The sequence below is a fragment of the Hippocampus zosterae genome, chromosome 12 (assembly GCF_025434085.1).
Source record: "Hippocampus zosterae strain Florida chromosome 12, ASM2543408v3, whole genome shotgun sequence".
Classification (NCBI taxonomy): Eukaryota; Metazoa; Chordata; class Actinopteri; order Syngnathiformes; family Syngnathidae; genus Hippocampus; species Hippocampus zosterae.
In genome coordinates this window covers 14,221,154-14,365,332 of record NC_067462.1, presented here as the reverse complement: position 1 = coordinate 14,365,332, position 144,179 = coordinate 14,221,154, and the positions used below count along the sequence as shown (strand labels likewise).

General features: G+C 41.8%; 6 protein-coding genes and 1 long non-coding RNA gene across 8 annotated transcripts; 4 read left to right on the top strand and 3 right to left on the bottom strand.

Annotated features, from left to right (window-relative positions):
* Positions 1 to 7,364: 7,364 nt before the first annotated feature.
* On the bottom strand, positions 7,365 to 20,448 carry zic2a (zic family member 2 (odd-paired homolog, Drosophila), a). The gene is made up of 4 exons (XM_052082494.1): positions 20,292 to 20,448; positions 10,668 to 14,407; positions 9,239 to 9,402; positions 7,365 to 8,438 (listed from the first exon to the last, which is right to left on the bottom strand). The coding sequence occupies exons 2-4, from the start codon at positions 11,653 to 11,655 to the stop codon at positions 8,244 to 8,246; spliced, it is 1,347 nt and encodes a 448-aa protein (XP_051938454.1). The 5' UTR covers positions 11,656 to 14,407; positions 20,292 to 20,448; the 3' UTR covers positions 7,365 to 8,243.
* On the top strand, positions 16,748 to 20,182 carry zic5 (zic family member 5 (odd-paired homolog, Drosophila)). The gene is made up of 2 exons (XM_052082490.1): positions 16,748 to 17,942; positions 18,648 to 20,182. Exons 1-2 carry the CDS (start codon positions 16,859 to 16,861, stop codon positions 19,106 to 19,108), a joined length of 1,545 nt encoding a protein of 514 aa, XP_051938450.1. The 5' UTR covers positions 16,748 to 16,858; the 3' UTR covers positions 19,109 to 20,182.
* An 18,464-nt stretch (positions 20,449 to 38,912) lies between the features above and the next one.
* Positions 38,913 to 97,159, bottom strand: clybl (citrate lyase beta like). Its single transcript, XM_052082499.1, has 8 exons — positions 97,073 to 97,159; positions 66,311 to 66,509; positions 54,697 to 54,885; positions 49,960 to 50,061; positions 48,506 to 48,599; positions 46,582 to 46,749; positions 40,502 to 40,626; positions 38,913 to 39,514 (listed from the first exon to the last, which is right to left on the bottom strand). The coding sequence occupies exons 1-8, from the start codon at positions 97,114 to 97,116 to the stop codon at positions 39,419 to 39,421; spliced, it is 1,017 nt and encodes a 338-aa protein (XP_051938459.1). The 5' UTR covers positions 97,117 to 97,159; the 3' UTR covers positions 38,913 to 39,418.
* Positions 97,160 to 97,997: 838 nt separating this feature from the next.
* LOC127611763 (uncharacterized) lies at positions 97,998 to 123,532 on the bottom strand. The gene is made up of 4 exons (XR_007965445.1): positions 123,414 to 123,532; positions 123,036 to 123,333; positions 119,906 to 120,021; positions 97,998 to 99,210 (listed from the first exon to the last, which is right to left on the bottom strand). It is a non-coding gene; the product is annotated as an uncharacterized LOC127611763 (long non-coding RNA).
* si:ch211-184m13.4 (uncharacterized protein LOC798560 homolog) lies at positions 119,225 to 124,351 on the top strand. Its single transcript, XM_052082500.1, has 3 exons — positions 119,225 to 120,206; positions 123,020 to 123,525; positions 124,002 to 124,351. Exons 1-3 carry the CDS (start codon positions 119,882 to 119,884, stop codon positions 124,164 to 124,166), a joined length of 996 nt encoding a protein of 331 aa, XP_051938460.1. The 5' UTR covers positions 119,225 to 119,881; the 3' UTR covers positions 124,167 to 124,351.
* Positions 124,352 to 133,208: 8,857 nt separating this feature from the next.
* On the top strand, positions 133,209 to 136,908 carry gpr183a (G protein-coupled receptor 183a). Its single transcript, XM_052082495.1, has 2 exons — positions 133,209 to 133,367; positions 134,342 to 136,908. The coding sequence occupies exons 1-2, from the start codon at positions 133,323 to 133,325 to the stop codon at positions 135,482 to 135,484; spliced, it is 1,188 nt and encodes a 395-aa protein (XP_051938455.1). The 5' UTR covers positions 133,209 to 133,322; the 3' UTR covers positions 135,485 to 136,908.
* Positions 136,909 to 138,845: 1,937 nt separating this feature from the next.
* gpr18 (G protein-coupled receptor 18) lies at positions 138,846 to 143,563 on the top strand. 2 transcript variants are annotated; one of them, XM_052082496.1, is made up of 2 exons: positions 138,846 to 139,804; positions 141,595 to 143,563. In XM_052082496.1, exons 1-2 carry the CDS (start codon positions 139,727 to 139,729, stop codon positions 142,591 to 142,593), a joined length of 1,077 nt encoding a protein of 358 aa, XP_051938456.1. In that variant the 5' UTR covers positions 138,846 to 139,726; the 3' UTR covers positions 142,594 to 143,563. The 2 variants fall into 2 exon arrangements, with proteins under 2 accessions (XP_051938456.1, XP_051938457.1); XM_052082497.1 differs by having other exon boundaries at positions 139,720 to 139,804; positions 141,592 to 143,563.
* The last annotated feature ends 616 nt before the right edge of the window (positions 143,564 to 144,179 follow it).

Below are 144,179 nucleotides of genomic sequence, written 5' to 3'. Positions count from 1 at the left end.
GAACGAGACTGATGTCTATAAGATTGCTGGCAAACACTTGGGCTCAATCAATGACACATAAAGACAAACCGACATGACAAGAGTGAACAGCACATTGACGTGTTGAGTGCCAACCGACTGGCCGTCAATACGTTTACTGACCAGAAAGGTCCCGTCACTGTCAATGAAAAAACAGGTGAAAGTCAATCAAATTAGTCCTTTCCGAGCCACTACCTCAAGAAGACCCGAGCCCAGACAGCGTCCGCAGGGGTGGACGTGGAGAGGACCGATTATCCTGTGAATAACCGGCGTCGCTAGGTCCACGACACCAAATAAAAATATACATTCCAAAAGACGACAAAACTGGCAAATGGTTGAGGGAGAGAAAATGAAAGTTTGGCATCACTCATTTGCATGTGACAAAGCCCACACTTGCACTGTATTTGTTTGTCCCCTGAGGTGAGGAGAAGCCTCCGGAGAGCAGCAGCCAGCCAAAATGTTGTTTAGATCACAGTGATAATGACTCAGCCAACAAGAGTCCGTCGTCGCGGGGACTGCCGCTGTTCCTCTTTCATTTGGCTCTCATTATGTAAACCTGTGATGGCCTTCTACCACCGGTGTCTCTTAACGATGTTAAACATTTGATGCAGACTTGTCGCAACACGTCTCAAATGAAATCAACGGCAAAGTGTTTGGAAATTTAGCTCAAACCGTTTGCGCCGATTGGCTTTTTTATATTAGGCACGTGCCAAAGGCTGCCCGAGAAGATTTCATTCATCGCGGTTTTAGCTAACCTGCGTTTTCAAATATTCTCAATATTTGCCTTTGTGGGGACCTATTCATTCATTTAATATTCATGTAAGTTAAAATAGTTGAGCACTTTATTTTATTAGATGGTAGTAACATTTCGATTGTTCTCCATGTTGAAAGAAACTTAAATATCGCTAAGGCGACAGACACAACAAATCGCCGGGAAATAGTGTAATAGTAACTGGGACTTTTGTTCTTGACATATTACGAAAGGTCAAATAAATTTTTAAATGTATAACTTTTGAGTTTGTCGCCATCTTCAGAAGAAACAAACCAAATGTCCGAAAATGATCTTGTAGGGTGAATCCTTATCACTGCAATTTGTTTCATTAACAATTCGGGTTACATTACTGACGCTTTTTTTCAGTACAAATATTTTTCAACTGGGCGGCCCGGTAGTCCAGTGGTTAGCACGTCGGCTTCACAGTGCAGAGGTACCGGGTTCGATTCCAGCTCGGGCCTCCCTGTGTGGAGTTTGCATGTTCTCCCCGGGACTGCGTGGGTTTTCTCCGGGTGCTCCGGTTTCCTCCCACATTCCAAAAACATGCGTGGCAGGCTGATTGAACACTCTCCCTAGGTGTGAGTGTGAGTGCGAATGGTTGTTCGTTTCTGTGTGCCCTGCGATTGGCTGGCAACCGATTCAGAGTGTCCCCCGCCTACTGCCCGAAGACAGCTGGGATAGGCTCCAGCACCCCCCGCGACCCTAGTGAGGATCAAGCGGCTCGGAAGATGAATGAATGAATGAATGTATTTTTCAACTGATTATTTTTGCCTGCGTTGACATTTTCAAAGAAAACAGGACACAACATTAGAAACGGGTTTTCCTACGCTTGTAAGAAAATAAATGAATGTTGGTCGGCACTATAATCCATTTTTAATGAGACAATGGGTTACATTGTCTGGTACTGTCACCCCAATAAAATCAGGTATGCAAAACATGAAATGTCATTTTTATCGCTTTTCAGATAAGAGCTACATGTATACACACACACACACACCCCAAAAAAATGTCACATACAGGTAACAAGATGTGATACGGTATCAGAAACTGGTCTAACTGTCCCTGACAACCTTAAAGAGGTCGTAACATAAATGAAATAAAAATGTTAGTTTGCTGCAAATTTCAAAATAAATTATTTCTCACAATAAAAAATCTGACAAATACATATTTTATACATATTACACATATTTCTGATTTGCGGTCCATGACTGAAAAGTTGAGAATTACTGACAAGTTAGACTATAATCTGCATTGTGTGCCCTTTTATGGTCCAAAGTTGAACAAGCTTTTGAATTTCGCTCTGTTCTGCTTGTTTCCTCCGAGGTGGCCTTTCACAACAAGACTTTCCCAGCAAATCCCCCTCACCCCCGCCCCCACTTCTCCACTCCCCTCCCTGAAAAAGATGTGATGCAAAATAGCCACAAGGTTTGTTCCATTACCTGCCAGCCTTCTCTATAAAAAAGTGCACACCACCCAGTCACCGTCCTTTATGGGGTCCCTCAGGGCGCGTCTCTGGTGTGTTTGAAGATGAAAGGCGGCGAGGTAAAGGCAGCCTGTTTACAGGTGTCGGGGAAATTGAAAATTTCCTCAGTGGAGTGTGGCGCTGAATAGAGGAGGAAGTTTTGTGAGAGTCTGGCATCTCACAAACACTAAAAAACAATCTCACACTCACATCCAACCCCAAACACAAGCAACAAAGCCCAACTCAATCCGTTTGTCCACCTTCTGATCAAAAATAAACAAATTCATAAATAAATAATGCATGTAAATTACGATGCAACCGAGTCCCCGTCATTCAACCTCTTTTAACTGCGCAAGCGATGTCTTAAGGACACTTAACATTATATACAATCACACAAGTGTAAAAAGAAGTGAAATATTGTACAGCAACGTCAAGGCCTTTTGATATCGGATTCAATACATTTTTTTTTTCAAAAAGATTTTGAAATTTTCATTTACTCAGCACCTTTGCGCTTTTTCAATGAAAGCTTGGAGGCGAATGTTGATGCTCTACAAAAGGGAAGCTCTTGCTTATAGGTCAAATTCCCAACATTTTTCAGTCTGTTAAAAATTAATAATCTCGTCGGTACTATTGTTTTGTGATACATACATGTCATTGCCTGCAAGTTGTCAAGCACAGTTCAATACAAAATGAAGGTTTTACTTACTCGTTCTGAGTATTTCCGAACCTACTGGAATCTTGGTTGTAGTTACTCGAGCCATGGCTATGGTTACCTGGAGTGATGTCTTTGGAGCCGACCAACATGCCATACCATTGAGACACTGTCTATTTTCCATGCGCAACATACACAACACAATACATTCTATGTCAAGCGGCGTTTGGGAATTCAAAGAAGAGGATTTTTACATACAGGAGTCGACGGAAGCGGGCGTTGTCAAACCTTACACGAATGAGCCAATCGGGACATCGGAGCCGGTTAGTGGAAGAGAAAGTGATGATGGTGACAATGCCACTGATGAGCCTGGATGACAGTCGACACAATACTGCGCAGAGTGGATGGGAAATAGACTGGATTGTTTTTTCACCCCTGTATCTGGACATATTTGTTGCCGCAACCTCCAGTTGGTAGCACAACAGTTTTAAAGACATGAACAGTGCCGTACTCGCTGAAGGAAAAAACGTTGGCATGAGAGCTGATTTCAGCCTTTGTCAAACCACGCTTGTGTTCCCAATGCTTGGCGACAACAGTTGACCACACTTTCCTCCCTGCTGATTGACTTTCCGATCCACCGGTCATGTATTTCTCTCTTCTTTGGAAAGGTGAAGAAACTTTTGCCACTCCCTTCATCATTAGTGCAAGCAACTGCCAGATAATGAATGAACCATTGTTGAAGTGCTAAAGCACGTGAAAAGCAACTGAACACAAAGAGCACAAAACCACATGCCACAGGAGCCACTAAATTGTTTGTCTTCTGTGACATCACAGCTTCGGAAATACCTGATGACGAGAGGCCGCGAGGTTCAAACCGCGGACGACACATTTTGAATTGTATTGGTGATTAAACTGCTGTCTACCAACGATCGCTTTGCATCGCTTTTTTAAACCTTTTTTTATGACAGTTATGCACTTGAAAGGAATTCTGGAGGTCTCAGGAGAAACAATCTTTGGTCTCTGACCTTTAAAGAAGTAAGGCAGGCGAGGTGGTGGGGGGAGAGTTAGGGGGTGTCGTGGTGGGTGGGTTTGTTTGTTTCTACACTGTGCCAGGAGAAGTGACAGCCATTCCGGTTCTGTCGCAGCACCGCACTCATGTGTGTGAGAAAGGAGGCTGCAGATCTCAGGATGAAAGGCGGCGAAAGGGGGACGGCGGCTTTTGCACAGGAAGGCTGTGAAGTTGGACGTGGGCCTCGATGCAAAACATAAAAATACAATCAAAGTGCGATATGTCCTACAAACAAAAGAGAGGATAGAGTAGAAGAAAGAGGTAGAGAATTTAAAATCACACTCATATATTGTATCGCAATGATGTTGACATGCTGTACAGTGCAGATAATATTGAAAAAAAAGGCAATGTCAGCGTCAATTTACGCCCGCCCCCCGCCCCCCTTTGGTGTATTTATTATTTATTTATAGCTAACTTGCATGATGCAGATTACGGGGTAATCCCAAATAGCAGAGGGACTTTATCAACGCAGCCCAAACAAGAGCTTGGCTCCCAGGAGATTACGGTACTTGTATAAATGCATCTTAACTATATTTAAATGTATTAGCTACATTTTTACACCATATCTATCAGGGGTTCAAATCATTTGAGATCTGGGTTAAAACCATGTACAAAGATACGAGACAGGATTTGAAAGCATTAAATAACCAGCAATTTATATGAAATAGCAAGCCGGATGAAGGGAATTCAGATGCATTGTGACTGGAAGACTGCAGGGTACTGTAAAAATAAATAAATGAATTGTTTATCCACGCAGGTGTTGCTTGAGTTATGATTCATGCTTGTGTGATTATTATTGGCTGGTTATGAGCTGCTTCTTTCACAGTAAAGCTGCTCAACGTGCACACTTGTGGTGGTTGGTGGGGGGGGGGGGCTCTAAATGTATAATATTCTATTAAATGTATGAGTTCAATTATTATTAACTGAACCCGTTAAAGGCAAAGTGGTTATGGGTATTAGAAATAGCTTCATTCCTGTTCAAGTTTGGGGGTTTGGGCCAAGACGTTGCCTTGACAACTAATGATTCTTATTTCAAGTCTTTGACGCAACGACTGGGGACATATTCTTTATTTTATTGAAATGTAATTAAATTTCACTGATCTAACCGTTTTATTTTACAGTCTAATTTGGCCTCATTTTTAGGCATAAACCTTCATGTGGATAAACAGGTGAGAATGGGTACACACACACGCACGCACACACACGCACACGCACACACGTGCGCGCATACAAGCAAAATTTGTCTCAAACTAATTTTATATATATATTTTTCTTCATATTTGTGTATTTTTTTCTGTGTCAGATGCTTTCCTTTAGCGGCGCATTTGAATGTGTTAGAGCGCAGCAGCCAGCGATGCTTTGCCTCGCCACGTTCAAGTGCACAAGCAAGCTTCGCAGGGGCCACTGCTGCAGATGAATATATTCACGGGAAAAAATGAAAGAAAGAACGAAAGAAAGAAAGACGATAGGGAGGTCCCCGTTCTGAAAGAAAAGAAAGAAAGAAAGAAAGACCAACTACTGCGTGGAACATTCCAGCCGGCACCGGTACACAGGCACGCGCACACGTAAACTCACACAGCGTTGTCGCAGCATTGATTCAAGAGTGACTGACAAAAACAAAAACTTAAAAGTCACCTTTTACGACGGTAAAAGTTACAACTTAAATAAAAGGTCGAAATGGTGCGACGTCATGAAAGACGCACAGACAGGGGGTAGCGCCGATTTTAAGATGCGCACGCGGAGTTGTCATTCGAAGGAGATTGAATTTATGAAACTCGATATGACCATAAAGTGACTTCTACACACGAAATGATGCCTGTTTAATCAAGTGTAATTGTAAGAAAGTCGTTTTAATGGAGGGAAGGAAGGAGAAGCAGCAGCAGCAGCAGCTCTTCCCTTCAAGTCTGGATCGATATGAGCCCAGCAGGGGCCGAACAGGAACCGAGCGGCATGTGGACCCACTGAGCATAAATGACCTTTCCCTACAGCTCGTGGCTCCTTCCTCCTCGGAGGTCACTGGGCCACTTGCTTATTATATAGAAACCCAATGCGATGCTGCATGCGTCCGCGTCAACATCCGTTCTTCGCATATGCTCTCCTTTTTTTCCACCGACAGTCACGCCAGTACGATCCAAATTTAAAGTAGCATTGGGGGGAGGGAGGGGAGGGGAGATGGTAGTGTACACGTGTTGCATGTGACTATCAAGTGAACATCGCTCACTTCAAGCAAGTTCGAGCCCAAAAATCAAACATTTGTTCGTGGAAGAGCCAGGAGCACAGACAACACAGTACATCTTGCAACTCCAGGAATGAGACCCAGAGACTAACCGTGTCATATCATCACAAATCATGTAAAGCCCCAGGCTCTCTCTCTCTCTCTGTCTCTCTCTCTATAGATAAGATAACCTTTCGAAAAAATTAATAATAATAATAGCGTTTATATACAGTATATATATAGGGACACACACACACATATATATATATATATATATATATATATATATATATATATATATATATATATATATATATATATATATATATATATTATATATACATACATACATACAGTATATAAGTTCATGTTGTCAATTTCAGGGCTATATTAGGTGAGTTCTCAATTTTCAATATTTTTCAGGGCCATTTTTGAAAAAATTTAATGTCAGAATATTTGCTTGGCGAATGAGATGCTCAAATGTCGGCTAGCCAGTCCACCGTTTAGTTTGTCACAATTTTAAAGCCTTAAGCAACATTTGTTCCATGTATTGGTAGCCAAGCAAGTTGCACAAACGGGTTGTCTACTAGCATGCGGAGAACAAACACCGAGTTCAAGTCCAAAGTCGAAACCGTCCCCTTGTGGACCAGCCAGGACCACAGACGCTAAACACAAACCAGCCCTAATGTAATTCCTATTCGAACTTTGCAAGTCAAGTTCAAGGCCAGCAATGAAAATATCTCATGTTATTTATCATGACTGAAGGACACATTTTTCGACAAGACCGAGCGCTGACTCAAAGGCACAGATCGACCGCCTCACTGTTGCTTCAAATATGATTCAACTTCAAGGCAAAAGTTTTATATTTGAACATGTGTTTGAAAAATGTCTGAAAGGATATATTATGCACTATAAATATATAGATTGGTAATCAAGCACTGACGAGCATGTATACCTACAACGTGGTCCCTATTGAGAAACTATGGTGGGTAGCGGGGATGGGGAAGTCCGGTTATTAACGAACATATACAAGTGAATGATAAGTGTGTTTTGCTTACTAAGATGTGAGGAAACCTTGTTGAGTTTTTAAAGTTTTGTACCACTCTAAATATTAACGTGTTGATTGAGAGGTTTGCATTAGCATGACGCTATCGACACATAAAAGAAAGGAGTAAATTAGCACTTTCAACATTTTTTTATTTTATTATATTTATATGGAGTCAATGTTTTATCACAGTCAGGATGAAAACACTTCTTTAAAACTTTTTTTCCAAAAGAAAAAAGCACGACGAAAAACAACTGCCTCTGGAGTTTTGTACATATTTATAGTCCAAAACAAAAGGAAACATTCTTTTTATAAATACTGTTTCATCTGTAGCAAGTAAATACCATAATTTAATTACAAATGGATAAATATGGCAGTTGGTTATTTACATGCACGCACACGCACACACACTCACACAATACAGGAAGGACTCACAGGAAAAACAACACAAAGTTAAAATTTTCCTCAATAGTCCTTCCACATATAGCATGTTTGCTAGTCACAATTTGCAAAGCACAACAACAACAACAACAACAAAAATCGGCACAAGTTAAGCCCGGAAAACTTTTTCTTCTCTTCAAAAAAGGATCCCAAGAAAAATGTACATTCACAAGCATGATAAACGGGGTGTGTCCGTGTGTTCAACTTTGGCACGCTTTTCAGTTCATAGGGCCTTTCAAAGTTTCTAGTATGGTACAATCAATTTTCCTGTTTATGATCACAATATGGAGGAAAATCATTCTTGGATTATGTGCACTAAGAGTCCAGTTCAAGCGATAGCTACCATCGAAGAAACATCGAGACACCAAAAAAGACAAATCTAGCACAATGAACGTGAGTCACTATTTACAATAGGAATCTATTATACACATCTCCCTCTGTTGCGGAGGAGATGAAAATTATCATAAAATACACAATATGTGTCCCAATTTCCTTTCTTTGGGGATTGGGGGAGGAGGGGGGGCAGTGCTGTGAAATGAGTATGTGTGCCTTCATTATAGGTAGGGGGCCTACACATACCATTCACTGAAATTGGACGAGAGGCCGCTGTGGCTGGTGCTGCTGTGCACGACCGAGGCCGGGGACAGTGTGGTGTTGCTTTGGGTGTCGGTGGTGGGTGACACCAAGCCCGGTGGGGTGGACGACTCATAGCCCGAGCTGGCTGCCGGCGAGGAGTCGGACGCAGATGGGGGCGACTCGTGCACCTGCAGGGGGGTGGTGAGGTGGGTGGGTTTATTTTGGTACATGTTAGTACGGGCACCAAGTGGCTGTTAAGCATTTATTACATGTCTGTTATGTTTCTTAGATCTCCATTTGATTCAAGGCCGTGCAGTGAGAAACATCGTTCACGGCGATTTCATTGCAATTTATTTGTTTATTTTATAAAATGGGAATTCCTAATGAAATTTGGCATCTTTTATAGATGTTTATACAGTGAAAAGAGGATAGCTCAAACATTTAATTTTTAAGTCATTTAAAAGTGCCAATCATGTAATTTCTCATTTATTGCACATTTTTCAGTTGTTTGTCACACACCTCAAACATGTTTGTTTTATGTATAACACATTTCACTAGCTTCTGGACAGAAAGCAACATTGTCCACTATGCATTCTAATTATCATTTCCATGGGGGGTGGGGGTGGGGAGGGACCCATATTTTTTTAATTGAAAATATGACATATACAGCTTGTTATACACTGAACAGGGGAGAGATTGTGCATTTATTTCTTTGTACCTACAGTGTAATTTCTCGTTCCTTGTTACATATTTATTACACATCTATTACTTGTAGGACATTTTACTAGACATTGTATCGCAAAGACCATTGTCCACGATGTTTTTATGAAGATTTATTTCGTAAATGGAAAATCCACTTTGCTTTCAGAATTTGGAAGATTTTCTACAAGAAAAGGAGATATTTGAAGTCTACTCTGGATGCTGCACAAAATGATGCCAACCATATGACTCATGCTTATTCTGCTGTTACTCCATGAATTGTTCTTACCTTCATGTGTTTTCGTAGGGAGCTCGGGTGCGTGTAGGATTTGTCGCACATCTTGCACAGGTAGGGCTTGTCCGAGGTGTGGACATGCATGTGCTTCTTTCGGTCACTGCTGTTGGCAAACCTCCTGTCGCAGCCTTCAAACTCGCACTGGAAGGGTTTCTCCCCTGTTCAAAATTTAAAAAAACAAACATACAAATATATATTTTTATAAATAAATAAATGCGATGAGAAACACGCCCAAAATGCCTCAGGCTGAAATGCATGTGGAGGGAAGAAACCGTTTTTTTTTTTTAAAAAGGAACCCAGCAACAACCAAAAATAGCAGCGCTTTTGCATATACAGAGCTGAATGGGGGTTAGCTTGCTTTGCCTAAATAATGCGCATATTGATTGGGGAGGGGAGTTGCTGGGGTGTGGGGGGGGGGCACAGGGCCATCGTCAGAAGGCCCACAGAAGGCGCACCATTTGCTTGAGAGACAATAAAAATCTAATTAGCACCTGGCCTTTTTTCACGGCACCTTTCATGCAACTCCCAAGGAGATAGGTGGGCATATGAAAAGGCTGTGAACGACCTGTCTGGCACATTACGACACACACACACACGCACGCACAGTTCAAAATATTACAACCCAAATCCGTGCGAACGTGTTACAAACTAGAAGTATACTGGCGCAAAACTAGCTGTGTATTATATTGATATTTTATATGCTCTGCAAAACTAAAAGCAAGACAAGAGTAAATGGGGAGACAAAATACACAAAATAAACAAAGTGTTTCAGTATCATTTGGCCTCTTGCAATATGCTGAAATCGGCAATTCGATTTGTTTTAGGTGGGGATGATGAGGAAAAAAATTCCTAAAAAGAATTACTCTCTCTGTTTTGTAATCAGTTAAAAAAATGATACGAATAGAAAGTTTACCCATCGTTTGAAAAGTCCTGTAAAATTCGTTCGTGGGTGGAAGTGCGGGAGTTTAACTGCAAGTCATTTTGGGAGGAAAACACGTGTTTTTTTAATGCAGTTTAAACTATCATCATAAAACTTGCTTTAGTGGCCAATAACAAACGGAAGAAATGGATGGTGTGCCCAATCTCTAATAAAAGGCTGTGGGAACGTGACTAATTCATCTTTTCTCTTATCGTTACCCCCAACTACAGCGTATGTACATATTATTTTACTCGGGGGGGGGGGGGGGGTAATTCAACGCACGAAGCCACATTTGAATATACTGTATAGTTATAAATAAATAAAAAGTCGATCCAAGGTGAAGACAACGCTGCAAGTAGACTGTAAAATCTCTAAGGCCGGCTGAGATTATTATCCGAATGGCTTTATACTATTGCACGCCTATTTGCGTCAAGCATGCGCACACAACAGCATTCAGGAATAAAAATGGAGCGAGTACGGGGCGGCGGGGGTGCTCCACGTTACCTGTGTGGGTGCGCTTGTGGATCTTGAGATTCTCGGAGCGCGCGAAGACTTTGCCGCAGCCCGGGAAGGGGCACGGGAAGGGCTTCTCGCCCGTGTGCACCCTGATGTGGTTGACCAGCTTGTACTTGGCCTTGAAGGGCTTGCTCTCTCGCGGGCACTCCTCCCAGAAGCAGATGTGGTTGGTCTGCTCGGGCCCGCCGACGTGCTCCACGGAGACGTGCGTGACCAACTCGTGCATGGTGCTGAACGTCTTGTTGCAGCACTTCTTGGGGTTGCTCAGCTGCTCGGGTTCGATCCACTTGCAGATGAGCTCCTGCTTGATGCACTGCTGTCGCATGTAGCGGAAGAAGGCGCCCGGGTGGTGGTGGTGATGGTGGTGGTGGTGCGCGGCCATGTTCACGTTCATGGAGCCGTACTGGTTGTGCAGCTGCGCCGCCGAGTACGCGTCGGCCCGGGGGCTGGACACCTGGTGGTACTGCTCGGATCGACCGAACACCTCCCCCGCCAAGCCGAGCCGCATCTGCCCGTTGAGCACGTTGCCGGACGCGTGGGAGCCGTGCTGCTCGTGGATGCCCGGGAACAAGATGTGGCCCTGCGGCGTGTCCGCGGGGTGGTGCGTGGGGTGCAGGGAGCCCGCCGCGGGGCCGAAGAGCGCGTGCTGGCCCCCGGCCGGGGAGCTGTCGCCGAAGCCGCGACTGCGAAACAAAAAGTCCCGGGTGGAGTTGAACGGGGAGCCCGCGTACGACGTGACGTGGGCGGCGTGCGCGCCCAGCGCCGCCGCCGGGTAGCCGGGCGCCTGGCTGCTGAAGGCGGAGCTCTGGCCCGGCGGGGAGAGCTCGTGGTTGAGCTTGAAGGCGCCCATGTGGGCAGAGTCCACGAACGTGTTCTGGGCCAGGCTCAGGTCTCGCTCCTGCATGTCTCCGGCCGCCGGGTGGTGGCGGGCGAACGAGCCCAGACCCGGGAACTGGTGGCCTGCGTCCAGCAGCATGGCGCCTTGCCCTGCGAACTCAACTCACTCTCGCCAAATTACGCACGGAATTGTTCGGAAGAAAGCGACAGGCAAGAGAGGTGATTCTGTCACGCGGTCGGCGTGGGAAACCACATTGCCGACTGGAGCGCTCCGCGCAATAACAATCAACAAATAAAAGAAACACTCACTTCTGATCAAGTTTAATAAATTTGCAACCAAAAAAAATTCCAAATGTATCGGCCTCCTCTTGTGCGTCCGAATTCTTCCTTATCATCAAAGTAGTTTGAACGTGAACAAAATAATTCTCTCGCTCGCGCGTTCGACTCGCTTGTCGTGCGCTGTGTCTCGTTCGCTCTCGGGGTCTCTTCTCGCGCAGAGGTTCCCAAAAGCTACTCCGCGGACTGGCCCTTCCTCCTCTAACGCCCCCTTTAACTGGGGCCACTTGACGGTCTCCTCGCAGCCTCATTGGCCGCCGCTTCTCATCAATCCCAGGTGGCCCTCCAATGGCAGGTAACGCGGCGTTGTTCCGCTAGAATTACCGCCTACTTTTTTAAGAGACTTTTGCCAAAGGCAGTCGGGTACAAGAGAGAGGGAAACGTGCGTGTTTTTAGGTCTGGATAGGCATGTTGTTGTTTTTACTGCATCTTTGATGAAAATCGAACCACCCGTTTTGCTGTTTCTTACGATGAATACGTTACGGAATGTGAAATGAGTCCGTATTTTTTGCACATGCGTTATAAAGCAAGGGTTGCAAGTCTTTTGAACGTTAAATAATTGCAGTTACAGAGAGAAGCCGAAGCGAAAAAAGGGCTTACTTCATGTCACTTATCTCACCGCACTGTAACGCAATTGTTAAACATAATGCAGACTCGTCAATAAAACAGGATATTAAGATACTTGGTGACTACTCTGTATTGAAAATTATAACGACAAATTGCTATTTTTTTAAGTTAAGTTTTCTCGACATATATGGTGCACTAAAAAGGTAATATGTAGCAAGTGATTGTTACACTGTTTTTACAAATCTATTACATGTTTATTATTATTACACCGTGTGCATCTCGTTGGCCGTGTCTCGTGCACAATGAATACAATGGTGTATAATAGGCAAATGCCGACTATGTGTCGCGTTACAAATATTCTCAGAGTCTTATTTATAACACTGTTATTACATGCAATTTCTTTAGTTTTTGCAGAAAGTTGGGGTGTGCAGGACCTGTTGCATAAATGCATGTACAGTACACTAACAAATGGAACGTTTTGAATGCATAAAATAAACAAAAGCAAAATACAGTATCTATCTGTCTTAGGGAATAAATATGCATTTTGACCGTTTTGTCAAACTGTAAATATGCTATAAACACAACAACTGTATGTATTGCATCTCAAGTAAAAAATTATGATAGACTGTATGTATTAATTTTTGGGGGAGTCTGACTGTATTGATTCCATAATGATTTGGGATTAAAGACTAATTGTGACATAAGGCCAAGTTACTAAAATCTTAACTATTGGTTGCATCTTCTGTCATCGCTTAACAATGAGTTCCGAGGCATGCCATAAGACCTTAACTCGGGATTGCATATTGATCCATTTATCCATCTATCAATCAAGACAAATTGAGAAATAAAGAGGCACTGTGCAACGAGAAGACATGCGGTCAAAAACGGAAAATTTAAAAAATGAATAAAAGACCTCCTGATTCAACGCTAAACTTTTTTTTCAAATAGAGCAATAACTACACCTCTTTCTACAGTATGTTCCACTAGTGCTTATTTAGCCATGTTGGTTTTCTATGCACATTGATAATTTATGCAAAATCTAGTTTCATGAAAAAGAAAAAAAAGACCACATAAAAATACAGCGGAAGGACTCCAGTGGTCGCCCAGCCACCGAAACCACTAAACCACAGAACATGGGCTGTGACTGCTTGTTTGTTTGCTCCTTTGGTTTGTCCCCACATGTTCCACTATTTCTCACATTGACCCCCCCCCCCCCACTACACACACACACACACACACACGTTCACACATAATGAGGGAGACATGTTGAGGTGGATGCTTTGATCACCCCTTAAAAACAAAACCACCAGAGAGGCCAAGCACCATATTTGGGGAACAGAAAACTCACAGAAGGGTGGGCAAAGTATGGCCGATGTTTTGGGGGGGGTTCTTTTTTTTTTAACTGGCTATGTGACCATTACATTCGGCCTGCCCTTCAATTGTGAACGCAAACACCATCTGAACATTTAAGCCCAAAATTGTAATAGTAGCAACTGTTTTTGCACAATTATGGACCTCGAAGTATTTTATACAGCAGAAATGGCAAGGAAACAAATGAAAGCGATTCAAGCAAGTGAGTATATTTGAGTTTCCAGGAAAATCCACACAGCGAAAGGCAGGTTCAAATATTAAAAAGGAGGACTGGGGATCACTATTTGGCAACATTCCACCTCTAGTATATAAATCGTCCTTTTTCTTGTCACTTCAAAAGTTCAGGAAGGAAGTTGACTTACGTTTTGTGTGTGTGTGTGTGTGTCTCACCAGTCATTTTGCTCAATCGTCGAAAATAAACTTTAGGAATTTGTTGTGCCATTTCTCCCACCGCCCGACCTCCAGTGTGCAGCCTCAGCATTTGGGACATTCTCCTCCTTTTCCTCTTTCTTGAGTCCAGTTCAGGCGGCACGGCAGGAAACGGAGGAGCTGATCCAAGTTCAAAGTCAGGTCCGCCGACCCCTTATAGAAGAACTTCTTTCTTTCACTTGCCTGGCCTGCATGGAGGGATAAAGCGAGAAGAAAAAAAAGAAGGAAAATTCATACTAAAAGAATTGGGTGGGAGAGAATTGCAAGTATTAGTTTGGAGCGTCGCATTCTGACAGGTTTGAAAATGATAAATCACACATTATGAAGGAGACCCCCCACATTTTAGGCCCCTAGGGTCTTCTAATGCTATGTGACAATATCAATATGTTGTCACGCCGGGAAGGTGACTGGTGGGCTCGGCGTGACCTTGTGGATTCATAGATGTTTGAACTGTGACCCCCTTAAGACCACATACGCTGCCCTCTGGACTCTTCGCTGTAAAAGAGCCCGTTTGTCACAAAGACATATTTTTGGGAGGAAGGTGGGGGGGGGGGGCAACGAAAAGGAGGAATGGTGCAATATGTATCCCGACTACAGCCTTACATTATGCCCCTTAAAAGCCATCAGGTTGTTCAGATGATATGACAATATAAATTAGTCTTCTGCACAAATGAGGAATCACGAATTTGAAGACGGACAATTAAAGCTGAATTGCTCATCACTTTGCATGATGAATATTTCATGGGGCACGAGGTGGTCCAATAATGCTAGGCACCAAAAGTTTATGTTGTACCTATTATTTTCAGCCCCAAAATTTCTTATATGCCAAATCTGTGCCCAAAAATTAAGAGATATAGATACCATGTTCAAACAAAACAAAACAAAAAACAAACAAACAAGAACATTTGATGCAAATACAAAACACATTAGTGCCAAAGCGTATACTACGATGCATACATTACAAATATGATGAAAATATTTGACACATACAAGTTTTATAGGTGTGTGTGTATATATATGTGTGTGTGTGTGTTCTATAGATCAGTTTATGAATTAATTACATTCTGTACACATGAAAAGAATTAGAAATAACGTTAAGGGTTGTTTTTTTTAGATGTGAAATGCATGTTTTTGTGTGCGTGGGTGAGTGTGTCTGCTTAAAGGAGTAGACTTCACACAAAGTATTTGTAGATTTGGTTTTTTTTCTGCCAAGTGAATTGTGTACTTTTTCTCGACAGGCACACATTTTCTTAAGACAGATGTCGTCGTGGCCACTTTGGACAACAGTTCATGTTAACCTCGCCGCAAAAAACGATAACGATGCCAATGAAGCCATTTGAGTGACTGAACCTCGTCCAACTGTCAAACGGGGACATGTCAAAGTGTGTATGAAGTGTGTGTGATCAGTCTGTGAACGTCAGTTGGGTTGCACTACCGCGCAAGCAGACTAATGTAGACGCGTGCGCGTGCGCGAGCGTGCGTGTAGCCCTCCATCCTAAAGCTGGTGGCAAATAATAGTTGACAGGGGGGAAACATACACACGCACACACGCAACTGAAGTTGAAATAATATCGCTTCTTAAGTGCCTTGATTGAATAGTGGAATGTTTGAGAGAAAAGAGGTCGTCATTGCCAAATATTATGCAATGCTCGAAAAACAAATCTCAATCACTCCAGACGGAAGAAGGAAATATTGAGCCATGGAATAAATGGAAGAAAAATTGAAATGTGTAAAAAAAAAAAAAGATGAATAATTTGGGGCTATACGTAAACGATACGTGAGCGTTGACGGTGCCTTTCTGGCAGACGGAGCAGGTTCCATTTCCGTACGGTCCCCAAAACCCCTCACAACCGCTACAAGTCAGGATTTAAAAAAAACAACAACAAAAAAAACAGTCGGTTGTGTCAGGAAGGACATCCGGCGTAAAAAAAAAATCTTGCGAGTGACTCGCTGTGGCGACCCCTGATGTGACAAGCCAAAAGTCGCATACATAAAAGGAAGAACGGGTTCCACATTTGATTAGGCATTTAATTAGTGCAACGTTCAGATAAATTATGTCTTGAATGTGTAAAAAAGCAGTGAGAAATAGGGACTATGATAGATAGACAGATAAAAAAAAAATAAAATAAAAGACACAATGTTACACTATGCATCCACCAGCTGTTTATCCGTCAAGCGACCTCGTCGCCTAGCATAAGCGTTCTCGATGCTCTCGGTAGTGATCAGAATCAAACCGAAGTGCAACCTGCAACTTTGCGAGTCCCAACTTTTTGTAGTGCGGCGTAGACGGCGTGGTGAGGAGGGGGAATGGGATGGGATGGGGGTGGGGGCAGGGGGGCGGAACACCCGCTGGGCCCCTCGGCTGAACGGCAGCCAATCGCCTCGTCCGCCGGGCTGCCACTCACCCAAATCCGTCCAATACCCGCAGTGGCATTTCTAAAGCGGGTCCCCCCACTGCGTGCTCCAACTGTTGTGTGTTCTGCCCATCGCTCGAGGACGCAGTGAATTGAGGGGGGGGGGGGGGGGTGAGAGGGGGGGGGGGGTGGAAGCAGAGTTCGACGCCGGACAAAAGAACTTCTAGAGCCCCTTATATCCATATTTCCATGCGTGGTGCATGAGGGCGCGCGCATGGAGTAGTCATGGAAGCCCCTTTGAGCAAGAGGAACCCCACGTTAAGATTAGCGGATTTGGCAGCCACTCAAATCCTTCCTCACCAGAACATGACAGGCTTCCCGGGGCTAGGGGGGCATCACCCTCTCTCCCACCATGCCCACCTCCACCCCGGGGAGCTGGCCAACGACCCCGGCGTGGCACTCACTCCATTCGGACCGGAGCACATGGCACAGACCAGTGCTCTCAAACTCAGCCCCTCGCAGCACATCCAGAGCCACCACGAAGCCCAGACCGCGGCTGCGGCGGCTGCGGCGGCGGCGGCGGCGGCGACCGCAGCCTCCTTCGCTCCGGCTCAGAGCACCGCGGGCTTCCCCGTGGCCCACCATCCCCACCCGGGTTACTCGAGCAGCAGGGACTTGATCCTCAGGAGAGAACTCTCAGCCTCCGCCATGCACGCTCTCGGCGACCAGTCCGCCGCCTCCCCCCATCACCACCACCTCCACCACCACCACGGCGTGTTCATCTCCCCAACAGGTGCGTACGGCCACGCGGACGGCGGAAGCCACTCTCTCTTCTCGGGGCTGCACGAGCAAGCGTCCCCGGGCTCGCACCCGCATCACCACGCGCTCAACGGGCAGATGCGCCTGGGTCTACCCGGGGACCTCTACGGTAGGTCGGATCACTTCGGGGCCCGGCCGGATCACTACGGAGCCTCGACGCTGCACGGCTACAACAACGTCAACGCCGCTCACGGCCCCGCGGGAACCTTCCTGCGCTACATGCGGCAGCCCATCAAGCAGGAGCTCATCTGCAAGTGGGTCGAGCCGGAGCTGCAGAGTCCCAAGAAGCCCTGTTCCAAGACTTACAGCACCATGCACGAGCTGGTCAACCACGTCACGGTGGAGCACGTCGGCGGGCCCGAGCAGAGCTCCCACGTCTGCTTCTGGGAGGAATGCCCGCGGGAGGGGAAGGCATTTAAAGCCAAGTACAAACTTATCAACCACATCCGAGTGCACACCGGAGAGAAGCCCTTCCCGTGTCCCTTCCCGGGCTGCGGGAAAGTGTTCGCCCGCTCGGAAAACTTGAAGATCCACAAGAGGACACACACAGGTCAGTAGATCCACTCTTACGTCAGGAAAACCTCATCCGAAGGTAAAACTAACGGCGTGGCCGTGCGTAATTACGCGGACCATAACTGAAAAGTACAGTCTGTTCGAATCAGAATCAGATCATTGACTCAGACTTTCAACAAACGTGGCGATATATGAATCCTTAGCCGTAAGCATTTAACTCAGCAATTTGCGCCTCATTGGTATAAATGCGATTTTACGCACGGCTCGTCGTCTTTACGCGTGTGATGGTTTTGTCGCTGGAGCTGACTTCGGTGTTCGGTCTGTAAAACGAACCTGAAAAGTATGCTTTTAAAACGTCTCACTTGGTTTGAAAATATATATTTTTTAAGTTAAAAAGACACGTCTCCAACTGCGAACAGGGAATGCCATTCTTTAAACTCCGATAAAAGTTTTTTTTGGTAAATCTAATTTCAAATCCAAACAGAAACCATTTTACTTTTTTAAAAAGTGGTAATGCGCATGTGCAAGATGCATGCGTTTCCAAGTATGCGTGCAGTTATTCGCCTCCTCCGCCTTCCTCCTCACACATGTAACAAGTGGCCTTAAGGCATGTTACACGTGTTCACACTGTAAAACATTCATTGCACATGTGAGGAGGGGGCTCAGGGGTGGCTGCGTTCATGCGTTCAAGATGTTTCGAAAATGAAACAAGTCCTCTGATTGCATCTCTCTTGTCATTAAGGTGAGAAGCCCTTCAAGTGCGAGTTTGAAGGCTGCGACCGGAAGTTCGCCAACAGCAGCGACCGGAAGAAGCACTCGCACGTGCACACGTCCGACAAGCCCTACTATTGCAAAGTGCGCGGGTGCGACAAGTCCTACACGCACCCGAGCTCCCTGCGCAAACACATGAAGGTGCACTGCAAGAGCCCCCCGCCACCCCCAAACCACACGACCGCGTACATCCCCTCCTCCGCCTCCAGCAACCCGCTCGCAGAGCCCCTCTCCCCGCAGCGGAACCGCTCCGCCAGCCTCTCCCCGCAGGTGACCAACCTGAACGAGTGGTACGTATGTCAAGGCAGCGGAGGGGGGGCGCACCACCAACACCAGCAGCACGATCTACACTCCCCCTCCAGTGACGTGCCCACCTCGGAGTCAGAAGATGAGGACTCGTTTAGAAACGGCGACCCCAGGACGATGCTATGATGGACAACCTTCACTTCCAAAAAATGAAAGCACTCAATCAAAGTGGATGCAGTTCAACAACCAGCTCCGTTCAAAGCAACATTTTTTTGGAGGGTGATGCAAATTACAGCAATATTCAGATTCCACCAACAAGTGTCCCGCCGTGTAGTGCAGGGCTGGGCCAACAATTTAATATCAGTGCCCATTTTTTCAATGAAGTCCCCAAGGGCCATACAAAATTCATGGAATAATAGGATCAAACAAATGTTCATTATTATCTTGACGAAAACAGCCCATTGGGCGCAGGTTTCTCACACGTGGTTTAGCGTGGAAAACGGACTACTATGTCAACGTTAAGAGCTATCATCTGCTTTAAAAAAACAGTTAAGAAAAAAAAGTACATGTTTTTATGTCAAAATACGTCTCAAGGGTTCTATTTGTGTTTTGGATGTGTGTGTTTTTTTGTGTGTGTAATATTTAAGAGTTATTTAAGTCTATATTTTATGCAATGACAACAAAAGTCCCGAGAGACCCTAAAATACACTGACAGGCTTGGTTGGATTTGTACATATGTGAGTGTACTCATATTTGTGAATGTTGTAGTTTTTATTGAGACTAGAAAAAGATTTTTTTTGTACATTGTAATTTATTTGCTGGTTTCAATGTTGTACTGAAATTACGGAAGCACCAAAGAAATAATGGTAATGATAATTATACCAGTTTTTGTGGTGGTAACCTGCTGATATTTTTGTAATTTTCGTTATATATATTTTTTTCAAATTTAATTTACAGATTTTTTAAATACATTTTTTTGTCCTGTAAAAAGACTCACTTAGTCTGTGTAATGTGAAACTTTCCTTTTTTCTTTTTTTAAGGAAATCTCTCGCATGCCTTTTTGATTTTTTAAAAAAACATTTGTGATGTGTCTCTTTTGTTGAGGTGCATGGTGCCATTTGGACATTATGGATATTTAAAAAAATATGAAAAATGGGGATAAATGACTTTGCGCACCCTTGTTGTTTCAAATGGCATTTATAACAATGACAAGAAAATAAGAATACAAAAAACATGAATAAATACCAATCCGGAAGTCAATACTTGCTATGTTCTACATTACTATTGCACATAATATTAACAATTGGATTTTGTGTGTCTATGTTATTTTCCAAGTGACACATTCATTTATATCGAAAGTGATTCTCACCTGTAATTCCCATCCGAAAATTGATGAAGCGGTTGCGTGATTGTGCTGCAAAACCTGGTGGAGAAAAACCCAACAATCAAAGCTCTTCTTCGATATTCCCCCGCATTGAAAATTGAAAAGGCCCAACGTGGCCCTCTATGCAGCGGCCTGTGCATGTGTGAGGCCCACGCACAGCTTCAAAGCCCGTCACAGGAGGGATACGTTGTCGCTTGAAAAAAAAAGGAGGGGGAGGGGGATTAAAAAAAGTGCACAGATGCATAAATGTTATATGCATGCACTGTTACGTCAAATTGAATGCAGTTAGAGCAAAACAGAAGCAGCATCCTCAGCTGCGGGCTATTAAACTCCCGAATAACAATTACCGGTCGATTTACAAATATGCAGCTAAGATCAAATGATGAATGGTTATTGCGACTGCCTATGGTTTTCCCTCAGTGTCAACACAATATCGGCTATAGATTACATAAATCAGCAACAAAAAATACGCCAAGCTTCACACAAGTAGGCCTACATAAAAAGGAGGAAAAAAAATGAGTCTCGCAGACGTGCAATTGTTTTTATAATGACTCTTCTAACTCTAAAACATCACAATGGGGGCGGGGGGGGGGGGTCATACATATCAATATAAAAAAAATCATAAGCAGGCAATACAGGGAGTATTTGTACTTTCATTATGTATATTTGACGCTTGTCCTCTGCTGCATTTCTAAAGTAAGATAGTTATAACTATCACTACAGTAGAATAAGACACACTGTCAAAAAAAGCTCCATTGCTGTGCGCGCGCGGGTGTATGTGTGCGTGTTTCTTGCATGGGTGACTTCTGCATAATCATGCGTCATTTTAATGAAAACTTAGTGTAAAAAAAAATCTAAATACGATCAGAGTCGTGTGCACCATACGGTTTTCATGTAGTGCGTTTCCGATGAATTGATCATCATCATCATCCTTTGTCAAAATAGAAATATCATCAGTCGTGCATATTTGGTAGTTCTAATCAATTTGCATAACCAAACTATAATCAGTATCCGCCATTAATGCTGCTGTAAAGTAGGTGGAGGGGGCGGGGGGAGGGGTGAAATGCATGCGGTTTTCATACACTTGCATGTTTCAATATCATTACTGTTTTATGCATGCGGTCAAAATTGCTATCTACAGGAAAAAAAAACATTTCATGGCAAAATAAACAATTTAAAATACAAGTGTATCAACCGCAAATTACACGTAAAATACATTTCACAGGATTTGATACACTTGCTCTTTTTCATAGTGTTTCATGTTGAAGTTGACGCCCACCCCAAAAGGCTGATCACTTTTTTTTTCTTTTTTAAACAAGGGTTGCGTTTCCAATCAAGAAAATAAACAAATAGTTGCTCTTACGTGGCGTGGAGAGGAGTTCATAAAATAACACGGAGGGGGGGGGGGGGGGGGGGACAAGGAGAAGAAGAAGCAAACGAGGCGGCGGTCACCCTCGAGTGGCAAAAGCTTTGAAGTGGAACTTATTATCCCGGGAATACTTTTGGGGTTGTCCTAACGACGCGGCTGAATGGGAGAAGGCGCTCCTTTGTCAGCGATTTGTTCTCCTTTAGTGGGACGCCCGTGGAAATGTACTTACATGGGCCACCTTAACACGCCGCGTGCAAATCAGTAACCGGCCGAGTCAGACTGGTAGACGCCACTATTTGGACGAAAGGACAAAGCAAAAAAATAAATAAAAACCCAAAACGATGGCCTTTTTTTTAATGGAAAGGGTGTTCAAAGCTAATATTATCCATCTGAGCGCAAACAAAATACATTTAATTGTCGGCAAATTTTTCTTTGAAAGTGTCATTTCGATCCCACCTTTAAAAAGCGTGTGTGCTTGTGCGCGCGCGTTGTTGGGGGACGGGGGGGGGGGGGGAGGCGGCAAGCACCTGCGCACTCTGCAGGGACACCTTGCAATGCAGCCTCCTCTTTATGGAGGGCTGAGGTGGATATGCATAACAAACCCACTTGTACTACTTTTATTTCATCATCATTTCTCTTACCCCCCCCCCCCAAAGAAAAAGGCACACCCCATTTTTCAAGGGCCATGTTGAGTGCGCATCTTACAATAGGTAATCTCCTTTTCACGGGGTATTGGCGAAACGAGCATCAGCAAATAAGAATTCTTGCCACTTTTAAGCCACATGACAAAACACCTTCAAAAATCGGATTCAGACAAATTCTTTTCATGTACTTTTAGTGGGGGAAGGTAAACTTATGAAAATCAAACCCTTGCCGCCTTTTTAATTTTTTTTTCTCTAAGACAGCAACATCACTTTTCAAAATATATTTTTTAAAAGAGTTAATTTCCCCATTTGAGTGTGGCAGTCACATCGCATCGAGTTTTTTTAAAGCAGTCAATTGGGGCACTGGTCAATTTGGGGGGCTGGGGACCTTGCATTGGATGGCCTCCAACAAGGAGGAGAGGAAAACGCAGCTGAAAAAAATATCAGCTTTTCTTTAAAAGCACGATTTACAGCATTTGGAAAGAAAAACAAATGTACTTCTTAATGTACATGCAAGAACATCTTGCCATCATTCTCTCTTTTTCTTTTGGTGCATGCTTTTTTTCAGGAAGAGAGGGCATGCTGAAGCAATTTTCATTTTAGCAGTGGTAATTTTGGTGTAGGAAATTGTGTTCATGTTTTTACAAAGTATTTGATGGAACAGGTCATATTTTACATATGCATTTTTGTCCAATTGGGAGGGCTGGCCAGCAAAAAGGGCAGGATGCCGAACCAAACACCTGAGTGTCATGCAGTCAGAGCTCCTTTAAAAAGAGGCCACTTTCTTGGGCGCATGCTGGGGCATCTTGTATGGGGTGACCTCCAATTTTTGAAGGTGCTCTGAAAAAGGGTGCATGCAGATTGAAATTCCTCCAAAACCATTATATGTAAGTCACAAAACGTTACCTTCAAAATATTTTATTTTACAAAAATAAAAAATAAATGTGTGTGTTTACAGGGGCATATTTCTTTTTGAGATGGAGATGAAAAGGTAAGCTGAAAATATTTTTTTCACTAGTATTAATGAGCGCGTCGCATTAGCTTCAAAAACTTTTTTTTTTTTGAGCGGGGCATTTCTTCGGTGCATTGTTGGCACCTGCCTGGAAAGGGGTGGTCATCTTTTTTTTCTGGGTGGGATAGAAGAGGGCATTAACAATTCACCACATCACTTTCATGAATATGTGAGGAAAACAAAGTTACATTGCATACGTGCATTATTGGCACCTGGGAATGGGTGGCATCTTCTTGGAGTGGGCAGGAAAAAAGGGGCAAGCACCTCTTCGAATACTGCATTGCTTCTGGGAACTTTCTTCTTCGGTTGAAGGAGTTATTTATTTGCTTCTTTTTGGGGTCCAAGTGGGTCCATTGAAGGTGCACACGGTGGTGTCATCGTCCACGTCTGGTCAGGCTCAAAGCAGCTCTGCGTTCACCTCAGCGGCCAAGACGAGCGAGGGAGTTGAAACATGTGACAATGTGCACTCCCAGGGGGGTCACTGGACTGACCTGGACCCTTCTAGGCTTTTCATTGCAACTTCATTAAATCAATTACTCAGTGAACACATCAGGATTTTTTTTTGTGGTGGGTGGGAAGTTTTCATATTGAGGAAGAAAGAAAAGAAACATGTTTTGACTTCAGACATTTTTATCATTCTCATTTCCATTAAGCACGTAATTGGTTTACTTGAAGTTTTATATGAAACATGAATCATTTCCAAAATATGTTTTCTTTCCACCTCTACCTTGCAAAACCCGATTGGGAAAAGAAAATCAAAAACATCTTTTGGTGGGAGGAAGTAAAAATAAACAGAGAGAATGTGGTCGCACAAAGGATCACATGCACTCTCCTCAAACTGGCGACGTGGCTGTGTTCACAATCAAATGAAGTTCAGCTGTTAATCGACTTATTATTATAATTTTTTTTGGCCATTTTCTTACCTGAGGGTTTTGTGCCGAGACTGGATTTTGGAACTGTTCATAATTCACTACGCCATGACTAAGGGCCTTATTTCCTCTGAAGTAACACAGCCCCAAATCACGATGCTACCACTACAGGTTCACTGTCAGTGTAGTGATGTTCCTCTAATGATGAGCAGTTTTGTTTTGGTGCCAAACTAATCTGCTGGAAACACGACCACAAAGTTCAATCTTGGTTTCATCGGAGTGTGACACATTTCCTAGACATATTGGGGGAGATATCAAGTGTATTTCTGTGAGCCAACCTCAACGGTCAGACAAAAAAAGTTGGAAGATTGTTGTCACATGCCCTACATAGCCAGTACAGAAATTCCTGCAGCTCTTTGAATGTTGCTGTTGACCTCTGTAAGGCTCATCGACTAGTTTTTTGTTTCTCGTCTTTTCAGCCCTTTTGGAAGGACATTAGCTTGTTGGTCGTATCCCCGTTGTGCTATATTTTCTCCACTTGATGATGACAACTGTCTGCACTGTGTTCTAGGGTAGACACATTTAATTCATTGGAAATTCTTTTGAACCCTTCTCCTGACCGATACCTATGAACAACAAGATCCCTCTAATGTTATGGAAGTTACGAGTGGACCATGACTTGGGCTCTTCGATGTGACTACAAAAACGTTAGAAAATCCTACCTAACCGCTCAACTTTATTTGGGGTGAATCAGATGCATGATCAGGATCGTTATCAAACTTTACGGAACATGCTGATGAGCTGATCATTTGAATCTGGTATGTTGGAGGCGGGAGACATCTAAAACAGGATAGATAGGGGCTCTTGAGGAACGCACTTGGGCACCCCTGATCTAAACCATTTCCTTTTATGGTAATTTGTCTAATACACTTACGATTATCTATCAACAAACCATCACAGAACACCCAAAAAATCTAGCCACACATTTTTTCCAGAGGGGATTAAGCTGCCCGTGACAGTAAGAGGATGTTTTCATTGTCACGCTAAATATTTTAAATCTGGATTTGCTGTTTGTTGGCAACTGTCAGGACAGCGAATCGATCCATGGCTCTTCAACACAAACTGTACATTAAAAAAAAATTATTGTAATTTTTTTTTCCAAAGCCTGTTTTGGCAGCCGGACAGACACTATTATCTGCACCAAGACAATATATCATATCTAGTGGCTGGCAAACATAACATCTGCGGGGGTAGAGGACTTGGTGCCGGTCCAACAGGCCCCATCCCAAGGACTGGGAGCTACTCCAAGCCAGTAGGTGAGCAGAGAGCAAGGTCGTCCACGGACAAGCCACTTCCTGCTAGTCGCTCCTTCTGCAGCCCTCCGCCGCTGGCCACAAAGTCGATAGGAAAGGGCAGATAGGCGTGAGCAAGCTCAGCCCAGTGGCTTCTCGGTAAATGACCAGCTTTCCCTAAAAGCCTCTAAATGCAGGATGTAGGCTTCAGCATACTTGGAAAGAAACAGAAAATGGCCAGGTGGAGAGAGATGGAGGGTGGGGGGGGGACAGAAGGACAGATAACCAGATGGACCTCTTACGGGACGGACACTCTAGATTTGTGCCCAGGGATGAGAGTGGACAGTACAAGGAGCAGCTTAATCGCTGGAGTGTGAACAATATCCTGTGGTGGCCCTTTCAAAATAAGCCTTTTCCCTTGAAGCGTAATGCAGTGCACCTCACGATGCTGGATGCAGGGCTTGAAATTTGTAAAACAGAAAGAGTCATGAACTACACATTAAAACAGATGGACATTGAGAGAGACTGAGAAAGCCAGGTTGGAATTTGAGGTGAGTCGTCTGTCAAGAAGTTAAACAGCATCTTTTTATCATTTCATATCAAGAGTAGCAAACCGGGAGGAGGCAAAAATATTTTGGGGAACTGAGGCGATGCTCCTTGATCTCATTTGGTGGTGACGTCTACTAAAGATGACATCACGTCATTGCCACATAAAATAGATGTACTCTCTGCATGAATGAATTACTGCTATCACCACACATGTCAACTTGACGCTTCAGGCAAAGGCAACATTATTTGTCTGGTGTTCGACAGGACAACAAGCATTTTAAAATGTGATGTGCCTGTTCTTCTCTTCTCTTTTAGTTTTTGTAGCAACCCCGTGACATTTTTAAAGTTTTTTGGGTCACTTAATGCGGACGTTAAAGTGGGAAGGGTTGGCGTGAAAGTGGACGCGAAAAGCACCCCCCCAGTGGGTGTATATATAGTATATATAGCATTGTGCAAAACAACATCCCGGAAATGGCAACTACGTAGAGACGTGCTTACGAAGCACAGTTTAAACTGTAAGTTATCAGTTACGTGGAGGACCATGGGACTCGAGGAGCCACAAGAGAATTCCAGATCAACTAATCCATGGTGCGTCGTGCTTTCATCTTATGAAAAAGCACCACTTAACCATCCGGGCAAGGAAGACCATGGGGCAGCAACATCCGGCGGATTACAAGGAAAATCTGGCCATCTCACACTCCTTCTGCAGTAATAAGTACAATATAATGTTCAACGTTTGATTATGGTTATGAAAAAAAAGGGGTGCAATCATCTCAAATTGACCTGAAGCATTACAATCGCTCATTTCACAAATATGTTTGGCAAGGTACAGCATGACAAAGTATGATATTTTGAGCTATCAAAATGTTTTATTGGAATTACAATGTGGTTAGAGGCTTATGGGTACTCTTTTCACAGCATTCACTGGCAAAAAAGTACAATGAGGGAGCATCTGTTTTTTTTTTTTTTGCCCATAACCCTACGGAATTTTCCTCAGAACAGGCTCTAGCGCCCCACTACATTTCCATGCAACTATCAATCCATTCCATTATATTGCAGGCACAGATTGCTATCACAGAAGCGCTGCCATCTTCAGAAGGAAGCGTTGAACGCATCTCATTTGCCTGCATGAGAAGGTCAGCAATTGGACATGATAGGCGGAATGGAAGAAGCTGATGTCCATGATCATAGAGAAGGTCAGAAAAAAAATGCTCTGCCTATTATGATCTCATTGGAAGTCCACCACGGACTAACTTCAGCCTCACTGTTGGAGCTCTAATCCATCGTGATAAACCAATGCACCAGCACAAATAAATAAATAAACAAATCCTTCCTTGCGTGTAAAAGCATCGCATGACCCCCGAACCATGCCGAGGCAGAGACCTCCCTCGGACTTTGGTGGATCCAGAAATATCACAGGCGGAGCACACTCAAATGGCTTGGCTTTGGCCATGACTGATATGGGCCTGGTTGGTCAGAAGAAAATGCGCTGTCTTGATGTCTGCAGTCTGCCTGGGATAAGCCAGAAAGGAAGCGCAAATGGCTGGATAGGCAATGAGATTGAGATACGGGGGTCTCCATTTGACCCATGGCTTCAAAGAGACTGAATGGGGCCCCAGAAAAGGCTTAGGACAGAAATGATTGAATGCCAAGATGACCTATGGTGTCTGCAAAATAGCATCTATACTCCACGTGCTCGTTTTGATTGGTCTTCTTTGATAAAAGGCCCCCAAAACAAACCTTCAAGTTTACAGCGAGCTCTTCTATGACATCTCTAATATATCCCACAGGACACTTTTCTCCGCATTGTCCCACTCACAAGACTAATTACGTCATTAGGATGGCTCGAGCAGGGGATGGCCACCTTTTGGCCTTCTGCAGACATATTCGGTAGCGAATGACAGCATCCCTCGCAGAAGACATCATGTCCGATCCATCTTAGTGACAAACAGAACGGCACTCAAGGCCCTACTATTCCCCAATTTGGAACAGCACCAACATCTACACACAGCCTCATGCCTCTTTCACGCAGAGATCCTGAAAAATTGCCACATCACAGCTGCCGATTGCTGCTCTAACCGCGACGATTGCTTTTGTGACAACATGGTGGGAGAAGTGCATGTCGAGTGTTAAACTTCACACACCTGTCCCAGCGCAACATAAGTCCCTGAATGAGCGGCCAACGTCTTACTACCTCTGAAGACTTTGCTTTGTCAACTTCATCACCCCATTCTGTTGAAAGCAAGCCCGGAAAAAGCTGTGTGACACAGGAATTGTTTATGACTCATTTCTCCGAACTACATGAGAAGGTGGAAAATTGATAGGTTTACTTTGCCCAGCCCACCCTCCTCAACACAAACAATTCAGCGTTAGTACTGTAAACAAAGAACACAGGAAAAAAGGCAATGAGCAAGTACTGGGGTTTTTAAAGCTGTTTGAAAGGGGCCACGTATGGATGTGATACTACCGAAAAAGACCAGCCCATGTCATCTTCATCCAATAAGAATGGCAACACTCGAAAAAGGCGGCGAAAGGGGAGCTTCCACCGGCTGTGTACGAGCGGCTTCCGTTACGGTTGTTACAATAGCTCGGAAGATGAAACAATCCGACTGATGAATACCGTGGATTGGATCTCATTAGATTGTTCATTATGTTATAACCCAAACTCACACTTCATCATCATGTGCCCGCTGAGAAACAATCCAAAACAAATAGAAAGTGAAACTTGCCTTGCTGCACAGTGTGAACGCGACCCCAAAGGGCAAGTGGCACTTCATTAACCCCAACCCCTTCCTCCATTTACCGGAGATGTCCTTAACCCCCGACTTTCTCATATAGAGAGGATTAATGTCCATTACTTGTCACTTTACAAAACCTACAATACAGCTCTTATCTCTGGCTGGATGCGCTTGGGACTATTGTTCAAATGCATACAGAGGAACACAATACATTTGCTGGTCTTGTAACGAGTAATTTCAATACAATTTACCCATAGAAACCACAACAAAGAGAATGGATGTGTTCGTAGAACAAACTGTCTTCAGATGCAAAAAATCATGATTACATGTAAAGGCCATGTTTGAAATAAAATGTACAACTGCTGTCTGTAAACATATAAAGAGGAGTTCAAAGCTTTGAAATAAAGATAAAATACAGGAAAAGTACTTGAAGATTAGCAGTAAATTTGGTTTGTATTCTGCTTGGTAACTTGGCTTGCGTGTCTCGCACACATTGTACTTACCACGTCACAGTACCACCGTACTGATCCTAAATTATTTTATGTGCTTTATTTGGTTTTGAGCTGCTGTAAAAAGAAGGTACTCTGAAAAAAATAAGAATAAAAATCTGATGACATAAATTGAATAGATTTTTGTAACCTCTTGGATTAAAGCTGAAGGTCTACACTAGTATACTTAAATCACATATTGACGAAAGAAAACAAAAACTGCAACTGTCCCAATATTTTTTGTTCAAAACTGCATGACTTGTCCGACAAATCAACAACGTTTGAGCCACTTAAGAGGACACTGAATACAAAGTGATTAATTCGTGCTCCTCATTCAAACAAACTAATAACTGTCACCACCCTTGAATAAACCTTCCCCCTCCTCCTATTTCGTTGAAGAGCCAAATTAACATGCTGCCTGGGATTGTGATGAGCACCCCTGAAAAAGAAAAAAAAAGAGGAGTGGGTGTCGGGGGCATGGTCATACAAAGCTCGAGGACCAATAAGGGCTTTTCTTTCGCTGGTGGTTCGTGGCTGGGATTAAGAGAGGGAGCTCTTGACTCCTTCCTTTCACGCCAGAGCACAAGAGTGCTTGTCAGCGACTCGGGCGAAGAGAGAGGGGAACAATACCCAAGTGCCGGGTTATCGTCTTTTTAATTGGATTAACTGAGTGTCGTGTTCGATTCCTGAGCGTGACCAACACGTCGCCATCCACTCTGTCCACCTCTGATATACTACATAAAACACTACAAAGCAAAACCAAACACAAAGACAAGCAAGACATGAAGGCCAGGCAAGGTAAGGCTCGTGGGCCATCTGTCATAAATTAGAGCATTTGATCTGGGCTGCCAAGCAAATCTGAAATAAGTAAACATCAAGATGCTAAGAATGGCCCTCAGAAGACTTTACAAAAACCCAAATGGTCCCTGTCAGAAAAATATAGTAAAATTGTAATTTAAAGGATTACAAATGCAAGTATTTGTAATCTTAAATATAAAGTCCAAGTATGAAGGTGTTGTGAGGCGAGTATGATGATGTTGACATATTTGCCTTAGAGAGAGGGTACAAGTTTTAACAAGGGGCCCTGTAATTGTATTTTTCCTGTACTGTATTGGAGCGGACGTTGTATCGGTCTGTCGTGGTGAAGAAGGAGCTGAGCCAAAAGGCGAAGCTCTCAATTTACCGGTCGATCTACGTCCCAACCCTCACCTATGGTCACGAGCTATGGGTCGTGACCGAAAGAACGAGATCCCGGATACAAGCGGCTGAAATGAGTTTTCTCCGCAGGGTGTCCGGGCTCTCCCTTAGAGATAAGGTGAGAAGCTCAGTCATCCGGGAGGGGCTCAGAGTCGAGCCGCTTCTCCTCCACATCGAGAGGAGCCAGATGAGGTGGCTTGGGCATCTGATTCGGATGCCTCCTGAGCGCCTCCCTGGTGAGGTGTTCCGATCATGTCCCACCGGGAGGAGACCCCGAGGAAGACCCAGGACACGCTGGAGAGACTATGTCACCCAGCTTGCCTGGGAACGACTCTGGATCCCCCGGGGAGAGCTGGAAGAAGTAGCTAGGGAGAGGGAAGTCTGGGCTTCCCTGCTAAAGCTGTTGCCCCCGCGACCCGGCCCCGGATAAGCGGTAGATGATGGATGGATGGATGGATGGATGGATGTATTGGCCTCAAACAAAAACTTTTGACTTGTCTGGGTTGGCAAAAAACAACAACAAAACAACCCCCCCGCCCAAAAAAAACCCCTCACTCACTGGATGCAAAGTCAGACACATCGAGTGAACTTCCACCTCGAGGCAACGTACAGAATAATCGTAGTGCATGCATGGCATCATACGAGGTGTTTTTATCATTCACAACATGTAATTCACTGGAGCTCCTCACAAACAGCTCAAGATCAACAAGTGATACTATCCTATTTTAATTTTGTAATGAGTGTGTTTATAAAAGCAGAACTGTTGCATTGGCTATCACTAGCTCCTCGCTCCGTTCACAGACGCGCCGCCGCCGCGGCAAACGTAGCGGTCAGCTCGTGAAGCTAAAACAGGATCTGAGACACACTTTGATCGCTCCGGCGCGGTGTGCCCTCGACCCCGTCGCCTCGTGCTTGCTAACAGTCGTTGGCTCTCCCAACGCGCCACGGTATTTCTACCCTCCACGCCTTTCTTGGGGAGGAATCCAGCGAAAGCTTTTGAGGGAATTCCCCCGGGCTCGGCGATCGGAAGAGGCAATCCTCCCGTTGCTACTCCCACAAGGATAGCGTTGTTAAACGCCCGGTCGCTGACGAACAAGACCCATATTCGGAGGGAGTATTTCCTTTCCAATGACTTGGATTTTCTTTGTCTGACGGAGACTTGGGCAGGTACTGGTGAGTACAACGCTTTGAATTGTTGCCACCTGACTGTGGTTTCCTCGATACCTGGAGGACATCAGGCCGTGGTGGAGGTACGGTGAGCATCTTTAAGAACAATTTCAAATGTAAACGGTGCACATTCACCACATCGGCCACCAGCTTTGAAGCAACCTTCTTTGAAGTTGGTCGTGTTTTCCCGGTGCTTTGTCCTGTCATTTACCGTCCTCCTAAATACAACAAAGACTTTTTAAGCGACTTTTCAACCTTTCCTGCGGAAATCAGGCTGAGATATGATCATATCCTCCTAATGGGGGATTTTAATATCCATCTGTGCTGTCCGGAAAAACCGCTAGCAATAGACTTCTTAAGACTTATCGACTCTTTTAATTTTGTGCAGTATGTGACCAGCACGTGTGCAGTATGTGCCCAGCACGACACATGAACAAGGACATATTTTAGACCTTGTCCTTGCTTATGGTCTACCGGTGTCAAATCTGGAAGTCCTTGAAAATGGGATTTCTGATCACATGGCAGTTTTATTTGACGTAGTCTTGTCGCATGCTGCGGTGAAATCTGGCGCTCCTAGTTGTAAACGCCGAATTTTTAACCCTCGCACTGCTAGTCGTTTCTCTGCCTTTAATAACCTTTGCATAACCTCGTCTAACACAGAGGAACTCACCTCTTGGTTCGACTCGTCATGCCGTGCCATCCTGGATTTGGTGGCTCCTTAAAAAACTGTGCTCCCAAAACCTAAACCCGAGCCATGGTTTAACAACATTACCCGCGTAGCTAGGCAGGGGTGTCGCAAAGCTGAATGCAAGTGGAAAAAAGACAAATTGCATGTCTCTTATCAAATTTGGAAAGACTGCTGGCGTAACTACCAGCTCACAGTGAAAGAAGCCAAAAGAGAATATCTGTCGGACCTTATTCTAGCTAACCGTCAAAACCCACGCGCACCATTTAAAACGATAGATTCTGTACTCAAATCCCCTCTGCCTACTAGCTCGGATTCTTCCCCCGAGATGTGCAACAGATTCCTTCAGTTTTTCATTGTTAAGGTCTCTACAGCTAGGACTCCGGTCTCAAATACCGCATCTGACCCCTTCAGCTGTGCTAAATTCTTTTGAAACTGTGTCCTTGGCGCTTTTGGAGGATGTAGTTCGCCAGACAAAGCCATCTGGCTCCCCTTGCGACTCTCTTCCCCCGCACTACTTTCAGGAGGTTCTCCCGAGTGTTGGCGCATCGGTCTTGGATATCTTCAACAGCAGCCTCTCTTCTGGTGTAGTTCCCCAACAGTTTTAACATGCTGTGGTCCAACCCTTGATCAAGAAACCTGGTCTTGATCCAGATGTGTTGTCAAGTTTCAGGCCCATTTCCAAACTGCCTTTCATTTCCAAAATTCTGGAAAAAGTGGTGCACATGCAGTTGAAACCTTTCTTGGATGAACATAACATCTCGGAGGTCTTCCAGTCAGGTTTCAAGATGATGCGCAGCACGGAGTCAGCTCTGTTACGCGTTTCTAATGACATCCTCCTGGCAAATGACTCTGGAGACCACGTGTGTCTAGTTTTATTGTACTTAACTGCAGCATTTGATACAGAGGATCGCAGTATTCTGCTGACTCGTTTGCAGCACTTGGTGGGCATTGGCGGCAGTGCTCTTGAGTGGTTTAGGTCCTATCTAGCTAACAGAACCTTTTGTGGCTGCTCTGAGTCACGCACTGCTCCCCTGTGATATGGTGTTCCACAGGGCTCAATTCTGGGGCCTCTGCTGTTCTCGCTGTATCTGCTCCCATTGGGTTCTATCTTAAGGAAACATGGTATTCCCTTCCACTGCTATGCAGATGACTGCCAGATCTATGTCCCATTGAGCAAGAATGACACCTTCTCATAAAAGCCACTCCTATCCTGTCTGGAAGAAATCAAAACCTGGATGGCACAAAATTTCTTGAAATTCAACGAAAAGAAGACAGAGGTGATATTGTTTGGTCCCAGTGGCCCTTGTACATTCCATCCTGTAGACTTGGGCCGCCTGTCTCCTTATCTTAAGTCAACAGTCTCAAACTTGGGCCTTAAACTGGACAGTGATTTCAAACTCGATCGGCAAATTGGTGCCGTTGTTAAATCCGGCTTCTTTCACCTTAGACAGCTGGCCAAAATAAAACCTCTCCTCTCACGTGAACACTTTGAGACAGTAATTCATGCCTTTGTCACGCTCGATTACTGCAATGCCCTTTACTTTGGAGTCAGCCAGTCCTCCATTAAGCGCCTTCAGCTGGTCCAGAATGCCGCTGCTCGCCTCTTGACTGGTACTCGTAAGAGGGAGCACATAACTACTACTCTGGCATCCCTTCACTGGCTCCCCATTCATTTTAGAGTTATTTTCAAGATCCTCCTCTTTGTTTTCAAATCTCTGAATAATCTCGCGCCACTTTACCTCTCTGAGCTCATCCGCCCCTACACACCTGCCCGGCGCCTCAGGTCTGTGGACCAGACATTATTAGAAGTACCAAGAACTAAACTGAGGCTCAGAGGGGATCGAGCCTTTTCTGTTTGCTGGTCCCTCTCTCTGGAATGACCTCCCACTGAACATTCGGCAAGCCTCCTCGCTGCCCATCTTCAAAGCCCTCCTCAAAACTCACTTGTATTCTTTGGCATTCGACTCAGCATGACTTAGATTTGTTCTTGGTTTTACTATTTGGTGTTTTCTACCGCCTTTATTACCTATTTGTCTTACTGTTTATTGTGCATGTTAAATTGCTCCATGTACAGCACTTTGTATGCAGCGACGGCTGTTTGAAAGTGTTCTATAAATACTGTTGACTTGACTTGACTAGTGTGTGAAAGCATTCCTAATAACACGACAAGAGCCAAGAATGGAGAACTTTGAACTTTTCCACAATCAGGGACCATTTCAGCTTCTAACAAGTGATTCTTAAACATATGTACTGTATAAAAAAAAAAACAATCATAATCATATGTATTGCTGTATCATGAGCACTCATGTCTTTTTTTTCAACTTTTCTATGAGGTTTTGAGGTGTTAATGCAGATATTAATGTAACAAGACATTTGACGCACCAAAAACTGTTTGAATGCTCAACAAAATATTGGGAAAAATAAGATTGGGCGACGGTAGTCCAGTGGTTAGCACGTCGGCTTCACAGTGCAGAGGTACCGGGTTCGATTCCAGCTACGGCCTCCCTGTGTGGAGTTTGCATGTTCTCCCCAGGCCTGCGTGGGTTGTCTCCGGGTGCTCCGGTTTCCTCCCACATTCCAAAAATATGCATGGCAGGCTGATTGAACACTCTAAATTGTCCCTAGGTGTGAGTGTGAGCGTGGATGGTTGTTCGTCTATGTGTGCCCTGCGATTGGCTGGCAACCGATTCAGGGTGTCCCCCGCCTACTGCCCGGAGACGGCTGGGATGGGCTCCAGCACCCCCCGCGACCCTAGTGAGGATCAAGCGGTACGGAAGATGAATGAATGAATGAAGATTGGGCGAAAAATGTCACATGACAGGTGGACATTTAAGTTTAAAAAAAACAAAACAAAAAAACCCCAACAACAACAAAGGTTCAAGTTACCCTTTGCATGTCCCACTCACTCAACACTCCCCCTTGCAGATTCTAGTGAGCTCCGCTAGTGCCTGTTTATACTTTGATATGGCCCCAGAAGTAAAAGTTGTCTACACAGAAAGGAGTGGATTTTGAATGACATGGGTGTCCAGCTGACTTGAGACCTGTATAAAACGTGATGCTAAAATGAATTATTATTGTTTAGAATGTCATGCTACAACTTAAATTTGTATTTCTGGACAGGCAACCCCACGATCTCTTTCGGGGGCTTTCTAAAGAGCCCCATTCAGCCTCATCAGCAGGAGGGCTGTTTGTACACCTGCATTGAAAGGGAAGCTTATTTTCATTTTGCATCACTCAGAATGTGACTGTAAAAAATAAAGTGCTTGGTGGCCACCAGAATCTGACATAATTTATTGAATGAAGTCAGACATGGCTTGAATTTGCATATTATGCTAGCAGAAATAAAGCACATAACCATGTTAAAAAAAAAAAAAGATATCTGTTGTAAAACATGATAGACTATTTACATTTTGTAAAATATACAACTCTTCTTTTTCCTTCAAATTTTCATTCGAATTTTGTGTTGCATTTTCCATTATTGATTTGGATTAAATGAATTAGATTATCATGCGTCACCTAGAGCAGGAAACAACTGCATTTTACCTCTATTGTATTTTGAGAACTGACATTCTACTTTCCCTGGGTGATTAACGAGGACTGAATCACTTTTATTTTTCCAACAGAGATTTCTCCTCAACAACATTTAGTACAAGCGCATGTTTGATTTTAAATTAAATTTGTCCTCTAAAGGATCCACCCAGATCTTTGTGGGCTAAAAGCATGTGTGCAAGGTCAAGCTCAGAAACATCAACATCATCCTATTGAAAATTTAGTCGAAATCATAGAAAAAGTTAAGCACTATTACACTTGAAATGGCTATCCCCACCCTTTTTTTTGAAGAATTATACAGTGAATGTCATCCATCCAAACAAATTACCTTATTGAGACATTATGCAAAACATTGAAACGTTAATCCTGATTGATCAGGTCACACAAATTTTTGACCCTCATGTAGAACGACGTTCAGCTGCAGTTGGCTGCTCATATATTGCCATTAGAAGTCTATTAAAACATCAAGCAATTATTGGAGAGAATCCCCGGGCGGGGAGGGGGATTTGAATAAAAGCACACACATTTGCCTGCCACACGGGTCCCATTAAGATTAATGGAGAAATATGTAAAACGCGACGTTTTAATTCTCCTCCGACGACGTTTTGCATAAATGCACGCACTTGCTCACGCCGCCCCCTCGCTCGTCATTTGTGAAAGCGATCTCAGGCAACACTTCACCAAACCCTGCTCGCAGCCTAATTGATTCCCGCCGCAAATTGGGCGAGCTTCTAATCGTGTTAATTGTAATTTACTCTCTCGGGGAAACGCCGACGACAAGAGTTTAAATAAAGCAGCCGAGCGGGATGGGAGATGATATCAGTTCCACGCATAATAGACGCGTCACGTAGAATTACACAGTGCGGAGACACGCACTGGGATCTGTCTAATCTACAGAGATGTCATCGGAGTCTCGTTTTTGTGGAGCGAAAATCCGCATAAAAAGATAAAAAGGGTGTGACATGAACACTAGCGTTTTGTTTTGTTTTTTTTAGGGGGGGGGGACTGAGGGGGAAGGGGAGAAATACTGAAGTCATTATTTCCACCCGCTGATAGCTCCTTCCTTCCTCTCGGCATGGGACACCTGTTGACAACTGGCATGTTTAGCAAGAGTTCAGTCATAAAAAAAATTATACTCAAGGTGGACAAATTTACAACCACATGAGCATAAAAAAGTGTTGTGCAGATCTAAGTGGAATTTACAATTGAGGACACCCTGAAAAATGTCAGTATTCTTCTAAAATTGAGATGAGGAAATCACACACAAAAATGAAACCAACTACTATTTTCCTGTGCCTTTGTCCACACGGTCATTTCCAAACAGCTCAACTCCAGTCATGAACTCAGTAGGAGGGAGAGGGGTAGAGGAAAAACATTTCACTAATATGACAACTAAAGTGAAAGCTTGCTTTTACTGGCGTGTAAGTTGACATTCTACCAAGCAATAGATTTTAATGTGACATTCCACTAAAAATAGGCCTTGTATTATTTTCCGGTCGAGGTCCCACAAACATGAGCATCTCTGAACCACCACTCCACAATGATTCCAGGATAAAAAAAGGTGCAAAATGATGCAAAAGGTGCAATGTAATGAAATCAGCGCATTTTGCCACAAAGAAGAAAAAACATGCAAAGAGGGAAAATATTTGCTAAGGTGAATTTAGTAGGAAACCATGCAAAATGTTGAATCTAAATTCTGATGGACAATTTCCCAAGTGATAAATATATTCTATAAACATGAATGGCATTCAGTGACAATTTCCCAAGTGACACATATATTCTATAAACATGAATGGCATGCAGTTTCGAGGCGGATATATACAGCTCTGGAAAAAAAATGAGACTGCACACTTGTTCTTGTTCATGTTAAAGTCTGGTGCCACTAAAAGTGCACCAAGTCCTGACACACAACAAAACACGGGGCCGTTTTTGGCAGTACAATGTCATAGCTATTGATCTAAGAACTTGTAAAGTGATTTTGATTATTATCAAGAAGACCTTTGGAAAATGTCTCAATCAGCTCTTAAATGCAACTCTTGAGCTGTCTTTGTTGTCATTGATAAATCGGTCCGAACAAATGTACCGTTAGTGATACAAGGCATTTAAAATGAACAAGAAACCGCAGTGTGCGCTTAAATATATATATATATATATATATATATATATATATATATATATATATATATATATATATATATATTTCCATGGCTGCATATTTATTTATCAAATTAAAAATGTTTTAACAACTATTTTTTGTCAAGGATCCTATAAAAGGATAGTTATGTTCATCTCTAAAATGATCAACAAAATGATGATTGAATAATTTATCCGGAACTCATACAACCTTAAAACTATGTTTTTTTCTAGAAACATTGCTGAAAAGTTGTAAAAGTGTCTTGTAAAATGATAACAAACTACTAAAATCACCCACAATTTGTGTCTCTACATTTTCCTCACACCAACTGTTGGGACATGTGTGCGGATTCACTTAATGAAAGCCAGAAATAGGAGCAGCAGTTTTGTCCGCCGACCTCTGCATCAGTTGTGAAAACAAACAAACACAAACGCTGGTGAATAGACGACAGCAAAAAGTAAAGCGGGAGCGGGGAGGAATAATGTGGCCGAATGCCAGACAGACAGCTTACTGTTGGGGCCTTTGGCTTGGGAGCTGTCCGGTCTTTTTTTTTTTTTTCGGTCTCGTCCTGGCGCAGACGCGGGCCTGTCTGCAGACACAATACATCATACAGTGGCAAGAAAGCGAGGGGAAGATGAGTGGATGAGGTGGGGTGTAAAGCGAGCTTTTCATTGCCATGGTCACCAATGGCACCATGAAGCACTCGCGACACCCCCCCTCAATTATCCTCCGGAGAAGACAAAAGATAGGATGGGCTGTGGTGGGGCAACAGCGCTCCTCGAGCACCGTGGTTTGACTGCGTGCAATTCCACACAGACATATTGTAGCATGATAGTAGGACACGCAACACCACCGGGGCCCCGAATACTGCAAGAGGCACCCGCTTGGAATAAAGTGGCTTCACCTTAAATGAGAGATCAGGCATCTTTTATTATATTTGGCCACAGTTAGACCCGCAGGCTGCCCGAGCAAGGAGCCGCATGACTTTTGCTCAAGGGACCCACACAAAGACGCTAAATGGCGAATTCACGTTGTTCCGCGTTCATGAGCCGGCCCATGAATAAGGCGGGAGGGTTGGGGGGGGTACGTTGAATGGATCTCCCGCAAATCAAAATAGTATTTGTTTACCCTTTTCGCCCAGCAGCTCCAACCATCAAGATGCTTTCATGATGACCTTGAGCAGAGTGAAGGAGTAGGCACGTGACGAAGGAAAGATGGCGTCCCTCCACCAGAAGCCCCTGGGAGACCAGGTTGTCCTAAAGTACGATGGGTCATACCTTTTTTCGCCCCTCGTCCCCCAAAAAATAAAACTGAATTGAAACAAAACTGTTCTCTTAATGTCAAGCAAAGTCCAGTTCCTGCCTGGCCCCCAGCACCCCACCAACAACTCTTTGTATTTGGTCCCTGGTGGCCACATTATTTCTGTGGCACGGCCGCAGAGAGCGTGACGATGTTCTGCGCTTGCTTCAGCGACGGCATGTCAATCATGCTACCGTGGAACGTGAATGCACCCTGGGAAGGTGAAAGAAAGATAGACAAAATAATACACGATAAACTTTCATCTGTTGAGCGTGGTGTAATTGCAGTAAAGTAAAAAATTTTTTTGTGAATTATTTAATGTATTCTTTATAGTACGGCGAGGCAGTGGCAATTTTGTTGGATGCCTTACGAAATGTCATACAGTTTAATTTGTAGGAAAGTGCTTTTTGGGAAGAAAAAAAAATCGAAAAAGTACACATCATGAGAGCAGGGTTGGCGGTGGCGTGACTTGGTAAACAAACAAATTAGAAAAAAAAATCAATCTAAAACTGGGAGCACCTGTCATGCTGTAATAAAAACAACCAAGTTCTCTCAACCTCTTGCAGGTACACTCGCTGACATAGACGCACATTGAAAAAAGGATGGGCAAGCCTATATGAATCCCGGGGGCCATTCAGGCTAAGAGCTGTGCTGGTGGGCTGTGAGAGAGAGCGAGAGCGAGAGTTGTAGGCAGATTGTGCATTACCTCAGCAGATAGCCTACCGAGCTGGACACATAGGATCCAACCATGCACTAAATTAGGAACAATAATATTGTACACTTAATTGGCCTGAGGACTTCCCCCCCATACCTCCGCCTCTTCCTATGCTGTCTCTGAGAGTCACCCAAGGGTGTACACTTTGCATTATGGCGAGCTAGGGAACTGTGCGAGGGGGAACATACAAGAGTACACTTGTGTCACACTTTTGTATGTCCCTTCATTTATGAATGCTTACTTTGCTTATCGCTTTGGAAAGAGCATTTAAATTGCTGTGTTTAGGAGTTCAACTGAGCTTCAAATGAGGTTGCAGCTTCAGTGACTTAATGGACGTGTCGGCCCAAAGAGGTGGGGGGGAGTCGAAGAGAGGCACAATGGCTTCTTTTTGGCTAAGCCACTGTAAAAGTAGACACATACGCTACAGTTATGTTGATGAAGAATAAACAAACCTGGCAAAAAAAAGATTAAAAAATAAAAGTTACCTTTCCTTCTTTCTGGTGTAGCTCGAATGCAGCAATGAGCTCTTTAGCCCACTGGACCCTCTGCTGACTGGGAGAGAATTCTTCCTGCACGGCCTGGACCTGCCCGGGGTGGATGACCTGCTTACCTAAATGCACAGAAACAAGAGCAGTGTTTTATATTTTCAAAAACTTCCATACACTTGTAGATATGATCACATACACTTGTACAATTTAAAAGAAAATAAAGCGTAATTTGGGTTACGCATAACATATTTTTGGATAAAAAAAATACCATGTAATAATTCTGAAAAAGAAATCAGAAAGAGGGAATAAAGACATTGAAGCTGTATTTGTGTAAACCAAATTACCTTTTATCTTGAAAGCAAAGAAATCTGAAAAAATAAAGTACAATTCCAGGTGATGGGTGGGTGGGGGTGGGGGGGGGGGGGGGTGGGGGGAGGGGGACGAGGCAACTTAGCCGCAAAAAATAATGGTGACAACACACGGAGAGAATCATTTGGCCGGCAGAGGAAAAGTTAATTGTGTGTGTTTATAGTCAAGGCGTCTGAGGAGGGCCAGCACCAGACCCCGGAGGACTGTGCGCATCATTAACGAGAGCACCCCACCGCCCCACGTTTACAGCCAAACACTTTACAGAAGCACAACGCGTGCATTTAAAACAACCGAGGCAGCAGAAAATTTGACATCGGGAGCTTGAGTCTGTTTTATTTATTTTTTGTTCTCCACTCTTCAATAACCTTGATTATAATATATTTGAGCGCGTTTCTGCAGAAAGGCTGTGTGCAATGAGGTGTCACATTAATTCACGCATCATTTCCCTCTCATGAAACTGCAGCATGAAGATAAATATTACACTTAGAGCACTTATCGCTTTCAGATACCCATTAATTTACTGTCATTTGAAATCATTTGTTTTTCAATAAATCCCAAAAAGAGGCAGAACAGAGAAGATAATGGTGTGTTACAGCAACGAGGGAAGGGAAATTTGAAACCCATGAATTTTTAAAGCTTGCACGCTTCTCCGAGTTAGATGATAGTGATGACATGCAAATTATACTCACACCCGCACAATACAATAATGGACAAAAGAATGCTATCAATAATTTACAAGGTGGAATTCCTTATTCTTGAGCATAATTTCAACTCGCATTCCTCTACTATTCCACAATTCAAAACAGACAAGTTTTTTTCCCCCTCACAGGACTATCAATTTGACAAATACAACTATCCCTCATCGCCCTCCATCATGGAGCTCATGTTCCCTACAATTCGTGAAATCTGTGTTCTAGACATAGCATTTAAAAAAAAAAAGATTTTGAAACAGTTATGCATTTATTTTTATTTTTTATATATGGTCGTGAAACATACTAAAATCAGTTAAACACACACAATATAAATTGAGAGAGAACAAGAACAATGAAAAAGAAAATATTGCAGAAATAGTATAAAAACAATTACGGTGACAGTGAAAACTGAACCGCAATGTAGCAGGGGTTTGCTCTCTTATGAATTTATTCGAATCTTTCCCTTTCTCAAAATAGAATGACTTTGGTCCTTGAAAATAATAATAATACATTTTATTTATAAGCGCCTTTCAAGACACCCAAGGACACTTTACAATAACAAAAAACAGAAAACAATACTAAAATAAAAATAATTTCTTGTAAAAATACAAGTATATATTTTTCATCTCCCAAAAATAGCACCAATGAGACAATTGAGAATTTTGGTGACAACACCAGCAGCACCTCGTAGAATGTTTTCATATAAAATAACATTTGAAAACAAACGGGAACATTTTAGCCCGCTCCCATAATACTACAACTTGATTCTTTTGAAAGTATGAGTACACAATCTTTGTCATAAAATACTCCCCCTGAGCCCCTATCATCACATGACAATATTCTTTTCAAGACATTACAAAATTATTCTCAGAAAAATAGAATACTAAAAGCATAACTTTAATTCCCTTCTACAATGATGACTGCTCACAACTTCTTATGATACTCCAATTAACATGGGGAAACCTACAACTTCATTTGTAAACACTCTTTTAGACTTTGAATTACATTCGTTTATGACAACTCCAATAATTAACAACCCCCATTCGTCAGATTGATTCACCTGAAAGTCACAACCACATTGAAATCTTTCACTAGAGAACAAATGACAAGTCTGTCTAAAACACTAAGACAATCCTCTCTCAATATTTGCTATACCCACCCCCACCCTCAAATCACCTCCCGGTTAAATACGGCAAACACCACAGACGTAATCCTGTGTACATCGCAGATCAGACTTGTCTTGATAAGTTAACACCGGTTATGAAATGTCTGGTGGCGGACGACAAATGCAGTCCCCCTAAAAAAAAAAAAAAAAAAAAAAAAAAAAGGTGGGCCAAGCTGAAGGAAGCAAACCAAACAGGAGTGAGTGGCGCAAAGGTAGGAGGAGAGGCGCCCACTCCCACCATTCAAGCTGCCCTCACCCCGGTTAACCCCCACTAATGCACACTTGTACTGTATCCACGCTCTCACACTCACACACACATACTGCAGTTACAGGGTGTTGAACGTCTCCTGACATCGTTAATTAGGCTGCAACCCGTCAGCGCCTTTGTGCGCGACTAGGCATTTATTTTAAAAACACTCATTTCGCGTTTGCATGGATGTGAAGACAAGTGCGTGAAAGCCACTCTGTGCATGTGTGTATGCGCACGTGTGCTCCGCTGAGGGGCTAAGCACATTCACACACTTGTTGGCTAGCTGAGGAGTCATTTACGAAGTAGTATCAGGACCCTGCTTAAAAAAATGAAAAACAAGAATGAGTGTTGACAAATAAGTCATCATGTAAAGATGTTTTTTTTTGTTTTAAAAAGTAGTTGTAAAATGATCTCAGATCATCTTTTTTTCCCCTTGAGATACGACTATCCGTTTGAAATTGTAACTTGCTCTAGTAAAGCCTTTTTTTTTAACCGTACTGAATTTGTTTTCGTATAATGACAACTTTACTCTCAACTACTTAGGAATATTTTTTATCTTAACCTTTTTGACATTTACGATTGGCGAGTGGCGCGACAATTCGTCATCACGCAGCACATGACATGCTTAGTTATCACCATACTAAGTGGTTTTTATTTCATTATTTTATATTTACGGCCAAGATGTATTTGATGAAAATATGTAGTGTAATTACGACTACCAGTGCTCCGTACAAATTCGGATTCCACCGCCGCCATTGGAATGGAACAGTCATAAACTGAGGAGCCCATTTATGGACATTATATTGGCAAAAGAGCTTTTTTGATATTAGGACCATTGTTGTAAAATACAGTTTTCTGGCAACACAACAACTTGATCCTTACAAAATTCCGAGAACTAAACCTAGAAATTTATTCTTGCAGATTGACAACTTTTTTCTTCAAGCAATAAGTATTCTCACAAAATGACACCGCATTTTGTCATTAGAAAACAACTTTTTGTCTTTCAAATGAACTTTTCTGATGGCTTTACGCAACAGCAACTGTACACTCAGGAAATTGTGATTTTTTTGTATATTATAACAAATACTACTAATTTTTGTAAAATGTACATTGAATTCATAAACATCCAATGTTATTCTTGCAAAATATTTATTATTCATACATCCATCCATTATTTGAACCGCTTATCCTCACAAGGGTTACGGGCGTGCCCGAGCCTATCCAAGCTAACCTCTGGAAGTTGGTGAGGTAGAAATTATGACTACTAAATTTGCAAATTCCATTGCAAGGTGGCATTTTGAAGAATTAGAGGTCCTTTGCCATATAAAATTTGTAAAAAAAGTTATTTTGAGTTACTTTAATTGAAGCATTACGATTTAATTTCTTCAATTTGTGTAGCCCTAAAAGAACTTTGGAGGTCAGGAGGAAGCTAGGCACATCTGTGAGAATCTTGTCACGCTTGCCTGGGTGTGCATACACAATAAATCAAAGAAATCCGTTTTTGCTAGTCAGTGCAAGTGTAACATTTTAAATGCAAGTGTGCGGCAACGAGTGTGAATTGCTGAATTAAGGTGTGTGTTTTAAGAATGTGGCGATCTTTGATTGGCAGTGTTACATGAGAGAGTGTAGTGTATGGTAGTGACAGCATAGGCGGTGGGACTCAGGTACCCTCAGTTTCAAACAGATTGCTAGCAACCCCAAGTCGGTGCTCAACGCCCACACACGCCTCCCCCTAAAATGAATCATGCATGCCCAGCGGCCAATCGCGGGCTGCCATGTGGTGCAGTCACTTCATTGGATGATGGCTATTTGGCAAAACATTTTGGCCCACTGTCAGGCGTGTGATGGGCAGAGAATTTTGTCAACTCAACCAAGCAAAAAATGTCTTGAATAGAGATCAGAGAGATGTGAAACATGGTACTTCACAGTAAATACACTGTAACATGAAGGGAGCTGTATAAATCCAATTCCTCACCAATGACAGGATTTTGGGTGGGAGCATTTTCTGCGCTCTGCGTTCATGGTGGCGTGGATTGCGCAAAGATCAATTAGGTACTGCTTGTGCAAGCTTTTGGCTGCAATGTTCTGCTGCTTAAGGACATTTCAAACCAAATGTCTGGCTACAGTTTTGTAAATTTGGAGCTTTCATTCACATGCATGAATCAGCCATCTGAGACTGGTATTTCATATACATAATAATAATACATATAAATACATCATGTAAAGGGGGGGGGATGTTGAAAAATAATTCATAGAGAAGTAGGAATGTTAATTAAAAACTTAAATATAAATTATGAAAAACATTTAATCAAATAAAATCCTGTATGCGCACCAAATTTCACTTTTGCAATTCCAACGAGAGCTGAGAAAACGGCAAATCATCTGCTCTCAAAAACAGAATACTCTTCCATTTTAATTAACACAGCCAGAGAGTTATTAATCTAACAGCGTGGTCATTATCATGGTTGACAGTTTATTTTGTAACCATATTGGGAGCGCTTTATATTTTTATGATGCTGCTCATAAATAATTGCAGAAACAGCTCTCAGTGTGATCTACAGTAATACGCTTTAATGATCTGTCAGTGTCAAAACTAAGCATGAATAAGATCTTTGTGAAGACAGAGTATTTGGATAAGATTTTAATAGATTGTGCATGCCTAATGAAGTGGCTCTTGAGTGTATATTGCTTCAAGAGTCCCTAAGGAGAGAAAACACCAGAATAAATATGTACCGTAGGACGGGTGGGGAGAATGAATGGAATATGCCTGAATGTGGACTGTCCTGCCGGCGTGTGTTGAATGAGCGCACACGCGCTCAAGGTGGTTGCTTGGCTACAGACACGCAGAGTGCCCAGTTAACTCTCGGCTGATAGCTCACTTTAATCACACCTGTGTTTTTCACCAACATGTGCATCGAAATTTCAGAGCAGAGAACAACCTTGCAGCTTGATTGTTCATGATTAGAAAAAAGACAAACAGAACAGACATTTACATATTAATTGTAGACTTAGTAATAATTAATCTGAGATTTATTAATCTGAGACTTATTTTTTTTTAAGGTTTAGAGTCTGAGATTATCTACATTAAAGTTTAATCCATTCCTCATGGTCAAGCACAATGTTGCAATGGAAAAAATTATAAAAAGATAATTATAAAAACTGCAACACAAAATTTGTCTGTAACACAGTAGACTGCTGGAAAGTGAGTGGACTGATGTTTCCAAGATTGGAAAAATGAGCATGTCTTTATCTGCATTCCCATCACTGGGCTTTTTTCCCCCTCTTTTGTCAATGTGTGTGTGTGTGTGTGTGTGTGTGTGTGTGTGTGTGTGTGTGTGTGTGTGTGTGTGTGTGTGTGAGAACCAAATATGCAGCATTAATGTTATCATGGGGTAAAACTGGGGAGCTCTGAGCAGTAGACAGGTATATATATAATATAGAAATATATATACAGTATATATTTTAAATAATAAAAAAATGTTGCCGTTACATTATTCTGGGGGGGGGGGGGGGTGTCATCTGGAATCTAGTGTTCCCATTCCCCCCAAAAATAAATACATTTAAAAAAAGAAAATCAACTGTACAACAGTATGAGCTTTACCTGTGAAGCCCATGAGAGCTCCTTCCCGGGCCTGCTGCCTCAGCCCTTCCACGTCTTTGTAGTCAATGTACACCAGGTCGATCGCCTGCAGCCCGAAAGCCTTGGCGGTGGTGACCACTTTCTGCCTGGCGTACAGCAGCTCCTTGGCATCCTTGGTCCGTGTGGCCCCTTTGGGTAAACACACACAGCACCGGGTCACGTGTCAAGGTGTGAAAGGGAGCCGAGCTAATGCGAAAGGAAGCCAAGGGGTGCACAGGAAGTGAGGATAGCGAGGGGCGTTGAGTGAGGAAGTCTGGAACATATACAGTATCGCCGGAAACAAATGCTGCTCACGCAGGGGTGCATGACAGGAAAGTAAAACCCATTTTGCTTTTAGAGAATCCAGACATTAATATAGTTTATCTTACACACCACTACCAATAATATTAGACACATTTCTTAAGTTTGATACAGTGCAGTTGTACACCACTATAAACTACTACCACATTGACAAATTAATGTGTTTGAATTGGAATACAGGTAACTGCAAAGGTTATTTAAATGTATTAAAATTTTATTTGAGCATCTTGTATTGGATTGTATTTACTACATCGCAGGCTGCATCACGAAGAGACACATACGGCATGGCGAGATAAACAAAGTCAGCTTCCAGTTGCAGCTGGGACTGAGCCAAAAAGGAGCAGGCTTTGAGAAAAGGGAGCGAGGAAGGTGGCATATCTGGTGAGTATATTGACTTGTTGACAGCTGTTGAACTGTCAACCAAGCTAGATAGCATTTAGCAGCCAAACAATGAACACATCCACAGGTCACCAGATTTATAAGCGAAACTTTATAATTTATAATCAAAATCTATAATCAAACTTGGTGATTACACCGGAGTTGCTTCGAGCAGGCAGGAGGTGGGGCTCGGTCTGAACCTAGCTTTAGAACCTGGTATCGACCATCTCGTTAACTTTAACACAGACACAGTGATTCACGTATGCAGAGCTGTTTCTAGCCATGCATCCTTGAGGGACCAGGCAGAAATGTTAAGAGGGTATCCATCACATGACAGCATATTTTTATTTTGTTTTACTATTTGCAATCATTCTTTCTTATGGCGCCACTGAACAACATGCAAAATACTACTAACACACTCGGGTATAGCAGGTAATGGTGATTATTGACAGGGTGCATATGCAGTGCTCTGCAAAAGTATAAGCCACCTTTGAACTTATTGACCTTTAGCCACATTTCAGGTTTCAAACAAAGATATACACTAAAATGTGATTTTTTGGGGGGGGGGGGGGTGAAGAATCAACACGAAGTGTGACGCAATCATGAAGTGAATGAAATTTATGACATTTTCAACTTTTTTGTTCTTTTCTTTTTAAATAAAAAAACTGATGGAATTTACACAAGTGCACGTTGGAGGATTTACGCAGGACATGTTGGCACACTCATCGTCACAATGTGTCTATATTATCTACCTACCAACCTACTTCTAGTATTTATAGTATCAATCTATGCGCCACCCGTCCATCACTCCATCGGGGAAATAAACCCAGCTGTCAGTCACAACACACTGCACTTTTACTGGTTGCTCTTATTTTAAAGTGCGAAATTGCACAAATGACATTGACAGACTGAAACTAAACTGACACCATAGACAACAGTTGTTAAACGTTGAATAAAAAATGTCTGATTGGTAAAAGGTTTTACAAAATGTCAACAGTTTTGTGGCTTGATTCTGGTTCCAATCATTCCTGTGGAAATTGGTTTGAAATGCAAACAGTTTACAGAAAGCAAAGCAAAAAAAAAAACAAAAAAAAGGGTGTCTATTTACGTGTCACATTCCATCATTGTTGCACCACACCTGTAATGACTGCAATTAATGCACAAAAATGGAACCACGATGAACACAGGAAAGTGGCGTGATAGATACCTATACTGGCGCAGAAGTCATCGGAACCGAACACCACACCGTCATGATGGAGGCCCGCCTCAGATGCGAGTCGACGGATTTCCCCGCATACCGCCTGGAGAGAAGCAAGGCAGGTGCGTTTACAGACCGCCAGTTAGTGGGCGAAACGGCAGAGTAAATCTTGAATCTAATTATACCCCAGTGTTTCAACTTCAAACAGTCTGGCTTTGTGATTTGCCTTCAAAAAGAACACCAAAAAAACCCACTCATTACAAAAGTACATTCAGTCTTATTAAATATGATAATGAACGCAAAGCTTTTCCCTCGCCTTGACTCTCTATCAAGGGTGAAAATTAGAATACTAGACAATTCAGTAAGCCGCCGGTGGGTACAAACATGAAGAGAGAGTGCCAGGACGTCTCCCTTTTTAAGTTTTGAAAAATCTCATGATGGTGAGAAATGCTTCGAGACAAGCCTTCATATCAAGTTTTATTTTTTTTAATTCATCTGCTCTTTTTACTCATGTGTAACAGCAGAACAAGGAGTGGACACTATTGCCCTTTCACTAAGGGGGAAATGAACAATTCAAGTAAAAAAAAAATATATATTTATTGGGATGGGACAATGTCTGAACTCTCTGAACTTCTGTTTCCATGTCAGTGACATATTGAGCTCAAAAAGTGTCGTCAGCAGAGGTCAACGTGGATGGAGACTGTAGTTTAAACTACTTCAGAGTAGAACAACAGCACCTCTGCTGATTACAGTGATGTAGTGCGCTCCATTTTGCACAGCATTCAATTCCAAACAAGCAACAGAATTTTTAGTGATTCATCACATAGCAGTTACGCTGCTGAAGGGAAGCATACTCAAAAAAGCCCCAAAATGAGTCTGGGAAGATGGAACAATTAAATGGAACAGTTGATACCAAGTGAGTTCAAAGAACTACGATCAAACATGAAAGAACTATTTCCTCCTACATTCCAAAAATATGCATGGTGGGTTAATTGAACACTTTAAACTGTCCCTCGGTGTGACTGTGAGTGTGAATAGTTGTTGGTCTATGTGTGCCCTGCGATTGGCTGGCAACCAGTTCAGGGTGTACCCTGCTTGCTGCCCAAAGACATCTGGGACAGGCTCCCACACACCCGTGCCCCTTGTGAGGAGCTGCGGTTCGGAAAATGGGTGGTTGGTATAAAAATGCATTCCCTTGTGGTCCGATTGCAACCATTTGTACCTGTATCTTCAAAATTGTTTGATGTTTACCTTGAAAAGCTTTATGGGCTTAAAAAAAACACACACACAATATGATAGATATAAAAATAATACAAAAGTCAAACCATATATGTTTAAAAAATATAATTGTCATGATTTAATTCTAATTGTAGAGAGTCATCTAACACACTTTAAAATGCGTCATACAGAAATTTCGGCGGGTGGGGGGTTTGGAGGATGGGCTCCAGTCATTTTTAATTTACCTTAAAGTTGAGCAGGCCCACAGCCGTTTCCACAAAGGTCACCAGGCGAATAGGTCCCGTCAGCGGCCGTCCTTTCAAGCTGCGCTGAAACCTGTCAACGAACTGAAGAACACAGGCAGTGCGACTCATTAGCTCGTTGTTTGCGCGAACAGGAAAACAACATGGCACCGCGCAGTTCCGCTGAATTAATTTTGTTTGTACGACAGACATACATCAGACATTTTGTATCCTCTGCAGATTTTTGTGGGAATGATAACATCAACCCCTTCCCACCTTTTGATGATTCCCAAATTCATTTGTCATAGACGCTTAAATGAATAAATTAAAAGACGAGCCATGCTCCGAGGGACTGTAAAGTTGCTGTTCCTCACCGTGCAGCTGCCACCCTAAGTGCACTTACCACTGCATTATTAGCCCACTCCAAAGAGCGCACACTGGGCTATTGTGGGAGAATTAATTCAAGGGGTAAAAAAAAAAATGTTAAAAAGAAAATGGAATTGAAATGTTCGACTACCAGTAAGCGATATGACAGCTTTCAACATCTGTCATGGAGTAAAAAAGAAGAGAAGGCAAGTACACCATTTTGATATGCATCTGGATCCAGCACGACCTGCGCCGCTCGCTTAGTAGCCATTACACGAAAAAACACGGATGAAGGTTCAAACGCCAAAGAAGCAGACAGAATGACATATTTTACATGATCACCGGGGAATATTTCTTCATTTTTGTGTGAAGTCTTCAAAAACGCTGCACGGCGACAGAGACCTGGCATGCACATGTAAATACACACAGTGTTTGCATACACATCAAGGTGAGAAGAAACAAGATTTGAAAAGTCTCTGAAACACGTGCACAAAACACACACACAGGCACACACATCTATCGATGAAAGTAGGGCCACTGAGCAACAATGCGACACTTCTGCCGGGGCCTCCACCCCCCCCCCCCCCCCCCCCCTCGCTAATATGCGAGCTCACCTAGGCAGATCTTAAAACCGGAGTTTAATTCTTTTAAAGACCAAAGCGTTCCAATTTTTTTCCAGCAGACCAGTTCACAGCGAGCCTTGGGACTGCCGGTGGGATAGCCCAAATTCCAAAATCTATCATCTGGAAACACACAAACCCCTCCCCCCTCCATCAGATATTTCTTTTCAAAGCCAGAACACCCACCTCACCCCCTTCCTCTGCAAACCGGAGGAGAAAACTTTGCGCCCCTCGCATTTTTCCATGATAATCTCAGGTAGGCAACCCAAAACGTACCCCCTTACTCGCTTGTCTGAAAGAACGAGGCCTGCATTGAAGGATTTCCAAAATAGGGCCAATTTTAATCATCTCTCCATTCAATCACAGCCAGGATAAATCATATCTGAAGAGATTTGCATAAATACAAACCCATCAAAGACTTTTCATCTTCAAAAGGCTTTTTTTTTTCCTTTCCAAGACCCCAGCAGGCTTTGTACTGTAATCATCTGAGGTCACAACCCGGTGGGAGCCTGGCTGCCATAGCAACGTGAACGCTGGGGGCTTAGTCGGGCATGGGAAGGGCGGAGGGGAAGTGGATGGGGGGGGGGGGGCTTGCGTCTGAGAGTGTGAAAAGAGGGTGTAAGATAAATGTATTTTTGTGACAGAAGAAACAAGACAGATAGATGGCGGCCATTGTGGGGTGATGGCGCTGATATAACACACAACAACGGACATTGTTGGAGGGAAAAAAAAGCCCACTTCATTTAAGGGCCTCCTCCAAGTGTCTCTGATTACATGTTTCCGTCCCCATATTCTCGTCTTCAGCTATTATGCACTTGGAGAGGCTGATTTACACGCCACAAGAGGTGCTTTCATTGTGCTTCTCTTGTGTACAGCGGCCATTATATTTCAATGGCTTTCACAACTAAGGCCCTTTAATTGAGACTCAATTGGGCTAGGTTTAATAATAAAAGAAAATATATATATGTTTATATATATATTTTTTTTAAAGGTGGGGAAAAAATGCCTCTTCTAAGCAGGCCTTCAGACAATTCAGCCAAAAGCAAGAGAAAGGAAGCGATAGCGGGACAAGTTTCAATTAATTTTGCTTCAAAAGGAGGCCAGATTAAATGTTTCCTGCTTGCTGAAGTGTTCATTTCACAGAGGGGAAGCGGAGAAAGGGATAAGGGGAGGTTACGGGAGGAGGAGGAGCAGGATGGGGGCGCCATTCTTTTGGCTTCACCAAATAGTGTGGCGGGGCAAAGAATGCCGCACGGCTCCGAATCTGTGTGAGAATTGTCCTGCAGACAAAAAAAAGAGGGTTGTTTTGTGGGGAGGGGTAGGGGGGTTACGCCTGTTACAGCCCAATAAGGCCCGTCAGTCACAAAAGGGGTTGTGGGGTGCGGCTGAGAGGAGGTAGGGCCCCGCTAAAGATTTTCCACACAAAAGGAAACAAGCGAGTCCATCTTTTAGCGACAAATCAGTCTGGAGGCTCCTGGGCTAATATCAATTAAAAAAAAAAAGGAGGGGAAAAAAAGGAGAAAAATAAACAAGTGAGGGAGAGGGGGCTTGGGGAGGGAGGAGATTTACTGCGCCTGCCTTACAAGAGTGGAAAGAATCAGACACATGCTTGCAACACAAGATGCCTCAATGCGCATGGAGAAGCAGCTGAAAAGGCCAAGTAAACCACAATGGAAGAAAGAAGAGTTTAGGTGATAAAATAGGATGCATCCCCAACGACGCGTGTATGCACCTGCTGATGTTTGAACACAAGTGAAAACACAAGTCATGTCAATAAACAGGTCACTTTTATTCTCCTCTCATTGCACGGACCAAACAATCGCTTGCTGTTCTCTTCAAAGATTTTTGGCAAAACACAGCACAAATAAATCTTTGTTTAGGATCGAAAGAAACCAAGTACAAACAAAATTGAAATGAGACATTTGACTTTGGAAATACATAAATAAAAATCAATATAGAATAACATGGGAGGAAAAAAAACGAAATGGCAGTTATGACCCAATTACAGTGCTGGTCAATAATTTTTTATGAATATTTTTCATAGGACTTGCAAGTAAACTTTTCTTGATTCTTATTTTTTTCTTGATTGGAGTCTGCACACATTTTCGATTTGACTTTTAATATTATAATTACATGAATATGAATAATGTGATATATGTATTACTGTTTATGAATTAAGGGTTAACAGGTGGAACTTTTTTACTGAAAAGTCACAGCTCCGAATTACAAGGCATGTAGAATTCATATAGCTCAAGCTTTTATGGCACAAACTTAAAACATGAAAACTGATGTGGTTGAACCACCCCCCCGAAATATATATTTTTTTAAATCAGGGTCAAATATACGTTTGGGGATACATTTAGCCAGCTTTGTTTAAAATTTGGTGTTGAAAATATCGGGGCTACAGAGTGTTCTTTATTGGTCCAATTTTCCTCTAAATTTTTCGAGTGATTTTTTTCCCCATCTACTTGCGCATGAGCGACGAGTAAATCTGATGATATTTAATATTTTTGGCTGCTGGCAAATGTCTGCGAGACACTTCAGTCCTGTTGTTGGCATAATTGAGATCCTTCCCAACAATAAGTCCAAAACAAAAAAAGGAGATAAACACTAAAGAAGGTAGACCAATGTGTGTGTGTGTGTGTGTGTGTGTGTGCATGTAAGGGGAGGAGGGTAATTAGCCACTGTGATTGGCTTATGTGTGAAATAAAGCAGAACTTTGGGTTATTACACCGATGTACAGGTTTCACTTATCTTAAAATAATAACTTAAATAATTAACAATGGCAAATAATCTAATATTTTTTCCAACCCAAATATTAGGTCATATAAATACGATTGGGATACAGTACCTCGATTGAACGGGACATTGGGTTGTGTTGTGCGCATGCTTCATCTGCAAGGAATCTTCAGGTTTGATTAAATACATTTTTAGCCACATGTTCCGGCGACAAAATAGTCTTGAGTGAGCTAAGGCAAAGGTGCAGTTATGAGCTCCATTACGCTGATGAAGCAAATCCACACAAATGTCTGCCTCTTGAGCAGCAGCCAAGAAAAACACTTTGGTCCATCCACGATCTTGCCACAGGGATCAATTCCCACTTTTACTGTGAAATGGAAAAGCATGTTATGATTGCTTTGAAGGTTCCCGTGGTTTCCTCTTACTTCTTGAGTTTGTGTAAGGATAATGCTACGTTTAATAGACCCAGGGGACATGGGAAGAAATATCGCAGGGTTTTAAAAGTTATGTTCTTTGTTTTGGTGAAATAGGTCACATGTTGAATCGCATTAAAAACCCATTTCATAATTTGACCGCATTTTAATGATGGATGATCGATAGATGACCACAGAATTTTGTGCTCTTGTTATTTTGTGGGGGTGGGATGATCACTCTTTGCAAGCCCTGAACTCGTGTTTCCACATCGGGAAAAAAAAAATGCCTGTGGGTTGTGCCATAACAATCGCATGAGTGAATGTATTGCGGACTTCTTTTGACAGGATACTAGTTTTGCTCTCATGGTTGGAGATGCGTATCCCTGAGACAGAAATTAAGAAATTAAATATAATGTGAAAGAAACAAGAATGCCTTCACGGATCAGAATGCACATTTAAAAAGTCACCAATGCAGAATCATACCATTAGGATGGATGGAAAGTATAAAGCAACTCTGAAATATGTTACATTTAAAAAATGTTAGTCTGAAAAACATTTACATTTGGGAAGATTCTCTAAGGCACAACAAATTAAGAACCTACCCACTGAATTTCTTGAGTGTCCTCCACTTTGGGCAGCATTAGAGCAGGGGGGAGAACCTCAGCCTGTAGGACAACTTGTAGGTCAGCCTCAGCTAAACCACTGGACACCGAGTTGACCCTCACACACTTCTCCGTCCGGCCCAGGTTCAATTCAGCCAACATCCTGGGAATGTTTTCCCTGGCCTCTGTCTGGAATAGTGGAAAAAAGTTGACATCAGGACATGTGGGGTTGTGACCGATAAACCAAGTCAAGGAGCAACAACTGCACATTGATGCACAAAACAATAAAACACATTGTTCTTTGTTCTTTTAAAGAAAACAGTCATGCAAAAACAGAGCAGGAAGGGAGGCGAGGACGTTAAATGGAGGGAAAAGAAAATCAAAGTAAGGACTTGCAGTTCCAAATTCTACCAGTACCAAAACATATGCCACTATATTTAAAACAGATGCCCGGGAATGGAAAAAAAGGGGTGTTGGAATGATGGGAATGACGTCCTGTTACTGAGAAGAGCGAGCTTTCTCTTTGTGGGAGAAATGTGGTCTGAGTTAAACAACACAAGGAAACGGAAGCTTCTAAGTTGTCAGGTTTGATCAGAGACTGGGGCTGTTGATGGACCAATTTGCATTTGCGAAAATGCTTTTCATTGTATGAGGGAAAAATTACTCTAAAATGAGGGCGAATGGCTGGGAGCTTTTGAAAGCCAAAATCAAATCGTCAGGATGGGCAAAAAATATTTTTTTTGTGATCATGGAAAAGTTAGCTTGATCAGGTATGGTCCATATCACAACAAAACAATGACAGAAATATTCGACGGACGTGAAGGGTGCAAGGCTCACCGACTGGCAAAGATAGTCTGTCAATAAGTTTACAATGCGTCAACTACGAAACTTTGGGAGGATGCACAAGCAGAATCATTTGGCTAAAGCCACCTTTGTTAAAGGTGGCTTGTGCATTTGCATGCTCGCTGCCCATCTTCAAAGCCCTCCTCAAAACTCACTTGTATTCTTTGGCATTCCACTCACCATGACTTAGATTTGTTCTTGATTTTACTGTTTGGTGCTTTCTACCACCTTTATTACCGATTTGTCTTACTGTTTATTGTGCATGTTAAATTGCTCCATGTACAGCACTTTGTATGCAGTGATGGCTGTTTGAAAGTGCTCTATAAATACTGTTGACTTGACTTGACAATTTGGTTATGCTTGCTTCCTTTCAACAAGGCATTGGCGTATCACTATTAAATTGTTAAAACTAAAACATTTCAATAATCAGCCAATTGAATGTTGTTATTAAGCCTATACGGCTGGTAAACAAAATAAATATCCTTAAAAAATACACAGGTATGTATCAAAGAGAAACTGTGGACAAATCTAACATCAGAGCCGTACGTCAAAATGTCTGTAAAATTAGGTTGATTTGCATTAGATTAAGTCATGTGAGCATTTATGGGGAACTCCCTCCATCGACATGGGCCGCGACTGAGAAAAAAAAAAGTCCCAATTATGACCTACTCCAATCCAGAACTCCACTTGATATTATGAACACCCTTCTAAAGTTGTTTTCAAAGCATGCGGTATTTAAAAAAACAAAACAAACAAACAAAAAAAACCCAACATGTTGTACTTTAAAGGAGTCAATATTGGTCATCCATGGCTGGTCTCAACAAATGCCCAACATGGTGATCTTGGAACCTCTGATTGCACCATTTTATTGTCATGCTCATGAGCCAGTGATTGGGGGCTTCATCTTTGTAATTTAAAACGGAAAGGGTTTTTTACAAGGCCATCATTCACGTTTCATAAAACTGCCAGGACATCTGCTGCTCGTGGCAACCGTGGAAAACTGATTCAAGCGAATTACTGTCTGACATTGATCACCGGACAAAATCAACTGCCACCTACAAATCAAATGGCCTTAAATATTGTTGGATCAAAAAGACCGAGGAGAGTTGAATGGTTTCACCGTAACGAGAAACTGAATCAAAATCATTGCTGCCCTAGTCTTATGATGATATTCCAGAATTTATTATGCCGTTGCTGAGATGATGATGGCAAGAAATGTTTGGGAAGATAGTCAGCTCACTGTGGCCTATTTTTTTTAATCATCTATAAAGTACGGAATGTTAATCTACAAGACACCTTGACCCCTACTGGATGTGCTACTCAAGACTTGAATAAAACCCCTTGAAAAGAAAGATTTTTACATTAATGGACAGGCGTCCAACAAGTTGCTTCAAAGCTCCCTCTCCGTATCACCTGGTGCCCCACCGAGCGCTCTCCCCGATATCAGCTCCATCTCCTCTTTGATTCCCTCCATCATCTTCATCATTAGAAGCTGACATGCAGGGAAGGCAGGTGAGCAACTCGTCAGCCAGTGAAGACAGGGTCTCTGAACGTGAGAGAACAAGCAGCTCCTTAACGTGTATCCTGAAACTCGGGATCCCGCCGAGTCCAGTGTGCAATAGACTCAGCATGGCTACCGCCTTGTTGACATCACTTCCGACTAGAAAATGAACGTGGAGTTCAATAAGGTGGAACTTCTCCCTTTCTCGAAACACTACCGGGAATTCCTGCCGTTAGCAAACTCTGGAAGACTCTAGCGTTTCCGTCTTCCCCCAGTCTCCATTCCGACCGGACTAAATCTGACAAGAAATGGCCAATGCCAATTTCAAGCTTTTCCAAAACAGAGGCACTGAAACAATCAGGTTCAATGCCTTGTAAGTCTTTCTAACTCCAAACAATACTACTATCCCCAAATTATTATAGTAAGTTTTGCTACTTTTAATTATTGCAGTGCAGTGAACCCTTGCTATATCGCGCTTCATTTATCGCGGCTTCACTACATCGTATTTTTCCCCCCCAAAGTACTGTATTCAGAAAGAAATGTTGAATGACTCAGAGGTTTTGTACATGACTGTACGCATGTTTGGTTCCCGGCACGATGTCGACCAATGACAGTACGAGTGGATTGATCCTGTGAGCTGATGGGCTGCGCATCTTCGCAGCCACACCCAGCACCTTCACTTGTGTCTCGTCACGCTGTTGACTCTCTGATCAGTGCCTTGTCATGCTGTTGACGCTCTGACTGTTGGCCTGCCTCTCTCTGGCATACTCTTTTCTGTTGTGTTTGCTACATGTGCGGCGGGGAAAGCGAGAGAGAGAGAGAGAGAGAGAGAGAGAGAAATTATCCCTGGGTGTGAGCGTGGATGGTTGTTCGTCTGTGTGTGCCCTGGGATTGGCTGGCTGGCCACCAGTTCAGGGTGTGCCCCGCTTACTGCCCGAAGACAGCTGGGTTAGACTCCAGCATGCTGGCAACCCTTGTGAGGATAAGCGGATTAGAAAATGGATGGATGGATTTTGCATGATCGCTTTCGTGCCAGTGCAGTCGTTAGTCCTTCAGTCTCGAATCATTTCTAAACCCTACATTTGTCTCGATTAGTTTGTCAGTGTTTCTCTATGTCAATAATGTCTTCACGTTCATTACCTGAGCACCTTCACACTGCACCTGCGAGTTAAGTCATGCAAGCTGTTTTCCATGTTAGGTTGGTGTGCTCATTTCCAAACAAGCAATTATCTGATAATCGAGATCACAGGTTCATTATAGTTCATTTGTTCACTTGGTCTGGTTTTGAATGGTTATCGAGTTTTGAAAACACATTTATATTATTTATTATTATAAATATATTATTATTAATATATATTATTATATATTATTTGCTCTGCTATAGTAAGGGTGATCTTATGTTATGATGGCATTTTTAAAATTAACATTTTACAGCCATAGCCTCTGACGAGTTATCAGCACACGTCATCAGTACACATCCACGTTAATTTACTTTCAAACTGCAGTTTATTTTAGCTGAAATTATATTATATTATAGATCATAACTCTGCACAGAGGCTGTTTAGACTCCATTTTGGTAATTTTACAGATGAGAGCAGTCAGGCTGAGAGAGGGAGGGCTGCACTGGAATTGGAATAATAATAACAGTTGAATTCAGTCATGGCTAATTGAAGCGGCCACTTTCATTCCCTTTAATTGTAGTGCGCGAGTCGTGCATTGGAGCAGGGGTATCAATTTCATTTTTTTCAGGGGCCACACTGTTATGGTTTCTTTTGGAGAGGTGCTATAAGGAACAACCAAAAACTGTATACACAACAATTGATGAATAACTTGAAATCAGAGGCCAGTCAGAACTGTTTGTTCAACTATGATTATTTTTGTATTTTAAAAAGGGGATTGTAACAAAAAAAGTACTTGAAAAATCTCAAAATGTTTTAAAAGTGAACCCAATTTGCAATTTTGCTATTTTAGCATGAAATGAAGTGGATGCACATAATTTGCTTTCACCGGCCACATAAAGTTATGTGGCAGACCAGATCTGGACCTCGGGCCTTAGGTTTCATACCCGTGTACTAGAATATCAACATGGTGGAAGCACAACTGTGCCAAGATGTGGGCATTTGGAGACCGCACCCCTCATATCGTTTGGTCATATCACCCCCATAGTTATGACACCCTGTTCATTGATTTAAAATATATATTACAAATGATTCGGAGGGTTTGATGCACGCTGTTCAGGGATTTATCAATGAAATGTGTCGCATTAGACCAGATATCTAACCTACACTGGCATTAGATGTGGTCTAAAGGATGAGATTGACTTCCTGCCACCACATTTTCTCTCTACCTGGCGCACCTACTCCCTTTGCTGTGCTTGGCACATGCACAGTGATATGCTTGGGCTGATACGAAAATCAGGATTAGACTGCATTTGGGCCATGGCTCAGATGCACTGTTTACAAAAAAAGAGCCCTTAAAGTTAAAGCTGCACTGTTACAGTAATCGATTAACAAGGACCCTAAATGATGCCAGATATACAAAAACTACCAACCAAAATGACTGAAAGGTGATTATGATCAAGCCAGGGATGGATCTATTACACGATAGGAGGCTCACTGCATAGTTGTGAGTCTTGGCAGCCTATTTGAGATTTTTCTTCAAGTATCTTGTGCATTTTTGGTGTCAAGCGGATGTTTAAACCGGTTGAGGGAAAGACACCCACTTACTTAAAACGCTAAATATGAAATATTCAGTATTCATGGGCCAACAGACTAAATCAATATTTCCCAGGAGCTTGTCAAACGTTGAGTCATTTGAGACCACTTCAAGGCAGAGTGGATTTTTCAGTGTTCGCAGGAATAACACACACTCAACCGAGGTCATGTGGCAGTTGACAGTTGGCTGCATAATTTATGTAAAATTGAAAATCTCTGGTGTCGGACACCAGTTCATGCATAGGCCATAGCTCATATCGTGACTGCACCGCCAACAGCGAAAAGGTAATAGCGCGTAATAATGTCATGCATTGAACATCTAATCTCCGCTCAGCTGCATGCACTATGACACAGGTCTTTCTCTGCTTCAATGGCTTATAGGAAGAACAGCGGTAGGAAAAGCATCAGTTTGATGATTCATATGCATCAGTGACAATGTTAAGCTCTGTGACCACCAGGCACTACAGTTTGATACACATTCTTTCAAGTTTACATTGCCAAAGAGCAGCATATTCAAATTGTGGTTAGTTCTTTTGGAATCGTGGTTAGTTTGATTAGGTCACAAATGGGATCTAGCTTTGAATGTCCATTGGAGCATGCGCATAGTTTGTTCTCCCTCTGCTCATTCTAAATTGACAGTAGGCGTTAACATTTTTTGTGCGCTGTGACTAACTGGCAACAAGCCCAGGGTGTACCTCACTTTTTGGCCAAAGTCAGCTGAACCCCAGTTGCGGTCAGACTGAATAAGAGTTGGAACTGCTCCTTCAATGCGATTTATATATATATATATATATATATATATATATATATATATATATATTAGTGTATAAAATATAAATGTGTGTGTGTGTGCGTGCGTGGGGGGGGGGAAACTATGGCCCTTCTAATCTAATTTATACACTAATATATGGCCCTTCTAATCATCTAATGTCAGATGTCCCACAAGGTGGCACAAGTTGGGCCATTCTGCGCTACTTTGCTCTAATCATCCATGGCGTTAGAGTTGGCCCAAAAAAAAGTTGAAAATTAGTGTTGAGGAAGAAATAATTTGTGACTGATGGGGAAAAAAAGAAATTGCATGTTTCTCACCAATTACACAGTACTTAAGTAGCTTTTTCACTAAATGCTTATTTACTCTTCTTCAACTAATTGCGTGGAAGATTCCTTTTTACTTTTACTTGAGTCCTTTTACTCTAAAGTAACAGTACTTTTACTTGAGTAAGATTTTTGGCTACTCTCCCCACCTCTGCTGATATATCTGAGGGAACGCCTATAAAGAGCTAATGGTATTTCTAGGACGATTTCACAGGAAGGTGAAATTTGCTTTCATTTATTTCATTTCAGACCATCTAAAGGGTAACGGTCAATCTATTTCTTCTGTAACCATGCAGGTTGGCTTCCTAAGCCTTCAGTGCCGTGAAGAATCCACACAGTGTTGGAGAAGAACAATACAGAAAAAGTATCCTTGCATACAAGTAGTTCAGGTCGAACAGTGTGTGTGTCCGTATTGGCCAAATGCGTCTATATTCATATTAATCTATGTGTGTCTGCCTCCGCAGGCTCACGAGAGTGAGTGAAGTGCCTACCCCTCCCTCCCACCGTGTCTGCCGAGCCACCGTGCCATCTGGAGAGGAAATCGAGTGTGAAGTACAGTATAGTTTGGGAGCAAGCTCCGTAGCAGTGGCTCAGCAGTTAGTTCATTAGTTCCAAATTTCCAAGGATTAGGACAGAATCTCTAAGGCAGGGAAGGCTGAGGGGAGCAGGGGGTGGAGGATGGAGGGACCCATGTGGGGAAAGGAGACAGAGAGACACACGCCAGGGAGGGGAAAAGTGGACCATAGGGCAACCAAGAGACCAGGAGGGAACCATCTTAACCCCGAGGAATAAGCAGCGGCAGGATGTGTACAAGAGGGGGCCAGAAAAGATGGTGAGAAAAAGATGACGAAAGAGGACAGGTGTAGCCGTCAGTTCCGCTCCAGGGTTTCAACTCCCCCTCTGCCTCCACCCCACTGATCATACGGATATGATGATATGTGTAAGAGTATTAGAGCAGTCAGCCTTATCTTCCCTCCCACCTTTCCCCTCCGGGTCCATGCTGACAGTTAGCAAGTACTCTGTGGTTTTGACCTCTTTGGTCCATTTCTCATACCCGCTTCCGAAGCACCCGGCGCTACTGCCAAGATGGAGGGTGGACATTTTGGGAGTCAAAGTGGCAAGCAATTATTGTGGTCGCTCAGCAGGTTTGAAAGGTGAAGGTGGCAGAATACATTAAAAGCTACATTTATGAGAAAAGTTACAAACAAAAACTTTGGGTTTTGCATCCAGAAAAATAATCGGGAAAAATCATCAAAATTGCTTTGAGATGCATGCCAGGCCAGTAGTTTGCAATGTCATTTGGAAAATAAAGAAAACTTGCACTCTCATTTGTACCAACTGCTTCATTTTATCATCCAAAACAGTCTTTTGAAAGCCTTGTGTAGATTTATACAGTCAAACCTCGGTTTTCGAACCGTCTCTGTTCTCGACCAAATCGGTTTTCAACCAAAAATTTCTAGTTTTTATATGCCTCAGATTACGACCGAAAATCAGTTCTCGACCAAACTGAGCCCACTTGAATGCACCACTCGACTCAAAGGCCACAAATATTAGAGGAAGTAGAGAAACTTTTGCTTATTTTCATAAATGAGAAAGAGCTAGCAAGGGACAGTCTTAGCCAAGATACAATTTGTGGCAAAGCAAGACAATTGTATGGACATTTGATAAAAAAAAGGATCCTAGCATGGCTCCTGAAGAGTTTGATAGCAAAGCAAGCAGAGGATGGTTCGAAAAGTTGAGGAAAAGAAGTGGGATACACTCCGTGATTCTTCATGAGGAGGCAGCTCGTTCAGACATGTAAGCTGCTGAAAAGTTTAAAGTCGAGTTTGAAAATGTCATCAAGGCCGAGGAATATCTTCCCCAGCAAACTATTAATATGGAGGAGACTGGACTTGTGTCGATAAAGCGGTTCAGAAAATGGATGGAGGGATGTTACCTCCTACCATAGCGTAAGGTTTGCAGAGAGAGTCCATAGTTACAGCCATTACTTTAGGGTTTATTAGTTCAAGGTGTAAAATAATGTAATCTACAATTGTCACAAGAGAGAGAGAGAGAGAGAGAGATGTTACTTGAATTTTTATGTTACAATGTTAATGTTTATGTTAAAATTGTACAGTATTTTACATATTACCTGCTCTCTTATTACATGTGTTTACAGTTATGGTGCAAGAGTAAAAAAAAAAAAAGCTTTAAAAAAGTTCTTTCTAGACTTGGAATTGATTAAAATTTATTACAACTATATATATATATATATATATATATATATATATTGCGCGTCGTCCCGCACGCGGTCTGTCCTTCCGTCTGTCCCTTTTCAAAACGTACCTACTTCACCGCGCCGCTGCGCGCCGCCACTGCGCCGCTCAGGCAGTGGCTCACTACGATCACGCGGGCATCTTAGCGAAAAATGTTGTCTACCCACAAGCATTGCAATAAAATTGTTAGTTATTTAGTAGAGCTAAACATCTCTTTATTTTCGCGATAAGCAATGAAGATGAACAAAAAGTTGAACCAAGCAACAACACTTTTGTGGGCCGAAGGCCCACCTTACCAGCCTTCCGCAGGAACTAGCTGATGAGCCGGCCGCAGGGCGGCGAACCATCACCTTACCAGCCTTCCGCAGGAACTAGCTGATGAGCCGCCCGGAGGGCGGCGAACCAGCTAGTTGATTATAATGGGAAACGTGGTTTTCGAATAAATCGGTTTTCGAAGAGCCTTCTGGAACGGGATATGGTCGAAAACCAAGGTGTGACTGTATACACACACACACACCCTAGTGGCTTGAGATGAAAAATTAAAAATAGGTTTCCTCGTGATGATATACAAAAAAAAAAAAACAGACAGCCATTATTCTACTCAAGATGAAATGTTTTTTATCTACTGTAGATTGCCCAGGTGAAGCTTATATTCTGGTTTCTTTTATATGAAAACAGTTGGTTCAAAGGATACTCTTTTGGATGGATTTACCAACAGAGTGAGAACCAGGGAATTCCTCCTTGAGCCTGAATTGCTGCATTCCTTTGGCCCAAAGCGGTGACATCATCACGGGGTCATGGCACTGAGCTGTCAGTCACGCAGACCGTCATCTTATTGTCTTTGTCTAAGTACAGGAACGGCCTGCAGCCATATCATTCATCTTTATTATCATGACTTAAAGACCTTTGTTAGCTCACTTTTTTTGTATTTTTGTACCCCCACTCTTTATCCAATCACAATTTTATGGACAGTTCAAGAGGGCCAATGGGGAAGTGGCGTAGGCGGGGGGAGAACGCCTTTCACCTGCTGCATCTGCTGCTTTCCCGCTGCTTGCACAGTGGGACATGGTCACCTTGTTTTAAAGGAGGCCTTGGAGGGGGGCACTGCTGCCTTTATACCACCATAATAGGGGGAAATGTGCTTGTTTTAACCATGTTACTTGGGTAGTATGCCTTTAAGGGATTAAGTGTGAGAGCACCTGTCAACCGAAGAATTCGAATTCAGGTCAAAAGCAAAACCATTACGGAGACGTAATGTGTGCATAAGACTGATATTTTTTATTATTTTATTTATGATCAATGCATGTAGATAATGTGAGCAAAAGTAAAACTTAAAAGAAAGCTCAATTCATTAAAACAATACGATTCCTAAATGTACACTTTTATTTAGATCTGTATCAACACTTACAAATTATTACTTCTTTTCCTTGTCTGATGCCCCACCCTTTCACACATAATACATCTATTTTTATAATAACATGGACAGTATGTTTTCTTTTGTCACCCCCCCAGAAAAACCCCCAAACAAACCTAAAAAACCTTTTTGATGTTAAAAAGATAACATTTGAAGTCCTGTGTCTTCACTGGACATTGATGACATGTAAATTTGTTGTTATTAATTAAACATCTGCTCATTGATAGGCTTTAATACATCTCCTTCTCAATCAAGAAACACATTTGTCAACTATTAATAGAAATTGCACACACATTAATTTTGATGTCGCAATTTATGTATTATTGAGTTTGCATGTTAAATGGAACCAAAAAGATATCAGTAGTCGTTAGGACAGCAATCTGGTTGAAAAAAAAACAAATCACAAAAAAATTCCAGATTGATTTTAAAATACACTAGCTGGTTCGCCGCCTTCCGGGCGGCTCATCAGCTAGTTCCTGCAGAAGGCTGGTAAGGTGGTGGTTCGCCGCCCTCCGGGCGGCTCATCAGCTAGTTCCTGCGGAAGGCTGGTAAGGTGGGCCTTCGGCCCACAAAAGTGTTGTTGCTTGGTTCAACTTTTTGTTCATCTTCATTGCTTATCGCGAAAATAAAGAGATGTTTAGCTCTACTAAATAACTAACAATTTCATTGCAATGCTTGTGGGTAGACAACATTTTTTCGCTAAGATGCCCGCGCGATCGTAGTGAGCCACTGCCTGAGCGGCGCAGTGGCGGCGCGCAGCGGCGCGGTGAAGTAGGTACGTTTTGAAAAGGGACAGACTGAAGGACAGACCGCGTGCGGGACGACGCGCAATATATATATAGATAGATAGATTCACGTAAATATGAGGTGTGTCAGAAATGTCACCCGAGATACCCGTTTTAAAAACAAGGATGACATCATGATGGCAATGCGAACCTAGATGAGGAGGAAGTGCTTGAATAGGAGGTTACATAGAACTAACAGGTAGGCCTCTCCTGCTGGTTGATCTATTGCTCTAAGCATTCCGAAATCACTCAGCCAGCCCATCTGCCATTGGGTGCACCTTCTGACCTCACCACAACTGCGCTCTCAAATGAAGCATTTTTTCAGTTTGAGAGCATGTCACACCTACCTTGACACAACACAGCGTTCAATGGTTACCCGCTCGTAGCACATACACAATGAATGGAGTCATCGATGGCACATTGTACGTTAATAATTACAGTGCGAACAGATCTTAATGCTATCATTTACAAAAATGTTCATTTTAAGTCTGCTTCCTTTTGTGTTTTTGAAACACACTTAAAATGTTCTCTTTTAAACACAAACAAGATCTAAAATGTTATCACCATCTGAGTCCAAGTAGTCCATTTACAGTGACTATAAAAGTCAGCAAGTTCCCACCTTCTCTCTCTTAAAAAATGGACCACCTTCAGTGGTAGTATCAGAACCGTAACAGAGGCGCGATGATTATTTTCTGATGTGTTGAGCCTGGCAAATAACATTTATTAAATAACATTTATTATATAATATTATTATTATTAAATAATAATAATTAAAGTTTTTTTATACAGCACACCAGATGCTGGTGCTGATGATGTCATACGGGATAGACTGATTTTTGTGTAAAACACAGGCAGCTCTCCTGTTGGACCTTTGATGCAACAAATGTGTGGGAACTTTGACAGGCTCGAGTAACAGTTTGCCTTCACTGTGGAAATCAGCTAAATGTTTCTTTTCTTTTTTGTGTAATTCAAATAACTATGAAACAAGGGAAATTTGGAACCAATACCTTTTTGTTGAGGGCAACGCCATCCTCGCAGTCCAGGACGGCGCAGTCAACTTCCAGCGTGGCCAGTTTCCTCAGCTTTCGCTCATCATTGCCGGGGCAGTAGAGCACGGCTCTGCGGGGTACATAGGGCAGCGAAGCACCTGCGGGGTTATGGTGGTGACGCCATCCCGTAGTACACAACCTGAGCCAGACACCCTCCCTGTTAAACCAATAGATATGCAGAACATAAACACGCAAATACACATTAATTCACATAGTTGTGACATAAATTAGAAGACCTTATACAGTATGAATGCAGGGTTGAGGACATTGAATAATTTAAGGTTGTTGTTGTATTCATCTTCATAATATATACAGCTTTAAAGGTCCACACGGTGACTACAGTGAAAGTCGGCAAATGTTAGTTTTTGTTTGGCTCCTGTTTGCCCTTCAGCTGTTCATTTAAGTGGAGGGGATACATGCGATGACCTGGGATTTACTTTTCTTTTGTTGAAGACAAACTCAACCAAACACTCAGCCACTCATATGCTAATGTAGCCACACTGCTCAATGTCTTGGAAAGTTGGCAGGGTGGTTGTTGCGGTTGTACAGTGGGATGGAATCGAGCGCAGATCTCCGGCAAGGCTAAATTTGATAAGAGCAGCAGAAATGTACAGTATTTATTTTTAACTGCACAATGATCAAAATAACAGTAAATAATATTTTTTTGCGACCGGAACAGATTAACATTTCCATTCATTTCAATGGGAAACAACATCGGTTTGCAAAAGTTTCCGTTTAAGAATGTGGTCAGGGAACGGATTAAATTCGTCATTTGAGGCCATACTGTACAGTTTTTAAATGACAGGACAAACTTAATCTTTCACTGCTAAATCTCACAAAAACAGATCTTATTGTTGTATCAGTGTCCTTTTGTGAGATAGCTACAAAAGGAGGATGAAGGGCTTTACAAAATGAGCCGAATTATTCTGTTTGTCACTTGTCTATTGCTTTTTGAAAAGGAGATGGAATCACTTCAGCAGCCACTTAATCCTGTCAACAGCGCTTCCACATGCCCTCCAGTCAGTATTGGCTCTAATCTTCTTGTGACTTGGAGATCTCCACTAAATTAAGCTGATTCTTGCATACATGACCTAAGCACTTAAGACTGAATAGTATTCAATCAACAAAACAGAAAATGTGACAAAAGGGTGGATGGGTAGATAGTAAGAGGTGAAAAATTATATCGAGAGGAAACTCTGATGTTGACTGCCACGAGAGGTTCATTGGGTTTCAGCATCCAAATTCCATCATGCATGGCACTCTGACTTTATGTGATGATATGGCAAATAACAATAACACATTTTCCAAATTATCTGGTCTGAAATCATCACAATTGTTCCACTGTTTCAACATTTTTTGAAATGCCAATGTTAAAAGTATCTGTACTGAAAACGAGGAAACACTGAAAATGAGGAGCAGGTCAACATTTTATTAACATGAACGTAACAGAGATTAACGGATAAAAATAGTGCAGCAATACCAACCCAACAGTACAACAGCTGTAGCATTGAATGACTGTTTTATTGGTATGCATAATGCTGTTTTTTAAGGAGATCAACCACCAACATGACTTTGTTTCGGAAACCATTGCCACAAAACCAACGATGATTAACTTCTCTTCGCAAGAATAGACTCGTCTGCAGAGAACTCCAGGTATCCAAGTATTTCACTGCCCTCAGCTAAAGGTATAGCTTTCGTTTGGTCAGGTAAAGGTGACTGTTGTGCACATTTCTGCAATAAAGTGACGATCGCCACAGTTGATCATGATAATTGACCAGAAAATTTCTCGTGATCACTAATCACGTAATGTAATCACTCTTGCATGCCTCTTGACATTTTACACTGATTTTGGTACAGTATACAGTTTTTTTTTTCCACATCGAGCCCTTCTTCTCTATGGCAGGAATCACACGCTAATGTCACGTCCAGAGCGACCAGCATCAATACAACAAAAGCAAGGTAAGTTTGGATAAACTGTTCCAATTTAGATAAGCTTTTTAAAAAATATATATTCATTTTTTATAATCCCATACTGGAATGGGTGGTATGCTGTGGGAAAAATACAAAACCATAACTGTGTACTGTTTTGGATGTTTTTAGGCCACAAACAAAAAAAAAAGTGTACATTTAATAGAAAATTAACTTAAATGAACGACTATTAATTTGAGGTTACATGTACCCCAAAGGTTGCGCGAAATACTCAAAACAGGAAGAAGACTTCAGGGCCACCTATATATTGTTATTTATTATAACACTTAACCTTTTTTGGTTTGTTTTATAGTTATTGGTAACCCTTAAAAATAATATATATACACCTGTATATATTAAAAAAAAAGAAAGATCTGCTCAGCAATGATACTCACTTTCACATTATGACTTGGGAAGTTAAGTCAGCTTTCTTTTAGGTTTCGACAACTGTGGTTAACATTCTTTTACACTTGTAAGAAAGGGATATTAGGAACTTTTTATGTAAAGTATAGCTTGTATTCAGGTGTGCAGCTGTGTATAGACTTTGGACACAGTCCTGTGTCCGTTTTTTTTTCTACCAACCTACAATACATAAACATTGTCTTCAAAATATACTTTTAGTTCCAATAGCCTACATCTGGCTGACAACCTCTTCTGTCTTGTATATGAAAAACAGTCGCCAACACGCCATATGAGATTACATTAACAATGCATTTCCCTTCTCGTCATTCTTCCGGGTTTTACATGAAAGGTTATGATAGCACAGGGCTTTTTGGGTATGTAAGCATCTGTAAAGTGGTAGGACATGGCTACAGCAACTGCATTTACTGGTCTGCAATCAGATGTGAGTGTGTGTTTGGGGGTTTATATGGTGCTGGTTCTCATTAGCAAGAATGGCGGTGGTGGCCATGGCAGCAGACACGGGCCAAATGGCACTGAAAACAAGGCGAGGACCGGAAATCTGGACCCGTTTTTTTGTTACAAGGGTGAAATTAGTGTATATCTTTTGGAAACATTGTGTTCATCCATCTTGTTAAATGGCTAAGGGGAACAAATCAAAACAGCAGCAACACATAGACAGAACCAGAATTGCGACATTAAAGAGAGAATTAATATTCCATGGCATGATGAATACGCCACAACAACTTACGATTTTATGTTGCTTTTCCTTTTAATGTGTCACACTTGTGTTGAATTAATTAGCCTGCGGCAGTTGTTTCATTACCACAATATAATGATAAGCATTTCCTGTAACTCTACAGGCCTCCAACTGGTAGCATAATGGCCTAATTCAGGTGGTAATATTCTTTGTACCACATGAATGATGGCAGATAACAAGAGACCGCACTCCAAAACAGAGAATGACAACAGCCATGCACTCAATATGTAGATTCACACAATTACCTCCAACATGGAGGTGCAGGTAGATGCTGTGTGGTAAATGTACTAAATTAAAGATTTGGGTTTCTTCCCCTCCAGTTATCATTGCGTGATGCATATGCAAACTACATGCTAATGTTGCTGGTTGTAAGGACTATAGACTCAATTTCGGGGAGAGGAAATCATGTATCCAAGGAGTAATCACGACATTCAGATGATTAAAATTGTCCATGGGTGGTTGGGGAAAACAAAATGAAACAAAACAAACAAAAAACGGTCTGAAATAAGCCAGCAATATTTCTCTAGTTTCATGTCAACCTGTCTGGCACTTTGGACTGTGTAAAATAAATAAAAGGAGAGAAGAATACTCAGCAGGACACCATCTCCACACTGCCTCAGGTCTTGAGCACAAACCATACAGGAATGTAACCAAAAACTATACACCGAAAAGTTATAAATACAAAAAAAAAAACCCTACTTGTAATCAGCTTTCACTCGTCTTAGACATCAAAATTTTTTTAAATCAAAAAGATGCATGTGCAAACTGCAGAGTAAAGGTAGTAATAGAAGGCACAGTGCTGAAGAAAACTACAATAAATACTTCTAAGGTGATGTTTTCACTTCATCTTTATCCAAAATTATTTTCTTTGCTTCACTAGTAAGTGTAATTTTAAAATATTATTTCAATCTGAAAAATCAAAATGAGGTATGCACCTGAAAATGATCAAATGGGCTTTCACTTGTCGAGCGCTTTTCTCCCTTAGGTATTCAAAGCGCTTTACCGCTGATTCCTTGTTTACCTACTGATGATCTTGGGGGTTCACTATCTTGCTTGTGGACAATTCAACATGGTCAGGATCGAACCCACAACCTTTGGGTTGGGTGACGACCACCTTACCATTGTGCCATTCAATATATGTTATTAAAGTGCTGTTACAACGTTACATCAAACTCATACCACAGTTTGTGTAATAATTTTATCTGTGCTGTATACAGCACATTTGACAATAAACTTGTAACTGAATTGAATATGGCTGAAGAAAATGTTCGCAGCTAACTCGAGAAGTGGTTTCCCTGCATGACTGTCTCGAGGTCAGAAACGGAACCAGCCATCAGCAACACCTTAGTTACTTCTTTGGTAGATGCTACTACCATTATATTGCCAGAAAGGCAGGTTTGCACCGCATTCTTATTTTCGTGAAATGCGCCCCCACTTTGGAGCTCTGTTCCTAACATACTGGTCAGATATCATAGTATGAGCCATAGTGCATCCGTTGACATCACAGATGATCTGAACTATTGCTATTGGGGATGTGCATCAAAGATAACCAACGGGAGACATGGCAGTTGAGACAAGTTTAAAAAAAAGAGGTACTTTAAAAAAAATGATGACATTAATTCATATCGATTGGCGACATAAAGGTGACGAGTTGACTATTCTCGGCAGTCCGACTGACTTCACTACTCCATTACCACACGTTAAGTGAGTCTGTGTGTGTTCTAACTTTGTGCAGAAACCCCATTGCAAGAGCCTCCAATAATCTCTGTAATGCAATTATTGTGACAATTGGGTTGAATGTGTAAATTGTTGATCATATTATCTTGAGGCAAGTGCGGCAAAATTAAGTGTACTACTGAACAGCAACGAGCAGAGATATCATTCATGCATCATTCATCTTTCTCAACTTGTTTGCAGGCGAAAGAAGTACAAAATGATGTCAGCTACAGTATGTGGAAATAGGAGCTCCGAACATTTATTTTAGTGTTCTCTAATTAAAAATGTTTTGAAAATAATGGGTTCATTAACTTTTAATGTTGCCAACAGTTAATAAAGAGAAGGTAGTCAAATGCAAGGTTGTTGTGTCATGGCTTTTTCTAACGCCACAACATTTTTTTTGTTCACGACGATCATGCTGTCAGACTACCAGATAAATATCGATCTGTGTCTTGGAATAGGTGAGATGTCACACAACAAGTCCATCACCGACCGACCAGATCTAATCATTGTGTGCTTCCTTCACGATTCAGTTTATTGGTGCAGGTCTGTCGGGAGCAGCTGTAGTCATCTCAACGGAGGACATGGATGCATTTGCGTTGCTTATTCCTTCAGAAAAGTCAAAAAATAATAAAAAATATAAATTAAAAAATGATCAGTTACAAGTTTTGCAGTATATAAATGTAAATATAGCACAAGTTGAAACGCTTCATATACTTTCCACTATCTCCCCTTTTGTTCAAGTCACTTTTTCAAGAATGTATACCACACTGTGATTGTGCGCGCCACATTCAGTATCTCATCATGAGTAGGAAGGACACTGTCTTCCTATTGGTCAACGCCAAAGAACCGCTTGGGGACGATGAAGGACATGTCGCACTTTGCGGCAATATGAGATTCCAGACTTTCATAAGATATCCTTGTCCCACACTGGGGAAATTTACATGTGGTTATGGTCTTGATCGTGAAGCGTCTCAGACACTTCATGACCAATCATTGAGTAGGTTACGCTACATGAGCTGTGACGCATAAAGACAAGAAAATCGGCTGAGATACTACATTTGTATGCAACAAATCTGTCGGCTCAAACATCGGGCTACATTTGTGTTGTCTGACGTTGGCCCTAAGGTACCCTTAGGACAGATAGTCCCAAATGGTTTGTATTGAGTCATCCATTGCAGCAATAACGTTGATCTGAAAATAGTGATAGTCATGAACAATGCCCCCCCCCCCCCCCCAACCCACCGTGTCCTCCTCCCCTTTCGGGACTCATTAGTTTGGGTTTTATGGCTTAATCTACACAATGAGGATGAAGTCATGTCAGTTATCTTGGGCAGCCAATGCCTGTTCTACCTGTAATCCTTCTCAAAGACCCCCAGCTTTCTTCAAAGCCCGCAAATCTGCGCACAATGCATTTTATGCGAGGTCTCCACTGCAATGCCAGGGGACCGACTGTGGACTTTTGTCATCCCTCCCGTATAAAATGACATTAATCCTGTTCTTCCTTTGACGGATGGAGACATCTTTATCGGGGTCTCCAGAAAGGCAAACATTTGAATGAAAAGGACGTGAGCACTATAGCAAACAAGAGTAGCAATCTGGCCGACGGCAAGCTGTCCCTATTTCGTGAAAAGCCATTCTTAAATTTGTGGTTGCTAACCAACAAAGAGTATGTACAGCCAAATCTTGAGGATTATATCTATTTATCTGATTTGACGCAAAATAAACGTCACCAAATTTGGAGAACGGAAAGGAAACCCTCCAAAATGCAATAAATACATTTTGGCAGATTGATAATGAAAAAAGCATAAATGATTCATCACCATGAACATTTTGGAAAACAGTCATGTTATCGTTTTTGCGGCAACTGTATGAAAAGCGCTTTCTAATGGCTAACAAATCTTAGGGTTCATTCACATTGTTTTCATCTACTTTAAAGAACATTTGTCACCATCTTATAAAGATATACAAGAAGTACACCCCCCCCCCATTTTTTTTGGGTGGTGGGGGGACAATTACCAATTTATATTTTCTGCATTAAAACGCCTCAAATTTGTTCACACATGCTTTTTATTGGATAGCAAATAAAACACGTTTATTGGTAAAGTGCAGAGTAAAACACTTTGGTTGACAGTTTCAATGAATTTATCATTAAAAGTCAATTGAGTGGGAGGCTTAAAAGAGGTCAAATAAGTCGTTCCATTTGAGGAGGACATAAGAGGGTTAGCTTTTAACTTAGCATTTTTATTGACTCTGGCAAAACAAAATGAGCGGCCTCTGTAGGATTGTGCCCTCTGCATTGGCCATTCAGGCCTTCTGAGGTCCATTGTACTACTTTGAAGGCATTGAAAGGAAACCCCACTGGTGGAAATGCAGTGGAACAGCCCCACAACAGGCCACAACTGTTCCCTTATGCATGAAAGGCAACCAAATAAAAGGCAAGATGGACTTCTGAGGTAGCAGCAAAAACAAAGGCAACAAAAGTGCTGATCATGAGGGGATGACACGACTTGTCTCAGCAGGAGTCCAAAGAAAGGGTGGCGGGACAATAGCACTCCCGGCTGATGACACGTCGAAGAATTGAAAAATCCACAGAAGAAGTGTCTTTTCAATTCACTAAACCCACAAGCGCCGGCTGGACCCAGGTCGGACTGAAAGGGGGGTAGTCTGGAACAACCGCAACAACTTTTTTCTCCCTTTAGCTTCTTTTCCAAAACATTCCCCGGTTCTGTCAATTGACTTGGCGATGGCAGAGGCACACCAGGGGGATGGCTTTAGTAAGGATACACCAAAACTCAATCAGAATGTGGTGACTTCCGCTCCCGCAGCTTCCCCTTCTTTTTTAAGCTGTTGGCCGTCAGATCAGTTTCTTTTTGTGCTGCAAAAATAATTATGCTGCTGCCCGAACGCCATGGGAACTGTCAGACAAACAAAAACATGTTTGCTCTCACTGAACATGCCTTCATGTTTTGTGATCGACTCTGTTGGCTTTTAGAAGGAGCACATTTTGACTTTATGTTCCCACGGGCTTGATATTCAACAAAGTTTTAACATGGGAATAAAAAAGAAAAAAAAACAAAAACAAAAACAAAAAAAACTCCACCATTCACTTGTTTTACAATATCAGGACTGAAAGCGCTCACTCGAGACTAATTTTTAATTAAAAACATTTTGGAAATGATCATGTCTCGGCCTCATACAAGATTCTATAACATTTGTTAAAAAAACAAAAAAAAATGATTGTCTCACGGATTACCGGTGGAAGGGGCATAGTAGACAACCCCCGCCCCCCCAAAAAACAAAACAATTTGTTCATTTGTTTATATGACTTATGTTTTGAAATCAGTCATGTCATCATTTCCAGCCAAAGCTCAGAAATGCTGGCCGGTGAAAATTATTTCCCATCGCAACAAATCTGATGTCCATGCTGTACTCTGATTAAGTTGAGATGTTAAAACCGTAACTCTGTTTTGGAGACTAAAAATGCCATAATCTGAAAACGTGTCTTTACATGCAAAGTTTTGAAAACAATCAAACTGATTCTAGTCCAAAATATGCTTTTGGTAAATGATAGTACGAACAAGCATTTGGGTGTATATTTTACCTGATAGGCAGAGTACAATATTTTCAATTGTCTTCATCACCATCTATGAATGGGGAGTATTTTGATACAAAATACTTAAAAACAAAACAAAAACAAAACTATCAATTGTATGAGATTGCTCAGGACTTAACATGGTTCCCGTAACTCCCCCCCCCCCCCCCATATTTTTACAATGACCATTTCCAGATGTTTAGCAACAAATTTAATTTACACACAATTGTAAATGTCGATTAGTGCAGTAATGCATTTTAGTTAAGGCTAAGCCAATTGCTGAACAGTGCAACCACAGGTGAAGTAACTCCTGCATGATAGCCCAAGGCCGAGCTCACAGTTTTTTAGACCTACCCATGGGGCCTTTCACTGGCTACCCCCCCTGCCTGATTAATGGATCAATGTGGTAATTGATTAGTGAAGAGGAGGTGGGAATAAGTACATAGGTCATACCCCCGCACTCCCCAACCCCCAAACAAAAAGGGGAAGACGTAAAATAAAATGTAGCAGTGATAGCCCGCAGCCAGGCCGCTACCCATCAAAGCCAAGGCAGAACTGACATAAAGGCCCCGGCCCATTCTGCAGTGAGCCCTGTCCTCCCTCCTCAACGCTCCTTTTCTCTTGGTAATGCTCTCTGTAAAGTGACAGGAACCATTCTCTGAGCTGCTTGTCCACTCACCTTCATAAAACTAGCCGTAAAGCAGCAAATAACAGGCTTATATGGCTTCATTATGCTGCCTTTGCAGGTTCACAGCCCTCTGGCTGGATGACTGAGGGGGTTCGCTGTGGTTGCGCAAAACGCGGGGTTGACTGTCAGCAGGAAGGGCAGCCTGGTTCTCGTGGAACACTTGTCCCAAAACGCTGTCACCATGTCCGTTTGCTCAAGAGGACTACTTGACCCTCTTTTTATCCCTGTACTGCCATAAATCTCAAGCAGGGTTAAACAAGATGGCACATCTCATTTCAAGAGTGGTAGTGATGCCGTTATTCAGGAGATTTACAAACACTCATTGCTATGAAGTTGGGACAATGAGTGAAACAGAAACCTAAGCGGAACACAATGATTTCCAAATCCTTTTCAACCTATATTCAATTGAATATGTCACAAAACGAATATACTTTTCTTACCTATATTTTCAAATGTTGAATTTGATGTCCGCAAAAGATTATGGGACAAGAGCAACAAAAAACTGGTAAAGTTGAGGGGAAAAAACCCTGTTTGGTACACTCCATGTGTGAACTGGTTAACAAAGCTTCAAAAATTTGTGCCTTCAGTTTCCAGACTTTAATTTAAGTCAAGTCAAGTCAACAGTATTTATAGAGCACTTTCAAACAGCCATCGCTGCATACAAAGTGCTGTACATGGAGCGATTTAACATACACAATAAACAGTAAGACGAATCGGTAATAAAGGCGGTAGAAAGCACCAAGCAGTAAAATCAAGAACAAATTTAAGTCAGGCTGAGTCGAACACCAAAGAATACAAGTAAGTTTTGAGGAGGGCTTTAAAGATGGGCAACGAGGAGGTATTTAGGAGTGTTAAAGAGAAAGGTGATATGACACAGTGGTACATATGCCCCCCCCCCCCCCCCAAAAAAAATCTAGTTAATTTGAACAATATATATTTTATCTTTGTACTGTATTCAAATACAGTGAACAGTATTTGCAAATCATTGTATTCCATTTTTATTTACGTTTTAAACAATGTCCCAACGTTATTGGAATTGGAAGTTGTACTTATAATGACGATGTGGTATCAGATCCTGAAGACTCAGGTACTTAGAAAATGAGACGAGAGAAAAAGAATGTTGGGTCTTGTCTTGTGTCATATTCATGTTATTTTACTCATTTTAAAATAAACCATTTAGCCTGGTGATTGAATACATTTCAAATTTGTATCTGGACATGAATGGATGGTAGTCGTAGTACAAATAATAGTGTATGAAAAGATGCCAGGGGGGCCAAATAAAGGACATATACTGCAATGTTAAATGGTTCTTGCTTCCAATAAAAGATTTATAGACAGAACAACTTAAATTTGTTTTTAAAGACATGTTTTTTTTCTTGGTCATTCACATGTAAAAACCTTTCATCAACCAAACAGTATATTGAGTTCAACCAGGTGGTATCGAAAGGACCTGGGGAAAACAAGCAAACAACTACAATAGCACAACACAAAAACACTGAAACGCTGAGATGAAACAGCCACGACTTCCATGCCAATGGTTGATTATGCAAGATATTGCAATAATTCAGGGATGGCAATGGCTAGTGATTAAAAAAGCGGAAAGGGGCGTGGCCTGGACGGGGCGACCATTCACAACAAGTAAGACATCATACACGTCCAATCGCAGGGCTGTTTACAATCGGAAGATGGAAAGACTGATCGGGAGAGCTCGTGAAAACTCGACGATAAGGTACCTGACCCCCCTCTAAAATATTCTCAATGGATTTAGGATGGATTCACAAAAATGATCAATTAAAAAATAAAAACGGTGGATTTACGCGTATACGCGGAAAATTGCCATGACTGATAATTGCACTTCCTTGTTTTCTGTAAAATGAATAAAAAAAAGCATGAAAACATACATGTATATATAAATATAAAACGGGGGTCGGCAACCCAAAATGTTGAAAGAGCCATATTGGACCAAAATAAACAAAAAAACTAAAATGTCTGGAGCCGCAAAAAAAAAAAAAAAAAGCCTTATAACGAGGGCAACACATCATGCTGTATGTATCTTATCTATATGAGCTATATTAGCCTGCTGTCAACATGACTAAGTTGGCTGCAAATACACGAGCATTCATGATTAATTTTTTCCCCCCCTGCAGTTCATCCTGTCGAGGAGGGGTGGCCAAACTTTTTTGACAGAATATCTACTTTTCGGACAACCAACCTCCCACGAGCAACATGTTACCGCACACACGCGCATACGCACACACTTACACACGCATGCTGTAATGAGCAACAGATATAATGGCCGCTAAGATGAACCAGGCACGGGACGCACTTTCGCAGCGTGCTAACTATCGTAGCTCACGTGTACGTTTAAAAATGCTTCTCTTGGCTGCACAGATGCCCATTCTTAGCAAGTACCCTCGTTGAATTGTATATGAAATGCAGCTGTTTATTTATTCATTCATTCATTCATTCATTCATTTTCCGAGCCGCTTGATCCTCACTAGGGTGGCGGGGATTGCTGGAGCCTATCCCAGCTGTCTCCGGGCAGTAGGCGGGGGACACCCTGAATCGGTTGCCAGCCAATCGCAGGGCACACAGAGACGAACAACCAGTCGCACTCACACTCACACCTAGGGACAATTTAGAGTGTTCAATCAGCCTGCCACGCATATTTTTGGAATGTGGGAGGAAACAGGAGCACCCGGAGAAAACCCACGCAGGCCCGGGGAGAACATGCAAACTCCACACAGGGAGGCCGGAGCTGGAATCGAACCCGGTACCTCTGCACTGTGAAGCCGACGTGCTAACCACTGGACTACCGGGCCGCCCTGTTTATTTATTTATTTATTTATTTATTTTTACAACAGCCCCCTGACTGACATCCCGCCTTGCTAATAGAAACGCGTGTCGCAGGCTATGCCGCTAATATTCGTTGATGAAATGTTTACATTTAATATTTATTCGACACATTTTGACAGCATCGGAAAACTAAAGAGCTAAAGAGCCTTGTGTTGCCAACCCCCGATATGTAACAACAAGAAATATATAAATATTTTACTCAGACATTTTCATCATGAAAAGGTAACCCATTGAAATACATTCTTAGCAAAGGTTCCTAAAGCAATACATTTGATCTTTGCATTAAATACTGCACGTCGGATTGAAGGATTAAACGTTATTTTATGGAAAATTAAGGCCTTCATTTTGGAAGTTAAATACTTAAATAGAATCTGAAGACACCCTGCTGCATGAGTTCAAATTAACATAACTCCCCCACCAATAAAAAAACAAAACTAAACTAAAAATGCAGACCTGATTCTGAATTTGGCTTATTAGCTGTACTAATACTTCACAAAAAACTGAAAAAAGAGAGCAAGAGGCCTGGCTGATTCGATCACAAAGGTTGGTTTACCAGAAGCGAAAATGAACAACATTTGAGGTGGTGAAATGAACAATGTCAGAACAGAAGCTTGGCCAGCCTGAACTACAGTGATGAGCCTTGGATGTGGCTGCAGCAGGGTCAGATGGTCGATCAGACCATCAGGAAATTTGGCCTACGAACCGACGTGTCCTGCTGATTGCTTTACCTCCTCTCCCAACCAAAAACATGCCCTTATACTCCAGACTCGGGCCCCAGGAAAAAGTCAGGCAGATGGGTGTGAAAAAAAGATCCACTTGGGAGACTTCTGAAATTTACACAAGGCACAGTGCTCTGATGTTCACATTTGGAACTATAACTAGGGAAAAAAGCAGGACAGGGAAAAAAGGGGGACATCTGTGTAATTTTCTTTTTTGTTTTTTCCTCTTATTTCATCTCTTGTGGGCCATGATGTGTCATGACTGAGGTTTTTGGATCATAGTCGCTTTAATTAAATGGACCACCACCACACCAATACTGAACATTGACAACCCCCACCAGCTCATCCCACTCTCTCCCTACATTGCCTGTGCCCCCAAGTGGTCACATATGAATATGACACCTGTAATACAAATAAGGAGACTTAAAAAAAACAAAAGAAAAAGAGGTATTTGTATGTTTTTAATTAATTCAACCCCCTAAGATATGGTCAATTTGGGCATGTCACTATTGCCCAGGAAGAATTTTAAAAAGGAATTTAAGTCATAAAGTTGATGCTCCCTATAGTGTTGTAATGACAGACACTTCATTCTTCTGACCAACGGGGATGCCGCTTGCCCTCGACTTCTGCCCGGCCGCGAGCCTTTAATTAAGACTGGCTTAGGTCTGATTGATCCTGACACACCAGGAAGTTTCTTGAAAATCTGACTGCCAAAACCATGGAAGTATTATATAGGCCAAGAGCCCCCTCACAGCCCCTTCTGGCACCCCACATAAAAAGATTCTAAGCTGAAAGCCTCAACATTTTTGTGGTATGCTGTGAGAATTAACCCTTAGCTACCTTCTGTCACTTACCCACATTAATGACTGTAGGACATTTGCTTCAATGCCACATTTCCCACACTGAAGTGTTGATATAATCAGGGGACACAGGCTGAAATGCACCACAATGAATAAATCAAAAACATATTTCCCTCAACAAAAGTAACACAAATCGGAAGCAGGATTTGCCAGGTGTGCCCAAGCTCTGCGTGGCGCTCCTGTTGTGCATGTCTACACGCACCACATGGGGGGGAACCTGTGTACCTGTTTTCAATACAACAAAGCCACCGACTCAAGCAGTGATCGCAAAGTCTGCTACCAAATGATTGAATTCAACTCATTCAAGTGAATATTTGAAAAATAAAACCAGAAAAAAATAAACGAGAATTAAAAACAACAACAACATACTCCTGTCATAACTACATATCTTAAAGTTGATCTTAATCAGGCAAATCTCAATGGCAAAATAGTCTTGAAAATAAAACTCAAATTTCAATTGATCTATTCTGTCCAAAAAACAAGTAAAAAAAATTGTGTCACCATGGGTTTGATGTAACGTTTGGAAATAGAGGAAGTTGCCAAGCCAATGAATTTTAGCCCACAATATCACTGAACTTCAGCTCTTTTTGTTGGGACACTGCAAAAAAAATCCTCCCATAACTCCACTTCTGCGCCAAAAACATTTACGCTCCCTGTGGACTTGTAGGAGTAAAACTAAAGTTTCAACTTCAAAAAGGAAACAAAACTGTCAAATAGCTGCCATGATGAAACCTTTACTAGGGAACAAGTTTGAAATAATTAACATTCTCAACTGTTTATAAATGTAAATATTTGTGACCAAAAGAATGTTTAACAAGAGAAAACGCGCATTGTGGTTTTCTTCACAACACTAAAAATGTGTTCCTGTGTTAGTATTTTAAACTGTTCGGAGCAAATCCTCCATTTCTCTATTAAGTGTGTGGATTGTGCAGGAGTGGTCATAAATCAAGTGCCCCCTCTTCCTTCCTTTACTGGGTGGACCATGGAAACACATGATATCATTTTCAACTAGAAACCAACACAGTTCAAGATCAATCTGAAAATAAACATATCCCAGTAAGTTAGGTGACAGCATTTGAAATCTTCAATCGGGGAATTATTGTGGTTCCCTCATGAAGACATTTGATGTCAATGTAACACACAATACAAGAAATTGAATGTGTACATCGGTGCTAAATAACCACTGGCATCACTTCTACAATCATGCCAGATTCACAGAATGTGAAGTATCAATACAGGAGCCAATTTATTCTGATAGACTATCCTAGCAAAGATGTCCAAATAAAATCAGCCTATTTTTTAACGAAGCAAGATAATTTCAACGAATAAAGGGAATGCAAAGATCATGGGGATTAAACCGTTGACAACTAAATTCAAAAGCCCCTTTCACATTGCACATACAAAGAGGTTATTTTCATGGTGCCATTCTCTATCAATACATAAAGGTTCATAAAAAAGCCAGTCTGTGATTACCTATTGTTTCGAGAAAGTGGAAGCATTGGCCACACAGTAAAACAAAAATAAATGAATTAAAGTAGAAGTTGGCAATAGCGTTTATTGCTAGCAGTGTTCCCAAAGCAAATCAGGAAGGCACTGCTGACGCAAAAATCCAGAGCTCGAAGGGCGGCGGGGTGTTAGAAGCTAGATACAGTAGGATAAAGCAGGCGTGAGCGTTCAGGAAATCATCAAGAATATTCCATTTGAAGTCTGTTAATAGATTTCCTGACAGGGGTGTATGATGGGTGTTAGCATAGTCCTGCTGGAAATGTCTGCTGACTGACACGGGCCACATTTGACAAGGACATGCAGCTGGCTGTTTGGCTTGGAACACTACAATGTTGTTATTTTAAAAATGACCCAAGGAAAATTGTATTAGGTGCAAAAATATCTGGAAATGTAGCCTGTTTTTAGACTCGTTTTGTTTTTAGGTGCAATAGTCTGAGACTGCCGTTGTCCCAAAAGATTGAAGAGTGGCAAGGGCAGTGACAGAGTGAAGCATTGAACAAGGGAAGAACAAGAGCTGGTCGATAATAGAAAAAAAAATCCCCCTTATTTTTGATTCATATAAAAATCATGATTAATTGAAACAATTGCTCATTGATTTCAAAATTGCGTATTGATTCAACGACCAAAATGCAACTACTCAAAGCTAACATCATACCCTCATGTCTATTCATCGCTGCAGATTTTTTGTTCCTGAACACTGCTCTTTTGGTCGAGTTATGCATATTATACTATTCTAAATGGGTTTCCATTAAACAATTTAAAGCATGCTCAGACAAGTTAGAATCGCATTATCATCACATGCTTGCTATACTAGCAAAACAGTGCATTCCAGATACTTTCACAATGTCGGGAACTTACAAACAATGCACACTGTTCGCAACATTAATTGTTTTTTGGGGATTTTATGACCAGTTGAAGCCAAAGTTAAAAGTACATTTTGATTCATGGGAATCACCCCTGTCTTAAAGACCTTCCCGCTCTACTTCCTTCCTGAGACCAAAATGAATGCAATGTTCTGGTTGCGTGGATCAGTGGATTTTCACTTTTCTTCCACTGAAAGATGACATAAATGACATTTAATTTTCATGAAATGTATTTTTCAATTCTCATGAATATTTTGTTTGCCAAAACAAAATACTGGATTTAGACTCACAGCAGCCCATTTTCATGTAAGTGGGTCAGAATTGTATGGTTGTGAGAGAACAGGAGGGATGGGATGGGCAAATGTGAGAGGTCAAGATGGCCATGAATGCCAGGTGAGATGGATGGATGGTGGATGGATGGATGGATAGATAGGTAGATGGAGAAAACAATGTGCAGTGGGTAAATAAGATCTGTACCATCTTTTGGTACAACAGTTTCATGAATAACTTTGTTGACACAAAACAACGTGCTTCATGAAGCAATTTCATTTAGTTCGACATTTTACCATTTTGAAAGGGTAATGTGAAATTTCACCATAAACCCAAATTTGAGCTACCGCGCTCTCTCTCTCATACACGAGAAGTAATTATGAAGCATAAGAGTCAACCAAAATTCTTATTTTTCTTTTCACAATTGCAAGGAACTTCAAGGCTTTCTGTACAGCAGTACATTTGGACAAACCTGGTGTTTTGACTCTTAAAATAATAGTTATTTGGCGTAAACTTGACATTGGGTAGTGGTTTACAGATTTGAGAAGTACTGTACAGAGGTGCACAAACTTTCTCTGCTGTCAGCCTGATGAGTAGAACTCCTGTGAGAGCTCGCCTGTGTTTACCATTTCATCATATTATGCCGATTTATTCTTCCTGCCCAATAACATGATTTTATTCAAGGCTGCTTAATTCAAGGCCATTTCTTATGTCCATTGATATGCCCCTGTGAATGGGGCATATAATATGACTATATATACAATATGAACTCAGACATTCTTACTTTCTTTAAAATGACCACTGCATTAATAAACATCGTTTGCCTTTGGGCTCTGGCATTTTAAACCAAACGTTTGATTTCTCCGTTCACTTTTCGGGCTGCATAGAGCATCATTTCGCTGTGAATGAATATTCATGTTTGGATCAACCAATCTGAGGTGTGATGCCAGAAATGCATAAATACAGAAATGCTACATCAGAAAAAAAGCTAAGCTTTTAGTCTTACGGGTATTTTCCAGACACTGAAATCCGAGTGAGGCGTCAGTGATGGACAATAGGAGAATACATCTGTTGGCTTATGAAAGGAGGTACGGGGAGGACTTGTGCAGTTGTGGGCATGTGTGTATCTGGTCTCATCAAGGGATGAGACACGCACCCATAGCCACAGCTCAAACACCAACAGCCCTTAACAAGGTGTGTCTAATGCTCCTATTTAATGTTTGGGGGTTCAGTGGCGCGTGGCCTGGGTTTTTTTTTCTTTTTTGGCAGGGGTGCGAGCCGAGAACCCCGACAGCTGTGGCCCAAACTGCAGACAAAAGCCGAGAGGAAGTACCGCATCATCAAAGATTGCAGTAAAAAGCTGTGGCGATTTGTTTGCGGTCAGGTATATATTTTGGTGGATGAGTCAGAGCTTAGTCTGCTTTTCTTGATGTAAAATGGAAAGGCGAGCTTTGGCAAACAAATAAAACAAAAACAAAAAAAACAACAGGAAAAAACAATAACGTGTGAAACTCAAAATTTCAAACCACAAAAACTGCAAATTGAACACAATAAAGCTCCATCTTTTGAATAATTCACCTGTAGCTATTATACAGTACCTGCTAGGCAAAAAGCCCAGAGCTCCAGACATTTTTTTGGAATGTATTTTGAAAGCAGGACCATGAACCAGAGAGTAGCCTGATGAATAAGACTAATATCCATGCATTGGCATAGGCTGATTACCAGTTTTTTTTTTTTTTTGAAAAGTCACAATTTTAAAACTCCTACATTTTCCATCTACACTATATTTGGGGATTTTTGGGGGGCTACTAAGGATTTTAAAATAAATAAATAAGTGAGAACACGGATACCCAAAAACCAATACAACCAATATGATATCACATTTACAAAAGCATCAGCCACTACTTTGACAAATATATAATGCTGCCTTGGAATTAACGTTTATAAACTGCTACAAGTGTTAGCACATATACAACAATCTGTGAAATGAATACTACAGGCTCATTCATCACCTGGGCAGATAACTAGCATGGCTAAAATGTATTTATTTCCGCTCTGGCGTCATTTCAGACAGTGCTCCTCATTTTTGGAGAAATAAATACATTTACAGTTGATCGACATTTTGGTATTTCGAAAAAAGTCAATTGTTTATTTTCTTTTTATGTACACTGATATAGAAAAACAGTGAACATTAAAAAAAAAAAATTCAAGCTGTGATTGCAAAATTGCAATACTGTAAATAATGGTTACAATACAGTCAGAATCTGATATTGGCCAATCCATGCAGGGATATTTTTTGGCCCAAGTTCACATCAACGATAGAGAAAAAGAAAAAAAACTCTTGGGAAATTAAGTGCCATTTTAGTTATTTAGAGGCAAGACAATGGACCAACAATGAACAGTTTCAATGTAAAATGGTTGCTTATTTTTATGATAACCCCATGTTTGAATGCTATGACACTGAGCATCTTTCATTGGTTTCCGTTCATACAACTGCAACCAGCGTAACCTCAGAACTCAAGTCTTAAACCCTCAAACTGACCGAACAGTCCGATTTCTAGACTTCCGCCAGAAGACTGAACTTAGATTTAAAAATATCAACCTGTTCATTCCGAGAGCATCAAACAGACAGCTGCTGATTTGTTATCCTGTCAATGTGTGTGGCGTTTTCTGGTGTGTGCGTGTATATTTGTACAGCTTCGCTTGTGTATTGTTCTATTTTGTCCACAGCTGCAAGTAAGTGCGTAACTCCATTGCTAGTGATACAGCCCTTTGGTACTACTCCTGACTAACTGCCACCTCTAGAGGAAGAACCGATCATTACAACTTGGATCAGGTCTCCCTTGGTCAGGCTAAAATCATAAGGATTTATTTAGACTGAGACTTCAAATAAGATTCTGGTTTCTTTAAGGTTTGGAATTGGCCAAGATCAGTGTGGTTACCAAAATAGGGATAAAAACAAATGTTTCAGTTTCATTCTGTTTCCATTGTAGTTTGTAGGGGAAAACTGCAATGATAACAAATCTTAGTCTCAATAAAACCATCCGTCCATCCACTGATTATTCATCACATTCCTTCGTTTCTCCGCTTTCAACTCATGTTTTGAGAGCGTTAATGCATTACAAGACCTTATCTAAAAATGTTGTGTGTGATCAAAACAATGCCATGGTCAAGAAAATCACAAACTTGAATTGCGTCCATGAAGATATCAAAAGGAAGGATGAAGGAATGACTTGAACTTCGAAGCCTCTTTATACAACCCGTATGTAAGGGCGACAACGGTCGTATTGCATCACGTGACTGATGCATTGTGTCACACAGCACCTCTGCGTTCTGTCAGCAACACGTCGCGCACATGACAGAAAGTAGAACGCCGCCACATCATCCCAAGTGATTGGTCTGTTCAATCACATGCTGTGATGACGTAGTATTCACCTTTCCCTGGCAAGGTTTGTCAATACACAAGGCTTCTCTAAAGCTCCTATTCCACTGAGCGGCGTGGGAATGTTTTCGAAGGCAGCAAATGTTGCGTTCTCGTCAGCGTTCATTAAATGTCGCAAATGTTAACCAAACGATTGCCAAACATTCACCTGTACTTTTCTTGTTGCAAGGACATTTTGCACACTATAACGGTTTGTAATCGTCTCGTCAAACGGTACGTAGAACTCTGATGTGAATGCACATTTCTTTACATTTGCCAACAGTGGCATATATTTGCCCTTCAGTGGGTAAAGGGCTTATGGGGTAATTTATGTCACCTGGGAGGAGGATCTGCACCGTGCAACTCATTGCTGTTGCAAGCTAACTTTAAAGTGCCGGCATGTGTGATATGAGCGTGGGTAAATAAGCCTATTACCTATGCCTCGGACTTCTTGAACAATTTTGCAATACGATGAAATGAATCATCTAGTCTAGTGTTTTTCAAACTGTTTGAGCCAAGGCACACTTCTTTCATTGAAAAAAATCTCACGGCACACCTCTAGCTGAAAATGTGTCAAATGAACACGAAGAAAACAGTATTTTATCATTTATTGTTTTACCGTCGTCCTGCATTCATGCATCACAAATTCGCTTGTCTCACGTCGAAACACAAGGCATTTGGCTAGCTGTTGCTTCTCCCTAGCGGTATGGGAGGGTACTACATGATTACTTTGTGGGTGAAAGACCGCACAGGCATACAAATTGGATATTTTCACGCGGCACACCTGACAATATCTTGCGGCACACGGGTTGAAAAACACTGATCTAATCAATTAGGTTCCTTTGATCTAGCAGGCAGTCACCATTGATGTCACTTGGTTCCTTATATCGCAACATATAAATGGCGACCGGAATTAGCCATAAAATGCAAGGGGGAAACTCCACTATGTGTTGTCCAAGCCAATACCTGCCGCAGCAACACTCCAACTTGGAGTTGAGCTTCTTCAAACTGACGTAACTCCGCATCAACATTAACCACTTCCTGCCACTCAGTGCAATCCTATAACAGCAGGGGGCACAATATCCTAAATACATGTGGAGTCTTTAGCAAAAAACATACATTGTCATTTTAACATCATGTAGAAAGGTATATGATTTTAATTTTACCATTACGTAGAATCAAGACAGTTATAGTCATCTTTATTTTTTACAAATATTATCCATCACTGTAATACAGAATGAAACCAAAGACCAAACTCTGTTTTTGCTGCAAATGTAAATTTGGCAAGTTGTACTGAGACGTGCATTGCTCAAGGCCTAACCCAAGAACTAGCCCGGCCCGTCAATAGACTCATGACAAATGCGACTTCTGAACTATCATGGGTGTAGGTGGAGGTTTGCTGATCAAAAATCTATCGACACTGGTGAATGAATTGACTTCATAATCCAGGCTCTCCACCATAATGTGACGAATGTGGTATGTTGGGTTTGACCGAAGCTGGACACACCGTGATGGTGACAGCAACACAATGAACTATGTGGTAAAACTATGAGGCAAATATTGAGAGAGTCTGGAAAAGTGAAGCACTTGGAAACAGAATCATGAGCAAGGCATAATAATGCGACAACCAGTTGTCAGCGTGGCACAGTCTTTAAAGGCCGGTAACGTGGCATGATAACAGAGGTGCGGCTCCTGAGGGAAAGCCCTCCTGTGCCACCTACTGGAGATAAACAGATCATAACACAGCAAAGCCGTGAAAGGTGAACCACGTCATAGCGAGGGTTCACTGCATTGAAAAAGAGAATCTCATTTGCCTTATCTACACTAAGGGGTTTGAATAAAAGGGATGGAGATTTGACAAACGTTCCTCAATGAACATAGTGTGGATCGAGCACACCATCCCAAATTTCAAATGTTCTTTCGACACCTCTGGTAGTCACAGCCATGTAGTTCAAAGTAATTTATGTTGTCTTCAAATGGCTCCTTTAAGAAAAAAAAATCATGCACCAAGCATTACAAATACTACCAAGACCGGGGAAACTGATTACTGTAACATAGTCCATTCTGGATGTCTGGAAATGGTAAGTCTTTGTGTGATGAGAAAGTTCAGGCCCTCATTAATGCGAGTGGCTGTGTCCTTAGAGGGCATTAGCCCGGGCATTATCTTGTTGTGCCAGACAGTTCCGTAGTAAACACCCTGGCAGAGCGCCTCGTCCTCATAGTAAACTGATGTGACTACACAGTCGCGACAGAGTTGTGTAGCCATCCTGGCACGGAGATATGGGTCATGCGAGGCTGCCCTCTCCCTCACCCCGGCAGTAGAGCCCAAACTCTGATGAGATTATCTTGGCCAGCTAGGAGGCTCAGCAGTTGCAAAGCAAAAAACACCACTGATTACGCGGATCCCCTCGCACTTCGGTGCATATTCTCTCGCGTTAGCTTGTACCTTTGGCCTGAACAGATTTAAACCACGACCAAGCACATTCAATGAGCATCTTAACTTTATCATACATTGTGGGTAAAGGACAAATCAAAGGATAATCTCGGTTGCTTTTGAGGCTGAAGATTTTTTTTTTTTTTTTTTTTTGCGGGGGTGGTCAGAGAAGTCGACCCCAGTGACCAGTCACAGTTAAAATGACTGCTAAAAATGGGATTAGGCAGCTCGGAATGCCGGGGTAATCACTCAGCACTAGCTAGGAGAGAAGCCCTTCTTTAAACTGAAGAAGGGGTGGGTTTTATATAGCTGAGAGAGTTGATTACTGTCCCATCTTAAAAACCGCATCCGATGAGTCAAGACAAGTGTTTGGTCCTCCCCCACGTTTACTGGGTGAGTGTGCCTCCTGGGTTCCTGTAAATAAGTGACGTCACAGTGCTTAATGATGCCCAGACGAGACTCAGCAGGGTCTTGAGAGGGGAGCGAAACTGTCAACAGGACTATTTCTTCACATAATCTCTAAGTACTATGTGATGAACATGAGTGTACTCATTGACAGAGCCCTCTGGTGAAGAAACATTCCCTCATATGAAGATCGACTGAAATGAAGATCGTCAACATGATCTTCTTTGACGTACACTGCTAGTGTGTGGTACTGACAGTTGTTTTGAGTATAAAAAGGCCCATCATAAAGCCTGGCTAGAGGAAACAGGATAAGCGCTTGAGCCAAGGCAGTAAAAAGCTCTCTGGGAAACTTGAAAGTCACACAAATTAAGTCTGCGTCTGCCATCTGGAAACAATAAACAAACAAAAACTCAGCAGCCAAACAAACATCATGGAAGCGAGAGAGCGATGCAAAGATGAGAGTGCAAATGAGTGACAGGGGAGAGGACGGTGTAAAGAGATGCGCATCATTAGTGGACACTGATAGCGGGGGACAGAGAGAAGGTGTTGTCGAAGACGAAATAAAAAGACTGATGCTAAGCAGATGACCCCGAATATGTGTAGCAAGACTTGCAACATGATTGTAATCAAATGTAGCTATCACAGTCATATCACATATCATGCCAGTGATCTGGTGGGAAGGGCAACACAGTACCAAATTGATTCTTTGGAATCATTACCTTGTTTGGATTACCGCAATTGGATATGCGTCACAATAAAATCATACATTGATTGTTTATTTACTGTTTCATTTTTTTAATGAATCGCATATGATGGACAGAGCAAGCTAAAGACAGCGGGCCACACTAAGAGCGGCATCGGTGTGGCACCAGCACCTTTTCTCTTGCAGTGAGGTGTATACTGTAATTTTTAAACAAAACTTAAGGTGGTAGGGCCTGGAATCCCATGTACAAACTCCCTCCCGCTGTGCCTACTAGACAACCAGCCCTCTATAAAAAGTCAAACGAATTACACATTATGGTGTTGCGTCTCAGACAGGAAATGCTGCTAAATTACACCTCATCGTTCTGGAACTGACTGATCGTCACCATGGAAATAAACCAACTTCAGAGGCGTGAGAATTTAATCCACCACCTTCAATGCCTGGCAATTTAGGTGTGTGTGTGCGTGTGTGTGTGTGTGTGTGGGAGGGGGACGGGGAGGGGGCTCGTTGACTACCCAAAAGAAACCAAATTATGGGTCTATTTAACAGTTTAAAACAATGTGTTTTGCTGCAAACCTGGAAGTAATATACTGGCCACACACATGCATACATCAACTGCTAGCAAATAAATACTGTACTACACAGAATATAGAACTATGACAACAACATGCTCGTAAGGAAGCCATTAGGAATGATTACTCATACTTGGCATGAGCAACTTGGCTATCAGCACCTATTAACAACTTTGACCTTCGATGGCAGCACACTATAAATAAATTCATAACTTGCTGAGTACCTTTGATCTTGGATGAGGTGTGTCACATTGGTGCCTGACTGATTCAAATCCAAACTATAAACTACAATTTCCCCCCTTCAAAGTAATAACACTCGCCTCTTCTCGCACACTGAATGAACCAAACACCAGAAGATATCATCATGGTTAATTGCTGGATGAACGGCCGCCATGCATGATGTTGCACGATACACTAGCCTCTCATGCCTGACCTCGGCGTACTGCACGAGAGCTTAGTTCAGCAGGCATGGATCAACTGGTCCTTTCCTTTGGCATTATGCAACAATAATTTCACAAGACCTTCCATCATGCCAAACGAAAGCTAGAGGCATGACATTGGATAAGACGTAGCTATATTGAGTACATTTTATCCACCACATTCTCTTTCATTTGATGTACAGTAGAACATTTGATTTTGAATGCCCTTGCAGTCGTTCAAATCCCAATTTGAATAAGTGTTCAGAATTTCGAACTCTCCCATGAATGAAGTGAACCACATACTACAGACATCAGCTCAAAGACAGAGCCGTGTCTCACTCCAGCATCACCATTTTCGCTTGCAAATGAGAGGTGAAGCAAATCCGTGAGGGAATTTAACTATATTAACGAAATGTTTTAAGTTAATTGAGTGAGAAGACGCTTATGACATCACTTTTCAAAAAAAGTTAAGGTACTGTTTTCTATTTTACTGGGGTTAACTGTTGACAAGCTCCTTTGCCATTCTTCAGTGAAGACATTGTTTTGCTCTTGTAACGTGATTAGATTGACATTGTGTGGTGTTATTTTTAATAGAAAGAATAATCTAATCTAAAAAAAAATATGTGATGCTACGAACTGAAATATGTGTCATTACATTTTCTAAAACATCAGGTCAAAATTCCACATTTGTAAAGAGCAAAACCACACAATCTCTGCTTCTGTTATCTTTAAAAACAAAGAAATGCTTCTTCATTTAATACTAAATTCCCAAATATCTATGACCTATTAGCCAAGAACAAAATTCTTTTGTTGCATTGTTCACACATTCTTCCCCGATTCTGTTTATACAGATGTGCACTCCGAGGGTCTGAAAAGACTTTTTTTTTTTTTTCCTGAACCCCTCGGCAGCTGAAGATGTGCTGTTGATCAAAGGCTCCTGTGCTGGAGCTGAGACACTTGCTTTGGTTGTTTTCTTTGCCTCTGGGGGATACAGGCTAACAGATCCATCTGTTGGCCGCATGGATCCACCTTTCGCCGGGACAAGTGTAGTGTGGGGCCTCTTCCCTCTCCCTGACCACCCCTCCCCTCCATCCAGCACGTTTACTCAGCTGGCCCCCCCCAACACCAGCCGCCAGAGTTTGTTTTTGCAAAGCAACATGTGTTAACTTAATGCTCTGTAACACGTTTCAAAGGCAAGCTTAGCTGGGTCAACAACAGGTAATAGAGCCATTTATTGATGCATTGCTTTGAAAATGGCGGCGTGAAAGGAGAGGCTTGGTGGGTGAGCCATTCTTTAATAAAGCATGGTAACATATGACGATGAAACAATTACTAAAACTGTGAACCCCTACGTACCGAGGCAATACATTTCAGACACACCCGCAAAAGATAAAAACCTGCGATACAAAAAGATCATGTAATTTGTTAACATTTGTAATTCTACTTTTTACAATTCTTCTGAGCTTTGAACATGTTTAAACTTTTTTTTAAGGTACAGCGTAAGGATTAGCGCCTGTTCTCTCTCTGCACAGTTCTCCAAACAAGTACCCAAATGTGTCTGCCTCAAGCTTGTTTATTTGTCCGAGTTAAAGTTTACTGTAAAACTGAAACATACAAAAGATAATTAATCCATGTATATTGCAATATCACAACCAAATGCGTTCCCCAAACACAAGTTCGCTAGCTTAATTCTAACATATAATGCAAAACATCATAGATGTGCTCACAGAAATTAGCATGAATGTTTTTGACCTTCAAAAATCAGTAAATAAGACAGCTATTTTGCATATGCATATATGCTTATATTTCACCCTGTACTGTGCTAAGTCCATTTTTAAACTGTTTTTAAAAGTTTTTTTTGTGCATTCAAATACTTTTGTTTTGTCTTTTTCATAATTGTTTGCTGCTGTAAATTGCGACTTTCTTTCTTCTTCTAGTTCTATTTTAACGCACATGGATAACCAACACAACAAGGGCAAACAACAATAATTATCGGCATACATTCTGTCTGCTCAGTGGGAGCAATGACTATTATTCAGTTGAGACCTACAGAGCAAGACAACATGGTACTACACTGAAGGAACGCAACCCTAAATTGTGACTTTCATAAGTATTCAAATATACTTTTTTTGCCAACACAGATGTGTTTGGATATCCAAAATGTCTGTCAGTTGAATGATCATAAGAAGTATTAAAAATACGCAATTAGACGGTGCAAACGTTAAATCACTATATTTATATTATAATATAGAAATAATGACAATAGAAATAATCCTTGCCTGGGTCAAACTGTCTCCACAATAGAAATATTTATTGAAGTGTATTTTAACATATCTAAACAGTTGTATACATTTAAAATCATATTCTAAATAATTGGTAAAGCCCATAGCCAGGCATACGAGCTTCAGGGAGATCCTCATACATATTTTTACTTCTCATACAACTAACTGTAAAGAGATTACCATTTAAAGGTGAACCTTAAAAACAAAAGTTTCAAAAGAAAAAGCAAAACAGAGTTAATGCTTTGATGCCCACTGAAATGAACTCATGAGCTATGCTGAGATCTGGCACAACATGCTCGCGTGAACTCATACGCGATAATTGTCCTTGTGGAATATGTGCCACAGAGCAACAAAGAAGAAAAATCCAATGCTTGTGGAACTAAAGTTAGCATCCTGCTTATTTTTTCTGTCACAGTCATGAGCTACCTAGGCCAGCCAATCTTTTGAAATAAGCTGTATTTTACCAATAATTGTGGTCAATTTACAAATGATACGACTCCAGGTTCCATGCCATGTGATGTAAAAAGGGTTTAGCCGGTAGACAAAATAATCCAAAAAGTCAGAAAATGCAATCGGCACAATGTGGGAAAACTCTTGAAAAGTCAATAAAGGTTGAAATAATTCATTCAAATCAAAAGATTTAGTGGAAGATGAAGTGGCAGTAGGAATTGTTTACACATTTCCACTGGTTGTTTTCCCACCTGATTGGATAATGGCCACACACCCACAAACACACTTCGAACTCTCGGCTTCCAGTGCCAATCAATGAGGAAATGAGGTGTCAACATGCGGGTGTTTATTCAAACACTCATTTATTTTTCTACCGGAAGCCAAAGCCAGCTCGAGCACAGACGACACCAGATGAGTGAGGGGATTTTCATTGAGGATTTCCCTCTCTCCTATACAAATAAATCCTGCGCAAATGTATGTGATTCTAGTATGAGGAGTATTCAAGGGGATTCGGTTTTAGTCGGGAAGGACTAGAGCTGGGACAAAATATCAATATTGTGAAACACATTCTTATCCATCATGGTACAGATCACGAGTGGCTGCTATGTCAACTCATAGAAAAGACATTGGAACCTAATGGATACTAATTAATTTATTGGAAAAGCTTGAAATGAAGTGATAATTATGGAAAATGTTTGCGTGGTGCATTTGATTTTCTCTGTTTGTGAAGTTCGACAAAAAGGGTCACTGTGAAAAGATGGTTACTGTTACATTAGATGTGCTGCCAAATGTTTATTATTTGAACCCTAAATTCAACATTGTGAGAAATTGTACACAATAAAAGATACAAGTGATGAAATAAATAATTGCCTTCTGTAATTATTTTCTTTTCAAAAAGTCTGTACAGGAATGACAGTTTTCAAATTGAAAGCAAAGTGCCGAAATAGACGTCCACGATATTCTTATTACCGGTAGTTGAACTGCCTAATACATCATCACTGTCTTATAATAATATTGATGGAAAAATATTGCAACATTTTATCTGGCTTAACTACGTGACACCGACTCATAGGAAGTAGGATCAAAATACTGCACAGCCCCTTTTAAAACAATGGTTAAAGTTGGAAAAAGTCCCATCTCGATCAATGCCAAACGCCACAATCTAAAGTATTCTAGCAAGCGCAGGCGCTGCTTCGCGTCTCTTAATTGAAAACGTTATAGGGAGGCATTACACTTGAGCTTTTTATATGCATTGCTATAAAGCCCTAGCAGGCCCCCAGAGGGGAAACTGCCCATTAACTTATAAGGTCCAGGCCTTGGCTCTCTTAATTGACAAGCTCCAGTGTACTTTCATCACTTGTGGACTTCATAGCGGCAGCCAACGCTTCCTCCCAGGATGCCATTGCATCTTTGACTTGAGGGTGTTGGTGACAAAGAGCAGTTTGCCGCCAGTGCTGAGGCGAAGCGAGGGCGGCTCTAGGCTGTTCTTGAAACAAAACAACAACAGTGTGCATTCCGCTTCGCGGTCTCGGTCGTCTGATCATCTAACCTTGTAGACGCCACTTTCCCTTCAAGTCACAACGGATCCAATTAGGAAGACATGACCCTTTGTTGAGGCTGTAAACTGTACCCATTATATTTATTACCTCCGCCAAGTGTTAAATGCAACTGCGAGAGGCATTTTGCTGGGTTGGTAGTAAACTGGATTATGTAAAAGGACCCGAATAAGAGCTCATAACCCATTCAGAAATACTTCCATTATGATTTTTACAGTTTTGGCATCACCATTATGTGAAGGGATTCAATTGATGCCATGGCATGAATTTCAGGCCCTAACACCAAGCCCTCAGTTTCAATTTAAAGCATTTAAGTATTTGACAAAAATATGGAAAAAAATGACATACCATCTTACATTTATGTCGAAAGAACAAGTAAAATAGTATATAATGCAAAAAAAGTTTCTTTTTACATACACAATTACACATAACTGCATGTTTATACATAACTGTGTATGCACCAAATCGATTCAGGTGGTCAGATCGGCTCAAGGGCCTGCGACTTTGATGGTGTCACATTATATACAGTAATTGGCTGGAAGACAGCAGCATAATGTGTCGAGGATTGTGGTTGGTTCGTTTTGCAGCAATGGGATTGGAGTTTTTCCAGAGAAAACACGGACGAATTTTGCTAATAATTTTTTTGTAGGGATTTCCAATGGCCCTGACAAACAGCTTCTAAAAATAATGTGCACTTTTTTTTATAATCAGTTACTAATTGATTCATTAATGGTTTCAACATTTTATAATAATAATAATAATAATAATAATAATAATGATTAATACATTTTATTTATAAGCGCCTTTCAAGACACCCAAGGACACTTTACAATAACAAAAAACACAAAACAACACAATATTTTAAAAGCAAAGTGTGAAATGTGCAGCCACAGCAGGTAGAGTTAACTTGCAATGAGTTTTTTTTAAAGTGGGGTGTATGAGAAATGTTTTGATTCTATGGTGGGAGATCACTGCCTTTTATTAAAAATCACCTCAATTTCAATATGTTTTTCAAATCTAAAATATTGGAATTTATATTTGACCCAATAAATACATAATCTGAGACTATACATCATAAATAGTTTATCTACCGACTCAAATTAACAGACATGGGAAAAACACATTTGTATTGCCAATTCCACCTATTAATGGTACAGTGCATTTTTTAAATATATTCATCCATCTATTTAATTTTGAATCTGCTTATCTTCACAAGGGTTGTGGGAATGATGGAGCTTCTCGCAGCTGTCTTTGGCCAGTAAAGTAGGATACACCTTGAAGTGGTTGCCAGCCAATCGCAGGGCACACATAGACAAACGACCATTGGCACTCACAACCATATCTCGGGACAATGTTCCATTAACCCGCCATGCATGTTTTTGGAATGTGGGAGGAAACCCGAGTACCCAGAGAAAATCCACGCAGGCAGTGAGACAAGATGAAAACTCCACACACGAAAGTCGGAGCAGGAATCAAATCCTGCACCGCTGCGCTGTGAAGTACTTAACAGTCTTCCACTGTGCTGCCCATTTTTTCTATATTTAAATACAATTGATCATTTGCCTCTCTAATAGTATTCGATAGTGGAGGTAGAATTGATAATTGGTCAAAGAAATGGCAGAGAGAGAGAGAGAGAGAGAGAGAGAGAGAGAGAGACAGAGAGAGAGCGTATATCTAATAACAGCAAACATGTTTTGGTTAGATGGTTAGGAAATGTGTGAATATGGTTTTGCCTTGTTGTTGGTACTCATGCTTAACAAACTTAAACTGTAAAAGCAATGTAAAGTACATTTTTTCCCTTTTAAGACAAGCCTCGTGTTTTCTTATCTATTCTTAGCGTTTTGTAAAGGAATTTCCAGTATTGTTACTACGTACATTACAGACAGTAAGTAAAGACATTTTACTATCCCTGCCAGAGCAAGGACTCAAAAGTGCTTCACACATTTATGGAACTCACGGTCAAACATAAACTGCAGAATAACATATTTTTGTAACCAACACAAGCAAAACACACAAATGCAATTAAACCCAATCCATTGCATCAAACGTCAAATGTGACAACATGCACCCTCTTGATCTTTTTTTTTTAAATATACAACAGAGTAAACAAACAAATGAAGGCTACCAAGCAGTGACTCTACTCCTTGGAGCCTTACTGCTGTTCGGCTACAAAGCTACGAAAATATACCCCAGAGTTAGCTGACCTTACTCAACGCGATACCTTTTACGAACATTAATGATAGCAAAAGCGTCTTAAAAGGCATAAAATCCAACTTACTGTTGCAAAAGTCGTTTGAGAGCTGTTCTGACGGGCGCCGCCATCTTTTTTCCAGCTACGTTAGAACAGAGAGCGTCGATTGGCAGGTTAAGGAAATTCTTGTCTAGTGTGATTGGTCGAGGTGGCAGATAGGGCGGGTCGTGACAGGGGAACCAGCTCATTGGCCATCACGTCTCTGAACGTTTGTGCTCAGGGCACATATTTCCACATTGAACAGACAGTGGTTAGCACGTGGGCTTCACAGTGCAGAGGTACCGGGTTCGATTCCAGCTCCGGCCTCCCTGTGTGGAATTTGCATGTTCTCCCCGGGCCTGCGTGGGTTTTCTCCGGGTGCTCCGGTTTCCTCCCACATTCCAAAAACATGTGTGGTAGGCTGATTGAACACTCTAAATTGTCCCTAGGTGTGAGTGTGAGTGCGAATGGTTGTTCGTCTCTGTGTGCCCTGCGATTGGTTGGCAACCGATTCAGGGTGTCCCCCGCCTACTGCCCGGAGACAGCTGGGATAGGCTCCAGCACCCCCCGCGACCCTAGTGAGGATCAAGCGGCTCGGAAGATGAATGAATGAATGAATGAAAATAAATAAACAAATTATTAAATAAATAACTTTGAGGGCCGGTGATTCTCAAAACATGGTACCACAACTACTGAGATGTGAGAATCACTGAATTAAATGTTCAAAATGTGAATAACAATATTTGTGTTTAGTGAAACACATTTGCTATGTACAGGACTGTGGGCAGAAACCCACTCAGACACAGGGAGAACATGCAAGGTCGACGTGCTAACCAGTCTACCACCGTCCAACTTTTATTTATTTAGATGAGGTACAGTACTTGCAGTAAAAAAATTTGAGAACTACTGAAATGACCAATTATTTGATGACATAAATGAAAAAAAAAACACTTGGATAACCCAGCCCCCTCCCCCGACTACATTAATCCAATAATTCTAATATGACAGTAAATGATGTAAATGCTTTGTGAGCCAGATTAAATGACAAAACGTCCACTACCATCTCCCACCTCATGACAGTGACAACTATGGCCCCAAGGCCATAGTTTGCCACACCCTGCCCAAGATGACCCATTAAATCAAGGGTGGGCAAACCTTTGTGCTCAAGGGCCACATTTGATCTTTTAAAAGGACACATGGGGCACGTCATTTGTCTAAAAGTAAAAATATACACTGAATGTATACAGTATGTACATTTTTTAAAAAATTCCAAATATTTATTGCTACTTAGAAGTCTACCACCCCTGGAAAAAAAAGCTCATCATTCGTGGCAGACAGGTTTAATGGTTATTGAAACTTTGACTTTAAAAACCTTGATAAACTCAAATTGGTAATCGGCCCATGCCTATCGTCTGCATGTGTTGCTGCACCATTTGTGTTAAACAATTTATTACTGAGAGAGTTAACTTATAACTACCACGACATCAATGCTACTTTTGTAAGTCCAACATCGGGGTTTTGTATCACGTGTTAGTATTAAGCTAGCTGTCTTTCATTCGTTATGGCGTTTGGTTAAATGCATAATATGACATTGTCGTTGCTTTAAATTTAAACTTCAACTGGGAATGGCAAGCAAGACGCTCTCTTCCTTTTTTTTTTTTACATTTTGCTGTCATTAGTCAAATTTGCTCACAGCGCAGAAAAAAAGCAGATCTCTCTATCTCCAAATAAGTTGGGTCTCTTGGAAGTCGAGTTATTCCTGTAAAACAGTGCAATTAGTAAATGCACTTTGTAAAGCCAGTTTATTTCCCTACAACCAAGTATCATTTTTTCTATCCCAGTTCCTTTCACTAGGGTCACGAAAAGCCATAGAAATCAAGAAATGTCACAGATGGGGGAAACCTCCCACTAGGATGTCCAGGCTGTAATGGCTGCAGTGTGCAAAACATTTAACACATACTGTACACGGTGCTGTACAATGTTAACTCTGATATCATGCGAGTCCATTTAATTAAATGAAGCACTGCAGGAAGATGCTTTCAAGGATGTGGTTCATCCTTTGCCCCGTTGGTTGATGTCAACTTCTCCAAAGCCATGCCCCTGGTGAGGTGGCCAACCACAGATCTTGCCCCGGTCGGTCGGTGCAGAATCCGTAAAGCAACAGCATTGGGTTCAGTCACCATCACCTTGCAATGGGGGTGGGTCAGAGATAGGAGAAGTGGCAATAACACAGTCATAGGTGTGTAGTTTTATAAAAAGCAAGAGTATAAACATAGTCTTCAGTCGAGATTTAAACATTTCTACTGACATCATGGCTCGAATTTCTGCAGGTATGAGTATTCTAGAGTAGTGGAACAAAAACAGAGAACACTGTACAATGTGCAGACTTCACTGGCATGTTGCAATTAAGGTTTTGGGATGGAACACACTCTACCACCAAGTCAGCAAGATATGAACCCGTGGATGTGCATATTCAGAGTTTTACATTTCAAGTAGATACACAGTTTTGTCTTTGTTTTCTGTTTTGTATTGTCAAATGGAGCGGGAGACAGTTCAAGTTGCCCTGTATTGGGCTAATCTGATGAAACTTGCCTGTACTCATCAGTATTTCTAAACATTCTCTTTTATCAAGTGTTTGTACACACGTGTGCTTTTTAAAAAATGTAAAACAGGAAAAAAAATGCTGATGTTTGGGTAACTGTAATGGATTAATATTAGTATGGTATTTTACTACACATTAAGGGGTGAAATATATTTGATATTCAAGCAAACAGAATTGTTAGCGTGCATCAATCTATTGTAAGCCTGAAAACCATCTTAAGACATTTTATGAAAGGGCGTCCTCCATCTGCAGTTGACCAATTTAACACTACCAGTCACATAACGAAATGGAAATTGGAGGTTCCACTATGCCATATTTATGTGACACATAAACATCCTAATGATCGGCATTATGATGAAGCAGCTGACTTGTTTGTCGCTTTCCTCCGATTCTCTGTTGCATTCAAAACCTCTTTGCGTCACTGCTGTTTGTGTTTACACTGGCTGGCTCAGCGGGACGGGAAGGCACGAAGACAGAATGAAGCTTGTGACCTCGAGAGAGTGTGGGGAGACGCGTGACCCTCCAGGAGTACCACCTCACAGCGGTGGTGAATTACGAGCCCTGCCATCAGCCCCAGTCTGAGCAAGGCACACAAAATGACACGCAATATCTGCCGTGATTAAGTCAGCAGGGAGTTTGCTCCAAATGTCAACATTGGCCAAACAGCCATTGGGTGAATGTGAAAGTGAACGTGCTGCCAGATGTACTGTACTAAGTGCAAGAAATACAGTCACTCATTAATCAAACAATTACCGGAAGGTAAAAAAACTGTTGGACAGGTGCTCTGAAATCATGTACTGTCTACTTTTCTTAGTCCTCAGTTCAGGTTCTTCCTTGACAATTGTGCCATGATTTTGTGGTTCAATAAAAAAAATGACGCAGTGCAGCATCAGCATACAGTATTGCATGTTGAGCCTCAAAACCTGACCCAGTCAACATTTTTTCATTGTCCTGCGTTGTTAGGTGCACACTGTTCAATCCTTTGGCATGAGTGTGAGAGTCGCCAGTTGTAATTTATTCGGCGTAATCCACTTCGGTCATGTGCGGCTATGTAGTACGGTGTGCAGCAGGCCTTGGAACGAAAGAGAGTACCGATACTACAATACCTGTACGAAAACATTGATTTTCATGAACATACAGCTTCACCGCTAAACATAAAAGGGACCGATGCACATCCGTTTATATGGGACAGAAGCAGCAATGCTTTGAGAAAATTCCATCTTTGTGCTCCATGGAAACGGCTTCTTTTGTTCCCTTCCACCCCTTTCGGTCGTCTTCTTCTTTTTCTTCCGCTGATCGAACACAAATGTTGTGTGCTAATCCAGTGTTGATAGAATTTGGCACACTTTCTTTGGATCACAGCAAGATGCTCAACTTCCATTCTGCTCTCCCCCAAGGAACCTCCCGAGCCCAAGAAAGCATCTGACACTGGGTCGCGCCACGGCTACTTGGAGGGAGGGGATGGAGAGTTTCTCTTGTATTGTCCAAAAAAAAAAGAGAGAAAAAAATCATCGTCTTTCGAGTCAAGCAAGTCGAGCCTTTGCCACTTGGACACACAGACACACAGACACACAGACACACAAACAAATACACACACACACACACACACACACACACACACACACACACACACACACACACACACACACACACACGAGATTAGTATGGAAGCTCATTGTTGTTTTTAAATGTTGCATTCACCTAATGACCCCCTGTAAAGACAGTATAATATAAAACAATGATGTTAAAGGGAAGCACTTTTTTGGACAGTGCTCAAGAGTGTGCCTTCATTAAAAGACATGCCGAAGCTGCAGTCGACAATTTAGAAACAGAAAAAAAAAGGAACATGAAAGGATAATACATGGATGGCGTGTCGCTGCCTCACCCTGGCATTTATAATCATAAACAAAAGCTTTTCGTTTTCCAATTTAAATTCCTCATTATCCTGTGACTTTTGCCAAATGCGTTTTCATTGAAAAAAAATACAAACTAAAAGAAGCAGGATAATTGATTAGATTTACATGCTTCTGATATAAATGTGCTTCTTAGCCAGTTAGTTTTAAAAAAAAGAGTTCCTGAGGCATGTTATTAGCATCATAGAAAACAAAGCAACATATCAAACTGATTTTTCCCCCCTCTTCTCCACTGATAAAATAATTGGCTTTCAATTCGCGCCTTTGAAAGAAACTTCTGTGAGGGCAACTGAAAGAAAAACGGTGCAATAGACTTCACAGGCCGAGAGTGTAAGATGGACATCAATGATGACTGTATTAACCCATGGCTAAATCCCATCACACAAATGTCAGTGTATCCGTTATGAAACCATGACATTTAGATCCAAGGTCTCCATTGTGGTTCTTTTTAAACAGGTGAGATGGTGTTTGTCCATTTTGCTTTGCATCTGTCACACAAGTTGCTCTGGAAGCACCGCAGAGGTTGAAGACCATAGTGGAATGCATTTTACCGTCAAAGACAACACAGATCCACCAACAACGAAATAGCAGTACTCGCAATTCTAGACTAGCTTTAGCACTGTAAATAGGCTGGCTAACATCGACATGCTACAGCTGCTGTGTTGGTAGTCTGAGTGACTCGTAACGCCATGTTATACCTCAATGTGTGTGTGCCTACGATGACTGTGTCTGTGACTGTACAGCAAATGATTGGCACCTTGACATTTATGCCCTAATGCTGATGTCCAAAATGTTACACAGCTTCCTGTGTTGTTTTTCTCTCAACATTATTTGGAACCTACCGGTACTCCTTTTTTGGGGAATAATTGTTCCCAAAAATGACAGAAAATGCATCAATTTATTCCTTGAAGTTAGATGGACTAAGAAAAAATAAATACTGGTGCTTGATTTGATAGCACCCGTGTAAATGCTATTGCCATAGTTATGTAAATTGTATTATTTAGTGTGTATTGATTTATTTAATAGTTGACGATTGAAGTCATTCCATCCGAGACTATTACAAGTTATTAATTTTTTTTTAGTGAGATATGACTCACTTGAATATACATTTAAACAGAGGGTTAAATATAGACGGGCACTAAATCAGAATGGTTCCCTTCAGCCAAGTGACCAATTCCCATACACTATCCAAACACCACACACACAGCAGCTGTAGTACATCGTCCCTGATCATGGCTATTAGAGCAATGTACTGAAACAAGCTCGATGTGACACGACCCAACGACTCGCCAGTGTCGTATGATGAGGACGTCTACATTTAAGGATGGGACAATGTGTCACAGCGGCCTCATATAACTAGTGCAACACCTATGAGCCACTTGGCCCAGCGTCACGAAATGTTTAATTATTGCCTCTTTCCATTAGCTTGACTTATCTCGACCGCAGCCTCGGGCGGAAGTTTGTTGCAGGGGGATCGGGAGGCGGTGCATGAGTGTCAGGGACCCAGAATGGCTGGGTGAGGTATTTCAGCGCTCCATCACCAGCTCTGATTCTCCTTCCCACACGAGAAACTAGAAATGATATCATGACACGTTTTCACGCTCTTCGGCTGAGTGATGTTTTACCGACTCATTTGCTATGATACTTTGTTACGGCTCCAGCTGTGAATCAGTGACGTGTCATGGGCTAGAAACTCCCCTCCTGCTGGGGCTGGCCAATGACCTGGAAGGCAATAGGAGATGCCAGCGCCTGCAGCATGTGCTGCACTGACAAAGCAGCAGGGCACCGTCAAAAAGCCTTCCGTACAAACTTTGGAGATCACTCTGCTTTTATCAGATGAGTAGGCAGCACTCTTGACTTATACTTCCCGATATAAGGTTTACTGATTCCCTTCACGAGTCGGCGATGGTGCTTGATGCCAGGTGAAACCACATGCGAAAGAGGGGGAGTAAGTAGCATGGAGGAAGATCTGGGGTAGAAGGATACAGATGACAAGTGGCAGGGTCACTGCGCAGGTTAAGCAACAATTCAGTTGAGTCTCAAGCAAGTGCGGTGTGCTTGGGAAAGACCAGCGCACCACCAAGCGAGCATACAATACAGATTAAACTTTGGGTGCTGGTGCTATTTGTCTTCTCGGGGTGTTCAGTCAATTTAAAAGGACTTGTTTTGGCAAAAAATCTTCCACTTAAGGCCAGGGATGTATAAGGGGTGGGCTGGCTTTTCTTGCTATCACACTCCTCACTGCAGTTCCTTGCTTGGTATTTTTGGTTTAAGTTCTGTGCCACAGTCATCTTCAGAGCAAGATTATTTCTCTGCTCTCTATGTCATATAGTGTGATGATTTTCCATTGATTTGTGTGCCCTGTTCAAACCAATATGGTGTCGGAATGGTCCAAAATATGTTGATCTCATACAACCACAATCAAATCAATCCTGGCGCAATTCATTCGGATTGTTTTTTGTATTGTATGTGTTTAAGCTAGGAAAAAAAATCAAGGAGTAGAAAGTAGACATTTCCATGGAAATGTGTAGGCGTAAAAAGTAGACTGAAAAATAAACACTCTCGTAAAGCATTGATATCCGAAATTTCTATTTAAGTAGCATCAGGGAGTATTTTTACTTCATTAATTGAGATCTTTGAATCTAAATCGGGTTTTCTGGAAAATATACGAATTGTGGTAGATAAGTTCAATAGCTATCTGATTTGCATGATTTCATATGGTCTGATTTCAGTCGGACTGATGTGTTTTACCTGTATCTATTAACTTTAAGTCAGAGTAAACAAACAATTTCATCCTACAGGTAACAGATAGATAGATAGATAGATAGATAGATAGATAGATAGATAGATAGATAGATAGATAGATAGATAGATAGATAGATAGATAGATAGATAGATAGATAGATAGATAGATAGATAGATAGATAGATAGATAGATAGATAGATAGATAGATAGATAGATAGATAGATAGATAGATAGATAGATAGATAGATAGATAGATAGATAGATAGATAGATAGATAGATAGATGGATAGATAGATATTGTTATTTTTTTTCAAGAGGGAGAATCTCCCGCTTTTTCATTCGTCTACTGGAATTTGTCAAAGGCTGTCGAGACTTTCCAGCTGAGAGACTTCATACAATCCTAGCCCTTGATGACTTCTACATTACTGGAATGATGCGGCAAGGAATGATGGGGCTGAGAGTGTCAGGAGGCATTAGCCCCAACGGCCCGAAGCTGGTGGACAGAACCAGTGTGCACCCACTGACCCAGCCCACCACAAAACTGCTGACCCAGCAATCATGCCCAAAACAGAGATGAGAAGGAGAGTGACAGATTTAGGTAGAAAAGCAAGACGCATATGTGAACTTTGAGGCAAATGTTCAGGGAGAATACTGATGTGCCCCCCCCCCCCCCTACAATTCCCAAATCACAGGAAACACTTTTAAAGTTAATTTTCCTGTTCAGTTCACCCTCTCACTTCATTTCACTGAATTAATGAGCAGGTCCAACCAGACTCCAAAATATTACCACTTTTGGTTATCCCCCATTTTGTTGATGGATAGCTTTCTTCTTTAAAGTATGAGGATTACTTTTAAAATAAGATATGTCCCTCACTGGGGAAATTTACAGTCTACAGCAGCAAGATTGTGGGTAGAAATGAGTAAAAAGAAAAACAAAGTGTTTGCATTCACAAAATAAATGTTAGCAAAATATCAGCATTGAAAGCATTTCATGGTCCCATTTTAGTACCAGCATCAATTAGTACCTATGGGCTGTGGACACAGGGTCACTACAGGACAAACATGATGCAATGCAACTGCCAGACACTCTGTGAGCCCAGACCACACATTATTGAAGGTGAAGCCTCATCATAACGTATGCAGCATCACTGGAATTCAAAATGTGTAGCTTTCAGTAAATAATTAAAGAGTCTGCCGCTGCATAACTTGTTCAATCCAGCTGTTTCACCAAATGACACAATTTTATTCATAATTCATAATAGTTACGAGCCTTTCTCCCCTGAGGCGCGCCACTGACACCATGAACATGATAAAATCCCAGTTTGCTGAACACATTGCTGCCGCTGTGAAAAGTGGTCACAAGTGACTAGTTAGCGGCGGTGTTGCAGCATGCGGGACATGAGCGCTAAATGTCATTCAAGTAATATAAGCAAATGCTATGAATAAGAAAAGTCACAAGGGCGAAGAAAATTACGAGTGAAATAAACGCTCCCTACACTTGATTAGTGTAGTACACTGTACAGATTGCCACAGATATCCAATGAACAAACAGCAGGGTATATTTATTAGTTATATCTCTTTAAAACAATTATGAAGGTTTAATGGTGCAAAAGGCCCCAGATCTGCAGACAACAAAGCTACAATTAATTTGTTCTACTACTGATTGTCGCAGTTATATACGGCATATTCACCTTGATAGAAGAGTTACATCCTTATTATGGGTGGGTTTGTTAAGATTTTATTGTTGCTGGCATGGCCTGGTGGTCCAGTGTTTTGCATGTTCTCCCCGGGCCTGCGTGGGTTTTCTCCGGGTACTCTGGTTTCCTCCCACATTCCAAAATCATACATGGCGAGATGATTGAACACTCTAAATTTTAGTCCCTAGGTGTGAGTGTGATAATGGGTGACAAAAAGTAGGCTACATTTTAGACTTGTAAACAAACAGGTCTGAGTGTAGGCGCAGGTGGTGTGACTTAATTCTGGTGTGCAGTATTGACTCAAGGCGCAGGCACAGAATCAGTGCTCCACGGTCCTGTGGCGGATGCCATTTTATTCCATTCATAATTAGGAAAACTGCTTGGGATAATCCATCTGAATCATTTTAGAAATCACTGAATTTATCAAAATATGATGATTATTATCTTAAACATATTTTAATAACACCCCCCTAATCGCACGGCACAACTATGGGGAGGATTTGACACCCGGATACATGATTGGGGATGCAAAACGTCACATGCACAGCTAACTAATTCATCTGCCGGGAGATCTTGCAGTTTACCTGCCAAAACTCACTTTGCAAATGGCAATCACATGCATGGACCCCAGCAAGTAAATTTCTACTTCTTCAATGTCAAACAGTGAGTGCGCTTCAACCGCCCTGATTTAAAGGGAATTGGAACAGTCAGGCATGCTGCTAACCACTCATCCAATGTCCTGAAAGTAAGAGTATCACTTCCTCTGGACAAAACATTTTACTCAAAAGAAAAAGTTAACCTAGACTGCAGCACTCTATAGACAAGGGTGTGGCTCTCCCGCTTAATTCCCCCACGAACAACTTTTGTCCCCTCAGAGAGCCAGCCTGTAAGAAATATATATGTTGGCACCTTTTCTATACCAGTACTCGTCCACCCTGGGCATTCGAAAGCTGTCAACAGAACATTTGTTTCCCATTTTTCAACACCAAAGGCACTTAAAGTTGAAGGGCGACAGGGGTTGTTTGGTCTAGACAAGGTGTTAAAACAACAATTTCAACCTTTGGTGAAGTCTGAAACATTAACAGAAGGGGCATTGTGCTTGGACATTCATACCCCGTCCAGTACATACTGTAGCAGCTGCCAGCCCTAAAGCCCATTCATTACTTAACATTTGAGTGAGTGAAAAACACCAGTGAATGTCAAGTGAACTGTAAGACGAGTGATGTCAGAGGTGCGTGATCTGACCCACGCATGGAAATAAGCTGTTGCCACAAACCCCCCTCCTCTCAACATCCAGCCTACCGTAAATAGATCAAAGCACATCTGTTTGGCTATGCGGCAGCCACACATCTCTAATTGCAAACTGGACCTTAATGGCTCTGAGCGAGCCGTCGGACACTGAGCGGTTTGGACACGGGTGATGCTGAAGCATATGAGCGGCGTGTTAGCGTTGGTAATCGCAGGACAGAGAATTCTCCGAAGCTAAGGTGGCGGGTGTCGTCTCTCCAACGGACTGAAATAGATATCACAACTTCAGCACAAAGGATGGCGTGTCCTGAGGGGTCTGTGCTGACCCCACAGCTGGGATTGTGAGGGAGTGGTTGGGGATCAAAGGAAGACCAAAATTGACATTGTTTCTAAAGTGGCATTCAATCTAAACACTTGAGGGAATGAGTTTAGCAGCATTTAATCCCGAATGTCCTGTTCAAGTCATTAAAGAGAGAGAGCGAAAAGAAAGAGAACCCAAAGGTGTCAAATTGGGTCCGGCAGAGTCCAAGTTGGTCTCGGCTGGATGGATAAGCACCGCGAGTGACAGGAGAAGCCTCAAGTTGGCCGCTTGTCACAGTGTGACACTGATTCAGCCTAATGAGCGTTGCGCTGTCACCGCACATCTGCCTCGCACTCACTTGTAGAATTTGGCAGAGTCCGAAAAAAAACCTGCTGCTAGATGTTGGAACTCGAGAGGGCCAACACCTTGCTGAGCCTGGCACAGTTTGCCCGAAAAAGTCAGACATACCAACTTAAACTACACATCCAAAAGATAGATGCACACAAACAAGCTTTAGTCATGCCTTTGCATTTATCCAGAGTGTCAAGAAATGACCGGTTCCCCACAGTTGTTCATTGGTAGTTCCCCAAATGTACTTGCATCAAAACATGCAATAGTGCTTCTTTTGCCTTTGCAATAGAGAAATAGTCCAGTTTTGGAATTTTTGACATCTCAGTATGAACAAGTGGCTTATAACATAACAATTCATCATCAAACATTACCTCCGCAAAGTCTAAATATGGGGTTATTTTGCGATCAAGAGCCTACAGTACTTGGGACCAATGGGAAAAAAATGTCAATGACGACTAATCCACTGCGCTATAGCCATTTACGATAAACATTTTGTCATTGTCCAATGAAAAGTACCTCCACATTATTTAGTATTTCTCTCTGTTTTATCATGCTGTTTGAAGTGTTGTAGCTATTTTTTTTAATGTTTTCATTTAACAAGCATTACCGTGACCATCAGAAACATCCGCGGCACCTGTGTGTATCACTTACTGTATGTACACCACACCTCACCACACATTCACTTTGCTTGTCACTAAACAAGGAGGAGGTGTTCCTTTGCTGTTAGTTAGTTTTAATAGACCAAATTCCATTGACCTCGCGTGTTGAACATAACATTTTGAGCGGATGATTGGAAGCCTGACTGATGCATACAGAAAAATTTTGCTTCGTCTTTTATTTGTATAGGAAAAAGTAACTTGTCTGAAAATGTACAGTATGTTTTCATGAGAATCGCAAGCTTTTGGGAAACATGAATTATTACCCATTGTGTCTAATTCATGGTCGCAAATCGGTTTAAACATGTTAAAAATAACACAGACAACATACAGTGATGGCTGTGATAGTGGTCGATTTACAGCATATCATCAATAGCTGTGTGGAGCAACACATACAAGATTCTGATTCTGTCAAAATATTTTGCTTATTTCTCAGATGAATACTTTTCTTGTATCATTTATCTTTCTTCCCAATGTGGCTTTGTGTAGCCTCGTCACAGAACTAACGATTCTAATCGTAACAGGACTTACACTCACGTTAACATCAAAGGGGGTACGATAAAGCTGTGACTGAATGGTGAAATTATTGTCAGCAGTGCCTTAATGAGCACAACTTGCTCAAATGCATGACAGGTACATTAACCATCCTCCAATGAGTTATGATAACAATTGTCACGTTCTTTTGGAGCCCACGGTTTAGTCAAAGAAAGGGTACCGGCACGATGCTATTCTCATGCTGATGCAAGGCGACAACAAGAAAATGAGCTAGACTGTACGTCCTACAAGGTGATAACAATGATCCGCTCGTTGTGTCTGTGATGTGACGTGGGCGGCACGGCGTCGGCGGCGGGTCCACCCATCTGTTTTACACCGACTCGAGAAATTCCTCATGGGCATCCTCGTGGAAAACAGCACAAAGGTTTACCAAACATCATTGTGGCGGTGGCACCAATTATTCTTAATCAAATCAAACGGTCTCAGCCCAGTCCTAGAAACACACTGATCACTCCAATGACAGCAACTGTCAGTCTGCCTCCCACCAAAGAGAAGAAGCTGTTGGAATAATTAGTCCATGCCCTGTGAATGTAACAATAATACAACAGCCCAGATGACATCCAAAATATGCACGTCGCCTTTAGATGACACGAAAAGTTGCCACAGCTAGGCCTGCGTAAGGAGCGGAAAATCTGGAAGTCACAAATCGATATAGGCTTTGAGCAAGATCACATATTTTATTAGCGTATTGTCTGCACTAAAAGGCTCACTGGATTATGAGGTGCACCTTCGATGAATGGGCTATTCTTAATTTTTTTTCACATATTGGACGCACTGGATTATGAGACACAATCTACAATGCATCCACTAGATGGAGCTACACTCCTTCCGTTTGACTCGAGAGGCATTCATGACCGCCTCCAAAAAAACGTAAATGAACGTTCAACCCCCATCGCCCCCCCCCCCCCCCACCCCCGCCCCCTGGCATTTCATTTAGTGTAGTGCCAACAGAACGATCAGATTTCAGTAAAATGTAGGGGACTGGACTGTCTCAGAAGTATTTGTTATTTATTCCTTTTAGAGCTGTCAAACGATTAAAATATTTAATCTAATTAAAAATGCAACTGTCATAATTAACTCAAATGAACTAAAAAAATTAATCGTGATTACTCACACATTTTGTATCGTTTCAGAATTTCCATTTACATTTTTTGTCCTATTTTTCCCCCATTTTAATGCTCTCATCAACTTGGAATCATGAATCTGTTTTCTATGTGCCAAGTGCAAATATTTACTGAAATAACCATTTCAGTAGTGGCGGCCCGATAGTCCAGTGGTTAGCACGTCGGCTTCACAGTGCAGAGGTACCGGGTTCGATTCCAGCTCCGGCCTCCCTGTGTGGAGTTTGCATGTCCTCCCCGGGCCTGCGTGGGTTTTCCCCGGGTGCTCCGGTTTCCTCCCACATTCCAAAAACATGCGTGGCAGGCTGATTGAACACTCTAAATTGTCCCTAGGTGTGAGTGTGAGCGCGGATGGTTGTTCGTCTCTGTGTGCCCTGCGATTGGCTGGCAACCGATTCAGGGTGTCCCCCGCCTACTGCCCGGAGACAGCTGGGATGGGCTCCAGCACCCCCCCCCCCCCCCCCGCGGCCCTCGTGAGGATCAAGCGGTATGTAAGATGAATGAATGAATGAACTATTTCAGTAAATACAAACAATGAACATTTTTCACTTGGAGCAGTTGTTCACACATAATCTCTCACACAATATTACTGTCCATCAACAACAGTGAAAAAAAATATTCTGTCACACAATGGCTTTTTTTAATTAAATCAAAACAGAGCAATATAACATTATAAAGTGCACATCTAAGGTAAACTAGTACTCAGTCTATAGTGGATTTAAACCATGGTTGCATACTTCGTTTTTCTCAAGTTTGCTTTGAACACAGCAGTCTGTTTCTGTATGTTTGTTGGAGAATAACGAGACCCCGGACACCAGTGTTCGTTATGTGCTGCTGTATTCAAAACTGTCGGCCGTACAAACAAGCGCAAGCACATCCCCCGTGCTGCTGGGGCAAACCATTCTTAAAGAGGGGGGATTTCACTCCCCCTAACACAGTCAGGCTATGTTGATGGTGTTGGTCCTTCTTGCGCGGAAGACTCTCTACGGTTTTTGTGTAGACCTCATTTCGGATGACTACACTTGGTTCGATGACAACACTGGAGACGTTTGATTTTCGCTAGGTCGCTACCACAGCAGCGCACTCTCACTGTCAGACGAACACAGAGAAGCTCCACCCGCTCTATTTATATGGACACGGAACGCTGTAACCTTCCACATAAAATGGTTCCAAACAAGAAACAATCGCGTCAGTGGCATACATCGTGTATACCTGTATGATACACACAGAGAGAAGAACAGGTAACTTTGGTCTTGTCAGGGGAGCAATCTGGCAACTTTTTAAAAGTAAACTTTCCATTCATAAACTCTTTAAGTATCTGTTTGAGGTGTCTCACGCTGCCGTGGCTGGCAAAACAGACATGGGCGTGGACTTCTGCAGCGTGCTTGTTGTTTTGTTTCTGGTGTATTTATAGAGCAACGTAACATCCGCTTGTGACGTGTGCCGCGTTAATCTCGTGAGAAAAAATTTAATCCCGTTAAAATTCATTTAAATTAATGGCAATAAAAACGTGCTAAATTGACAGCTCTAATTCCTTTGTCTTGTGTATTCACAAATGAGGAAATCACTAAATAAATTCTGTAGGAGGGCTATAGAATTTATTTCGTGATTTCCTGGCCTTATTTTCTGTTTTGATGCACTATTTTCAATTTTCGTAGTTTCATTGAAGAAATTGTTAATTTAGGTTTTTCTGAGGTGGTCATGAACGCCTCTCGAGTCGAACAGAAGAAGAGAAGGCACAGAGACGGTGAAAACCATTTATAAAATGTATAAAATGTGTGTTTTAAAAAAACAACATCACAGCTCTCCTTTTTTCGGAGCTGCAACAAAAACATATTTCATAAAGCAGCGACACAGTCCACTGAACCAACAGCAAGTTATACCATTGTATTGCCAGCAAGGAGCCATTTTGGGGTCGACATGTTACCGTAATGACCATACACAAGGCTCAGCTGAGTTTTAGGCGCGCTGTGAGCTTTTAAGAAAATGGAAGACTTTCTGGTGCGCCTTATAGTGCGGAAAATTCGGTACAAGCAAATTAGGTTGGCCTCTCAAAACATGATCTAATAATAGTACTGTATATAAGAAAATAATAACTATTAATGATGTTGGCTACATACATGGGATGGGCCTTTGACGAAATTTTAACCATCCACCATGGGGGAACATGTTTTTCAATATTACGTGGATAGAAGGATCTATGTAGATGAATTGAATGTTCAGGTCAGGATCATCTCAAGAGGAAGAGAGCAGGTGTCCAATAGCGTGGCTTAATGTTGTTGAAAATGTATGTCGTTTATAGCATTATTTTAGATTTAGGTCGCCATAACTGAGGGAATCCTGCAAGTGTCACTTAGTAATATGCTTACAGCGAGTGGGGAAAGTCTTACGCTTTCCGGCCACCACGGACTGTGTCGATAAACGCTAGTATAAAAGCCATGTAAAAGCAAGAAAAAGGTCACAGCAAAATACTGGAACATCCCAGCTCAGGTCACTTATCTAATATCGAACGGGCCTAAACTAACACACAGGTCGTTGGTCAAAATGAAATAAAAACAAGCACATTATTCTAGACAACCCGTCAATGGCCTTCACTGAAGTCATCACTGAACATCAGTCAGAGCCAGTCAACTTTGCATTGTGTTTCTCTGGCTTCCACATCACAAAACAGGCCAGGCCTGCAATTTAAAGCAAACAAAAAACATTTAACTTCACAGATACAACAGTGTAGAACATGATGGTAAGCTCAAGTGGACACCAATATTACCTGCCCCTCACTGAAGGCAGACTACACCCTGTACTGGTTGTCAGTCAGTCACAGGGAACAGTATAATATACAGAAAGTTTAACTATATCAATAAATAATAAAATAATTACTACTTACTACTTTGTGGATTTTGTCTATTGTGAGTACGGCCTGGAATATTGCCTGTTCTACCAGATATTTTAAATGGTATCACACAGCACTGACGTGATTTTAGGCGTTAGTTAATCCCCTCAAACCTAATAGGTGCTCTGCTGGAGCTGACCCGTGAACTGGCGGGAAATGGAACGAGGCAAGTGCAATCACTGGATATAACAAGCAGAGATGGGCAGGTTAGCCTATTTTGCTGGTCCGTCCGCCGTCCTCGATCCGCGAGCGGGGTAATAAGGACATCGTCCCTGTGTCCTTATTGATATAATAATCGTCCTCCGTCCCCGTCCGCTCTCATACTTTTATTTTGCTTCCAGTCACCACATACCTAACCTGGTTAGGGACGATTATATTAAAGGGATGGATAAAAACCCGGTTCTGTCTTTGCTTATTCTGTCCTTTAAAAAAGAAAACATCTCATCCTCCGTGACAAAAATGGGCGTCCATCTTAGACTGACGGACGGACCGCTGGTCCCATCTCTGAGAACATGATCTTAGTTTCGTGGTGCAATGCTGACAACACATGTTCAATAAATAAAGAATTAAATATAATATTGGAGGGCTTTTTTAAAAAAACAAACAAAAAATATCTATTATTCGGTGAAAACTGTATTATGTACACTATACAAAAGCTGTACTGTACTGTATGTCCAAACTGTGACACAACTCACTATGAATGGAGAAGTCCACTGACAAAATAATGCAAAGTTGCGTAGAAATGAAGCCGACAAGCAAAGTGTGAACAGAGTGTCTACACGGGAGTGTGGTGGTGGTGGTACAGATGTCGGAGTGGGGGTGTGGTGATTATGAGACGAGACACGAGCCACATGAGGCCCCCGTGACAATGTGCCCTGCAGTATGTCCAGCAGTCTACTTTTGCACTGCGAGCACAGGCGCACGCGCCCACACACGCACACGCACACACACACACACACACACGCACACACACCCCCTTCACACACACGCACACACACACACACACACACACACACACACGCGCGCGCACGCAATCACATGCTTTCAAAATAAACAGTAGTAATGCTACAAATTTGAATGCAGCCATATATCCTAATTTTTTTCTCTTCTATATTTTTGTGAAATTTCCATATAGACTAGAGGAGTAAAGTAATAGTCTATCTCGTCTGTGTACCAATGTGCAATTCCTTGGTTTTGCCTACCCTCTAGTGGTGTGATATTTAATTGCACTTTTTTGCTCCTATCATACGGGTACCATACAAGTACATGTATTTTGGTTGAGAAATTACTGTGTGTACATTCAGTAGAGTGCAATCCATCCTGTCATCAATTGTCTCTCATGTGAGTGAGCTGGTGACTTGGGGACGAAAAAACGGGGCACACCACTACAGTTACTTTAATTGATAAATAGACACACAATCAAACGCAGAGTGCATATAGACAAACACTTGGCGTCATGCTTTTGGACAATTTAGCCTTCAGTGCGAGTATTTATTTATTTTTGACAGAAATAATGAATACATCTTGTTCAAATGAGTTCACGTGTTGTGGTTCGCCAGTCACGTTACTTTGCCAAGATGGTTGTTTGTTGGAATTAATCAAATGATTGACAGTGTGTGAAGCGTTTCAGAATTAGTTGGTTATTTCTTGTTATTGTGCATTCTTGTCTGGTCGTGTCAGTAAACAGGCTACACTTGGTTTTTTGTTGTTGTTTTTTTTTCTCCAAATTAGAAGCTTCAAATTTGCTTATTTTAGTTGGACATGGATTTAAATAGGCTATTTTGTTGGCTCGAGTTTGTAAGTTGTTGGTTGATCAAGATACGTTCGTTAGTTGGTTGGTTTGCTTTATTTGGTTCGTTGTCGTTATTTTTCCATCTTGTTTGTTCCGGTTAATAATATGGTCATCTGATAATTCAGTAAGCTATTTAATTCAAATGTTTTTTTTAAAAATAATTTATTTGTAGTTAGTAACTTTCAAGTAAATTTTCCAGTTTGCTTGTTGAACTTAGTAAATTGGTTAGATCGTTCGTTCAAATGAGTTACTTCAAGTGAGATGGTTGCCTCATGTGCTTGTTTGAGTAAGCTGCTTCATTTGTTTGAATTGGCCGTCTTGATTTATTTGCTTAGCCTGTTTATTTAAGTGTACGACATGCCATCTATTGCAGCAGTAGCCACTATTTATAGAAATATTATACATGGAAGGATCAATCCTAGAATGCAGATCATTTTATAGCACTCTTTTGTAGAATCCTAAACTTGTGCAAAATTCTTCTCTCATGAAAAATAAAATAATAGTAATAATTTTATAAACAGAGTGACATTCTTTTAAAATGGCAACAGAGAGTGTTGCATCACATGCGATGTACTTTGGAAGTAAAGGAAAAAAAAAAACATCCCAAATCTGGCAAGGCAGCGTTTGCGGAACCATGCTGGCGTCGCACACATGTTGCGGTCACCACAAGTCAATTCCAGTTTGGGTCAGCAGCACAAACTGGCCCACCTCCACCATGAGTGTCTTTAAAACGATACTCCCTCCGGGGAAGTGTTCTGTCTGTGGCCACAGTTTCACCATTGACTCTTATTGTAGAATTCTCTTCAAATCACCCTCCTGACCTCATTCCCTCCCTGGAAGACCACCCCTGCCTTCGCCAACAGAGAAAGGTCACATTTCTGAAAAGTGACGTCCATTCTAGTTCCACGCTGGGTCGTCACTTTCAATTTCCTAAGAACCTTTTATGTCACACACTCATCAACCTCAAAAGACAACCGCACGACCCCCCGCCCCTCCCACCACACACACACGCCACAATATGATTCACAGGCCTTGATTACTCAGTGTATTAACTTCCTGTTAATCTTACAGAATTGCAATAACATTACAGAAAGTTTCAGTCTGTTCATAAAATGAAGGAGTGTAAATGGACATGCAAAGTGCAGCAAGTGACATATTGCATGACACCATGCCCTCAATGCGACCTAAGTAAAGTCGGGCGATAACTGCACCTGACTGTTGACAATGCGTGTGACCTTTTGCCGATCCGGAAGCCATCTATTTAGATTACAGCAGCCGCGACAGCGGTAGACGTGATACTACATCACACCTACTATTTATGGTCTCTTTACTCATTCAATCTTTAGGACAGTGATCGCATTGGCTAGCTCAGGGAGGTCTTGCTTGTTTGTTTGTCAGCATGGGAATGAAAAAAAGTACAGAAACCAGAGGGGCAAATTTCAATTGACCTCAGCTGGCCTTGGTGGAGGAGTCGTGTTATGGAAACTTAGTGAAGTATATCTCACCAAATGACTGTTTTTTTCGGTCCGAAACCAGGATATTGTTTAAACAGATGGTTTGTTTCATTGGTTAGTTAATTTGTTTGATTAGAGTTGGCAAAATCATTTGTTCCACTGAGTTACTTGACGAGTTTTTCAAGATTGTAAAGTAAACAGCCATTTGTTTGGTTTACTTGTTGAGTTAATTAGTTTGAGTTTGGTTTTTGGCTGGTTTGTAGACTGAAGTTAGTAAATTGCTAGTTAGTTAAATAGTTGCTAAGTTTGTTTATTGATGTTAGTTGACCTTTGTTTGTTTGAGGTAGTTAGTTGGCTTATTTGTTTGTTTGAGCCATTTGTTTGCATAGTTGGTGAATTCCTCTGGTTAGTTACTAGGCTAGTTGTTTTTTTTCCCCAAAGTAAACTAGTTACTTTGTGTTAGTTAGCTAGAGTCACTCAATTAGGTAATCAGAGTGTACATAGCTTCGTTTTTTTCTACTTTCAGTGTTCGATAGTGGACTAAAAATGACATCTTCTGTTTACCATTTTATCAGATGTTGAGAGAGCATTGAAAAAGAGAGTTTCACTCAACAATTCATATATACGTCACAGCTGGTGAATGTGATTTTTTTGCAACTGAAACTCAGCGCATAGTCGGCACATCAGGTTACATATAGTTGATGAAGCACATAGCATTAACCTGGAGCATTAGCGCTTTTCTTCAGTCACCTTTCTTTTCTTGGATTCATCCGTCGTTGACCTAGCGGGGGTCAAATAGCTCAGTATTTTCGTTTCGTTTGTTTATTGAACATAAAACATATACAGTAATAATTTGACAGAAAGTAAGTTAAGTAAGTAAGTAAAGTAAGTAAAATAGTAAAAAGGAAAGGGAAATCAGTCATCATTCAACACAGTTATGTTCAAGGGAGTAGGAAGAAGTAAAGAACTTATCTAGTCCTACTCCATGTTATGCGTTTATACCTAATAAATCATTTTTATATCAATCAGCAAAGAAAGAAAGTAAGAACAAAGAAGTCTCCATTAAGGCTCATGCTTTACCCTTAACCGTGATATTTTGACAACTTTTGGTTTGTATTGGGATTATATACATCCACACCCTGGCACTCTCGTGTCAATTTTCTCTTGTATTCATAATGGATATTTCCATACCTATCTCTATTTATCAACTTAGTTCTGATTTATCATTAAATTTAATGTTTAGAATTTATCATTTTAACTCTGATTGATGTAGGTTGTTTGTACTATTTTTTTTTGAATTTGTTTTTGAACTCAGTAAATCACATATGCGCTTAATGTGATGGATATTTTGAGCAACACCAAAATATATTTATAATCTTCAAATGTACAGTATAATTAAAAAAACAAAACAAAATAAACTTTAAATACAAAGTAATTGAAAATGAACTACTTGCTTCAGGGTATTTATTTTATTCATTTATTTTTCCCAAGTTATAGAGGGCCACATCAGACGGATGAAAGAGCCACATGAGGTGTAGAGCCGTAGCTTTCAGACTCCTTTTTAGAGACAGAGGAACATTTGACAATCAAGCAATTCTTTTGTCATTGTGCCACAAAAAGGACGTAATGGAAACAAAAGGGTGCACAGAACCGAGGATGTTCAATTCTTTGCTCAAAGGCACCTCAAACAGCATTCAGGCGCAGTGAACTGGTTCCTTTCCAAGCATTGCTAATTTTTGCTGAAATGCAGCTGGGTTCAGCTGTACCAGACTACCACAGAGTGATCTCAACGTGCATCTGTATCTTTTGAATCTTTCTCCGAAGTCTAACGCTGAGTTCTATGTGTACGTGTCAGATGAAAATCATGGTATGCCACAGGGTGGCGGCTGTAGATGAAAGTTCTGAAAAAGAAAAAAAAACAGGTGTGTTCCATCCATTACCTCAAGATAAATGTGCGAACCCGAAAGTTAACCTCTCACAAGCACACAAGCATGTGCCACACTGCGTGCATGCACTGGCACAATTTGAAATACTACAACTCCTGGTCCTACGTTGTATTAATGCTGTTTCAGAGGCACAATGGCTTGTTTGTGTTGGTTAGTTAAGGGTTAGTTGGTGAGTTTGTTTATTTGTTTATTTTATTTTTTTGAGGAATTGATCTTGAGGATATTTGCGGTTTTTTTTTTAATGTTCATTTTATGGAGTAATGAGCATGTTGGTAAACTCATTTGTTTTGGTTTGTGTTTAATTTTTACTGTAAGTGGTTTCACAGCGGAATGACTTGTTGATTCAAATTAGTTTGATGGTGGTGATTTTTAAAAATGTTTAAATTTATCTCTCCAGTTTGTAAATGAAGTTATCTTGTTTGATTGCATTTAGTATTCAGCACTTATTGTTATATATATCATTTTTATATTTAGTACAGCATTTTTTATGCAGCGATGGCTGTTTGAAAGTGCTCTATAAATACAGTTGAGTTGAGTTGAGAAGTATTCGTTTGACTATTGGTTGGACTTGTTTTTGCTTGAAATATTTGTTCTCTTTAGTTTGTTACCCCCTCCATGAGCCCTCACCGTATTGTGGTGTTAGAGTTTGTGTGTCCAAAATGATCCTATGAGCCAAGTTGTTTGTGGCCGCAACCCTCGAACCCTATTGGGCCTTTTTGGCGTTCAGGACTTCAGATAATGGGTAGAGGCTGGCCAAGTGTAACGCAGCTTCACCGGTCATCAAAGCAAAAACTCGGGCATAGGAGGAGGTCCATAAGGCCATGGAGAACGGCTTCTGGACGGACTTCGGGGACATTCTGGTCCATCACCCAGTCTCTCGGGAAACAGTGCACCATCAACACTGTGTAAAGGTGGGCAGTTGAAGTATCCAGGGTTCTTGTTCACGAGTGAGGGAAGAAAGGAAGAGCATGATGAAGTGGCTGGGGACATGGAAGTCTGGGCTTCTCTGCTAAAGCTGCTGATCCCGCGGCCCTACCCCATATAAGCAGAGGTAAACTGATGAATGGATGGATAGTTCTTAGCCTCATTGGAATTAGTTCTGAGTTTGTTCGGCAGCCTTTTGTGTCTGAATTTTGTGTTGTTCATCAATTGCTTCGGTTGTTTTGATTTAGAGTTATCATTGTGGTCGTGCCACTAGATAGTTGTGACTGATGTTGTGGCCCACAAAATTACAACATTCCATAAAATGTATACGGTTCCTAATTTAGATTAATCTAAAAAAATAAAGCCTCTTACATTGAAAACAAACGCACATAAATAATGACGCAACATGCTAAAACTATCTTGCAATGCAAAGCAGTGAATGAGTCTGCATTCACAATGCACGGCGCATCAAAAAGCCTTGTTGGTTGCGCGCGTGATATGAAAAAGCAGAGGTGGGAACTGAGAGCACGGATGTATTTCCAAGTATTACAGCTTTTTATGCCGTGACTGGAAGAGCACAAAGCACGACAAGCAGTCAATCATCGCTTCAGTCTCAATCTTAATGCATTGTTAACTTTGCTCCCTGATCCTCTATAGTGCCATGGCTGATAACAACAACACCAACCGGAGTAGTTGCGACGTGCTAGTTGATCAGCGAGCCGCCGTGGTCCTCTTCCCAATCTTCTACTCTCTGGTCTTCATTTTCAGCGTGTGCGGCAACACTTTGGTCCTGGCGGTGATCTGTCAGAGACAGCAGAAGTTTAACTCCACCGCTGTATACCTGCTCAACCTGGCTTTGTCGGACACCCTATTCACGCTGACACTACCGGGAAGGATCTTTTACTACATCCGACGCTTTGACTGGCCCTTTGGTGACCTCCTCTGCAGAATGAGCACACTCCTGTTCTTTGCCAACACTTATGCAGGTAAACAATACGGACAAGGCTATCGACTATTGACACACACATTCTAATCAATTGTACTCCTAAGCCAGAATGGACACTGATTTTCTCCGAGCAAAACGACTAGAAAATAAATTCCACCCCTTCCGTTGTCTTCCGTCAAGCACTGTTTGTAGCAAGTTGCACAAGTGTATGTGTCGGCACGCTGACTTTCCATTATTTCCATTATTTCACCAATAACCCTAAACCACAGTTTAGTGGTGAAATGTGACTCTATTTTAAACCATGCATCAAGCCATCCGATCAGCCTTATCCTCACAAGGGTCGCGGGGGTACTGGAGCCTATCCCAGATGTCTTTGGGTAGTAGGCGGGGGACACCCTGAAATGGTTGCCAGCCAATCGCTGGGCACACAGAGACAAACAACCATTCGCGCTCACCATCACACCTCGGGACAATTTAGAGTTCAATCAGCGTGCCATGGATGTTTTTGGAATGTGGGAGGAAACCGTAGTACTCGAAGAAAACCCACTCAGCCCGGGGAGAACATGCGAACTACATACGGGGAGGCCGGAGCTGTAATTGAACCTCTGCACTGTGAGGTCGATGCGCTAACCACTGGACCACTGGCCCAACCTATTTGATATCATTTGATAATGATTGCTTTGCCCCTCACTTGGGAAAATCAAAGCCATCATTTTAAATTTGTAGTAAAATGTCCAATTAATTTCAACCATGGGGACAGTGGATCTTCTTAACATAAAGGCTCCTCAAGTCTTCTTGCTTGGCTCTCGACGAAGGCGGACGCCTTTGCTTTCTCTCCTGTCCCCCAACCCCACCCCCACCCTTAACTGCTCGCCAATCAGTCCATGTGCTGTCTTTGTCTGACTTTTCCTAGCCTCCTTTCGTATTTTCATCCTAAAAACAAACATGGAATTGGTTGGCTGGTCTCTCGATGCCATTGACAACATTTTCTTGATGAGAAGAGCAGGCAGTGGGGAGCCTACTTGCCCCTCGGGGACTTTTGCTGCTGGGTACACCCTAGATCAGGGGTGCCCATTAGGTACATCCTGATCTACCGGTAGATCTAAGACAGGTCCCGAGTAGATCTGAAGAGTGTCGAGGAGAAAAACAAACAAACAACCATTTGCGTGTCTTTGTACATGTTCGTAACATATTTTTTTGTGTTCATGTACGCTGCACCCTAATCATCCTATCAGTCTCATTTTCACAAAATAAATATTAAAAAAATAAAATCAAGCAGGTAAATCTTGAACTTACTGTGGCGCCTAATTACGTCACCGGAAGTTGTTCGCGCTCAGCAGTCTGCAATTGCAGCTTTTATCGTCATTCTTCTCATTCAGAGTTTGCTTCGTGTACAATTCACCGAGGGCACGGGCAAAGAATAGGAATCTAGGAGGGTCCAGGGAAGCACTTTAAAATGGTACTTGTGAGCTATGATAGTTAACAGGCTGCAGAAGTGCGTCACATGCCTCGGTTTCAGGCTGTTTCTCATCATGGCGTGTGTGCGTGTGTGTGCGAGCGCGCGCGCACGTCGGTAAGGGTAGATCCCGTGAGGTTAGTTGATCGAAAAGTAGATCTTCGATCCGAAAAGTTTGGGCACCCCTGCCCTAGATCCTTGGTGGAAGCGGAGAATGGTGTGCCTGTCAACACTGTCTGTTGAGGATGTGGATGACATCTACATTTTCGGCCTTCCGATAACAGGTATGCTGCTGTTTGGTGTGAGCAGTTTCCTGATCTATCGAAAAATTCAACCGACGGGAGCGGCTCTATTGGACGAGGCTGCCGGTCTAACGCGGGTGTCCAACACTCAGACTCAGACTGTGCTCAACCACAAACTGTTGCGGGTTTCGCAGCAGGATGGTCATCAACTTGGAGAAAACTGGAATCCGTGTTCAATTACTGACTGAAATCATGGATTTGGCTGATCGACACCACTAAAGAGACATAAGCCACGGACTCAAGGCTGTCTTAAATTCTTGGGCAGCCTGCTACCAAAACAACATCTGCTATCTCGACCTTCCCCTGATGAAAATATGCACGGAAGCTAGTCCCCCACCATCACCCCCTCCCTCATACATTCCCTTGTTTCACCGTTTTCATTGTTTATGTCTTGTGACCTGTTGTAACTGTCAGATGCTTGGGGGGTAGTTTTTTTTGCCTCACTCAAATTATCCTCAAAATGAGGGTAGTTCGGGCGTGTTTTTTTTTCCTCCACCTCTACATCCCTTGTGGTTTCTTTCTGACTTTCGGGTTGAGTGAACCTGGCGCGTTTTGGCTGCCGCTGCTCAACCTTGTATTGTTTTGTGTTTTTTGTTATTGTAAAGTGTCCTTGGGTGTCTTGAAACGCGCTTATAAATAAAATGTATTATTCTTATTATTATTATTAATATTTGGATATTGTTCACAATTTGAGAAGGAAAATTTACAATTTGAAATGTAAGGAAGAGGTGGGATAATCCTTTTAACCTTATGGGGTGGAAAGTCTGACACCGTACAATGTTTGCAAAAATGATGCCTTTAACGACACAAGAAAAAAAAAAATCGGTCCCACAAACAACATCAAATTGAGCTGAAAAGTTTAGGAAAATTCTGCCCCAAACATCGCACAATCCCATGATTTGGAGCAGTCATCCTTCAAACTGTAGCCAGTACTGTTAACTTTTTACTCGTGAAAATAAATCTGTATTTTCAGATAATTCGGCTATTTCTTCATAAAATTTTAATTTCCAGGGTCTACGACATCCTCCTTAATTCCTTTTCTCACCCAGTTAGTGTTGGAATTTGTTTTCAACCCAGGATTACTTTTCCCCCCAGGTATTGGCTTCATGACCTGCATCAGTCTGGATCGCTATGTGGCCGTGGTGCACCCTCAGCGGTTGCGCGGTCTGCGGCAGGTCAAGATGGTCCGCCGGGTCTGTTGCTTGGTTTGGGCTCTGGTGTCGGCTCAGGTTGCTCCTCTGCTGTTTCGCAACATGCTACAGTATCACAAGGGCAGACGGACCTGCATGGAGTACTTCAACCTCGGTAGCTCCCAATGGATGCCGCACTTCCTGCTCCTGGCCTGCGTCGTCTCTTTCTGCTGTCCGCTCGCTGCCATCCTGGCCTCCTACGCCAGGGTCCACCTGAAGCTGCGGGCGGCAACCAAGCGGAACTCAGTGTCGAGAAGGAACCAACGGGCCAACGGCATTATCCTCCTCATCCTCCTCACCTTCATCTTGTGCTTCAGCCCATACCACCTCAACGTGATGCAGTTCATGTGCCGAAGAATGCACCGTGAGGTCTCGTGTGAAGAGCTGAGGGGCTTCAAGATGTCCTCACAGGTAGGACATCACTTGAGTGACCGACTTCTTAATAATATTTAATTCAATATACAGCGACCCTACATTTTGGTCGATGAATTCCAAAACCACCCTCTATAGCACAGGTGTCAAAGTGAAGGATTGATCTGGCCTGCCACAACATTTTATGTAGTCCACAGAAGCAAATCAAACATGTCAACTTCCATGATGCGTGCTAAAATCTGTACTGAAATTTCAAATCCTCATTTGTAATAAATAAGAAAGATATTGTAAGCATTGTTTTGTTACCAAACCCCTCATTACAGTAACTTAAACAATAGTTGAATAAAGCGTTATTTTCGACTTCTTTTTATGGCTTCAGTCATAATGGGCAGTGAATCACTGCACATGATAATGTTGTATAAGACAAAGTATCATGACATTGACTGGATCTGAACAGTGCAGTGTCCAATGCGAAATCGCCACTACATATAGTCATATTGATATTCTTCTTCCAGATTACCGTCTCGCTCATGAATTTCAACTGCTGCTTGGACCCGGTCATCTACTTCTTTGCCATTAAGACGTACAAGAAGCAAATGTTGAGCCTCATGGGCCACCTGTGGGCTTCCACCAACGCCACCTCATCCACGACAGCTGAGAACAGCAGCAGCCACAGCTGAGAAATCAACACAGCGTAATCCATCAAACAAACAACATTTAATTTCTATACTGTAGCTTGGCTGCACCCCAATGTTTGATTAACTCATATTTTCAGTGTCTTCTTTGTTAAGTATAGATTGCAGAACTTTGTGGTTCAAGAGGTTTTGAGTGCATTTGTGACGAAATTAAATACAATTCAAACACATCTGTCACCCTCCTTACCTGTTTTCAGCTTCATCAGAAGGGCAAAACACTTCTCAGTAAGAGGCGTTCCTGTGAGCGTGGGAGGCTTGTGGTGAATGCCAATGCCACTTCCTCATGCACTGTTCCTGTACACTCTCATGCACAAGTAATGTGTATGTGTGTGTATTACCGGGTTCGATTCCAGCTCCGAACCTCCTGTGTGGAGTTTACATGTTCTCTTGTGCCTGCTTGGGTTTTCTCTGGGTACTCCAGTTTCCTCCCATGTTCCAAAAACATGCATGGCAGGGTGATTGAACACTCTAAGTGCCCCTAGGTGCGAGTATGAGCGCAGATGGTTCTCTGTGTGCCCTGCAATTGTCTGGCAACCAGTTCAGGGTGTCCCATGCCTACTGCCTGAAGACGGCTGGGATAGGCTCCAATTGCTATTCATTTTAACCCATAAGGTTTTCATATTCACCACTCTACTCAAAGAAAATGTACACTTTAGGATGATCGGTCAACCAAGATGGTTGCTGGCTGACTTGTTTACATAGATTTTTTTGGGGGGGGCACTTTGAGAGCATAAGAACACTACAGCTGGCTTACACAGAGGCAGGAGGTCTGCTGTGTCTGTGGTGAGTTTTTTAATTTAAAGTTTCTATTATTAACTGGGGCGGCCCAGTAGTCCAGGGGTTAGCACGTCAGCTTCACAGTGCAGAGGTACCGGTTCGATTCCAGCTCCGGCCTCCCTGTGTGGAGTTTGCATGTTCTCCCCGGGCCTGCGTGGGTTTTCTCCGGGTGCTCCGGTTTCCTCCCACATTCCAAAAACATGCATAGCAGGCTATTGGACGCTCTAAATTGTCCCTAGGTGTGAGTGTGAGTGCGGATGGTTGTTCGTTTCTGTGTGCCCTGCGATTGGCTGGCATCCGATTCAGGGTGTCCCCTGCCTACTGCCCGAAGACGGCTGGGATAGGCTCCAGCACCCCCCGCGACCCTCGTGAGGATCAAGCGGCTCGGAAGATGAATGAATGAATGAATATTATTAACTGTAAGTTGCTTGCAGCTCTCACTAAGCATGTGAATGTCAAACAAAGCTGCAACACCTCCTCTAGCCAGACGATGGCACTGTTTTGCCAAATATTGCTTCCATCTCCAAGAGGAACTTTTGTCTTTACCATTATTGATGTATTTATCACTTTTTTGTACCACTTGTCTTCATCGAGTCGTGGGTGACAAGGAATCTGTTCCAGAAGACTTTGGACTTGTTCACAGTCAAGTGTAGAGCACATAGTGGGGTCGGCAACCCACGGCTCTTTCATCTTTATGTTACGGCTCTGCGTAGCTTGGACAAATGACTGACGAATGTGGATGGTGTTTGTCTCAGAAACGCCAATCACTTCTGTTATGGTCTCTGACTATACACGAGGTGGAAGTGCTGCTGTAAAAATACTGTCAAGATGAAAAAGGAGGGAGAGCAGTTCTATAATGGCGACTATCGTGAATTGTATGAACTAGTCTTGTGCAGTTGAGAGCCTGTTGAGACAAAACAGTGTTTGGCTACACTCTGGCCTTGTTATTTTGCCTCCCGACACCACAACCACTTTCTTCAGACCTTGTGCAATTTCGGTGATCAGCATTCGACTTCTTCAGAGGCTCGTGAGCAGGCAGATTTGACAGGCGGCATTCGCAAAAAGTCCAGCGATGCCAGAACTGCACAGTATCTCAACAAAGTATTTTATTTGCGTTTGTTTAATTGTTGTTAGCAAACATTTTGAGGTGCCACATCTGTTTTTTATTGCACAGCAAACAACATGGCATGATTATCAAGGAGAAAGCAGATTGCCCGGGCTGCTGCACTTACAGTATGTTATAATGATATTCAGAGAGGAAACTAAATAAGAAATAGAGAGAGCGTGGATATTTGATAGGCAATAGTTATCAATAATCAATCACCCCATTCATTGACTGCACTTTGGCAACAGAGCCTCTTCACACTTTGCTTTTTAGCCACATACATATGAAACTATTAATAAAGTATTATTATAAAATAAAATATATTCTATATGCTGTGTAGATACAGCTTGGCGGTGGAGAGTTGGATCTCACTTTGTACTTTGAAATGTTAGTTTTATTGTGAAAGCTCATTGGGCATGACATGCTATTTTTGATTTGCCGTGACATTGACAGTGCAAAGTAATTCATCTGCAATTCCCAACAAAACTAGTTGCCGACGTATCAGGTTAAACCCCAGAAAGATTATTCCTATTTCCAATTTACACAAAATCTTTCGAGATCAGAGCAATTCCAGTGTGTTTGATTGACACGTCACAGAAGGATTGATCTAACAATGTTTCGTATTGTGGCAGATTTCCACTATTTTGCTCACCACGTTTAATAGTGAGATAAAAATACGAGAACTACCATTCAGAATGACACAGCGCGGTTAACCACAGCAAAATGATGCCGATCAGCATATTGTGTTGACATTAAAAAAAGCAAACAAACAAAAAAACCCCAACATAAATCAACATTAATTTGCTTTTACAAAGATTGAATTTTTGGAGCAGTTCTTGTTTATGATCTCATTAAATTGTAAAATAAATCAATCTAGTTTTGGTGGCTAATTAACAGATTTTTGTGTTCAACATAAGATATTTATTGCTTTGTTTTTCTTTTCCATTTTAATTCATTTGAGGGATTAATACAAATTCCCACCAGTCTGCTGGGAGTTTTGAGGTGTCGTTTTGTTCGAAGCAAGGAGCAAGCCACAGTTGTTTCCGGTGCAAATACTGCAATCTTATCTCAACCGCATGCTGAACAAATCAGCTTGGTGTCACACTTGTTTATCTGTGCACTGCACTCACCAATGCCAGTGTGATGTCGTTAATAGCAAAAAGAGATCACGAGGTTCCTTTCAGACGCACATGATCAAGATTTGAAAAGTCATTTTTAAAAGTCCTAATTGTATGGATTTAGAAGGGCGGTAAAGCATGGGGACAGCACCACCTACTTCAAAGAAATTTGCTTCAAAGCTAGTGAATTGGTTCAACTCATCCTGCCAAGGTATATGGGATTTGGTAGCTCCATTAAAAACTGTGCTGTCAAAACCTACACCCGAGCCTTAGTATAGCGACAGAACTTGCGTAGCTAAGCAAAAGCTCCGTAAAGCCGAACCTAAGTGGAAAGAAAGATAAGCTGCGGGTCTCATGTCAAATCTGGAACGACTGCTGATGTAACTATCAGATCACAGTTAGAGAGATCAAAAGAGAACATTTATCAAACCTTATTCAGGCTAAGCGCCAAAACCCACATGTATTATTTAGAACTATTGATTCTGTACTTACTGTATACCCCTCAGCCTATTTACTCAGACTCCTCACCCGAAATGTGCAATGGATTCCTTCAATTTTTCTTTTTACAGCTAGGACTCAAATGCCACAATTGTCCATGTTCGGTGTTCAGCTGTGCTAAATTTGAACGAGGTTGTGTTTGCCGTAATGTCTTTGACGGGTCCAATCAATCATGCGGTGATTGATTAAGTGCCATTGTTTATGCTGTTTATATTGTTTATATCATCTATACTGTTTATACTGGTCATATTGTGTCTTTTTCATACAGGATAGCTGCTATATTTTCTTAGCTGTGTGTGTTTAATGCATAGCATGTTCGCATGCATATTTGCACTGAGGATTGAGAGGAAGAAACTTCATCTATACTGCATGTCATACATAAAGCATAATTGACAATAAAGATGACCTTGACCTTAAAGCATGACATTATACCCGATCAGCGATTTTGCACAGATGAGAGCATCTGTGGGAAAAAAAGATGCATTAATATGAATAGATTTCGACAGAGGATTTCCTTTGACAAGTGTCTCTCTCACAACTTCCTTTATTGCATACAGGATGGGCACAGTAAAAATGAGCATAAAATGCTCCGAGGAATGTCCTCCCATTCAATTTGTCATCACGAACATAACTTGTTGCGTGTTGAAAAAGCGAAAGGCGGGAGCAGTGTGAGAACATAGTTGGTGACTTTTCCTCTGGCATTGTTTGGTAAAAATAGCGCAGGCGGCACAGCGGGCCATGCGCGGCAAGTCAGCGAGGGGCATGACCGTCGGAGAGGCCCCCTGTGAGTCACAAGCTCACGTCTCGGCCATGAGGAAGTCGAAGCACTTCCTCTGCCTCTCCGCCGGACTTGTTTTGAACAAACGACTGCTGCACTCATTAGCGCAGAGAATAGTCCGTCTACATTTGTAAGGGCTTAACAAAACAGTCCCTCCCATTTCCCAAATTGTACTATGTCAGATTATCTTGATTTTGGCCCGGATGGCACCTGGGGTTATTAAAAAAATAAAACCCTCATACTAACTAATTAGTTTATAGGTACCCCTGCAAAAGGTATTTTAAAAAAATAAAACAATGCAAGAACTGTAGCAAAAAAGTCAACATTTTAACAACCATTGCTAAATACATAAACACTTCAACTTCAATCATTATAAGTGATGTTGAAAGAGCGTTTGTAACCCTCTGTTGAAATTGATTGAGCGAAAAAGCATGACAATAACTAAGCTTGACTTCTTGTAATAATAATACATTTTATTTGAAAGCGCCTTTCACAGCACTCAAGGACACTTGAATAATAAATAATAAAACCACAGATAAAATTATAAAGAAAAAGAAGAGAACGATTTAAGGTGATTATGCAAGTCTGAATAGGTGGGTTTTGAGCTGGGTTTTGAATGTGGGAAGAGAGTCAATATTCCGAATATTGGGTGGAAGTGAGTTCCAAAGTTTGGAGACAGAGCGGCTGAAGGCTCTGCACCCTATTGTACTGAGACGGGCAAAGGGTAGAGAGAGGTGGAGGAAGGATGACGACCTGAGTGAGCGAGAGGGAATGGAAATTTGAAGAAGATCTGACAGATGGGGGAGGGGGCAAGGATGGCTTTGAATGTATAGAGAAGTATTTTGAAATTTATTCTAAGTTAGACAGGGAGCCAGTGGAGCTGTCAGAGGATGGGGGGTGATATGATGGAAGGAGGGGGTTTCTCGTGATGATCCGAGCTGCTAAATTCTGAACAAGTTGAAGTTTATGGAGGAATTTGTGATCGACACCGAAGAGAAGTGAATTGCAATTGTCGATACAAGAGGTAACGAGACTGTCAACAAGGATAGCAGTGGTGTGAGGAGTGAGTGAGGAACTGAGACGGTTGATATTATGGAGGTGGAATTATGCGGACCGGGTAATGTTGTTGATGTGGGAGTGGAAGGATGGTGAGCTGTCGAGTATAACACCCAGGCTCTTAACCTGGGGGGGAAGGAGATACAGTGGAATTATCGATTGTGAGGGAAAAACTGTCGGCTTTGTGTAGAGTAGATTTGGTACCGACGAGGAGGAGTTCTGTTTTATTGATGTTTAGCTTGAAGAAGTTACGGGTGAACCAAGACTTGAGTTCTGAGAGACAGTGAGAGAGGGAGGAGAATGGGAGGGAGGCGTCGGGTTTGCTGGAGAGGTAGAGCTGGGCGTCATCCGCGAAGCAGTGAAAGTGCATACCAAAATTGCGAAAAATATTGCCAAAGGGAGAAGGTAGATGATAAAAAGGAGGGGACCCAGGACTGAACCCTGGGGTACACTAGAAGAGACGGGAAGGGATTGTGAAGTGAAAGAATTGAGTTGGATGAACTGAGAGCGGCCAGTGAGATAAGAGTGAAACCAACGTAGGGCGGTGTTGGCGATGCCTATGGTAGAGAGTCTATTAAGGAGGATGGGGTGACAGATGGTGTCGAAAGCTGCACTCAGGTCAAGGAGGATGAGGACGAAGATTAAGCCAGAGTCTGCTGCCATGAGAAGATCATTTGTAATTTTTATGAGGGCTGTTTCTGTACTGTGATGGGACGGAAGCCGGACTGGAATTGTTCATAGAGACTATTGTCGGTAAGGTGGGAGTGGAGGTGAGAGGCAATAATTTTCTCAAGAATTTAGGAGATGAAAGGTTTTTTTTCTGGATTGGTGTGACAGCTGCAGTTTTGAAGGGGATAGGAACAATTTGAGTGGACCGAGAGGAATGAATAATTTTACCGCATGACGACAAGTTATTACACCCCTGGCCAATAAATAAAGTGCTTCACAGGCGAAAGCACGACCCCCTGCAAAGGTTTGGACATCATTCGGTGTCAAATAACCTCCTTTGTGTGTGTTTTAAAATGAATATTATTTGAAACAGAAGTGACTCATGGATGTGAAAATCACAGCTAGTAATGTTGTTGCACAGTACACCCATACTTCAAAATATTATATAAATGCTCAAAAGCACTTGAACATTAGATCAAATTATTGTGTTTTGTTGGGGGAAAACAGTGTCTCAGTGATTGCCAAGGTGTGTTTTGTTTCCAGGTTCCCTTTTTTTTAACATTTATTCACAATGGGGGATGTACAGAGGGAGTTTCCATTTTAAAAGAACACACCCATAAAAAATTTCTGATCAGAATACTGATATTATGTGACTGAACTCATTTTTTGAGGTCCATCGGGAAAGTGACGGGCCAGCGGTGCTCATGTTTCCTTGTGTAAAGAACCAGCTACTTCTTTTAACGTATTTGATGGCTGACATATAAGAAAATAAAACACAAATGATTCATCATCGACCAGGGATGTCCCAATTACATTTTCTTGCACCTGAGTCTAATTCACCTGATTTTGAGGCTATGTCGCTACCAAGTCCCGATCCAATAGTTTAGCAATGTATTAAGGAGGAGAAAAACAACACATTCAAATTCTCTTTGTATATCAATCCATCATTTCCCAATCCACTTACCCTCACAAGCATCGCTGGCATGCTGGAGTCGATGCCAGCTGTCTTCTAGAAGTAGCCGCGATACACCCTAAGCTGGATGCCACACCATTGCAGGACACACAAGGGCAAACAAACATTCACACTCACATTCTCAACTGAATTCAACTCAACTGCATTGATAGAGCACTTTAAAACAACCACTGCTGTATACAGAGTGCTGTGCATGAAGCAAATATCATTTCTAAAAATAAAAAAAAGTAATAACAAAGACAGTTGAAAGCACAAAAACAGTCAAACTCAAAAAATCATGTCTCATGCTTAGTCAAAAGCCAAAGAATACAAATGAGTTTTGAGACCAATTTTAAAGAAAGTCACACCAAAGAACAATTTTGAGTGTTCAGTTATCCTACCATACATGTTTTTTTTTAAATGTGGGAGGAAACCGGAGTACCCAGAGAAAACCCACTCAGGCATGGCAAAAATGTGAAAATTACACACACAGAAAGGCCGTGGCCGGGAATTGAACCCTGCACTGTGAGGCAGATGTGCGAACCAGTTGAGCACCATGCTGCCAACTTTACAGATATCGATAGATATTTTATTATTTATCATTAGAGCAAAACTATCCCGAAATTATAGTTTTATGAAGTTTTATATGGCTAGTGGAGCAGTCTTTTAAACCAAGTAAAACATTTAAATCCTGTTTTTGCAGGGCACATCTCTTTTTTTCAGATGGCGTATTAACTTGTTCAGTTGGATTAAACACAGCTCTCTCCTTTCCACAATGAAATAATAATAGCAACCATGAGGAGGCATCTCGAAAAGGCAACTACGACCAAATACCAGAGGAAGGTGAGGAAGATCCTGAACTGCAGCTGAATGGCAAGAAGAAGAAACGGGCCATTAACACACATGCCGTGCCAGTTATCAGATGCCCTGACGCAACTGGAAGAGATGCAAGCCACTACTATAAAGACAAGAAAGCTATTACAATGCACGGAGGCTTCCATCCAAAGTCTGGGGTCCTAAGGCTGAACACAAAGCGGAAAGAGGGGCGCTGTGGACTTATGAGTGTCATGGGTACAATTCAGGAGAAAACAAGCCTTCAAGAGTGCATCAAGATACTGCCCCCCCAGGGACGACCTGCTGGACCCCTGGTGTGCAAAGAGGCCCCAGAGACGGTGCAACATATCAAAGCAGCGTGTAAGACACCGGCGTGTAAGGTATACTGTACATGGAGTGGCAAAAACCAGGTGACAAAAATAGTATACTGGAACAGTCGGACCAAATATGGACTGGAGGTCCCGGTGTCAAGACGGAAGACGCGTCCAAAGGTGGATGAGAACAACCAGGCCAAGCTCCTGTGGGACTTCCAGATCCTGCCTGATAAACTGATGATCGCCGACTAGCCTGACGTAGTGATGAGGGCTGTTAAATATCAGAAGATAGCAATCATATCTGTGCTGTATGTTACACATACAGTACATTTCACAATAAAGTTTATCCAATCAAATCGTGGTAAATGTAGATATCCTGAATGAACATCCAAAATAAGAAGATGAAAAACTGGACAAATACCAAGGACTGAAAGAACAACTGGAGAAATGTGGAGCGTAAAGGCAACAATGGTACCACTAGTGAGTCACAAGGAGTGGGTGTGTTGGAGGGTCGCGGGTGTGTTGGAGCCTTATTCTATTGAATCATCAGGGCTTTTTTTTCCCATTTGTGATAAATGCACATTTAACCTTGCAAGGGCAACTATTTTTGAAGGTGCTACTAAAAATATGTGTGTATATATATTTGTGTTATCACATCATTAACAAGGAACATGAAACACATTTTTACCGAGAATATGATTTTTGAGTAGTGACTTGAGTAGTGTGGCACCACCTCTTACGCAGCTGTAACCACTTCCTACCCAAAAAGTACCCCAATGGATCTTTTTTTAACCAACTACTAATTTTTCACTGCCTTTAATGATTAGTAATAATTATGGCGAGTACAGGAAGGGTGGAGTGGAAGGGTGGAAGTGAAGTATAGGTTGGGGTGGTGGTGGGTAGTAATACGTGGGTGTGTGCAACAACAGGATATTTTGTCACCATGGTCACTGGCAGCAAATCAGCATGTTTTGTTTTGTGCATGTGGCCTAAAGGAGGGCCATGCAAAAGGGAAGCCGGCTGGTTGGGTCTAACACTTGATGCCATGTGCGGTGGAGCCAAAGAAGACACCGCATAACTTTGAGGTAAGCTCACTTCTTGGATATTCAACCAAGAGGCCTACAATGCCATTTTAAGATGTCTCTCGTATGTCACAGTCAGTTACGGAAGGTAGATTAATGACCTAAGTACAAATCTCGTTTAAGAAATTATTATTTTTTTTTTATCATTATGACAGTTTTGCACCAGTTTGGCCATTGATTAAAATGTTTGAGAAATGTGATTTGTCACAAAATATCAAAGGCATCATTCATAACTAGACAGTTAAAATGTTAATTACATCTTCTACAATAGATTGCTTTCAGTGTGCCAGGCAACAAAAACAAACAGCAAGTGGGCAAGGTCGCTTGCTCGTGTGCAAGGCGAGTTTTTTTCCATTTTCTTTGCTGCACAAGTGCACCAACATTCTGACACTACGTTGAAGGGCTATCGATATTGTTCATGGGCTTCCGGTGAGCAACTTTCACAGCCAACAATATGGATTACATTTCCAGTGAGCATAAAGTCGACAAAGAATTGGAATAAGTGGCTAAATGTTGTGTGCGTGGGTGTGTGCAATCCGATTTTCTTGTATGGAGTTGCTGTGCCATGCTTGACATCTTTTTGCCAAGTACTCCAGCTTCCTCCCACATTCCAAAAACAGCACGGTAGATTTACTGAAGATGGCGTGACTGGTCATTTGTCAACAAACGGCTGGATGGGTTTTCTTTAATTTTGTTGAAATGTTACAGTCCAACAACAATTGTCATGTCACAAAAAATAAGCATTTAACTCATTCAGTAACTTAATGAGTACTTACAGTACCTAGTAAGTCTGAAAAGACGTTTAAAAACGTCTTTGGGAGTGAATGAGTTAAGGAAGCTAGCCTGAGTCACGCAAAGGAGCAATAATTAGCCGGATTTCCTCCTCCTCTTCAGATCATGTGTGACCTTGTGGTTTTACAAGACACAAATATTTTGACCTTTAACCAACACCGTTTTATTCTGTTTCATTTTCAAAGAATCAGAACACCAAGATGGGTTCCACCCATTCTCCCGTGATCGGTGACCACCAGTCCACTGACAACGGCTCCACCTGCGACACCTTGTATGACCACAGGAGCTACGCCCGAGTCTTAATGCCACTCGTCTATTGCGCGGTCTTCCTCATGGGTCTGCTGGGCAATGCCCTGGCGCTACACGTCATCCGCCCCAACCTGAAAAAGATGAACTCCACCACCTTGTACTCACTCAACTTGGTGATTTCGGACATCCTCTTCACACTGTCACTTCCTGTGAGGATCACATACTATGCGCTGGGTTTCCACTGGGCCTTGGGGGAGACTTTGTGCAAAATCTCAGGCCTCATCTTCTACATCAACACCTATGCCGGCGTCAACTTCATGACCTGCCTGAGCATCGACCGTTTCATCGCAGTCGTCCTCCCCCTGCGCTTTTCCCGGCTGCGCAATGTTAGCAACGTGCGCTACATCTGTGTCGGAGTGTGGCTGCTGGTCCTGGTGCAGACACTCCCACTCCTTGGCATGGCAATGACCAATGTCGAACCGGGCGGCTTCATCACCTGCATGGAATACCCTAATTTCGAGAAAATACACCACATCGCAAACATCCTCATTGGCGGAGTCTTCCTCGGTTACGTCATCCCCCTAATCACCATCCTGTTGTGCTACTCCATCCTCTGTTCCAAACTCCACTCCACAGCGAAGACCAACCACCTCACGGAAAAGTCTGGACGCAGCCGCAAGGCCATCGGCGTCATCTGCTGCGTGTCGCTGGTCTTTGTGGTCTGCTACAGTCCTTATCACATCAACATCCTGCAGTACATGATCCGCAAGCTCGTGTCCCGCCTGGACTGCACCGACCTGACTGCCTTCCAGGTGTCGCTGCACATCACGGTGTGTCTGATGAACCTCAATGCCTGCTTGGACCCCTTTGTCTACTTCTTCGCATGCAAAGGTTACAAGAGGAAGCTCCTGAAGCTGCTTAAGCTTGAGGTTAGCATGTCCATCTCCAGCGGTGCCAGAGCTTTGCCCGAAATCTCCTGCAAGGACAATATTGATGGCAACAACATTCAGCTCAGCAGTTCTGCTGTTGGCTCAGGCAACAAGAAGCTGATGGAGAGGAGATCGCAGCTCTATGTGTAAACAAGAAGAATAGTGGAGGGACCGAAGCAAAGACTTTTCGGGCGACAGAGGTCCGATGTCCACCAGGAGCGTTTCAAAGGTCATCACAGGCACCATCTGTTGGACCATCTGGTTTCTAAAAGAACTTTGAACGTTTACCTCTCAAGAACTTCCCAGTGAAATGGTTGGCAATGACACCAACTAGATTGTACGAACATTGACCAATTTCAGGCTATGAACCTAGACTTGAGCCTTCCTGCTTTGCCTGAAACTACTTCATTTTTGTTCTATTTAGCTGTGATTTCCAGAAGTCACTTATAAGAGACTGAGGGTTTTTTTTCGACATATACAGGGTGTTTTGAAGAATCTTAAATAAATAAATACAACAAATCTGAGGCTGTCAAGGGCATGCCAATGATGAAATGGTTTATCCACTTAAACCATCATCAAATTTACATCACTGAATGACTGGAATTAGCATTTTATTTACCGTTACTGAGAATAGACTTTCAGCTTCTACGGTCCAGAGCACTCCATTGCAGCAAACAAATGGAGGGGAAAAATGCACTTCACTTAGTGGCGAAGAAGACAACATCAGAGGTTTATGTAACAGCTGGTGTACAAAACACGGAGGAAAGCAACCCAGGTGATGGTGATATATTTTCATCGATTTAAATTGCCTTGAGACAAGATTAATCAATTTTCTCAAATCAACCACATTTTCTGTACATCCTCGATTTTTAAATTTGTTATTTTCAAACAGATTTACAGTTGTTGTTCCTGTCCCAGATGAGGTTTCTCATTCAGAAAGTGGCTGTGGTTAAAAATGATGTAATTTCACTGCAGGTGTTGGCATGGAGAATATAATTCAAAATATTCTGTTTATGCATACTTGCTGTGGTGAACTGAAAATAAGTGGTTTCACAAACTTTCATGCGAAATCAAAGGATGACTATCCAATGTCAGTGAAAATGGTTTTGGAGTAATTTCCCAAAATAAATGATGAAGATGTCATTCTCTGGGATTTACAAGGCATATTCCGATTATTCTTTAAAAAAAAAAAAAAGAAAATCTATGAATTTTTAAAATCAAAAGCTTTCTGTTTTCCTTTGGTTAGGTGATGGCCCTACTGCGTTAACCATATCAGACCTGTATTAGTTTTGGTAGAGACAGCACATAAAATGAACAAAATTAGAGTACAAATCAGAATTCTGATCTGTAATAACCAAAGAATTACAGATTGTCTGGTTTTGAAAGTGACCTAAAAATGTCCACATTATGTGACGAAAGGCAAGTGAGTCAAATAATGATGTTGCATTGAGCAATGTGTTACTTGATTCCAATCGGACTGCATATTGGGCATATTCAGGTCCTCATGTATGACAGAAGATATGGAGCATGCAATTTACAAGTTTCAAAATAAAAATATCTGTCTGTTTCACTCACATGAATGGAATACTGTACTTGTGGTGAGCAATATCACACAAACAAGAGTTGGGAAGCCGCAGCTGGGTCCTCCAGGGGACATTTTCAACGTTCTGGCTCGGTCAAGGTCACGTAAGCCATGAGGAGTGCTGAGGGATGTCCCAGTGTTTATCCTGTTGATCTGCACAGGATCTACTTTTTCAGCAACAACTCTGCTTCTTCCCAATGCACATATTTTGTACCAAGCATTATTGACATACATTTCACTCGATATCAGCCGCAAAAAGGGAGGGAATATGACTCTTCTTGATTACGGTCACTGTTGAGTTTGGGGTTATCCCAGCTAATTTTAATTTTAAATTGATCAAAATGTCACAATCTTAATAAGATAAGATAAGATAAGATAAGATAAGATAAGATAAGATAAGATAAGATAAGATAAGATAAGATATCCTTTATTCGTCCCACACTGGGGAAATTTACAGCCTCCAGCAGCAAGAATGTATGTAGAAAGAAGAAAGGAGAAAGAAAAAAAAACAACAACAAACATCTTTCAATTAAATACAATATGAACACAATGGATAAATCTCAGTACTATTTACAATTTTCTTTCACATAATTATTATTATTATTATGATTGTTATTTTTTATTCATCAGCCTGACAGCAGTCGGTAGGAAATATATCAAATATCAAATCAATATCAAATACAGAGCAGGAAATACTTTCAGTCAATCAATATAACAATTATAATTCGTAACACATACAATCATTATGTCACAATGTTTAAATGATGATTATGATGATCAAAATTAGTTTAACAAAGAGCAAATAAAACACCTACATTAATATAATTATAATTATGGTATACACATATGGTTACATATTAATTTTATCATACATATTAATATAGAAAATGTATATAGTTAATATACATTGTGTTCAAAGGTTACAATTATATTTTAACACAAATATGAGTATTACATCCTTTTGCCATGCCGTTTGGTTTAAAAAAACATTTACGTTTTGTAATAATTGACAGTTCATCTGATCAATATTAGACACAGAGCATCACAAAATATATTTATCTATATGATACCGTAATACCAATACATACATCTATACAGTTTATATATAATATGTTCGCAGTAACGTTTTTATTATTCAGCATGTTTTTTTTTTGTTTTTTGTTTTGCTGGTTGCATTGCAGTAACTACTTTGAGCCTCTAGATGGGAGTATATACCTCCGTTTGGAGAAAATTTCACGGTGGGCGCAAATCATCTTGGCCATTGTATTAGGCAAAATAACATATTTTGTAAACAGACATAGTGGAACAGTGATAAAATGGTGAAAAAAAGTGATAAACCTGTACAGAACCTATGCAGAATTTATTTATGAAGTGGAGGACTTACTAAAACAACCGCATGACAAGTATCAAAGGGATTTAAAAAAAACAGCAAGTGCAGACAGGCTGTTGTCATAACAACATATTGCAGTGAACACAAAGTACCATCTGCTTGGGACCTTTTTAAGACTCATCGAGGGGACAAGTCGATAGATAATTAGGAATGAAAATGAGGCGCTCCCGTATAAATAACAAGGGTGCTGAAAATATGCAGACATTTAAATGAAGCTGCAGCATCAAAACAAGCTGAGTGCAGAACATCTGTGTGGGCACCGGACGTCGTACATTTCCGAATTTAACCAACATTTTAGGGGAAAAGCACAAACATTCAGTCCTTAGAGTATTGCTTGAGATTTCAGATGATTGAGCATTGAAAATGGGAAGTCAAGTCAAAATTTTCTTGACAATATTATGTATTTTATAGTCTCCCAGACAGGTCTATAAATAGTATTTTGATTAATTTTGCATTTGTGTAATGTGAATGCAGCGGTGGGGGGGGGGGGGGGGACACCTGTTTTGATCCGTCTCAGATGGCGGCCATTTTGCTTTCGACTGAAAATAACATTGCAGTGCCTAACAGCTCAGGTAACGACTGTCACTACTCACCCGTTTTCTGGGTGCCCTTATTGAGCACTGATAAATAAACCAATGGTATTTTTCTTCTTATGTTAAATGGACCACATGGTGTAAGAAGGTTTGTAAAAGGGATCATCTGGCCATGATGGTCTACTGTATTTGTCAATAACAAGCTCAATTTATGTAGTTCTGTTTTTTTATTTTAATTTTATTAATTTATCTGGCAAATGATACTACCTAGCATTTTCAATTTTAACCATTTGTTTTGGAAAAATCGGGAAATAAATCATGATTTGCAAAACGCCCACCAAAAATTTTAATCGTGGCCACACCTCCTGCCTCCATGTCTTGGTGGGAAATTCATCACTACCCCAGTCTAAGTGCTGGAACGAGTTTAGGTTTCGGTACACATTTCTATGAGCAATACACATCAATATGCATTCATTGGGAAGACCGTGACGTTTCACCCCGGTACGCTTTCTATGCATTAAGTTGCCACTGTGTTTGAAAACAAAACAAAACAGCAACAACATTTTGCAGCACCCGCGTGAAGTGTCTATTACAGCCATCTTATTTCTTGTTTATACGGCAACTGCCTGAACATCCTGTTTTTAATTACTTCTCTGCTGCAGCAGATGCTTCTCGCCAGCAACCTGCTGCGGATGACTCCCTCGAGAGCTAATGTGCTGTGACAGACCCCACTTTTCCAATCAATAACTTGCCCTAAATCTGCCATCGCTCTGACTGCCAAGCGGAGTGCCCCTGCTTCTAATGGTGCATCATTTTCTTTAAGGGGGCGTAATTGTGAACAGTGACATCAAACACCATAGAGGGAGAAAGTGCATGCACAGGAAGTGATGTTCAAAAAGTCAGACTTCCTTATTTTGCCTCCCGGATGCTCACTGGTGCAACAGAGCATTTCGGTGCTTGTTGTGGTAAGTTGCATCATTATGTGATAACTTGTGGCGAGTAGAAAGAGTACAGATTGGTGTTTTTAATTGTATTTATTTATTTATTTATTTATTTAAGGTGTTAGCTCAATTTTATATAGAGTTGTTTTAAGTCAATTTTACATTGTGTCGTGTAATAATTTCAACTTTTATGGCATACAACCTTTTGGGCTTTGTAGTGGTGTGTTATCTCATAAGAAAAAGTACTGTCAGTGCATTACATCACAGTCGACATTACAGTGTAATATTACTGTACACTGATGCGATCACATGATTTCCTAAGGCCCAACAGGTTACAGAGAAATGATACAGTAATCGCACTTCCACATTTTGCTCCACGACACCACTTCACATCTGAAGCTATGAGAAGATTTAATGCTTTTTATTTATTCTATTTAACAGTATACAGTATGCAGACAAGAAGAGAGTTTTGTGAATTTATGACATGAATATAAAATAGTCCACTCACATTGTCATTCCTTTGTTCCATATTTATGCACTAATGATGCACTGTTTCCATGTGATGTAGCAGACAATATTTTATTGAAATAAACTTTCGGTTTCATGTGGACTTGAGGAGCAGAAAGTCTTCCTGTTTTGAGAGTGGAAAACCCCATTTAATTATATGTGGACTTTTTTTGGGAGAGTGTAGTCGCTGAAAGTGTAGTGGTACACTCGACAGACATGGGATCGGTGCCCACTCAGTGACAGTGTGCATGTGGGTGTGAATGGTCATTTGTCTTAAATGTGCCCTGCGACTGACTGGCGACCTGTTCAGGGTGTAGTTGCCTTCCGCCCAAATTCAACTGGGATAGGCACAAGGGAAAGAAAATAATGGTGAAGTTGAAGTGATTGGCCCCATGTCTATTGCTGTATCTAGTCTCGTAAAACATTGTAGCACATCAAACAGACAAAAAGCAATGAAAGCATATCTGAAATATCAGACGTGACGTATGAAGGTAATAATAACTAATGCTTCCAACATTTTAGTCCTTGACGTAATATTGCTGAAGGATCATTTGATGGAATGTAGTCATGGTCCCAACTAACTTCTAACAGGCGGAGCTTTACTAAATCTCATCATCAGTCTTCTGTGTTACACAAATTAAATAGAGGCCGTTGGCCCAATACACAGATTCACGGTCCTACAATTGCCCACGTGAAATGCGCGTCCGACTACAAAATCTGCAAGGGGAGATCTTGCAGTTGAAAAGACCAAAAATGTGGAAACACCACCCAAGCTAGACTGCTAGACTTATTCTGCGAACGAAAATAGGGGCCCTTTGACAAAGAAATCCCTGTTTTAATTTGTCATTTGCCAAATGAAAATGGGAAGTACCATTCATTCATCTTCCGAGCCGCTTGATCCTCACTAGGGTCGCGGGGGGTGCTGGAGCCTATCCCAGCCGTCTTCGGGCAGCAGGCGGGGGACACCCTGAATTGGTTGCCAGCCAATCGCAGGGCACACAGAGACGAACAACCATCCACGCTCACACTCACACCTAGGGACAATTTAGAGTGTTCAATCAGCCTGCCATGCATGTTTTTGGAATGTGGGAAGAAACCGGAGCACCCGGAGAAAACCCACGCAGGCCCGGGGAGAACATGCAAACTCCACACAGGGAGGCCGAAGCTGGAATCGAACCCCGTACCTCTGCACTGTGTAGCCGACGTGCTAACCACTGGACTACCCGCCATGGGAAGTACCAATCATGCCTAAATTATTGTGTGTTGTATTATTATCATTTTTTTTTTTTTTTTTACTTTCCCAGTAGAATACAATCTTCAGGATGACACTACTTCCAAACTCTTCCCACACTTGGCTTCCAGCTGAGCATCGTACATTTGGCCTGGTCTTCTACAGCTTTCTTTTCATCATCGGAGTCATCGTCAACATGACAGCTTTGTGGGTGTTTGCCCTGACCACCAAGAGGAGGAGCTCCGTCACCATCTACATGATCAACGTGGCACTAGTGGATCTCACCTTCATCCTGATGCTCCCCTTCCGCATGGTCTACCTCCAAAGGGACTTCTGGCCCTTCGGCAACCTTTTCTGCCGTGTCAGTGCCACTCTCAATGTCTTTTACCCCTGCATTGCCCTATGGCTCTTTGGTCTGATCAGCGCTGATCGCTACATGGCCATTGTGCAGCCCAAGCAAAGCAAGGAGCTACGAAATGTCCCCAAAACGGTGGTGGCATGCCTTGGGGCCTGGCTCATGACCCTGGCCGCCACCGCATCCTTACTCTTCTCAGCGGACGATCCTGATGCCGTCGCCAACTTCACCACCTGCCTCAAAATGGTGGACTTTATCTATCTGCGCCACAACGATCCTGTCAATTTCACACGGATCGCGTTCTTCTTCCTGCTTCCCATCTGCATCATGATTGGCTGCAACGTGGTCATTGTGGAGAACCTGATCCGTGGGCGCGCCTCCAAGCTCAAACCCGAAGTGAAACAGAAGTCCATCCGCATCATCATAACGCTCATCGTGCAGGTTCTGGTGTGTTTTGTACCCTTTCACTTATGCTTGCTGCTCCATTTACTAGGTTTGGACAAAAATGAGGCCTTCAGGACATGTGCCGTGTTCTCTACCTTCCTCATGAACTCGAGTAACATTTTGGACATCATTCTCTACTACATTGTCTCCAAAGAGTTCCAGGAGAGGGTTTTTAGTGTCATCCTGTACCGTAACTACCAGCGAAGTGTCCGGAGAAAGAGCAGACATAGGAGCAGCATGCGATCCATGAGCAATGTGACAAGTGCCATGATTTGAAACAATGAAATGAAAAGATGACGCAATATATGAGACAGGGCAGCAAGTGGTCAGCATGTCAGATTCACAGTTCTGAGGTTCAGGTTCGAACTCAACTCCAAGCTTCCTCTGTGATGCTTGAATTTTCTCATCCGTGTGAGTTTTTTTTCTGGGTACTCCTGCAACCTCTCCCACACTTCAAAAATATGCATGACACGTTCATTGAAGACTCTAAATTGTCCATAGGTATGATTGGTGATTGTGAGTGTATATTGTGTGTTGTCTTTTTTTTTTGTCCATACTAGTTGCCAACTTACCCCACCTCTTGCCCCTAATACATAGCTTCAGCTTACTCATGACCCGAATGAGAACAGGTGGCATAGAAAAGGTATGACTGCATACGTCAGACACATAAAAACAAGCGGTAGGAGATTCCGGCATGTAATTTACACTCATGGTGTGCGTGCGTGCTCCTATTGTGGTGAAAACATCTGTGTGCTGAACTGATGGAGCCACCCAAGAGATTTCAGAATATCTTTACACACAAACAACAGTTCCGTTTTTTTTTTTCAATTTCACTGTGCGCATGAAGGTGAAAATAAGGCTCCCAATCATTAAGATATAGCCTCAAGTAACATCTTGGCGAGTTCTATAATTTACATGTAAACATGTAAAATCTCCAGTAAGTCGATTCTATTAAACTTCTTTTTTTGGTCATGTACTTTTGGGTTTGTTAATGTTATCATTCGGCTGGAAACTTAAGTACTGTATTTCCTCTAATGTTGTCTACCTAAGACAGGGTGCAGCATCCACTTATGACAAATCAATTCCATCCATACGTGATCTGATCCGGTTAGTTTCATGAGGGTTGCGGGACAAATAAATTCCTCAAATAAAAGAGACATTGTAGAAATTTTCAAGTCCCCCATTTTATAACAGTTGCAACGTGTCTTTACATCAAAGTGGGATTAAAAGCTCTTTACACACCCTATTGACTGCCTTACTGAAATCGGCCTGTTTTGAGCAGTGGGCCCCATGCAAGTATGTCCCACTCAATATGCAGCTGGGCCAATCATGGCTCTGTCTCTGCTTGAACGAGCAGGGGCAAAGCACAACTCTTGTGACTTACACTAAGTGACTTCCAACTGCAGGAGCAAGAAGCGAGTGCCGATCCATCTTGATCCTCATATGATGTTGAGTGAATAATGGGCTCAATTTTCAGGATGAACCGGAACCAGCATTTTGTTTACATGATAACTGGTTGTGCAAGTCAACTTTCGGTGACAGTTTGTGTCTCAAACAATGTGAGAACGCACACATATTAGCACACATAAAGTGGAGAGCGACTACATACAGTCGCATGCTTAGATGCTTTCTGCATGCTGTCAGCATGCATACCATCCCTGCACTGTATGGATTGTATATTGTAAATACATATTTATAAAGTGATTTAAAGGTGATGATAATAATAATAATGCCTATTGCAAATATGAATAATCCCGATAAAATAAAAACGATCTGCACGTAAAATGAAATGGGTCACACTCACAGCAAGCATTGTGTTGAAAAATATATTGGCCAGGTGATGGCGGCATAGCACAGCTAGT

Excerpts from the sequence above, each read along its gene's own strand:
- zic2a (XM_052082494.1), bottom strand. The coding sequence starts at position 11,655 with ATGCTGCTGGACGCAGGCCACCAGTTCCCGGGTCTGGGCTCGTTCGCC. Across the intron at positions 9,403-10,667 it reads CCACAAGCGCACCCACACAG|GGGAGAAACCCTTCCAGTGC; the intron begins GTAACGTGGAGC and ends AATTTTGAACAG. Across the intron at positions 8,439-9,238 it reads CCCTACGAAAACACATGAAG|GTGCACGAGTCGCCCCCATC; the intron begins GTAAGAACAATT and ends ACCCCCCTGCAG.
- zic5 (XM_052082490.1), top strand. The coding sequence starts at position 16,859 with ATGGAAGCCCCTTTGAGCAAGAGGAACCCCACGTTAAGATTAGCGGAT. Across the intron at positions 17,943-18,647 it reads CCACAAGAGGACACACACAG|GTGAGAAGCCCTTCAAGTGC; the intron begins GTCAGTAGATCC and ends CTTGTCATTAAG.
- clybl (XM_052082499.1), bottom strand. The coding sequence starts at position 97,116 with ATGGCGGCGCCCGTCAGAACAGCTCTCAAACGACTTTTGCAACA. Across the intron at positions 46,750-48,505 it reads TGACTTCTGCGCCAGTATAG|GGGCCACACGGACCAAGGAT; the intron begins GTATCTATCACG and ends GTTTACCCAAAG. Across the intron at positions 39,515-40,501 it reads TACACCAGAAAGAAGGAAAG|GGTGCATTCACGTTCCACGG; the intron begins GTAACTTTTATT and ends TCACCTTCCCAG.
- si:ch211-184m13.4 (XM_052082500.1), top strand. The coding sequence starts at position 119,882 with ATGGCTGATAACAACAACACCAACCGGAGTAGTTGCGACGTGCTAGTT. Across the intron at positions 120,207-123,019 it reads CTTTGCCAACACTTATGCAG|GTATTGGCTTCATGACCTGC; the intron begins GTAAACAATACG and ends TTTTCCCCCCAG. Across the intron at positions 123,526-124,001 it reads GCTTCAAGATGTCCTCACAG|ATTACCGTCTCGCTCATGAA; the intron begins GTAGGACATCAC and ends TTCTTCTTCCAG.
- gpr183a (XM_052082495.1), top strand. The coding sequence starts at position 133,323 with ATGCCATGTGCGGTGGAGCCAAAGAAGACACCGCATAACTTTGAG. Across the intron at positions 133,368-134,341 it reads AGACACCGCATAACTTTGAG|AATCAGAACACCAAGATGGG; the intron begins GTAAGCTCACTT and ends TCATTTTCAAAG.
- gpr18 (XM_052082496.1), top strand. The coding sequence starts at position 139,727 with ATGTTCAAAAAGTCAGACTTCCTTATTTTGCCTCCCGGATGCTCACTG. Across the intron at positions 139,805-141,594 it reads GCATTTCGGTGCTTGTTGTG|AATACAATCTTCAGGATGAC; the intron begins GTAAGTTGCATC and ends CTTTCCCAGTAG.